Genomic DNA, 144,179 nt, shown 5'->3' with positions numbered 1-144,179 from the left:
GGAGGCCTTTGATGAAGGCTAATCTTGTCTTGTTACAATTCTGCTTTAAATGTAAATTTAAAGTGTTCACTGCCACCGATAGCTGTTAACTTTAATGACTTCAATCACCACAGTTGACTTGTTTTTAGAGACATCAGTCTGAGCTCTCTGTTTTCCGCTGGCCTTAAACGTGCCTCGGTTGCACAAGAGAACACCTGACACCATCCAAAGTGGTTTCATGTTTGGAAAGCAACTTCTTCTCTCAGTTAGGTCGTAAATTGGCACGGGAAATGAAAAACCTATTTTAAAAAATACAGTTTCTCAAGAGTGTAATCTTTGTAAATATTTCCCTATACTTTTGGTTACAATATCATCCATTTTAAAGTGGAGCATTCTGTGTACCTGCTTTTTTTTTTCTTTTTCCATGTGTAAAAGTGTAATGTCTTTGATGCTTGCTTAGGTACGGCAAGAACGTTTGAATACGAATTTGACACACAGATATCGGAATCATTTTAGTTCACAGCTTTCAAGATCAAAATGCATAATGTATCATCAAAATAGTCAGAAATATACTTTGCATTTCAGTGAAAATAATATATTTTCACTTCCTGTAGTGATAAAGAGGCCCGCCCGATTATCTTTTTAGGGTTTCCCCCTTCCTGTAGTGTGTTTATAGGTATGTGTGCATGTCGATGGTCTTTAAAGGCTAAAATAACTGTGTTCCCTCCAGAGAGAGTTTCTGTCCCACTCTCATACACTTATATTTCTCATTTGGATGATGGGTGGCGCTGTGTGTTAAAGCACGGCTAAATTTGTAGTTTAATTTGTATAGACTGATTTGATAGTCTGGGTTTATTTCCTGTTGTGATGTATATTAATATCAAGTGCTGACAGGGACACACATTTGAACCCAAACGGTTACCTAGCAAAAAATGCTAATAAACTGGAATATGATAAGCTTAAATTCTAACACCCTATCACGGCACATCTGCTTCATTGCAGTGGACAGCTCTGCAAACAGACAAACTCATTCTGGCAGGACATCTGAGGCAAATCATCTACCCTACAGGCTGCGTTATCTAACTGCTCTGATGCGTCTTTTTAAAAGCAATTACTCTGTGTTGTTGCCACTATTAAGGAAAGGTCCCTCCACCCTCGCCCTTACTTGCTATTCTACTCCATTTCTGTGCTGTCTTTGGTCGGTCAAGTTTTGAATTATTATTTATGACCAAATGACCCTGTTTGTATTCCAGGTGATACAGTGGCCTGGAGGCTGTTAAAATATTTAGGATGGCACAAGCACATTCTTCCTTCTTCACTTTAAAGCCTCATAATACTTGGCTTCATATGTTTCTTTTAACATTTACATGTACATTTTAGTCTCACGGTAAAGAAAAACTGTGATAAAAGATGAGCTTAAGGCTCAGGTCATAGATCAGTTGGTGGAACGGGGTGTCCTTAAGTTGTCCGGTGAATCAAAGCTGGCTGTGTCTGACGGTACCATGGCCCATATAGAGTTCACACAGGAGCTTGACGGGGAATCCCTGGCTGCTGGCGCGTCGGGAGGGCAGGATGAGGAAGGTACACAGCGGGAGATGCCGGGTACACTTCCTCGATTCGATGCACTATCCACGGCAAGTGATGGCTCTCAAGATGTGGTGAGGATTAAAGTCCGCATAGCACGTCTTGAGATGGAGGCTAAGGAGCGGGCCGGGCAGGCACAGCTACAGTTTCAGCTGGAAATAAGGAAGCTGGATGCGCAGACACACGCACCAGCCCCACCCGCAGGTATGACACCCAGTTCCACTAATTTGAATTCTGTTGGCTTTGATATTAGCAGAAATATTTCTTTGGTTCCGGTATTCTGTGAGACTGACAAACATATGTGGAGTTCGGCAGGGAAAAGGGAAGCATGTCCGATAAATGGGTCACAACATGTAAAGCGAATGATTTTGCTTCTCTGCGAGAATTGCTTCTGTTAGAAGAATTTAAGAAATGTTTGCCGGATCGTATTGTGGTGTAGAGTGTTTTACTGTCGCGAACCTGGGCATGTCATCGCCAACTGTTTGTCGCTGAAACGCAAAGAGCAGCCGCAGTCAGGCACATTTTGAGTCCTTATGAGTCCTTATGAGTCCTTAGAGTCCTTATGAGTTTGTTAGTCCTTAAGAGTCCTTCAGAGTCCGTTAGTCGTTCAGAGTCCTTATGAGTCCTTATGAGTTTGTTACGCCTTCAGAGTCCGTTAGTCCTTATGAGTTTGTTAGTCCTTAAGAGTCCTTCAGAGTCCGTTAGTCCTTAAGAGTGGGGGGGGGGGGGGGGGGGTGTCACGGCTGCTGCTGCTGTCTGCTCGTTAACCTGTCTGGGATTGTTTTCAGCTGTGTATGTTATATGTAGATGAGATGTGCCGTTAACCGGACGCCATTGGATGCCAGTTTCCTGTCCCTCCTCCGGTAGGCGTGACTGAAGATCTGGATTGGAGCAGGTCGGGCCCGACTCACCAATCCCTGCCCACACCTTCCGGGGACTCTTACAAGAGTGTGTGCATCTCAGTTAGCAACACACTCTCACTCCCTAAGCGTCCAATAGCGACGTTTGGTCAGTGTCCGTGGCGTCCAATTTTGACGCTCCTAGTCTCCTTCAGCGTCATAAAGGGACGCAAATAGCTTTCAACTGATTGCAATGTATTCCCATCTGCGTCGGGATTTGACGCTCATGGAAGCACGGCATTCGTTTATGCCGGCGGCCCTTAAAGGCAATGTGAGCATCCATTCCCATTGCATAACGGAGAATTTTACACCCGGAAGTAAGTACTCCTCTTACTGTCGATTGATTTTACAGTGATATCTGCACTACACATCGACTAAAAAACACCGGATTATCCTTGTTAATTACACAACATTGATTGGTTTAAATTGTGTGCAATGCTTTTGTATTTTTCCCCTTCGATTCGGAGAAACAAATATGTTTTCTGAGTAAAGGATGGCAGAAGACACTACACTACCCAGAATCCCCAGCTATCGTTTGGCCTACACCATGTGCTCTGTTGACAAACCCCGTTTTTTTCACCATTCATTCCGATGGCTGGCGTCTATGTCATGTGATCTTCAAATTTCTCCCTGCAGAAAAAGAAAACATGGCCGAAATTCGTTTTATTCTGGGTGTAAAATGCCTATTTTAAAGTTAGTTTGGCCATTAAAATGCGTTTTGATGTCATTTGATGCGAGAAATATGAGTTGTTATTTCAGATTATGTGTGCAGTGGATGTACATGATCTTTAGTTTGCTAGTTATTACGAAGATTACTTCAGGAAATCGCGACGTTTTCATTGTTACCAAGGTGGTTGCTAGGGACGCTGCTATCGATATTATTTCTGTTATGTTGTGTAACTGTTTAATGGTGTTATCTTTATTGCTACCCCCTTCCCCGTCAATGTATAGTGTTGGTCCACAGCGCAAACATATTAGTTTAACAAAATTCGCATCTAAAGATAGCCTACGTTATTTCCCCCTGTGCAATTCCAGTCTCACAGCTCAGAGCACATCGTCATTAACAAATACCGGAAACAGACCAAAATAATAATAATACCTTATTCCGAGTGTGCTTGCTTTTCTCTTTGAAAGTCATCACATAACGGCATTGTAATACACGGTTCGGCTGCATTACATATTACATATCTGCCGTAGTTCTGTATTTATAGAGCCCTGATGAGAAGACAAACATGAGGAACTGAAAACGTGACGTGGATCATAAATATATCAGCCATTAAACAACATCTTACCTTTCTTTTCACACAATACGTCTCCTTGCAGTATCAACACTAATTCGGCTCACTTTTATATTTGATCCAATTGGTAGATAGGCTGTATTTACACCATAAAGGTGCACAGCTGATATCAAGGGACACCTGGTGGTTAAAGCATGTTATTGAATTTCAATATTTTTATTATTAGATATTAATACGATCCCTATAAAGTATATTCATTACTCGTTATTCTCTACTAATTGTTAATTAAAGACTGTATGTAATGACTATTTTGCACATCCCGTTCAAGATTTCATGATGTTCTAAGGTTTATTGACATATCATATAGGCCTACACAACTGTGGTGTAGTTCTGCACTGAATGAAAAACTTGGGTTGCAGGTTCCTCAATAGTGCATTACAAGACATCTATCAATATTTGTGCATACCTCCAGCAATGTTAACTATGTTGAAGCACTTATTTTAACTGATATTATACATAATGTATTACTCTTATAAGATGTATGTAGATATTTCATCTCCGGCCTTGTCAGGTATTGAACAATCAATAAATAAAGAACACAGAATTGTTGAATATAAAACACAGAATTTATGTGATTATACTAAATGATTTTCCAATAAACACAACTGCATATTTAACTGTTACACATGCTGATGTAACGCAAATGTTCCAACTTGGGATCAATAAACTATATCTTATCTTAAGCTGATCGATGGCTACTGCCATATTTGCAAAATGTGCCTCTGAACCTTGACAAGTGCATGTTTCAGGCTTATCAATTAATGTAATGTAATGTTATCACAGGGGTCACACACATAAGACCAGCTGTTAAATAAAGCTCTTCTGACCTTAGCTGGCATGTGGGTATATATATTAATACTGCCCATTATGGGCACAAGCAATTTTCACCCATTTATTAATTATATGTTTTAAATGTGAGTGTTTCCTGTCCCCTAAACCTCCAGGGATGTACACAGTTTAATACTGGCAACTTCTTATTATGGGAAATACGAAAACGTCTTTTAAAACTACAACTCCCTGTAGAGACGTGCCATAGAGAACATGTTGCGAAACAGAATAGCCAGCATGTGTAGTTCTGGGGACGGGGTGGGGGAGGGGGGACGCGGTGGACCCGTTCAAATCCAGTTTTGGACAGTCTGCCGTGGTTCCATCCCATTTCAAGTGCTGTTCGAGAATCGGCTTAACCCTTGGAGCACACTCTCCAATCACAGAGCTTGAGGACTATCGCGGGGTTTGTCAAACAGAGCACATGGTGTAGTCCAAACGATAGCTGGGGATTCTGGGTAGTGTAGTGTCTTGTGCCATCCTTTACTCCTGGGAATGGACGCTCACATTACCTTTAAGGGCAGCTGACATGAACGAATGCGGTGCTTCCATGAGCGTCAAATCCCGACGCAGATGGGAATACATTGCAATCAGTTGAAAGCTATTTGCGTCCCTTTATGACGCTGAAGGAGCCTAGGAACGTCACAATTGGACCTCACGGACACTGACCAAACGTCGCTATTGGACGCTTAGGGAGTGAGAGTGTGTTGCAGTTAGACAGGAGAGGTCTGAATCTGTGTCAGACGTCTCTCGGTGCTCTCCTTATGTTCTGTGTAGCTCTGTGCTAGTTCTGCTACAGTGGTTAGTTAGGGTGTGTGCTTAAGTGTGTATTCTGTGATTTGTGACAGCGTCGAACTTGTGCGAGACGCCTCACTATGCCCATAGTGCGCTATGACTGTGATAATCTGTGGCCTTCGTTTTGTGTAGCTTTATTTTGAACAGATAGCTGGTTTTAAGGGCCTGTATTTTTGGTTATATCATCTTTATTTTGAGTTTATTATTAAAATCAACCTCTTACCAAGAACACCTGGTTTAGTGTTGCTTCCCTTTTACCCTAAGCGAGCTGGGGACGTAACATATTTATTCAGACCTCTCCTGTCCATACATTATGGGACTAAATAGACAACAAAGAGGTGAAACACATTCTAACTTATGAAAAGAAATACTATTTAAATATCGCCATCACTGTGCTGGGACTTCAAGGAGTTGTTTCATGACATGGTGTAAAGGTAGTAGTAGTAGTAGTAGTAGTAGTAGTAGAACCTTTATTTATCCAGGAAAATCAATTAAAAACAAATTCTTAAAGGTAGTAGGTTGATGCAAAATATATTAATATTATGTAATACAGAACCATGGTAAATGGAGTTCTGAAACTAATGACAAAAAATGGTTTGTGCATGATGTAGCTACAGTTAATTTTCTGAGCAGAGTTGGTGGTGCATCAATTGGAAGAAAAGCTATTTAATTGTTGTGTCAGCTAATTCCATGTAGACAGGAATATACGTCTGGTTATCTAAACTGAGAACCCAATTACATGGTGTTTGATGTAGACCCCATTTACACGCAAACCAAACGCAAACCAACCGAATACGATATCAAAAAAGTCTTCCGTTCACACGAGACCGCTCGGGAGCGCTGGAGAGTAGACGCTGTAGTACATCTACCGGGCCTGCAAGTGGCGCTGTACTTCCGCCAGAAAATACACCAAAAGCAGCGAAGAAGACCCCCGAGCATGGTTGCCATGGTTGCCCTTCTGTTTATGCGCCGCGGTGGATTTAGCAACATGTAGTTCATGTAATTCTCCATTTCCACTTGTTGCTGATGGTTGTGGTAGAGGAGCTGTAGATTTTGCACTAACATCTACAGCAGTGAGAAGCAGAGGTGGGGCTATGGCTTCATCGTTATCAGGAAATGATCGTATATGGCGTACACACGGAGCTGTTTGGGCCCCAGAGCATTCCTTTTGCAGATCTATCCACCTTGGGACCCGTTATCGTTTGCGGGGTCCGTTTCCGCGTTTCCGTTACGGCCTCGTGTGAACGAACGGGCTATACGAAAGAGAAAAGTAGCGGATACAACCGTTTGCGTTCTCGTGTAAACAGCACCGTAGTCTACCATACATGGATTGGTTGTCCAGTCTTAGGTCGCTTGTCATCTGGAAGATATTGGGTTTGGGCTACATTATTCTGTGAAAGAAAATCCCTGTTCAGTAGCTGCCTGAAACACACTGATCTGCTAAATGTTTGTTTGTGGATCCACATAGAAATGGTTCATTCTTTTACACAATGATAATAAAGTTTTAAAGTTAGTGGGTAGGCATGCAGTGGTCCATTGATCTGCAGCCAGAGGGAGCTCTTCATATAGATGGTAGTGCTGTAACTTTTGTAAAGCATTAGATTAATTTCCTGTCAGAACCCTGATATCTTCCTGCGTATCTGTCATGCTGTACTAGACTTGAGTTATAGTCATTCAATCCAGATTAATTGCCTCCGGATACTGTATTAAACATATGAGTTATATATAAAATACTTTGGGAGGTCTTTGGCATCGGCGCACTGCAGGGATCATTATCTCCGGATCCATACTGTGACCCAAGGCCTGTTGTTACCGTGGCTACTTCTCTGGCCTTTGTGCTGCTTCCTGTCTGGCTGAATTTCATTGATGTGACCTGGAGGAGAATTTCAACAGTGGATACCCATGTGTGTGTGTGTGTGTGTGTGTGTGTGTGTGTGTGTGTGTGGACACAATGCTGACAGATCTGCTGCAACTAGTGGATGCTAAATAAGTCCTTAAGGTCATGACCCACTGTGCAGTCACACCTCCTCACCACAGTACAGCTCCCTAATGAGCACACAGGCTACAAAAGGTGTGAATCTTAACAAGCGAAGTCTCTTCTGAACCGAACAGAAAAATCCTGATCAACACAGGAGACTTCACTTGATTGGATGTAGTTCAGATCCGTCTTATTATCCACATCACTTGCCTCAAGCCGTCTTTCACAAAATAATGACCTTGGAGGCAAAAATGTATTTTATGTTCACTGTTGCATAACTTTTATTCATTTAAATGCTTCCATACTTTCCATTATTGACATTACAAGAATACTTTGGGAAATCTGGCTGTTTAAGAGATGCATTTACTTCATAATTAAAATCGATTCTGGGATTTCAGTGTCTCGTCAAAATGGTATTTCAGAATCTCATTATCACCACAGAAAATATTGTCCACTTATCTTTCTATCTTACAACAATTATCATGTTTATTTTAGAATGATTAGAAAAAGACAAGGCCGAAGATAATGTCACGTGTCACGTGCACATTATAATTCTGTATTTTTACTTGAATCCAAAATGTGTATTATGTTTTCATGTCCAAAATAGTGTTTGGGGTTATAAGGTGAATCAGATTATCAACAGCAGGGTTTGAGACTTTAAATGAGTCATTTACTTTGTAGCAGCACATATAAATATATAGATTTAGATGTAGATGTTGTCATCCTGCATAATGATTGTTTTTAGTTACTATTGGTCGTGGTACTCATTTTTTGGATGAAAAATACATTTGACTTTGTCTAAACATTTTGAATACTCATTTGTTGTTTAAAGCATTTTTAACCTGTGTAATAGTTAATCTTACCCAAGTAAAACATCTGAGTCCTTCTTTGTTCATTGACAGAATGTAACCAGGAAAACAGAAAATGTGATAAAAGCTCTGACAAAGATTTACAGCGATGTAAAATGAATAAAGTAGTGTTGGAAATGATCAAAGATCCTCAGTCACTGTGTCCTTCTTAGAGGACAATGAAACAAATTTGTTGGCAGAATAGCATTGTTGCTCCCTGGTCTATAACTCCAAGTGTTGTCACATTAAATTATAGAGCAGTGCTACTCCATATTGTGTTTGCTTTTAGCTGCAAAAAAGCCTCCTGAAAAAAATACCATGCTTTTTCCCGACAAGATACGCAGAGCACTGGCTTAAAGGTGGGGTAGGTAAGTTTCAGAAACCGGCTCGAGATACATTTTTTGTTATATTCCATGGAATGCTCTTAACATCCCGATAGCAATGAATATCTTAAGTGCTTTGACAAAAAATTCCTAAAAAAATTTCATCTGTAGAAGCCGTAATACTGTAAAAAGTACAACCAATCCGTTTAGCCGGTCCGGCTAAACGGATTGGTTGTACTTTTTACAGGCCTACCTGCCTGTCAGCCTTCCATCGGGGCACACACTTATCTCGTGCCCTCATTGGTCATGTGCGCGTTCGTGTGTGTTGGAGGAGGGGCTCTGTAAGGAAGTGGCAGATTTTCTCCGGTTGTGCATTTTAAAATTCGAGCGATCTCGAGCTGGTTTCTCAAACTTACCTACCCCACCTTTAATGAAAACAATACTTTTTATTTTGGTTATGTATATATTTACACAATGAATGCTTATTAAAGTTATCTACTGCTGTTTGTATAAATAGACCATTTAATATAGTTTGAGAGGAGGAGAATGGGATGTTGTGCAGATACAAAAAACACAGATGTACAGTTACAGTAAAAATGCTTCTACAGCCAACATTCATGCACAAGAGCTGATATCCTCGGGCTCACAGAACAAACCGCACTGAATAAGGCATACAAACTTGCTGAAAGTTACAAAAAAGCCAATATATCATAAAGGCAACCAGTTTTTCTGTTTGCTGAAGTACTTTGACTTAGTACTTCAAGACATAGGCCTACATATGAACCGGATGACTGAGAATCTTCATAAGGCGCATTCACACCGCAGTACTTTTCCCACAAAGGTTCATCAGAATTTAGTTCATGAGAACTAAAGAGTTCTCATGAACTAAGTACAGATCACGTTCACACCGGAATAAGTCCCTGGGGGAGGATTCAGTGTTGCCAACTCCATAGTAAGGAAAGTAGCTATTGGCTGTCCGAAAAGTCGCCAGATGTCCCTAAATGACGTAATCGCCTAATTTGCATTTCATGTAATGGCGGTAAAATAACGTTCCACCCGGTTCCACCCCCTTCAAGGATCAAAACTTAAAGTAAGTCCAGGCGACAGTAGATCAGAAATGTCTCTATTAGAAAAAGTAGAAATAGTTTTTAGTAGAAATATCCCTTACAATAAAGGCAGTATAGTATGCCCGTGTGTCATCTCCAATAAATGTCTTCAACCATCCTTTAAACTCAGGGTTTGATACCCACTCCTTTCTGTACTTTTGTGAATACAGTTTAGACTGTTACATGATGACTTATGTGGATGTTTAGCTTGTCACAGAGAGGCACACACACAGTGGACAAGGTGATTAAGTGACTGAAGCTGTCTCCACACGGGAGAGTGTGGCTGTTTCCTCTCTGCTCTGACTGCAGCTGAGCTGCTGCGGGAGGTAACTGTGAGTCTGCACGCCTGCGAGTACTACGGGAGGGCTGAGGGGCTCGCGGCAGCTCGTTAACTGCAGAACAATACGTGAGTCTCCAAACACCAGAAAAGTCCCTAATAACACCATTACAAGTCGTTAGATCAGTCGTTTGTCGCTTTTGACAAAAATAAGTAGCCGGAGGGTTTGAAAAGTCGCCTAATTTAACGACAAAGTTGGCAACACTGGGAGGATTAGGCAAATGAAGCCGTTGACGTCACTTCTTCTTCTTCTGCTTTGGGTTTACGGCCCCTACACATGGCGGCGTGCGTTGCCACTTGGCGGTGGGCGTGTCTTGAGCTTGGGGAGTCAACGCGAGCAACCCGACCAACAACCAATCACATGAATGTCCCGCCCCGGACATACAAAGCAAAGCATTCATGCTACATCCATGCTGGCTAAATATACTGTCTATGCTTGCTAGCTGTCCATTCAAACGAAGTACACTGGATATAAACTCCCCAAACAAGCGAAAACCTACCAGTTTCCCCCACTGTCTCTGCCACCTCCCCCCATGCCTGGCTCCTCCGGTTTGTATCCCTGTATGTAAAGAGGGGCTGGTCATAGAGTACCGGGTGATTCCCTACCGCCACGATCATTTTCTCCTCCCTTTGTTGACATATGGGAAATAACTGCGGTCTGGCTCTCCCAACATACACCCGGTTTGATTGGCTAGTGCTTGTACTGTCAGATTTACATACGAGGGATTTGATTGGCTGACGCCTCCGTCGAGGCGGCAAAAGTAGAACATTGCTCTACTTTTGCAGCGAGCACCTCGAGAGAAGCTACGCTTTTCTCCCACAATGCAGTTCGGCGAATCGTGACGTCACCCCATTCAAAGTGAATGGGCAGAAGCGTTGAAGCGGCAACGCACGCCGCCGTGTGTAGGGGCCGTTACTGGCAGGCCGCAAACCACTTCACGGCGTATACTGCCGCCCAAAGTCCCCGGCCGGAAGTCCCCGGAGTTGGGGTCTGTCTGTCGACACCTCCTCATCTCCACCGCTCCGATGTTTTATTTTGTGTTGCCATAAATTAATCTCTCTGCGTTTCTGCGCTGGGCTAATGCTAATGCTAATGCGAGGATAATAAAATAGCGGCTTCACACAACTTTTTGGGAGTTTTACGGGACGTGGTTTGCATTCCGCCCAGCCAATCAGACATAGGAACATTTTTCTCACACGAAAGTCCCTGCTCTCTAGCGGGGACGGAAAAGGGGGTGAAAAGGTTCTCATGAACTAATTTGAGTTCCGGCTCTTTTTGGTGTGAACGCAACATTTCGGAACTATATCGGAACTAAAGTGGGAAAAGTACTGCGGTGTGAACGTGCCTTATAGACACACAAAAGCCATGTACAGAATCTATACAGGTGCATTATTCACTACATTTCTCATTGTCTTACAAGGTCAGGTCAAGTGCAAACACATTTGAAAGGAAAAGTCCCACATTAAATAGAAAGCCAAATGGAGGCAGTGAAAGACAGGAATAAATTAGCAGAAGATGATGATGAATAAATGGCACGGAAAGAATGGTAACAAAACGAACAATTAATGAACACAGTAAAAGTATGAATACATTAGTGGGCTGAATATAAGCAATACTGAATGAGAAAACCCATTATGAAAATGTAGATTTTGTTCTGGACAAAGCTTTCATTTTGTAGAGAAAAATAAAATTACAGAAATGTCATTAGTGTTAAAAGTTGGAATTAGTTCCATTATTGAATTGAAAAAGTTTGACTTGAATTATGTTTTCATAAATGCACTCATTTTAATGTATGTGGCCACTCATGATTGAAGAGAAAATGTCACGTTTTCACACGGAGAACATCTCAATTGATTAACTCTCCATATAAAAACAGGCAAATAGCAAGATAACGGTAAAACATTTAATCATATAAATAAATAAATAACATTTATAAGAACATTCAGGCGCCACCATACATTTTTTCCTTGTTTTCATAATCTCTTTTACATGTACAGTACGTAATTGTCCTCCGCTTAAGAGTCGTCCTCAGTTTTAATGATGTGGAAAAGCGTGACATTGAACAGGACCTGGTGGCCGTTGTTCCAGCCGTAGAGGGCGCGGTCCCTGGCGTTGTAGTCCAACATGGACATGTGGAAGTACTGGTTGTGAAAGGGAATGTCTGTGTACTCGTACGTGGAGGTTTTAGTGGAGTAGGCATAATAGACCTTAGCACCGGTGAGATGGGAGTTAGTGATGTAGAGCGTCCCGCAGATCATAAAAGACTCGCCAGCGTTCCTCTTCGAGTACTCCGTGTCCCACGTGTTGAGGATCTGCAGGGTGTCTGGGTTCAGCTTGCTGATCACGATGTTCCCCGCGTTCTGGTTGGTGGCGTACACCGCCCACAGGCCCAGCTCGTCCGCCATCAGGTCGATGTCGGAGAAGCCCCCCCAGGTGTAAGGGTACACATTATGAAACCCTGCGGACTCCAGAGCTCTCTGAGTGACCACGCGCCCCGTCTCGAAGCTGTACCTCACCACGATGTTGCTCTGCATCTTGTTGTAGTACAGCGAGCCGTTGTACACCACGTGGTCGGTTCCCGCCCATTTGAAAGGCAGGTTGTAGGTTCTCGACTCGACTCCCGCCACAAAATCAGCAATGGATTTATACTCTTTTACTATCTTGTTGTTGGTGTAGCTGTCCATGTACCAGACCTGAGGACAAATAAATACAGACAAACTTCCTGTGATGATTATTTATAAGAAACTGTGCTACCTGTAAACGTACAAAGAACACTAACATCTTAACTTATTCAGCTGTGGGTGACCTTATAATAACAGATAAAATAAATGTCACATGTGTAGGAAGAAGGGCTTTTACTGAAAGAAAAGGATGACAGCAGAGCTTCAAAAGAAAATAGAAAAGAAAAAGACCTCGCGGCCAGACAGTTGTTGGAGGCCAAACATCCGATGATAGACTTTTAATGTTTTTGAAATGGTATTGAAAAGATCAAACTAGGACAGAAGGTGGATCACTTAAACAACTCTAGGACTAGTATAAAAATGAAAGGTACTTTTGGAGTTATTATTTCAGAAGTCTGCAGTATTCAATACTGATTAGGCATGAATAATGTTTTTTATATGATTTTGTACATTTTATTCCATTAATTTAGTAGGTTTCTAATATGTACTAATAGGTGGAGTGGACGATGGAACTCGAAAAATGCTATATAATGTAAATGCAGTCCATTTATCATTTAGTCCGCTATGGAGCAATGATTCTAGGAGTAGTTCACTCCTCTGTTTTGTTAGCATTTATGCCTTTTTAACTCCTCTACAAGGAGGCAGGTGACTAAATGCAAATTACTGCCTCAGGTTGTTAGACTGTATGAGAGTTGACAGTGGTCACAGCCAAGAAACGAAAAGTTTTAGCAAAAGGCAGAAGAAGACTGCTATGAAGTAAGTGAATTGGCCCAGCAATCACTCACTGGACTCCAACAAAGCAGAGAGTGTAATTATGTTACAACAACTTTACATAGTCTGGCATAATGTATGCAATGTTATGCCAGACCAAATATAAGAAAATACACTTTTTCGACCTAAATTGGACCTATCATGCTATTTTTAGGCAATAGCATAGGTCTCAGATATATACAAATATATAAAAAACATGTCTATGAATTGTTTTGCTCAAAATACCAAACAGATCACCCATTCTAGCCATGCCTCATATCCCTCTATTTCACTTCCTGTTTCAAAAGTGCTGATTTGGGGTATAAAGCTTTAAAAAATAAAAAATTGATACAAAAGAAAAAAGGAGGGGGGTGAGCTCATGCGGGACCTGGCAGCTACTGTCTAAACTAAATACTGCCGTGATGAAACGCCATATCATGGATTATCAAGGATTATCTCTGGAACAGTATAGAGCTCAAAGGCTTTCTCTCTTGCCGGTTATACCACAAGGTGAGTTCCTTTTTATTTCCTGCTTCTTCACACACATGCTCTGTGCAGTACAGGTTAGCTCTGAGTGTTAGCGATGCTAATGTAAACATGCACCGACCATATTACGTCCAAAACAGTCGGGCATTGTTTCTGATAGCAACTTTTCTGATAAGGCCGTGGGTGTAAAGCCAGCCTACATTTCCGATATTATGTCATATCATACAGTTTTTAGAGATTTGGGTAGGGAGGAAAAGAGAGAGGGTTTTATTTTCTGACACTGCGTGAGTTCCCTGACACACCAGGGACACATGTTTATGTATAAAAGACATCAAAAATTGCATTTTGCATGATAGGTCCCCTTTAAAAAGCAATTTCCAGCATGGTTCACAGAGAGCTTTTGCACTTTTGAATGGAAAAAAGTGGCTTTGCAAATGCATATGAAGAGAAAAGTGCTTTGACATGTTAAGTTCAGCCTCAAGGATACACACATTGTAGTTTGGCAACTAACACCAAAACAGAAGTTGTTTATTTGTATGAAAGCTCCACAGTGTTCCTCCTCTTATTATTTCTCTGACTCTATTGTGTGACTGTTTGCGTGGTTGTTTTAAGTACTAGTTTATTGTATTTCTCTGAAGAAGGTGCAGCATTCTTTAAGAGCTAGCTGGCCATTAATGTGTCTACTGCTTTTTGGATAATTGACAAAACCTCAACCGTGTGGTGTATTTAAAAGCAGTTATTTTCCTCTTTAAACGCTGTGATATGAAGGCCCTGTGCCAAATCACAGTAGAAAACAAAAGTGGATTACACATTCATTTAAAATAATGTCACAATGTTCTGCAAGCCACATCAAGTTTTATGTTTGATCTCAGCGGCATAAAAAAGTTTCAGTGAGAATTATATTGTAAGTCTACTACATCTCTCCCACTAGAGTAGACAACAGGCCGCCCTGTTGCTTCAACAACACACAGCAGACCATTAGCTCGGCTCACCCTGTTGTTTTTGGGAGACGCCTGCGGGTCGGTCATCCAGGCTCCAAATCTGGTCCCTGAAGTTTTCACAGTCTGCGGCCCAGTGATCTTCATTAGCTTGCCACATGCTGCGAACACATCACACCGCTCTGGTTACACACTGCACCAGCTCCACATGATTAAAACTACAGCCAGTGTTATGATTACTATTGGAACAAATCCCAAGTCTTTGGATTGCTGCAATCTGTGGCTAATGGATACACAGATGAGTATGGGACGTGCCTTTCTTGTGCTTACATACTTTTCTCTGCTTTTATAGAAATGTGGATGACAACCTGAAACACTTTATACACTGTATAACAACTGCTCTTCCTATGTGTTAGAGCTGTTTTCCCACATGTTTTAATATTTAAATTAGCTTCACTAAATTCATCTTGCCAGACACTGTAATTGTGCTTTAACAGGCTATCACTTGCACGCAAGATTGCCACTTCCCTATTAAGTATTTAACTGCTTTTTTACCTACTCAATCAAAGCACAATGAATGATTAAGTGATCATCTTGAACGGGTCCCATCAGTGTTGATGACATGGCAGTTGGCAAATTGGGAGTTTAGTTATGCAGAAATGTATGAGAGGCAAAGCTGCTCTCGTTACATGAGTTAAAAATCAACTCTTGAAGGAAAAAGTATCATAGCTTTTCAGTGACAAACTGGGAATGGACAAGGAAGGAACCAGAAGGATTCAAAAGAATAAGTCTAAAATAAAAATGTTTTTAATTAGTAGCCAGAGTAAGCCTATAAAGCTTCTTCCTGCAACCTCCTTTTACTTTTAGCTTAAACATTTTTTTATATGATTTCTTCTCAACAGGATAAGCACTCCTTTGTGCATCAGTCAATCCTCACAGTAAACACAGAGCTAAATCCCAGATCAAATGCACGCTAAATGGTCTTTGAGCACGTTTTCTCTCAGTGATTGTGCTGTTATGTTACATGTTTGTTGTTTGTTTTTCATGCATTGTGTCTCGATATTTGTCTATGCGGATGTCACACATGGAGCTGCTGTGATGCAAGTCAAATTTCAGAGTATATCTGACCATTAAAGAATTATTGTATCGTTGTGTCGTAGACAGCTCTCCCATGCTCTGTATCAAACATGCCAAGTTGCAATAAATGCTCCTATGATCCCTTAACCTGTTAAGCCCCAAGCCTGTTTTTCAGGTCTCAGGCTCGAAAATGACATTCCCAGATAAAACTGTGAGTTGGATGCAGAAAAGTGAGAATCAATATAGATGTTTTTATTTTAAAGTAATTTCAGATTAAACATAGTAAAAAAATGTAAATTATAGTTTCCGTCCAGAAAAACCCCATTACTTATAGTGAAAACCAGCCTTGAATGATGGGATAGTAGAATAAAGCTTTAGGAATCCAACCTATAACATATAAGTACCCTGTATCAAGATTGATGCAGAAAAAGTGACATTTGACCTTTTTAGAGAGATTTAGCAACAATAAAACTCCACTTCTGGGGTCATTTGGGTGCATTTGCCATATCTCTGGAACCTATCGGTCGATTTTTATGATTGACACCTCATTTGAACCGTTAGAGCGTTGAGGGGAAGTTCCTAAATCCATCTAAACATTACCATTGGTGAATGAGTGATGCACAGCCAGCAAGCCCAACACCGGAAGCTCTCATACAATTGAATATTATGAATATGTCTTTATTATCAGGCTATGTTCCACAATCATTTAAAGTAGCAGTGATACAACCTCTTCTTAAAAAGCACAACCTCGATCCTGAGATTTTAGCCAACTATAGACCTATTTCTAATCTTCCGTTCCTCTCAAAAATTCTTGAGCAAGCAGTCGCCAAACAGTTGTGTGATTACTTAAAAAACAATGAGTTATTTGAAGATTTTCAGTCTGGCTTTAGAACACATCATAGCACAGAGACAGCTCTGGTTAAAGTCACAATGATATTCTAATAGCCTCAGACAAAGGACTTGTCTCTATTCTTGTCTTGCTCGATCTCAAGTGCTGCATTTGACATCTCGACCATGAAGTCCTATTGCAAGACTAGAGCACTTAGTAGGCATACAGGGAACCCGCTTTTAGACTGGTTTAGGTTGTATCTATCTGAACGGTCTCAGTTTGTACGTGTTAACGATGAATCTTCCATGCAAACCAAAGTGAGCCATGGAGTGCCACAGGGCTCAGTGCTTGGACCTATTTGGTTCACACTATATATGCTTCCGTTAGGCAATATTATAAGGAATCATTCTGTACATTTTCATTGTTATGTGGATGATACTCAACTACATTTATCCATCAAGCCTGATGAAACCAATCATCTAAATACAATTCAAGACTGCCTCAAGGACTTAAAAACATGGGTGACCTTACATTTTTTAATGTTAAACACGGCCAAAACTGAAGTTATTGTACTCGGCCCAAAGAATCTACGAAACAAATTATCTAAAGATATATTAACTATGGATGGCATTAATTTGGCCTCCAGTGAGACTGTAAGGAATCTTGGTGTTATATTTGATCAGGATTTATCCTTTAACGCCCACATAAAATGTATCTCAAGGACCGCCTTCTTTCATCTACAGTACGTAACATTGCAAAAATCAGGCATATCTTGCTTCAAAACGATGCAGAGAAACTAGTCCATGCATTTGTTACTTCAAGGCTGGATTATTGTAACTCTTTATTATCAGGGTGTACCAAAAAGTCAGTTAAGTCGCTTCAGCTGATTCAAAATGCTCCAGCGCATGTACTAACTAGAGTTCAGAAAAGGGACCACATTACTACTGTTCTGGCTGCCTTACACTGGCTCCCTATAGAACACAGGATATAATTTAAAATTCTTCTTCTCGCCTACAAAGCCCTTAATGGGCAGGCACCATCTTACCTTAAAGAACTAATTATACCCTACTGTCCTACTAGGGCATTGCGTTCCAAGAATGCAGGGATGTTGGTTGTTCCTATAGTCTCTAAAAGTACAATAGGAGCCAGAGCCTTTTCTTATCAAGCTCCACTTTTGAGGAATCAGCTTCCAGTTTGTGTTCGGGTGGCAGTCAGCCTATCCGTTTTTAAAAGTACGCTTAAGACCTTCCTTTTTGATAAAGCTTATAGTTGATAAAATAATCTAATAATAGTGCATTGACGTAGACACGTTGTGCCTCTTCACCTATATATCTTAGTTCTTACTCTTTTCCCTCACTGATGGTATAGATCAGTGGTTCTCAACTGGTCAGGCCTCAGGACCCACTTTTTCCTTAGTCAAAGGATCGCGACCCAACATTTTTAACCACTCAAATCTATTCAACAAAAAATTGTGCCGTTATATACGCTTTTCAGCATACATTATTAAATAAAGTGAAGTACAGTGCATATATCCCTTATATCCCTTCATAGAACAAAAGTATGCTTTTAAAAAAGGTTTAATGAGATGATGGAATCAAAGCTGAACAGTATAACATAAAAAGGCACACATGCTGAAAACCTCCCCCAGGAGATTTTTTTAAATACTAACATATAAACTACGCATTCTGGTACACTCTGAGAAGAAAATAAATAAATCTATTGCTACCCAACATTTTAATAATATTTTATGCCATTGTTTGTTTTTCACTTTGTCCTGACAGCTGAACTTGCTGCTCCTCACAGAGAGAAGAGTAAAGAGGAGAGAGTTTGTGTGAATTACTTTAAATTGTGGGTGGGGGGCATATTTCATATTTCATTATGTGTTCATTTTATCTGAAGTTGTACCCATGGATGTATAAAGAATAGTTCTACCGCACATTTATTCTCCGTGAACAATCTTGATTCTGATTGAAACATCAGCAAAGACGTTTTATTGAGAAACCGTTTATGGTCTCCGGTACTTCCAGTCCAACGCCTACTGCATGCAAAGCATTAGAAAATCGGGCCTTCAAAATAAAAGTTTGACATTTTTCCAAAAAAAAAAGAAAATACTTTTTTTTTTTTTCAATTTTTTTTTCTTCACTCACACAACTGCGACCCACTCGAAACGGGTCCACGACCCACTTTTGGGTCGCGACCCACCAGTTGAGAACCACTGGTATAGATGTAATCTGGTTGTGTGTGTAGATGGTGGAAGCAGGGAGAGGCATACACGTGCCTTGATACCTGCGGAGTCGACGCACAACTGTTGATTGGTGTCAGTGCCAGAAAACATTTTAGGAGCAATGCGCTCATGGTATAGATGGGGCGCATACATCTTACTTGCTACCATTTTCCCTCAACCTATCCTAAGGGAGTGCATGTACACAGACACGTTGTGCCTCGCCACCTCTGTTTCTTACTTCTTACTTGCTACTCCTTTCACTCAACCTATCCTAAGGGAGTCCATGTACGTAGACACGTTAGTTTTGCTGCTATAGGCTTAGACTGTCGGGGGACACCTTACTTCTTCCTTCTGTCTGTCTGTACCCGTGTACTCTCATGTTCCGAATAACCCAGCTTCCCCCACATTTATTTTTGGTGTCTATCTATGCCGGGATCCTGAGTTGTGGCTGATCCTGTTGCTGCGGTCCTGTGTCCTGGATCCTGAGTCATGTGTCCTGGATCCTGAATCATGTGTCCTGGATCCTGCATCCTGAGTCCTGGATCCTGAGTCCTGGATCCTGAGTCCTGGATCCTCTATCCTGAGTCCTGATCTGAGTCCTGGACTTCGCGTCGTGGCTGAACCTGTCTCTGCGGTCCTGCCTGACTTTCATCATACTACTTAGCCCTGATGGCTCCCACAGGATTGTTGACATCCTCGTGGATTCATCTTATTATTATAGACACATGCATTTCCAAACATTTGGTCTACCTATGCTGTAAATGTATTATCTCTTCGATTTACACATGGCATCTATTGCACGTCTGTCCGTCCTGGGAGAGGGATCCCTCCTCTGTTGCTCTCCCTGAGGTTTCTCCCATGTTCCCACTGTGGGGTTTTTCTCTGGAAGTTTTTCCTTGTACAATGTGAGGGTCTAAGGACAGAGGGTGTCGTATTGTCATACTGATATTCTGTACACACTGTGAAGACCACTGAGACAAATGTAACATTTGTGATATTGGGCTATATAAATATACATTGATTGATTTATACACTCTTGTAGATATCATAGCAGCTATATATGAAAACTACTCTTATTGACATAAATGTTATGATGGATTATCAGTAATCATTTCAAAGTGACACAGAAACATTGGATTAACCTCAGCAGCGTGAAGTATAAAATATTTTATATACCAATGAAGTATTACTACTTCATTGGTATACTGTGAGTTATGTGCTAAATGCGTTGGCACTCTTTCACTTAGTGCCAATTCAGACGCTTGGCGTTATAGTTGTGTTTTGTTTCGGTAAAAATAGTTCATATTGTCAGTTAGCTGAGTTTCTTCGCGTTAAGTGGGTATGACACATTAATAGGTTGTTAAATGTTAAGAAGCCCTGAGACACAGTTTCGTGAAAAAAAAAGCCATATGGGGCTTAACAGGTTAACCATTGGATAATCTGTGGTCACCATGCGTGAGTCTCCATTTTTCTGTGATGGACTTACTGAGTTTGCTCATGCAGTTGCGGAGCCGATTTTCCAGGTTTAGGACCCTCTTCTGCAGCTCGTCATAGTCGTAGGCTCCCATCTCCTCCTGGATGCCCATCAGCACGGCAGACAGGTTCCTGATCTCCTCTTTGAACTGGATGATGAGCCTGGCGTCGGTCTTGTACTGCTCCAGGACTGGGATCAGCGGCTGCAGGGACTCCATCTTCCCCTTCAGCTCCTAGAAAAAAACAAGAATACACCGCTGCAAAAAACAAATCTGTAAAGCCGGGAAAAAAACTGAAGCATATTGTCTCCTCTATCATATTCCCTTTTTTCAGTTGTTGAAGAAATTTGACTCAAAGACTCTACGGGCACATTTATTCCAAATATATTGTGATGCTATAACTGGATCTGGTTATATTAGTGAGAAAATACTTGATAAATATAATCAAAAGTCGCCCTCTTTTGTTATGCAAAATGTAGACAATTCCTATTGAATATTACAGCAAATAATATTAATAGTAAACTGTAAATTAGTTGTATGGCACATACAAAAGTAGAAGACTAATTGTAGGTTATATTTGCATAAAAATATGCGGGTTCATATAAATTGTCAGATTCAACATTTGATGTATTGCCTGTTAATGGGAAATTATGTCTTTTTTTTAAAAAGTATTGCCTAATTTGAGTAATTGCTTTCAAAAAACGTAATTTGATAATGCATAATTTGTGTTGTTTAACTTCCATAACTGCATAAATTGAATCTGAATAGCATAAGTTTATGTAATTAAAAAACACACTCGACTAATAAAAGACAAGTATTTTAATATTCATATTTTAAACAGTTTAAAGGTGGGGTAGGTACGTTTGAGAAACCGGCTCGAGATACACTTTTTGTTATATTCCATGGAATGCTCTTAACATCCCGAGAGCAATGAATATCTAAAATGCTTTGACAAAAAATCCATAAAAAAATGTCGTCTGTGGAAGCCGTAAAACAGCACGACCAATCATCTGAGCCGGCCCGGCTAAAATAACTGGATGGCCTACCTGCCTGTCAGCCTTCCATCTGTGCACAAACTTATCCCGTGCCCTCATTGGTCATGTGCGCGTTCGTGTGTGTTGGAGGAGGGGCTCTGTAAGGAAGTGGCACATTTTTTTTCCGGCTGTGTATTTTCAAATTCTAGCGCACTCGAGCTGGTTTCTCCAAAATTACCTACCCCACCTTTAATCACTGCTACGAAAAATAAAAACTATTTAACCGCTAAATGGAAAATGAAAATAATGAAATAATCCATGCTGAATGCTTCCTTCACGGTCTTATTAGATTTTAAGACATCAATCTAGTCAGGTAAAGGTTTACTCGGAAGCTTCTCAGGTTTCTTTAGAGGGGATCCTTCCACAGCCCGTCCTGTGATTCTCACAAAGTGTAACATCAAACAAGGAAAACCTGAAAGTTTTTGTTGACAAGCGTCTTCCTGTCAGATTCGATCTGTCGAAACTTTGACCGGAGCCCTTTGATCTGGCTCTCCATCCTCATGATGTACTGAAAGTCCCTCTGTGTGCGCAGGTTCAGCACCTCGATTGACTGCGACATGTTCTGCACCTTTTGAAAAGAATGAAACATCATTGATTTGTTCCCCCGTCCGGCACCAGATTAAAATGTCCTCCATGTTCAGTGCTCTGCCAGGCTCTAACTTCCCACGGAACAAATCAACATTTTGACCTCCAACAAGATTGTCTTTTAACCATCCATGTGTGAGCTGAATAGAGCACTGCATGGATTTTAAATGGACACAGAACTGTTACACAGCTCCATTCTTGCTGTTCTCTCGGTTTTTAACTATATGTCATTACAATGGTAAATGATTAAATCGACTAGGTATCATACTAGATGTTTTACACACAACATCACAGTTTCTTTCTCTAGTTTGACAAAAGCCTTCTAGGTTTATGGGGCATGTGAACAAGAAGAAATTTAGTCCTTTCTCTCTTCTCTCTTTGACTCTATTTCGAACCAGCCAACATCATTGGAGCATGTCACAAGCAAAGTGGCACAACACTCTCGCTTTGTGTCCTGCACACGGCTCTGGCTCTGGTAGATGGGTCCCGGAATGGCCCGACTGAAGCCCTTGGGCAGCTTAGTATATTAGTTTCCCAGTGAATGACAGAGAGCAACCTTTAGCGTACAGCGTTAACATGTAGGCTAGAGCCGTGTTGTATGGGATGCTGACGGACGAAAGTGACCCCTCTGCTGTCATGGGGAAACTATATATTCACATTTAAATTCATGATGGTAGATGTAAGAAGAAAAAACACTCTTTAAAAGCTGATTTTCTTATGAGGCCACTGAGAGAAACAATCAAAGGCTTAAATCCTGATAATACTAGAAACGTCAGAAGTAGCCTTGAATGACTTGTTACAACAAAATTAAGAAAAGCAGGGACCCTCCAATTCTGTTGAGGTGGGATGGAGAGCGTTCTTATGTTCTCAAGCATCCATTCAGCCAGCTGATTTCATCCATGTAATATATTCAGAAGTGGAAAACAGGGTTATGAACCTGGCTGGTGCAATCTCTCAAAGGGATTATAGCACCAATGAAGCATGAATAATGATGGAAGACAACGTGATATCTCTGAGAGAGTAGATGATCTGATGGTTGCTTACAGTAAAAGTGTGGTTTTCCAGAGTCTGTGTGTTGTAGCGTACGCAGAAATGTGTGTGTGTGTGTGTGTTCCTGAGTGTGTGTGCCTACCTTCTCCAGTAGCTGGCGGAGCTGTCTTCCTTTGGCATCTCTGGAGCACAGGTTCTGTTCAGGTGCCACCACTGTGCAGATACAACGGCCATCTGCATCTTGAGCGGAGCTGTACACCTGCCACCCCTCCTTCGGCCTGATGGTCTGCATACAGAAACACAGGCGTAAACACACACACACTTAATAGCACACACACTAGTGCAGATGATATCACTATCATTAAATTGCAGCACACAGATGTGTTCCTATTGTTCTCATGGGTCACCCATTTTTCTCCCTTCTGTTCCCAGACCTTTAAAAACAGCCGATTCCACTGACTTATAAAAAGGTGTGAAAGAATACATTGCTTTTGCTTCTAATGTATTCCTGCACACTATATGGTCTCCAGTGAATTACTCCTCAACAATAAATAGTGTTTCCTGGCCATGATGAATAACCCAAGTGCGGAAATTCTTCTGTTTCGTCTCTAGGCCTTGAAAGAAAGTCCTGCTGGGAATCGCAGATAAACCCGATTTGTGGGAGCTTTTCCCACTCGTTCTTACATTCAATATGCTCCATAGCACCAGAGTATAAAGTTTGAAGAACACAAGTTGGGTATTGTAGGTCATATGTTCATGCAGCATCACCAATGTGTACACAGTAAATATTTGACACTCAAACAGCATCAGTATTTTCAGCAAGGGAAATTATCACAAGCCTCCAGCCAAATACTGGCAACCTTTGACTTGGACTGTAAATTGTCGGCACTACCAGCTTCTTTGGCAGACGACCAACCATTATCTGGATTTTGTTTTGCACCCTAAAACCAAATCTGGCCGCAGAATAACATGACAAATGTGAACTTTGGCATCATCCAGGCTTTGAAACTTGTGGATAGAAAAAAAGAGTGCCCTGGTTTCAAAGTGCAGGCATCCCTTTCCCATTCATCTAAACTGTTTGCCAGAATAGTTTAAAGAGTGTTTGAAATCCGCCAGGAAAGATCCTAGCCCCTCAGAGCAGGCAAAGACATCTCACCAGGGAACAAGCTCAGTTAGATTTTTCATTTTTGCTTAACCCTCCTATTGTCTTTGTCCCCCCCCCTTACTTTGGTGTTCACGGGTCAAATTTGACCGGTCCTGTTTTAACTGCTATTACATTAACACGAAAAACATTAATCATCACCAAATGTCATTTAACACCCTTTCAAACTGTACATATTGTATCAGACTACTGGTATACTGCAGTAAATATACAAAGAATAGACACTGAACATGTGTTGCGTGTGCCAGGTGTGATCCATGTGGGGGGATGGGCACATAAGAGCGGGACATTTTTCAAATTGTTCTGTGTGTGTTTGTGTGTGCCAGGTGTGATTCAAATGGAGGGATTGGGCACATAAGGGGGGGGACACACATCTAGTGTGTGTGTGTGTGTGTGTGTGTGTGTGGCCTAGCATTACTATACTTGTGGGGACCTAAATCTGTTTACACAGTCACGTGTGGGGACTCGCCTCCCTTATGGGGACAAACTGGAGGTCCCCATGAGGGGAACCATTCATTTTAGGGTGAAGACTTGGTTAGGTTTAGGGTTAGGGTTAGGGTTAGTGTTAGGCATGTGTTGGTTATGGTTAAGGTTAGGATAAGTCTCCAGGAAATGCATGTAAGTCAATGTAATGTCCCCTGAAGTGATGTATATATGGTATGTGTGTGTGTGTGTGTTTTATCTGATCCAGATGGTTACTAATTCCTTTTCTTTATGGCGGTCATTTTTGACTGGGAACACCGTGGGTGTTACAAAGTTGACTAAATCATCTAAAATGCAATGAAAGTGGTGATCAGCAATTGAATATGTTCAAATGTCTACTGTGAAGGATATCATAAAGCTTTAATGCAATCGAATGTAAAACAAAAAAGTTATGATTGATGAAAGTAGTAAATCAAAAAGAGGTAACCACAAAGCGATATTTAACTGAAAATACTAGGGAAATGTTTACTCAGAATTTTTCTTCCACACTTGCCCCTGCTAACACCTCAGTAAATGAGCTAGTAGATCATTTTAATTCAAAAATTAAAAATGTTATAGATGCCATTGCTCCAATTAAGGTAAAGGAAGTGACTGGGAAGAAAATATCTCCATGGAGAAAGGCCATGACCGTTAAAACAGAAAAAAGAGAATGTCGAAAAGCTGAACGCAGGTGGCGAAAAACAAATCTCCAGGTTCACTTTGAAATGTATAAAGAGAGACTTGGCCTTTATAATTTGGAATTGAAAAACGCATGACAATCGTTCTTCTCTGACATCATTACCAAAAACAAAAAACAACGCACGTGCCTTGTTTGCTACCGTCGACAGACTAACTAACCCCCCAGTGTCAGTAGCCTCTGAATTTCTATCCACCAGGGCGTGCAATGATTTTGCCTTTTTCACTGACAAAATTCAGAAAATCAGACAAGCAGTCAGTGCCTCTGCATCAGGAACAGCAAATGTGTTGTCTTTGTGTCCACTTAACATCAATTCAGACATCATGACACAATTCCATCAGATTAATGATAAAAAGAGGACATTATACAACTTCTAAAGTCCTCCTCCTGCTGCCTTGATATTATTCCAACAGGATTTTTCAAAGATGTTTTGCCCTGCATGGCCTCAGAACTACTTCATATAGTAAACAAATCTCTTCACTCAGGTATTTTTCCACAGGCCCTGAAAACTGCAGTCATTAAACCGCTCTTAAAAAAGAATAATCTAGATGCTTCAGTAATGAACAATTACAGGCCCATATCAAACCTCCCATTTCTAGGTAAAATCATTGAAAAAGTTGTTTTTCAACAGTTGAGTAATTTCTTGCATTTAAATAGTTGTTTCGATGTGTTCCAGTCAGGCTTTCGTCCAAACCACAGCACTGAGACTGCTCTTGTAAAGGTCTTTAACGACATCCACTTAAACACAGACAGTGGCAGAACTTCAGTGTTAGTATTATTAGATCTCAGTGCTGCGTTTGACACTGTTGACCACAGCATATTACTAGACCGACTGGAAAACTGGGTGGGACTTTCGGAAACAGTTCTAAATTGGTTTAAATCCTACTTAAAGGATAGAAACAACTTTGTTTCTATAGGTAAATACACATCTGAGTTGACAAATATGACATGTGGGGTTCCTCAAGGCTCCATCTTGGGGCCTCTTCTCTTTAACGTCTACATGCTACCACTGGCTCAGATAATGAAGAACAACAAATTAAGTTACCATAGCTATGCAGATGACACACACATTTACGTAACAATTTCACCAGGAGACTATGCTCCAATTCAAACACTGAGTAAGTGCATTGAACAAATCAATGACTGGATGTGTCAGAACTTTCTCCAATTAAACAAAGATAAAACTGAGGTAATGGTTTTTGGAGCCAAGGCAGAACGTTTAAAAGTTAGCGCTGAGCTTCAGTGTGCAATGTTCAAACCAACAGATAAAGCCAGAAATCTACGTGTAGTCATGGACTCTGACCTGAGTTTCAACAGTCACATTAAAACAGTTACTAAATCAGCCTACTATCACCTAAAGAATATATCTAGGATTAAAAGACTAATGTCACAGCAGGATTTGGAAAAACTTGTCCATGCCTTTATCTTCAGTAGACTCGACTACTGCAATGGTGTCTTCACAGGTCTCACTAAAACATCTATTAGAAAGCTGCAGCTGATTCAGAACGCCGCTGCTCGAGTCCTCACTAACACTAAGAAAGTGGATCACATCACTCCTGTTCTGAAGTCTTTACACTGGCTTCCTGTGTGTCAAAGAATAGATTTCAAAATACTGCTGCTGGTTTATAAAGCACTGAATGGTTTAGGCCCAAAATACATTACTGACCTCCTGCTAAACTATGAACCATCCAGATCTCTCAGGTCTTCAGGGACTGGTCAGCTTTCTGTTCCCAGAGTCAGAACTAAACATGGTAAAGCAGCGTTCAGTTATTATGCTCCAAATATCTGGAACAAACTCCCAGAAAACTGCAGGTCCGCTGCAACTCTTATTACTTTTAAATCCAGGCTGAAGACTTTTCTTTTTGTCGCTGCTTTTAATTGAACTATTCATATCTTAAACTGCACTGTAACTTTTATCCATGTACTTTTTCTTGTAATGTTTAATTGAACTATTCATATTTTAGACTGCACTGTAACTTTTATCCATGTATTTTCCCTTAATGTTTATTTTATTAGCTTTTCTTTTTTAATGCTTAATGTCTTTCATTTTTTTTTTGTAAAGCACTTTGAATTGCCTTGCGTTGAAAAGTGCTATATAAATAAACTTGCCTTGCCTTGCCTAAATCGGTCAGATTTGACCCGAAGGAGGGTTCAATGAGACTATTTTTATAGTAGTATCACTGCCATAGGAAAGTCCTGTGTGTGAAGAAATAAATAGCAGGTACAATTTTATATTTTACAATGCAGAAAAGTGCAGTCTTTTTAACACCTGACTCATCTGCCACACCTTCTTTTCACTTTCTTATCTTAAAGTCAAAAATGTGTTTTAAAAAATATGTTCTGCACTATCAATCTGGAGCTTTCCATCCTTCTCCCAGCTCTCTTAGGTTGCCATTATCAGATTGTAAGAAAAATGTTTTAGGTATTCTCAGAGCACGGCAGGCCTGATCTTTGTTATCAATGCTATTGGTTGCTGGTAAAGTTTGTGATCTAGGAATTAAAACGTATTCTCCTGATGCCCCGATGCTCGCTTGGTCTTTATAAGATTTTGTGATTGAAGCCATGAGAGTAGAGTAACATAGTCTGACAAAAGGAAAATGAATGAAATGCCACCATCGAGTTATAATGCCCAATATCATGATGAGTCTACTCTCTGCAAATCGCATGGGAATATATAATGCATATACATTGTAAGTATAAGAGACACCAAATGGCTTGGCGCACCATGTCTGTAGTTGGAATCTGCATCTCTTTCACGGCATTATAGATAAACTGAATAAAGGAGAACCACATTTCTTTTAGCTCTTTATTGTCCTGACTGTGCTTTGAATGGCTCCTCAAAAGAATCCAGTGTCACTGTTCTGCTAAAGACGGTCTTTCTGCTGTGTCTCTTGAGTGACGCACATCCTTACACCCTTTTCTCACTCTCACATATTCCCCCATATTAAACTGAGTCTGTCACTCAGCCAAGCCAGATGCACTCTCTAACTCTACACAAAGAGTTGTTCTGTAATTAAGTAATTCAGACAGCTGGTTCCTCTTTTGTTTTTGCCGTTCATTTTGACTTTCTACCAGATCTCTATTCAGCTTTGAGTGCCCTGTAAACGTCCCCGTTGTTATGAAGGAACGAGAAACATTCATTCTGCACACGACTTTCCATCCTGGCAAGGTGATACAGTCTGTTAGGACACTGCTCTGCAATCAAGACACTTACACAGAGACTGAACTCGGCATGGGTGGGGTGAACCTAATCGACCAATTTTCTGGAGCTTGGTGATCTGCAAGCTGCTTCTCCTCATTTGTGATAATTCTCCAATTCCACAAAGCTTGAAATAGCGGGATACGTGTCCCCACAAGTATCACATTTTAAAAACAAATATCTGGTTGCATGATGAAGAAAATGGCAACAGATATTCATGAATCATTTTTAGCTGAATCAGTGCAGCCAAGATGTTTAGTGCAGCTTCTTTCTGGGAGGGGATTTGGATGTAATTCACAGCAGCAATATGGTTTGTTTATATATTTATTTACAATGATTGAACTCTCCCTTAGAAGTGACTTATATGCCTGGCAATGCTCCAGGATCAATATCAGCACGATGTGGTTGATGTAGGCAATACACATGAGTGCTGTGAGGATGCCTCTTCTTCTATATCCACTTTAAATTCAGTCTATTGTTTGCGTTCCCTATTGTCCCCCCATAACATTTCCTCTATTTGTTTTGAGTGCTACAGCTGGATTGGGTACAGTGACTATGAAGCAGCCAACATGCACAACAACCTGACATGACTCATTCTCTCTGTTGGTCACTCACGAACCATTGTGCAATGCTCCACCCTTATCGAAACATTCCAAATCAAGTTTAAAGCAAGGACAGGTTTGAGTTTTTTTTTTTAGATAAATGTTCGGGCAGTGAACTCACCGCTGACGGGCAGTATCCGAACAGCAGCAGGAACAGCAGCGGGTTCAGGACCACGGACAGAGACCTCATCCTGACGGTATGTGTCCCTCCGCCTCCTCCTCCTCCGCGACGCTCACAACAATTTTCGTGCAAGTTTCTTCCCGTGGGCTCGCGCCACCTCGTCCACTAGGCGCTTGTGAAAACCACGACTTCCTGCGGAGGAGGAGGGGGGCAAAGCCATACACTCGTCCCCGTTACGCATGCCATGTGTGCAGCGGGGTGCAACGTCGTCACTGCACGAGAGGAGAAAAGTTTGTGGGAATGCATGCAGAGAAAATCCTCGCTGCGTTTAGGGACTCTTCTTCACGGATGTGACATCATCCAGCTGCCGCGCTCTCGACTTTTAATGTGTCCAGCTTGTTGTGTGTGTGTGTGTGTGTGTGTGTGTGTGTGTGTTGTGTGTGTGTGTGTGTTGTGTGTGTGTGTGTGTGTGTGTGAGAGAGAGAGAGAGAGAGAGAGAGAGCGAGAGAGCGAGAGAGAGAGAGAGGGAGAGAGAGGAGGAACCACCGGCAGCTGTCTGCTGACAAAAGTTGCAGCTGTGTCGGTATTCACAAGAAAACACGAGAAAGAGGCACGAGAGCAGAGCTGCCGCTGCGTTTTTGTGCCTTGGTGTGAGTGAGCGCGCGCAAGCGGATTGGATACCGTTATAGCATCAGGCTATCATATTTACTTTTATGTCGAAAGCATTGTTTTTTGTTGATTATGGTGAACAACTTAGTGCAAAGTGAATCTAAAGGACACCAACATTACCATAACACATTTCCAAGCAGCCAATTTACAAAGAAATACGACCAAAGTAAATAATAAATATAAAATACCTAAATGTCTAAGTATCATAGTATAGTTTGTAACAAGAACAATCATGGTTTAGAATACCATAAAAAAAGAATAGTGTCATAGTATGGAATGTTTTAAAAGCCCTCATAGTTTAGTCATCAAAATTATATGGTATGTCGTAGATTATAATGTAATACAAAGCAGGGTTGCCAACTTTGGGTACCTGGCTGGAGTGAGATTTTGATATCATGGGTTTAATTACACATATGCGCACTAAATGACTGCTATCGTGTCAGCAGCGGGACCTTAGCATATATATAGGATATATAGGATATATATACAATATATACAAATACACAAAATTGGACACAGACTATAAAGGGCACAAAGTTTCATTCACTAATGAAAGTCAAACACATCCACACATCCACATCCATGTTTCCACTGTTTTATTGTGTGCCTGTCGCGATAAGCAATTCATTGACTTATCGTACGATAAATAAAAATTAACTCGATACATTTCCATTTACATGAGGATGTGACTAGCATTTCGAAAGGATGTACTTCAATTAGTATTATATATTATCATTATGTCAGGGGTCTAAAATGGTCATACAACGGTGCCGACAATATTATTGTTTATCGCAATATTTTCCTGGAAAATGTATCCAACACAAGTACTTATCGTGAGAGGCCTATACATGAAACACACACACAAACAAATCTACAGACTTACTCCAAACTGCCAAACATATTAATTAACACACTCTATTTTGGCCTAGTAGAACAATAAGCAGCAGACTTTTACTTTTTTATAATTTCTACTGGATCTTAGATCTGCAGTAGGGTCGGCAGTTGCCAGAGAGTATTTTTGTTGGGTAAGCTATGGTAGGGCTAACCCATACAGTGGTGGGGTGAAGTCAGTATTTGCAATGTAATTACATACACGCTCCCCTTGACAGTGAAACGCCACCTGCGAGGTTTAGATTATTTCCCTGTCTCAATCCAAATTGAACTGTATGAAATAAAAAGGCACATTTGTCTTGTAGTAAATAAAAAGGGCGACCTGGAGCCAATCCTGCAACTTTCCCACAAGTGAAAGAGTTTACATGCTGAAAACTCAACCCCTGCAGGGGGGTCTGGGGGGATTCTCCCCCAGGAGATTTTTTTAAATACTAACATAAAATACACATTCTGGTACTCTCTTGAGAAGAAAAATAAATACATCTATTACTACACGACATATTTAAACAAATGAATGACATTTTAGTTTTTTGTTACTTTGTTCTGAAAGCTGAACCTGCTGCTCCTCACAGAGAGAAGAGGGAAGAAGCTGTGTTAATTACTTTACATTGTGGATAAGGGTTGATAGCCCCCATTGTTCTGTGTGTCAACATGAAAGACAGCCCACACACCTATCAATCATCAAACCGTGGGGTCTTATTTCATTACGTGTTGATTTCTATCAACACGTAATGTTGTATCGATGTATAGATGTACTACAGCAAAAGTACTCTCCGTCGGGACTTCCTGCAACAACACCACGCCGTTATCTTGATTCTGATTGGCCAGAAGACATTATCAAAGATGTCCTATTGAGAAGACGACCACTACCTGACAAAAGTTTTCAAAACCGTTTCTAGTCTTCGGTATTCTTGTTTTTGGCGTGAGAATAGTTTGGGCAGAGTGAGAGCGTGAGATTGAGGGTGAAAGCATGTGTCACACGCCAGATGCGTGAGAGTTGGCAACCCAAAGTCATAGGCCTGCTATGGCATGTCTTAAAATGTGTCATAGTAAAGTCTGACATTCATAACACTAATCTTGTTTGGAGCATCACAGTTTATTATGTCCTGAAAAATGACACATTATAATGTCATAGACATTTTCTTAAAAGTCATATAGTTTATCATGCCACATAAGAACTAGGCTATAGTATAGTATGTTGTTAAAATGTTCTGGTTTATAGCAATCAAAAAGATGCCTGTACATAATACAATAATAGAAAACGTAGCTTTCTGCGGTTTGTTGCTGTTTTTCTCCGGCTAAAGCGATGAAGCGTTCATTCTGCATACTGATGGGGTTCACAGTTTGTGGAGGAGTAAGATGCACAGCTTTATATCCAGCCTTTTGTTTTCAAGCTGTTTACTTCAGTTAGGATTTATATGACACCACTGGCACATTTTTGACTGCAAATAAACCTTCAGACACATTTTTTTGAAGTAAGCCTGAAAATACTAATGAAGTAAAAAGTGCTTCAGGCTATGTGGTTCGACATTCATCCTGTACCAGTTCACAGTTGTTCAAGAAGATTGTCTGCAGCATTTGAAGAAGTGGCTTTGACATATTGGGACAGAAAATACTAGCAGTCAAACATCAGTGCCTACGTTTATCTTTTCTAAGGATGACATGCCACACTACAAACCAATGCCTGGACTCCTAAAGTCTTAAACACATGCATCATTAGTTTAGAAATGGCCTTTTTCAAATGATGGGTATTTCATTTACTGACGACCTTCTTGATTGGCATATTTTATCTTTTCTATAACGCATCCTGGAACATTCTTCACCTAAAGAGCTCTTGCCTGGAGTCATGTCTTCAATACTTTGATTTCCATCCAGACCCTTTCCCTAGAGGATGTGCTCCTGCAGAAAGAGAATGTCCTTGACAGCAGGAGTCACCTCTGCCCTGGTGGGAAGCCTTTTAACTTGTGGATGCCAATCAATGTGTCTCCTTCTCTACGGAAAGAAGACAGATCTGTTCTTATTTTAGTCTTTGTTTAGACGGTTCAAAGGCAGCAAATGAGACAGGAGGAGGTCAGGTTAGGAGCACATATTTAGACACAGGGCGGGGGTGAGGTGTTCAGATTCTCATTACATTAACAACGATACATTTCATTTAGCTGATGCTTTTATTCAAGGCGAATTACAAAAGTGCTATAAACCAAGAAGATACAAGTTCAAAACAGCAAAGATAGACCCTGAACATTTGTAAGCCAAACTATTTGAACATTCTGGTGCATATTAAAATGTGCCAAAACCCTCTAGTAATGCAGTTTTCTTGGTGTGTTTTCAGTATGCAACAGGATATTTAGATTCTCCGCTGTACTGATATCAATGGGGAGCTTGTTCCACCATTGTTGGAGCCAGGATAGCCTTCTTTGTGCACATCAGGTGTGTATGAGCACAGGTGGTGTTCACTGCAGAGCGGAGGTGTAGCGGTGTCTCCAGGCAGAGCAGCAGTAGGTTGGGGAGAGGTGATGGTCTGAGCATTGAAGCACAGTCCTGTTGGAGAGTCTCCCAGTGAAACTGTTTGAACAGGGAACACTCCAGAAGTGTCTTTGACAGGAGGAGAAGACAGGCGTTGCTTGGCGCTCTTGAACAAAGTGTTTTTGTGAGCCATGACCTGCATCCCTGATGAGATTCTCTCCGGCACTAACAATGGCTGCTGCTTTCTTTGTGGCTCAATACACTTCAAATTGGTGATGACGGATGATGAGCCTGGTCTTTTTCAATTCGAATACACTTTCAACATAGCTACAGTGTTTTTATTGAAGAAGTGTGAAATCAATAGAGTATGGAAAAAAGATTTATGCTGTAAACACGTTAGATGTATTGTGTCTGTTGGTATTCAAGAAAATATCCACAGCGAGAACAAGCAATTATGTCGCAACAAAGGAGACACCGGTCAATAGTGTTTATGGTGTTCCTCTCTAATGGCTGAAAATGTCATGATGCTGGCAATTCTAAACACAATTTTCTTTTTGCAGGAAAGTGTTTACTTGTGCTTCTCACTCTTTTTCTCCAGTTACTTAACAAATCGTTCCAGTTCAACATGTTTCTATTTTTTTATTCAAACAGTTGGGGGGGGGGGGGGCTGAACCCTTGCCCAGAAGTAGTTTGATGATTGTTAGCTTTCAAGATGTAGGCCCCATAGGTCTATAGGTAAACCAACAGTCCCCACTTTCATGTTTGCGTTGTTACTGTAGTAACAATTACAAACCCATGAAGGTGTTTTTGTTATTTTGGGATACTCAAATAAAATGAACTAGACGTGAACATAGAAAACAGTAATAGTTACATGCACAACATTTCCATAACAAGGAAACATGTTCTTGTTCTTAGTGGAAATATATCAATGATCACTAATGTTGCCATACAATATATTATTTTCTATATTCTCTGTTTACAGTAACATTTTAAATCACATTTGTGTTTATTTAATTTAATTGTAGTTTTAATACCATTAATTAAATTAAATGGACTAAAACTACAGTACCTATCAAATCTTTGTCTATGTAAAAATAGTTGTATCAATTGGCCATCTTATAACATTTGCACTCAAACCTTGCACCGTACGTTTTGCCATACTGATGTATGAGTCCACTCATATACTCTGCATGTAACACAGCGAGGTGATTAAGTGTGGAATTTCCACCACAATCGCCACTGTGGAAATATAACATGACTTATCACAACAACCAAAAATAGCTATTGATTAGCTAATTATTTTTATTTTGAAACCATCCCAGAGTGAATTCATGGAAATAATTGTGTTGAAATGCCAAAAATAAAATGGCTTAATCGGTGATTAAGAGGCACTTGCAGCGCAGTTAATTCACCTAAAGATATCGGAAGGTTTTTATCAAAAAATAACAAATCGGGGAAATTAAAACACTTTAAGCTATACAATAATATGAGAACAGAGAGGTTTTATTGTGTGGGCTTCTTATGTTTGCCTTTTCGATTAAGTTAGATGCACCAGAGAGTGTGAAATGTTGCTTTGAATGTGTTCGACTGTCTCTCTGTTAGCCCACCGACAGTGGAAACTTTCAGGCTGCTTTCCTCTCCTCTGACTTAATTCATGCTGTGATCGGATCCAGCTCATCATGACCCTGCAGTCATTGGTGGAGAAATGTCTAAAAATAGTGAAAGATTTAACAGTTCCACTTCTCCTTCTCCATTTGACTGCCGCCCACAGCAGCAGTGGAGTTTTGACAGAATAATGTATCCATGTTGACCAAAGTGGGCGTTCAAACAGACGGCAATGAGCAGCGGGTTAATGTTAAAGCATGATGCTAGATTGGATGGAGGGAGGAAGCAGACATTTACCCAAGCAAACATCCTCTCATTTCACTTCAGCTTTAATATCCTCTCCCGGTCTTGATTCAACATTGTGAGCACTGTCGCTTTTGTAAGGCTGTATTTTGAGTGAGATTTAACCAAAGTCTATTGACTCAAAGATAGAGCCATGTGAAGTATTCTTGTTGAGTAAATACCAGCAGATCTTCTAAATTAAATCGTTTCTTTGAAGATAATTCGATGGTTTGAGTTTGACGCTGCAAACAAATTCAACTTCTACAAGTTACTCTGACTCTGCTTCCAACTCACTCTCTTGGAAAATGACTGCCAGTCTGCTGTGAAGATCTTTCCTGACGTTAGCCAAGGGGGCATGAATATTTAATGGCCAGAAAGAGAATGTCCTAAACATGGAAATGTTTGAGCTCGAGAACAAACCTTTTTGTTTATGTTGTCATAGCTGTCGTCAAGTCAGCATTGAAAGGTGTTATTCTCTCATTTTGAACAGTTTCTTACTCAGGCAAAAACCTGAAGTAGATCAATTCCATTCATACTTTTCTATAGTCTGATTTGTGTTACTGTTTTTGGAGTCACGTATATATTGTAAAATCTATCCCATATCTGTTACTTTAATAAAATATACATTTAACCTTTAATTGGCATTTGCTGTAGGCTCTTGAGCAGCACGGTCAAATGTATCTGCGGTTGAACATGTTATGAAGTCATGTTGTTTGAAAGCTGTAAGCAAGTGAAGAATAGCAATGGAGATATCACAACACCTCTGCTGTATGTGTTTTGGACTGCCGTCCCTCCAAGCACCTAACAAAATATAAACAATTATGGATCATTAGGGTGAATAAGGATACTTTTTTAGGCAAGGGTGATGCAATTCAATTTCTTTTTAATTTACTGTAATGACCAGTTTTGGTCTAACTGTATTTTCTACAAAGCCAGTGGTGCAGTAAGGGAGTGTTATCCAGTGATAGTATTTACAATCCCAGCATGCATTGTGTGACCATGCATTTTGTGCCAATACACTGGTACTAGAGACTCAGGGTTGGCTAGGATACGCTATACAGTAAGTGAATGCAAACAATTGCAGTGTGCATTTGGCAAAGCACCAAACATTTATTTCATTTGTACATAGGTTGTAAACATACTGTAGTTACACAGGTTTGAAAGCGACTCTGGAGTCTATGCTAGGATAGCTCTAAGCTAAAGAGGCGGAGATGCAAACAGATCTTGATCAAAGGCAAATCGGAGTCAGAGAAAGAGAGTGGAAGAGATCACAGCGCCTGGCTCAGCAGAACCAGTCACAGGGAGCCACTAATCCTCGTGATCTTAAACGATCGAGGCGTAGGAAGGTAATATGTCGAAGGCAGCGCAGAATCACAGAGAGGACACTTATCATATCTGCACTCAAATAGCCAACAATACAGACATTCAACCCAACCATTTTCAGAATCCAGTTTTAATATTTTAGAAAGAACAATTCAAGGCACATGAAAACATTGTGTTCGTTGTCACAAATAACAAAATAAAGGGGGATTTGTTTCCTCAATGTTGGTAAAGACCCCACAACAATTGGACTACTTTTCTTTGGAAGTCATTTTACAAAGATGGTGATTGTGTTATCAAGATACACACATGGTTGATGAGGAGCCCAATATGTCCACATTTTGTGAAAGAAACTGAGGTACAATATAACATCTGAGGGAATAAAGTGTGGAAGAACAAGCCCTTTCTTACAATATTTATATTAATATCTCATTTTATTATGGCTTAATATCCTAATGGGCATACCAACTGGCATGAAAAAGACAAAATGCTTTTAGAGTTAGGTGATGTTCCAGTTAGCTCTTATTAATAACAAATACTGAAAGTCATATTATTTACAAAAGGATTATTTTGTACTTACAAATTGGAATGTTTTCAAAAGACATATTTCTTAGCAATTTTGTTTTTAACACACATCAAATATACTCATTGGATTTATTCCTATAGCTTACCAAATACTTATTTAAACTAAGAGCTGGGGCACATGCAAGTTGAGTGGATTCAGGAAGGAACAATATTATACACAATAATAATAATAATTACAGTTTGATCAAAAAGCACTTTTTTGTAGCACCTTGAGGGTTTTGTGATTCTGCACAAAAGCACCCCTGTGGTTGTATTCAGAGCAGCACCTGGAGCTCCAGAGAGGGAGGCGTGGGGCGGGGGGGGACGAGGGGGTGAGTGGATCCTCTCTCTGTTGCTCTGTCCGCCACGGCATCAAATGTCCTTTTCCTGATGTCACTCCCATTCCTACATGTAAGTTAAAGTCATGTGATTCTGGCCCTACAAGGGCGAGGAGTAGCTTCCCCGGGTCAGCGCTTCATGACAGGGCCTGGGGGGGGGGGGGGGGGGCAACTCTTCTTCTCCGGGGCTTCAGTGGATCTTCTCGGCAACGAAAGAAAACACAGGTTTTTGACTTCGCAGGGAGAGAAGGTTTAAGGCGGTGGGATCTCAGCATGTGGGTGTTAGTATGGACCCTCTGACCCTGTCCTTCAGCGGGGAGTAGGGGGTGTGTCTAGCCGAGGAAACAGACGGGGCCGACCTCGAAGCCAAACCTCTGGTTGGATTCCCCAAAGTCATTCAGCATGACGTCAATGATGGGCAACTGGTCGATGCGGGGAGTGTTGATCTCCAGCACCGACTTGGAGTAGCCCTGCTTCAGCTGAAAGCACACAGAACAGCGTGAGTCCCTTCAACATGTAACCTTGTGAAACTGGTACAGTAAAGAGATGCATTTGACGGATAAAGGCTTATCTTGAAAGAGCAGACAAAGATGTATTGTTGGTAGAAAACTTCAGGAATGCAGAGATTTGCTTCTTTTCTCTTTTTTACATCATTGTAATTAAAATATCTTGATGTTTTCAGCTAGTCAAACTAATGAAACAATGGAGATGTCATCTTGGCTTTGGACATTTTGTGATGGGCATTTTTTGAAATCATTTAAGAAGGTGCCTCTTTCCTTTGTAAGAAAAAAGTCCTAACTGCTGCTCTATGCAAAATATATAGCATAGACTTATGATTATTTCATGTGATTGTTTTCATTATTTACTTGATCATTTGATTCATAAAATGTAAACAAAATAACAAGTAAAATCTCTATTACTCCTAAAGCCCAAAGTAATGTCTTCACATTGCTTGTCAAAGAGCCAAACATTGAAAGATATTACATTTAATATAATTAAAAAAATATATTTACGAAGCTGAAAAAGCAACACAACCACCTATCGATTATCCTAACGTGTTTTTGTTGAATTAAAAGCTTAATTTCAGCTCTTTCCAACATTCATTACAAACCGTTGAAGCTATTTCAGAGTCTAAACTTGCCCAACCCCTCGATTATTCTGGTCTGTATCTGACAGTTTAAACATGGGCGTGTGCCATTCTTCTCCTGCATATTTGTGAGGATTACTTGGATGCCATGGGATTTGGAACAAAGTTGAATTGCAAAGGGAAAGTTATGAAGCAGTGTTTACCGAGCAGCCGTCCGTCAGGGGCTTGATGAAGGGATTATTGTCGTAGGACAGCTCCTCGTCGTTGGAGCCCAGGAAGCGCAGCGCCTTGTCGTAGCTGTCCGCCTTGGCGTCGAACCAGGCCACCGACTGATGGCAGATGTAGGTGAAGTTCTGCCGAGCCGAGGAGCTCAGAAGCTTCAGGAAGGTCATCTGAACTGTGGCGATGGTGCTTTCTGTCATGTCAACGTAGTTCAACTAGGGAGAGAGAGATGGAGAAAAGGAAACAGGGTTAATACAAGGATGGAGTAGAGAGGGACAGTTTGAAAAAGAAATGGTAAGAGACGGTAAGGCAGGGTAGCAGAGAGTGATTATAGGGAATGAGTTTCCGTGAATAAGACTTGTATATAGACACTATTTCTATTCTATTTGTATTTAATTGCACTATTTGTTTTCTTGTGTTGCACTGATGGAGGAGGCTGTGGCTGAAGATTGTCATCGACATAACTACACTGTAGCTATGTACGCATGACAATAAAAGCCTTGAATCTTGAATAAGACGAACTAATTAAACGGCAACATTAAAAATAAATAATATAAAATAAAAAGTCACATGGTTTTACTCACAATCTTTCCACGTTTAAATTCACTGAACCATGCCCCTGGAGTCTCCTTGGGCCAGTTGGATATTCTAACCTATAATCAAAAAAGGAAACAAATTAATTCAATGACAATTATATGTGTTACTTTTCCAATTGCAAAGTGTACATACAGCATATCAGCAAATAGCTCCTCATATTGTACTGAACAGATGTAGCCTTTTCCTCGTTACTCACCCCTGCGGATTTCTTATCTGGGAAGATGCAGGTTTCTCCGCCCGCCGTGAAGTTACAGAACACTTGGATGGCGTCTCCGGTGCAGCCCTGGTTGGGATCGATCCAGTATTCACCTGAGAGACAAACACAGCCAAGAGACGGAGCCGAGGCAACGGTTTTCAAAATTGTTTTCAAATCAAATCAAGTTTTATTTATATAGCACATTTATAAACGATTTTTGGTGGAGCCAAAGTGCAGTACATATAATACAATTAGCCTACAGTAGAGACACTTTACAGCAAATACAACAGCACAGTTTGTTCAGAATATCAGTATGAGAAAAACGATACCCTCTGTCCTTAGACCCTCTGTCCTTAGACCCTCTGTCCTTAGACCCTCTGTCCTTAGACCCTCACATCGTACAAGGAAACACTTCCAGAGAAAACCCACAGTTTAAGGGGAAATAATGTGTTTTATTCTTTTAGTTTTTGACATACTGTACTATGACTTTACTCTACTATGCTCTGGCTTCTTTAGTTCAAACACTGACTTTTTTATGGCATCATTTACTTAAAAACTTTGTTAAAAAATACTTTTATAGTTAACTTTAAAAATGTATTCATACTTTGAGTTTTAGGGCATACTGAACTATGACTATTTTAGGACACTATACCTTACTACTATACCATACCATTTGAATGACCATCAACCACTTTCCAATACATGGATTTATGTGTAAATAGCATTCAATACTATGACATTTAAGTGACAAACTATACCAGTGACACTCAAATGAGAGCGAGGTAACCTTTCAAACCTGAATATTTGATGTTGTGTATTCTATAGTCAAAGTCAACTTTAATGTCAATCTTTCAGTTTGTGTGTACAGACTGAGAGATCGTATATAGATGTATATCATTCGACTCTACATTTATATAACATGGTTTACTCGTGTGCTATGAAGCTGTAACACAATCATTTTCAAATTTGTGTTCAATAAAGTATATCTAATTAAGTCTAAGCTATTAATCTACCTCACAATTACATTAAACAGATTCACAATGGAAATGTCTTAGTACTTGAAATGGTACTGAGCTTCCAGAGTGCATAAAGTAAGTGCCTGGGGAAGCCATTTAAACTGCCTCTGTTCTCTGCCTTTTTGCAAAAGTGTCCCAGTGTGGGCAAAGCAAGTCAAGTGTCCCTAAAGTAGAGGCTAGAATAAATACAGCTCTTCTATACTGAATATTTAACGTTTTTAACTACTGCAACCGTAGACCGAATTCTACTACCAATACTGTCTCATCGCTAACACTAATATAAACTCTTTCTCACCGTCGGGGTAGTCGGGCTGGCTGAGTTGCAGGTCGTTGCAGGTCCTGGCAGGATTGTCCTGGGTGCCCATGGGGAACTTCATGCGCTCGATGTCCTGTTTGAGGTTGTTGAGGGATCCGAAGACATCCTCCATTCCCTCCATACCGGCATCCATGCCGTAGTCTGCCATCGCATCGTCTCCCTGAACGTCAGCCTGCCGCCTCGTCTTCCTGCTGCCTGCCCCCTGGATGGGCAGCGGCTGGATGAAGTCACCGGGAGGACCCTGCACCAGGAATGTGTAGGTTAAGCATGCACAATTTTTAACAAGGGATGTATCCAAAAGCATGTACTTGGTCTATAGAGATGGGTAAACATATATATTATTTAAAGGTCCCCTATTATACTGTTTTTCATCAATATATTATAGGTCTCAGATATATACAAAGTGTTTGGATCACTGCAGCATTACCCATAATCCCCTCTGTTTCAAAAGTGCTGATTCTCTGTCTGTTACTTTAGATGAAAATAAGGAGCCACTCCCAGACTAGAGCTGTAATAGAGTTGTTTCAGCTCTAGTATTTAATCATAATGCTACAGTTCACGTCCATGTACAGCATCACAGCAGTATACTGTTTAATTTCTAACAATAATAAAGCTTGGGGTAGAACTGCCAAACAACAACAAACAGGGGACTTACAGGGGGTCCGGGTTGTCCGATCACTCCAGTGTCTCCCTTCTGACCGGATGTACCCTGAAAACAAAATATGGACATCATTAAAATGAGACCGGTTCTGATTATAAATCACACAGTGGGCAATAAAAGGCAACAATGGACTCACGAATGATCCCTTGGAACCTTTCTGTCCTTGAGGGCCCTGTTGAAGAGGAATGAACAAGAGATGAACAACATGATATTACGAAGAGGGATTTTTTTTAAATAAAGTATTAAGAAAAGTGACTTACAGAAATACCAGGAGGACCAGGAGGGCCGAGGGGACCAGAGGTACCAACAATACCCTGTAATACATGACATCAAGCAGGACACAGTTAGAATACATCTCATTTTCAATATAATGTTGGATGTGTTAGTCCCACATGTGTTGCAGTTAGGGCTGAGAGTTTAGGAAGTCATATCAGGTATTTTTGAAAATGGCAAAACATTTGGCAAATGCATGCAACATAACAACAAATAGCTAACCAACATTCATGCAAAATGGGTTCTTCTGTTATGCATCACATTAGAAAAAAGCCTGAATACATCAAAATAACATATATTAAAGGATCTCGAACTAGTACATTTGGACTCAATCAAAAAAATCTTTTTCAAAATATGTTTATGCACACAATGCAGAGTATACACTTACAAAATCTCCCTTTCCTCCGCCTGTACCCTGAGATCCAGGCAGTCCTCTGTCTCCCTTCTCTCCGGACTCACCAGGAGGTCCGATCAGACCGATAAGACCGGGATGACCCTGAAGCAGGCGGAGAAAGACGAGCAAAAAACATGAGACAAAAGCATTGAAATAGGAGAAAAACATTATATGTACTAGATGTTCTTCTAAGGTTTCATTTCTGTTTATCATCTGCTGAAAATGAAAGCAGTTTTTCAAAGGGAAACCAGAATAAAAGTGTATGTGCAATATCTGTCCAGGCTTAGTACCGGCTTATTTCTGTCTATAAATGATTAGTGTGCTTATACTGGCGTCATGTTAAAGAATGGGGGTCTGCCTGTGCACCTGCTGCTGGCAGAGTTATGGTTATCTGCGTCTGACTACCGCATGCTGGCATTTAACAAACGACCACTACAGCGAGGATATTATAGGGCTTGTATTCTGCATATCAAATCAGGGTGTGAAAGCACAGAGCAGAAGCTTTCTCCATCTTTACCCGGAGACACTGAACATAGGGACAAGAGGCCCAGATGTTTGCTTACTTTGAGAGCTTCTCATTGGCAGATATGAGAAAGACACAATAAAGTAATTTGAGATTAGCATTGTAATAATATCCTACCTTCCCTCCCTTCCCTCCAGAGTCACCTTTCATACCAGAGAGTCCAGGGGGTCCCTGTGGAGGGAAAGAATCAGTTTGTGAAGCATAGCTGTCAGGGAAATGAATACACATTATTTGACTGTGACAGCCATCACAGATCTCTGCTTTCGTCCTGACTGTGTTCCATTGTTCCTGCAGAGGTACTGCACCCACTACTGTAAGCAATAGGGGAGCAACTACAGATTAGCTTCACGATTAATCATGTTGTCGATAAATCACTGAGAAAATATGCACTGTATAATTTCCCAAAGCCCAGGGTGTCACCTTCAATGGCTGTCATGCTTTGTCTTAACAGTCCAAAAATACAATGCCATTCATGAAAGACAAAAGAAAAGCATCAGATTCTCATATTTAAGAAAACAAAACCAGTACATATTTTTGCAATTTTTTGACAGACAATTATTCAAATATCAAAATAGTTTCTAATTTGTGTTTCTGGCAGTCAACTAATTGATTATCGACAAATAGTTCCAGCTCTACTAAACTGTAAAGTTATCACACTGAAACGTTTTCTAGTGTACTAACATATTACAAAGGGAGAACATGTCTTACGATAGGTCCAGGGGGGCCGTCTTGACCAGAAGCTCCAGGTAACCCTTGCTCGCCCTGAAAATAAAGAAGACATATTTACAATATCTGGTCAATAACATGAGAATAATCAAAATACTGAATATATGAAGACAGTAAACTGTATTTTAAGAAGCGATACATGATCAAAAAGTCTGTGATACTACAATAGTAGTAGTTCAAATAACATTCATTCACAAACATTGTTTTCTCAATTAACATGATTTAATTCGACATGTCAAACCATTGAAAAAAAATGACGGATAATGAACTAAATGTACTCACAACAGGGCCAGGAATTCCACGCAGTCCCTCAGGACCGGACTTCCCAGCGGGCCCTTGAGGTCCCACAGGTCCAGTTTTCCCATCAGGCCCCTCGGCTCCAGCTTCTCCCTGCAGAACATCAGCACACAGTTACAATGCCTCCAAGGCTCACTCACATGTACACTTATATCTATAGAGTTTCTTTGTAAACAAACACAGTTGTTTCTCAGCAAACCCCATCATCCCTCAAGTCCTGACAAACATATTGAATGAATTTCCTCTCGAAGAACAACGTGCAGCAGATTCACACAATAGCAGATCTTACATTTTTTTACTTTGCAATATGTATGGTCAAGAACGTCTTTTAACTCTGAGAACCTGTATCCAACTTTCTAATGAAAGCAATCCTCCTTCCTGAAGTCAAATTGATGGAAAGAAAACATCGTCAAACATATTGGATTGGAAGGATTCGAGGATTTGCAGCATCCAAACAGATCAAATGTCACCAGATCTCGTCTGTTGTCTCCGAGAAGAAGCAGACAGTGTATGCATTGAAGTTCCAGAGATGTCATATAGACCGGGGTAATACAAGGGGGGGGGTTACATTGCTCTGACAACCAATTAGGCCTGGATTTGACATCTTAAGATGACAAAGCAGGCTTTGTCTCGTCTCCATCAAATCAACTCTAATCCTTTACCTCGGTGTGGACACAATGTGCACTTTGTGTGTGTGTGTGTGTGTGTGTGTGTGTGTGTGTGTGTGTGTGTGTGGTCTAGCATTACTATACTTGTGGGGACCTACATCTGTTTACATAGTCACGTGTGGGGACTGGCTTCCCTTATGGGGACAAATTGGAGGTCCCATGAGGGGAACCATTAATTTTAGGGTGAAGACCTGGTTAGGTTTAGGATTAGGATTAGGGTTAGGGTTAGGGTTAGGCATGTGTTGGTTATGGTTAAGGTTAGGATAAGTCTCCAGGAAATGCATGTAAGTCAAAAGTCAATGCAATGTCCCCTGAAGTGATGTATACATGGTATGTGTGTGTGTGTGTGCGTGTGTGTGTGTGCGTGTGTGTGTGTGTGTGTGTGTGTGTGTGTGTGTGTGTGTGAGTGAGTGAAGGAGGGAGGACTTTTCAAAGCAAACAATTCATGTAAGGCATAGAGAGTTGTCTTCCTATTTGATGCTCTTCAACGGTGCAAACACCACGCGTGTTATGGATTTAAACAAAGCAATCAAATCCACCGATAGCCTGAAGGAACCCCACTGCTTCTTCAGTTAGACACATTCATACGGAGGTTAACACAGAAGTGCACCTGAGCAGGGTTTTACAAGAAAACAACAACAACAACAACACATGTTACTAACAGGTTATCAGTAGAGGTTTAGACATCTAGTAACACTATAAGATATTGTTTTTTGAAATAGATCACATGAACGAGGGTGGTTTTAATTATTTGAACAATTGGATTGGAGCAACTTGAAATACCGTTTAGTTTTGTCAATCTTTGATCACTAATATTTGAAAATCCTAAAAAATAACAGACTCACTGAACAGTAAAGCATGGAGACATGTCACAGTAACACAATACAAATATGAACCTGGGTATGAGCATAAAAGCACCCCTTAAAATACCGTTTGCATGCCTCCACATAATTATCCAAGCCTGGTCCCATCAGGATTAAGATCGACCACTTCAGAAGTTAATAGTATGTTGTTAAGGTCGAGCGGTTTGCAACTTACCTTGGATCCTTTTTCTCCTTGTTTGCCCTCCTGACCTGCTTGTCCAATAGGTCCCTGAGAAGAACAACAATAACATACAATTAGGATTTTGAACAACAATACTATAAATATATCATTGTATTTAAAAATCTAACTTAATATGTTATCATGTTAAACCCTTTTACATAAATCAAGGTAACTACTCTTTAAAAAGGGAAATTCATCAACTTTGCTGACAAGCTGTGATTTTATGTAAGTACTTATTTGTTAAGCTAATTCTCTCAGACCTTGAATATGTTTTAAAGAGAGGGTGATGCGGGGCCAGGCGGCGGCAGGGTGAGCACATGGCCTACATTCCAGACATACCGAGTTAAAAGCACATCAGCATTTTCACCAAACAGCCTCTGGTCAAAACCTTTTAAGTGGGCTGTCATTGTGTGCATTAGTGAGTGTACGTTTGTGTGTGTGCGTGTGTGTGTGTGTCCTTGTGCGTGCATGTGTGCTAATGTGGTCAAGCAGACACCACATGCATCAATGAGCAACAATCCTGAGTCAATTTCGAAGAGATATTGGGAACTATACTAACCCCGAATTACGCCAGTGACAGATACAAAAAATCATATCGCAAAGTCCATTAATATGTTCTGTCGCCGCTGTCACTTGGAAAGTGTCCCTTGGAATACTAATTAGATGTATGAAAAGTGATCACGACACTAACGTTTTTAAACTGAGTGATCAACCAGCCGCCTGCATTTTCATTTAAGCCTCAGAAATGTGGGAAAAACAAACAAAAAATGGAATCTGTTGATAAAGAAAATAGGCCGTTAAGAACAACTGGTGACATGTTATCATGGACAGTCAACTGAATCTACTCAAGGACCCTCTGCTGCGCAGGACTGTACAGCATATTACCACAAGCTGTGTGAATATGACAAGCTTGAGAAATGAATGTGTTTCAGCCACAAGAATATTTCATAGTTATTTGGAAAAAATAAGTCAAGAAGAAGAAGTACTCTACTGAAAGGGTGCCATGTGTATATTTAAACCTGGACCATATTCTCTTTGTTTCTGATTGTTCATGCTGCTGTTTCATTGCATATATGTTGTTATATATGTTGTTGTTGTTTACCTCAGGGCTAGTTTATCCGTTTTATGTACAATTAGGTTATTTATTGCATTGGTGGACCCCCTCCTGTGGGTCACAACATACATTTGGGGAGTTGTGAGATGATGAATGTGGTATTAATGGATACGTTATTAGAGTTGAGTGTGTGACATTAATATTGAAAGGGCTGTACAGATACATTTACGTTTTCAAATACGCTTTGCTCTTGGAAAGTCGCAGAGAGGAGTCCTAATGGGAGTGGAGTTTGATACGTCGGACTACAGAAAGCATAGCTCAGTGTTATCTCAAAGATGTTCATGTTGTGGCTGAACATTTAGCCGATTTCGTCATTTTGGACGCAATTTCAGAAGGACAGGTTCCGAGCGAGACTTAAATATTGAGCTTAAGGTAAAGAGAAGTGTGTTGTAACTCTGAATGGTTCTTTTCCATATTGTTGTCAGACTTATACACCACTCTGAGCCAGTGGCAGAAGCAACACTTTGAGTGGACGTGTATTGACGCTGCAGAATTGCCACGAGCGATTACAACGCAGCTCTTGTGCAGCGATTTCAAAAAGTGTTGTCTCCATTAGTCACTTGCGAACAAAAACATTGGTAAACACAGTCCAAGTTTAAAGACACTAAAGTTACCCTTTAAGTAAAAGCATCAATATAGAAATGTAAAAAAATGTCCATGGGAATAATGTACTAAGTATAAGCACTTTTTCTCAAGCAAAGGCCCCATGTGACTAATGTGTTGTTATATCATGTGCTTAGATTGTTAATACTAATGCAATTCTAACTGTTGTAGTTGTTCAACGCTAAACTAGTTCATCTATTTTATGTACAGTTAGGCCTTTCAGTCCAGTGGGTTATGAGACTATTAACTAGGTAGGACAGCCAAGAAAAACACAAGGTCTCGGACTCTCGGATTCACTAAACATGTGAATGATTTGACCAGTTTTGACCTCAAACTGTAATTCCTGTAAAACCATCTTGATGTCTATCCATGCGTTAAATCTTCCGAACTGTTGGCAATAATTGACATTGCTTTGTGTCAGAGGTCACAATCCAACATGGTTAGGAACCACTGCTTCGCTATTTAGCAATCAATGTTTTTACATAATGACAATAACTAGTACATATAGCTGTCAATGTTTTTTTTTTTTTTTTTTTTAATTTTTTTTTTTTTTAATTTATCCTTTATTTATCCAGGAATGTCCCATTGAGATACAATATCTCTTCTTCCAGGGAGTCCTGACCAACACGGCACACAACAAGTTTCAACATAAAACAAGGGCATTTATTTACCAATACATTTATGGGTGAAAAATATAACATTTTCCCATGAAAAGTAGTTCAAATAAACAGACTTTAAATATCTACAGCACTTAAGATAATATACTTATTTTCTATCACTGCTAATGCATGATCTCAACAGTGTTTATGGTACCTATGTATATGTTGCAAAGGCTGCATTATACTGTAATAAAGAAATGGCAGCTGGTTGATACTAATGCAGACTCTACTAAACATCACCTCTGCTTAGATACACAAAACAAAATGAATTTACTTTATAAATGAATGTTTCAGTTTTAGTTGTCCTTATTGTGCCAGACTTTTATACAGTGCATTAATAGCCTGCTTTATTGCTCACAGTAAAACATTATAACAGTAAATTAAATGCATCGTAAAATTGCCACGCCAGAGAAATGAAATAATGTCAGACCCAGGCGGATGTGTCAGAGAGGGCGGATGTGTCAGAGAGGGCGGATGTGTCAGAGAGGGCTTCGAGTGCCAGACATTAAAGTGACACGTTAATTTCCAGACATTAGCAGCAGCAGCAGCAGCAGCAGCTTTCAAACCCATAATATGTCAGTATATTCCTGCAGGGTGCTCTCTGCCTGTAACTAGTGGCTATTCAAGACTCTCAGTTTCACTAATGGGCAACATTACATTGTATCCAAACAGAAGATGCTATCATAAATGTGTGTCTTAGTGTGACAGTGTGTCATATTTGTTAAGCCTTTGGGAGCACTGTGAATCTAAAAATAGGGAACATCTCGAGAGCTTAGCAGAGGTATGATCTTGTTCATCATTTTGTAAATGTACTCACCCTTTTACCCGGAGGTCCTGGTACTCCAGCCTCACCAGATGGACCTGCAGGGCCCTACAATGAAAAGATAAAACATTAGCCTCACAACAACGGAAGGGTTTAGTTACATAATGAGACATTACTTGTTGGTCCTTTTCACACCCCTTTCTTTATATCGGTGCGACAGTTGACTGTGTGTTTAACAGAACTTAAATGTACAGAAACGGCAATATCTTTTATGATTTCTAATGTCATAATGCAAGACAGTCATTGACATAATTTACGTTATTGTACAGGTATTTAAAATGTTAAAGATAGTCTATGATTACATTGATTTTAAATGATCACATTCACCACGCTGCTACTTCAAAGCTACTTTGCCTTCTTGGGTTACTGCTGTGTTTTAACACATTATTCTGTTCATGGAATCGCATGCGAGTGGCTGCATGTGTATTTTCAAGTTGTTCACTTTGCATGTTTTAACAAATTACGCTCACGCAATACTTACTGGTTGTCCAGCCTCTCCGTCGTCTCCTTTGTCACCAGCTAAACCGTCAAGACCCTAAAACAAAAATGACAGCATTAGTCAGCTCTTGTACTGCACTGTAAAGACTAATCACAGAAGGGTCTATAGTATTGGCACATTAAAGAAATGCACATTCAATAACCAAGTCCTATTACACAAAATTGAAAAATCAAGAATGAAAGAGGGAGGAATGGGTAATATAAGGATCCTATTAGGAGTCAAAACATTGTATGCCATCCTAAAAATGAGTGATTGAGTGATAAATGTAGCACTTACAGCAGCACCGGCCTCTCCAGGGGGACCGGAGTCTCCTGGGAATCCGACAGGACCCTGCAGACAGACGGAGACACTGAGAAGGCTGCGTCGACAACATCTCTGACAGCAGACAGCTCCACTGAGTCATATGACACAGTGATTCTGCAGCTGACAGCTTTAATAACTCTTCAGTAATGGCGCTGTGTGTGTGTGTGTGTGTGTGTGTGTGTGTGTGTGTGTGTGTGTGTGTGTGTGTGTGTGTGTGTGTGTGACGGTGGAGGTGACATACGGGGTTGCCCTTGGGGCCGTCGTCTCCAGGGGGCCCGCGGGCACCGGCTGGTCCAGCAGCTCCGGGGGGGCCGGATTCTCCCTTCTCTCCATTCTCTCCACGGATACCCTGAGGGGAAAACAAAACAGAGGCCATGAAGACCACAAACATAAGGGCCATCAACGCTTCCTTGACAATAGCATGCTACATAAGGCACAAAGTGTGTGTGTTTACACATCTGTCACTCCAACTGGCAACAAAACAAGCACCGAAACGGCTCGAAGAACGGTGAAAGAAAAACAAAATGAGGCTTTAAGGCTTTTCTAGATTATATTCTTCAGATTTTGTATTAAAACATTTCTTCTGATCCTAAATGATTACTTTTTGCTCTAGTAATAGCATCAACAGTGTCTTAAAGTGTTGGCTCTGACTAAGAGCAGGAGTTGGAGCAATATAACGAGCTCGGAATCGTTCGTTGGCCCATTAGAGCAGAGTGCCTCTCCAGTCGATGTCACCATGGCACCTTTGAATTCGACCTCGATGTGACGTGCAACACTGGCTCTATCGGTCACTGCAAACAGATCCATAGCCACAGATACGCAAGTACAACCTGATGGACTCAAGGAGGGGGACTGGCCCACGCCTATGACCAAGGTGAGTCCACCAGGGTCTATAAAAAGACTTCTTCATTATTGGCAATGCTCTGAATTGTCAATAATCAATCACGATTTCACTAAAAGGTCGAGGCACTCTTGCAGGCAATGTTTAATAAGTCATCTAAAAGCAATTTGTCAAAATCATTTGGTTTCTCTTTAGAAAAAGTATTTAATAACAAATGCAACATTCATTTTAGAGACATGAAACAAAACACATTTTTGCGAACAAAAATAACTTTTTTATATTCTGCATATTCTGACATTGCATCGTATAACCGTCAGGAGGTTAGAATAAAAGACAAACCTCCAATGGTCTCCAAATCTATGGCTAAAGTCATTTTATGATGAGGTTACTATCATTGCTACACAGCAGACTGCAGTTATATGGAGGTAAAATACTCCTACATCGATTACTGTATAGCACAATTGTAAATGAATAAACATAAATGAATTGACCATTGACCCTGAATGTTGCATACAGTGTCACACTACTAGATTGGGTGTTGTGTTTCTTGTCATGCATACGTGCTTTGTAAACACAACATTATCAGTTATCTAAAAAATCGAAAGTGCTATCTGAAATGAGATTATGAGTATTTGAAAAATGAGATTGTACTTACTCCGAGACCAGGCTCTCCAGCTGATCCTGGGTTGCCAGATTCACCGTTTTCTCCCTGTTGAAAGTGAAAATGTAGATTATCACATTTGCAGTAAACAAACCAGATAGTGTTATCAGCACACTGGCTTCTGGTTTGCATCTTCTTCTCTCATGTCAAACACTTTTTTTCATGCAATGCAGTGCTAAACATGCAGCAGAAAAACAGAAACATTCTGGAGAAGGTATTTATTTGGATTTAAACTCAAAGGAAATAAAATAATGTATTTTTAGGAGCTGAAAAGAACTTCAGAATTGCTCTCTCTATGATATGATGCTTACCTTCTCACCAACACCTCCCATTGAACCGATACCACCGGAAGGACCTTGAGCACCCTGTAGAGATACATCACAATAGGGACAGTTAGCGAAAGTCAAAGACATATTGAATGTAAAGTGTGTGCTTTTATTAAATTATTAGAATGATCTAAGACAAAACAACAATCAAACTCACATCGGCTCCGCTGGAGCCCTGAGGACCTCTGGGGCCAGGAGGACCATGTGGACCCTGGCAGGAAAGAAAGTGAGGTTCAGCATAGAAAGACCACCATGATGTTGCAAAAGGCAAAGTTAATGTATGCTCTACCTTACATGGTCAAACTACATTTCATAGAATCACTTCATGCTGTAATGTTTTGTGTTTTTTTTAAATGTGAACCGGAAGCTGAGGGACTTCGTTGACCAAGTACATTAGTTGAGTTTATATGCTTCTATACAAACATAAAAAAACAATAAGTACAGACAAGTTGATAGACGGAAGTACTTCCTGTAAGGCTCCCCGTGATAGTAAGCATAGCAAAGCACAAATATAAATCATTGAACATTTGGGAAACATGCATCCCCTCCCAAATCTGAACATAATGCTTGTTGAATTGAACTACCCTGAGAGTACTTATTGTAGTCGAAAAATGACTTCCAGTCTGATACTGGATGGGAACAGTGCATCACTAGCAAACATGTGAGAGTCAATACATCGTCCACAGACTTTTTAAAATCTGCCTTAGTCAAAAAACTTCGGTACGTCAAACACTAAAAAGCTATAGAGCAGTGTTTCTCAAACCTTTTCATACCAAGGACCACTTAACCAATAAAAAAACACTTGCGGACCACCTAACTCCACAAATATCCAAAAACATATCGTTTTTTACAAATCGCCTGAAAATGGTAAAAACAAGTGGCAACATGTGTGATGAAGCTGTTTATCTGGGCTATATCATGCAATCGAAAGTGAAACTTAACCTCACTCCATTGCGGAGATATTCCCGCGAGAGTGCGGACAACTTAAATTAATTAATTAATTTAAAATGTGAAATGTTACCAATATACTCACGGACCACTAGGGGGCGCTCACGGACCACCAGTGGTCCGCGGACCACACTTTGAGAAGCACTGCTATAAAGGAAAGTCGCTAAGTGATCTGTACTCACCATTGCTCCAACGTCTCCGTTCTCTCCCTTCTCACCAGGAGGGCCGGGCAAACCCTGAAAGAACACAAATAATCTTTAGAACAAGAGGAATAGCCATAGCACCTGAGACAACACTGCACATTAGGACATCCTGAGCAGAGATACATTGTTGCTGCTCATTGCCAGGCACCAGTGATGTGTATTAAACAGTGAACTTTGGGATGCTGCGTGATGGAGAATGCATTATTACAAGCAGAACCCCTGAGTGTACACACACAACTAGTCAAAAAGGACACCTTTTGTAATTAAAGCGTATGGGAGGCTTGGGTATAATCAGCCAGTGTAAATTACAGAGGGGCTCCATCCATCTCTGTCCACAGGAAAGTGGAAACAAAGAGGACGGTGCAGGCGGTGCGTATTATATAGTTTTGGGATTCAATCATGTTTGACTAAAAACTGTTTGAATACAACTTGGGAAGGTGCAACACAATTAATCTTGCTATTGTAGCTTATTGTCTGTGTGCGTAATTGCAGTTATTATTTGTTGTGTTAGTTGGGGTCCGATGATGGAGCACGCATAATCAATAGGTGGGTGGAAGGCGGCAGTAATGATAAGTTACTGTGAAACCAAAGTGACGGAGATATCCATCATCGAGATCACATGTGTAGTTTCACCTCATTCTGTTGATTTAATGTACCTCTGAATGGCAGAGAAGCTCATTTATAACAGAGTCTGAGTGGGACTTTAGACACGGTAATAAAGCATGAGTAAGAATGGAGAAGTAAATTAAGTATCAAATGATTTCATGCATAATAATGCTTAGATGTGACGGGCTCTTGATCAATGTCCGACTTGTTAGGCTTATTTGTGAATAACATGTACTAATGGATTAGCAGGCGGGAAATAAGACGTGCATTGTGGGTAAAATTAACATGCAGACACACTTAAATACACAAACAACTATTCATATCAGAGCAATCAGTGTTTACTTATGATTTGGCATTTGTTATTCTTGAATAACACAAAGACAATTTGGTGTAATTAAATCGTAAACATCTACTTTTCTATCTGAAGAATTCATGTGCTCAGCGAGGACGGCAAACACAATCCTAAATGATAGAAGCTTTTCAAACTGAAGCCAATCATTCCCCATAGTCGAAAATCATTAATGCTTCAGATAATTGAATTGGAGAGCTGAGCTTGCAATGGCTGCTGCCATCTATCGAAGGGCAGCTCGGCTAAACATAATTAGAAGAGAGGAGACGGAGTGCATTATGCCCAATTAAAAGCCAATTGCAGTTAATAACAGCCTTATCTGGCCCGATTGACCAGCAGGGCTTCGCTCTAATTTCATCATCAGTGAGTTCTTGGATAATTGACTTTAAGATTTTCTAAAATGCGCTGTTGCTTTATTCATTGCCACCAAGGCAATATTTAAACTTCAGCTCATTGGCTTGAAATGAGCCGAGACATTTCGCTCGTTTCACTCCTTTACAGTTTGGAGGAAAACACTTAGATGAATACCGCAGAGTCACATCAAGCTTAGTCCTAATCTCAGTATTACATTCTTATGGGAATATAAAGCAAACACAGACTATACTGTTCAGTTTGTTTCGAGTATCTGACTTTTAAATGACAAAAAGTGACATTTTCCACTCAGTTCTGGCATTTATTACCGTCTTTTAAGAGTCGCACAAGAAGAATAGATTGAACAATGCATGGAAGTTCCTAAGGTGTTATCTTCCCTGAGTGTGTTGCATTGTGGAAATATGCAATTCATAGGTATTGACTTCTGTTTAATGCAGTTTTCAAGAGCGAGAATGTATTATTTATTTTCTCTAAAGTAATTCCAGTAGTATAATTTTAAAACCAAAATGGATGCTAAAAACGTTCTGCAAATCAATGAACAACCATTACAAAGAAGATACAGCCACAGATCAATGTGTGTTGAAGTGGAAAATAAAACTGTACGGCACATAATATGCATAATCCATGTTTGTTTGAAGCTTTACTGCTTGTTATTGACAAGTTAGAAATACCGGACAAAGCAAATCTCCACCCTTGTATAAAGAGTGTCCAGTCTGCTTCAGATTTAATAGTAATAATAATAGATTTATTTTGTTGGCGCTTTTACAGGTGCTCAAAGACGCTTTACAGATATAGTGAAAAGAAAAGAACAAAGAAATATATATAGTTAAAGTTAAAGTCAAATAATACCAAAAACAATCACACATTAAAAGCCAGATTGAAGAGGTGAGGTTTTTGAAGGTGGTGAGGTCGGTGCATTTCTGGCCCTTTCTCTGAATCCTCTATGAAATAAACAATGTATTGTAATTTGTCCATTATGAAGAAATGTGATTATTTCTACCATACATTGATTCAAACATTTGATTGAATACAAGCTACTGCCGGGCTCTATATGGGAGTGGGAGTTTAATGTATGATAATGATGTAGTGAAACACCAACAGCAGCCTCCCTTCCAACATTAAGGGGCGCGGCAAAATGCCAAATGTCAGCAGTGGTGATGGATTCTGATCACTGTCTATACTAGGGAAGGTCCTTCAGGAAGAAACATATTATTTGCCCAGGAGCTATACAAAGTGTTATTAAGAGCCTCGGGTGCATTAATACATTATGCTCTGTTGACGTATGTAAATGATGTGAAGGAAGGTTGGTTCAAAGGGTGTGAAGGGGCTGCTCTATCTGAGAGGGACAGAGTTGTGCAAACCTTCAGGGCTGAGTGGCCAGGTGGTCATGTGTCCAGAGAATGAGAGAAAGGGAATCAACATGTATTTGTATTGATATCAAAGTCTTACCTGCAGTCCGACGGGTCCTGGAAGACCGGGGAATCCTCTGGATCCTTCGTCTCCTTTCTGGCCGAACATACCCTGCTGTCCCCTGGGTCCAGACTCACCATCGCTGCCCTGTGTGGGGGGGGGGTCAAAGATCATTAACATCTTCATGCTGAGCCCTGTTAGCTGAAGATTCAGCAACTGCAAGTCCACAAACACTGTGTGGAATTTCTCTTATGGGATTTATTTGCCCTCTTAATCCCAAGTGGAATATACCCGAGCACACATGGCAGAGGGTGGGTCGATGCCAGTATACACACACATATTAGGACAGACAGTTTACCTTAATGCCTTTTCTCAAGGTCATTGTATGGCAATTCCATCCCTCCATAAATTCTCTACACCCACATATTCTTGCTCTAGGTCACAAAGGGGCTGGTGTTTTTCCCAGCATGCACCCTGGAGAGGTCAGCAGTCTGTCTCAGGGTTAATGCATTTACCACACATTTGCACTCACAGGCCATTTAGAGTTTGAGGCAACCTCCAAATGTGTTAAATCAGGCAGGGGCAGGGACAGGGGGGCAGCTCCAGCCGTAGATCAGCTGTGCTGCTGGGCTACCTTTGGTTAACAGCAGCCAGAGAACAAGGCTCCTCATCAGGGAACAGTGCATTATTGCCAAGGGGTAATGGTAAATCTTGTATCTGAAAGTTGCTGACTTCATCTGTGAAGCCAGAGATGCACGGGACTACAGAGGATGGAAAAAGGGAGAATACAGGGAGAGAGCAAAGTGCTGACAAACTGGGAGTTTTCAGTTCAAATGCATGTCAGCACTTGAAAGAGCTCTCGCTGAGCCCTGGGACATGTCGGCAGCCTCAGGCTCTGGTTCTGAATGCAGAGAAGTTTAGGGGGAAATGTTAGGTGATTACAGGTAGTGGCAGTGCAACTCTAAACTGAAAAGTTTCAAACAAGCTGGGCTGAAGTTTAGAGAGGCTATTACCCCGAATAAAGTCACACATCTTACCCCGACAGCTCACCTGGGAGATCAGACTCAGATATAAGCAGAGTGTTTGGACCTAAATGCTGCATTATTTGCAATTTATTGTAAGGATGCATTAAAAACTCTTGCCACTATTTGTGTTGGAGCTCTTTGGTTGATGCACTTTCATCCAAAGCATGGAAGAAAGCCTGCAAACGTTATTATCACGACTAAAACACAAAGCATAATTATTATACAACAGTGCAGTTAATCTGCGGGGCTGATAATTATATTCTGAAAACCTGTCTCTTCTTGACTCTAGCTGAAAGAGTGTAGGAAGTGCACACATCTGTGCATTCAACCCACAATGAAGTTCTAATTATATAAAATGCTTTCTTACGGGCTTTAATCATCATAAGTGATTTTATAACAACTTGTTCTAAATCTGTAAATGATACATCTTTCAGGACTATCTGAAGCTGGATGTGCCGTGGGTGTATATGAATGAGATACCTGTGGGTATAGAAGTGCTTCTGTCTGCAGGCATCACACATGCTGAGGCAGGTGTGATGCATGACTCATCTAATTTATATGGTTAGTCCCTGAAACTAATCCAGGGTTCATACACTTTTCCATGGCTAAAAAGATGACTCTTTCTCAGCGGCACGACTGATAATGGTTTATTTTAACATGGAACAGGAAAATAAGGTCTGCATAAGAAACATGTTGTGCCTATCTAAAACAAATCAAATAGTAGGCTTACTAGCTTCTACACGCTAAAGCCACTAAAACGTCTCTCCAGCAAAATACCTCAACAGTTAAATGCCATTTTACATTTCATTACTATACGATACAGTATTTATTATCATTACAGTATTACTATTTCGTCGATTAGATACAAATAAATTATATTTGATGTAACTTTGGTTACATTTCCATGACTTTTCCAGGGCCTGGAATTAGCATTTTGAATTCCCATGACTTTTCCAGGTTTTTAATGACCGTAAGAACCCTGCTAATCTAAGTGGCTATTTTAGGGCTTGCATCCGGTTATGTCAGCAAAAAACGTGACATTTCAGAAATTGTTCTTATTAAAGATTTTTGCTTTTTATATTGGACACTGCAAATCACACAATTGGTTTGTAGAAAAGGATGTTTACTAGATCCAGCTCAAGATCGATAGTGTTTCATTCCAACTGCTTGACCTTAGTTGTATCTTCGAGACAATACCAGTTAAGGAGCTGTTGTAAAACTCACATTTTCCCTTCAAGCACCAACGTTTCCCGGGATTGAGAGGTGGGTGTGATCGTTTAGTCGAGATTAATAACAGCATATGACTTGCAAAGAGGGCAGATCTGGTGAACCTACACAGCACGAGTCAGGATTCAGTTATGAAAGCATGAATACGCATGAGCAGGCTGACTCACCAGGATAAAGAACTGTTAAATAATGAGTTATTCAGCTTGGGTGCACTTCCTGCCCACGGTGATCCGTCTCTCCAGGTCTGTTGTAGCCCCACAGAGCCCAACAGATGCTACATTGTTGCTAGAGTGGTTGTTAAAGCCTGATGATCTACAGTAGCTATCAGTTGCCCTCCGGCCATCAGCTATTGTAGAAACTGAACTTGTACTGTTGTGTTACCGAGAAAGATCAGTGGAAGATGTTCTGCAAGGCGGTATTGTTCGCCCAAACAGGGGCCATATGAGGTAGAAAATGAAAATGATAGTTGGGTTGGTGCTCCATTGTGAATGGTGAGACGGTATCACATTGCAATTCACATGTTTTTATTTAAAAGATGTCTAAAAAAGGAAAACGTTGTTACTGTGATGACAAAGCTCCTTAAGGGGTACAAGTCATAATGAAAACGCAATTTGTGTGACATCACAATAATACAATAAGGGCAATTCTTTAATAAAGGAAACTGCAGCCAAAGGTTTTTGGACTGCAGAGGCGACAGTAAAAAGCGATAGTGATTTCGTAATGTGGCCCTGACCTGTCTGGGGCAGTACATCCTTCCTGCCCCTCTGAGCACACTGGGCTTTACTTCTTTTTCAGAAGCTTGTTGTAACAGGGGTCTCCAACTATGTGTCGTTACGTTTTCCAAAGTATCTAAACACCTCTCATTTCAGTGATTATCACACCATTAGCCATCAATGGAACGGGGTTTGAATAAAAACGACAACATAACATTTAGTCATACTGTAGTCGGAGAGTGTTTCATAATATGTAAGGGGGAAAGAGTGACATTAGATGGGCCGACTAAAGCAATACTTACAGCTGGACCAGGAGCTCCGAGCACACCCTGAAGACCGGCTGAGCCTGGTGGACCCTACAATCACAAACACAACATAAGATATCGCTTATTGGGATCCCCGTCTGGTTTGCAATTACACTTTATACAATGAGCAGTAAAGACACAACATTGATATTGTGCCAAACAAAAAAATCCCATTAGAACTAAACATTTCCAACAATGAAATTCTGCTTGTATTGCATTCTGAATATAACACAACATACATCTGCTGTGCTAACGGCACCAGATAACAATGGAAGTTAATGAAGACAATTGCATACTATATATATGTATGTTCTTAGAGATGGTCAACCTGGAGGAACATGCATATTCATATTTAATAGATCTGAAGGGATGCTTGTGATGACTTAAACCAAAGGCAGTTCACAAACACAAATGTTAGAGGACAGAACACACTGGAATTGTGTATTGGAAATCTCAGTAGCCTTTAGGAAACATAGCAGCACTTCAGTTCATATTTGAAATGCTGCAGACTGTTTAGGGCAAGATAACCTGAGATGAGTCATTGCACAGAAAGTAACCGGTGTTCTTTTAATGTTTCAGAATCATACCAAATAAGTAAAAAATAAGACTCACCAGTTCACCGTGGTCTCCTTTGCTTCCCTTCTGTCCGGGTCCGCCAACTTCTCCCTGTGGTGAAACACAAACAGCAGAGCTCACATCTCGCTCATCCATCTCGAAAGGCCTCGTCTCTAATGTTTAGTCCAATATCTTAAAGTGTCAGCTCGACCACGAGTGGGTAGTACATATTCCTCAAGAGATTCTAATTTGATATGCCCACAAAGACCTTGAGCGAGTGTGTGCAATTAATTGATTGGCTTGCTGTCTAACCCCACTGGCACTATGAACGCTCCAGATATGTGGTTCAATTATAAGTGGAATTAGCTGGGTAAACAGTTCATGTTTAATTGTGTTCAGAAATGTTTTAATGCATACAAAGTGTGCTTATTTTGTTTACTGGATGCAACAACCTGATACTATTTAGCTATGTTATGTCCCCCTCTTATTTACACAGGTTATATCCTGTCATTGTAGTCTTGACTCAAACCGAGTGAATAAAAACATTGTTTCTTTATGTGCGCATTCCTGTATATGCATGAATGATATACAATGAATGCACATGTGCCACAGCAGTGCAGCAGCAGCCCATGTGAAATGCCCAGGAGAAGATGAAAGGAAGATCTGCCACACATTTCTTATAAAACAATCCCTCATTTCTAGACACATCTTGAAGCGACTGACAGTTGCATTCTTTGATGTATTTCTTCATGTTAGAGAAAGCTGTTTCATCATCATTAGGGAGGAGCTGCTGGTTACAGACGTTGCACTAAAACTTGAATCTGTTTCAAATATAACTCATCCTCCTGGGTTTGATATTAAACGCAAGGATTATTAGCATTCCAGTGTGTGTCAGCTTTACTGCACCTTGTCACCGTCCTCTCCGGGGGGCCCCTGAGGGCCGGCGGGACCAGGAAGACCAACAGGACCCTGAATGCCATCACGGCCAGCGGGACCCAAGGGGCCTTTCTCTCCCTAAACACATCACATGAAACAGTTCCAGCCATCAAGTCAGTGTATCGGGGGTTAACAGTGAAAGGTTTGATGGAGTGAGGGTGAGACAGAAGTACTCACAGGTCCTCCTTTTTCTCCAGCAGGGCCCGGTGGTCCTTGGGGGCCGTTGCGTCCTGTCAGGCCGATGGGACCTCCGGGGCCGGCAGCACCTCGCTCTCCAGGAGAACCCTGACACAGAAGAACAAAACACCCATCAGTCATTGCTGCATGACGCTGTGGCTAACTAGGATACTTCCTGCAGAGAAGACATGAAAGGGCTGAAGGTAACAGAAACCTTTGAGTGCATAAAACTAACTTTTCAGTAAGAAGGCTGCACTAATTGAAGGGCTTTTTAAAAAAAAAAACAGGCGATTATAATGTGACACTATATTTGAATGAATACGCCTGATTATATTCGTCTTTTTTCCAACTTTCACAGAACTACGTCTCCAGATCACACAAACAGGAAGGTCAAGGACACTATTCTCCAAAGAGTACATATGGTGCTTTTGCCCACATTAGAATATCAAAAAGATGACCTTTTCATTGATTACTTTTTTATTGGACTGCTTTAAACGCAATAAAAACATAACCCATGACTGCACAAAGAATACATCCAGAACAATAACACAAGTACAGTGGCCCTTCTGTCAACCCTGCAACCTTCACAGGGACGAGAGCTGTGCTTACACACTTTGTATCATCCGTTCCTCTCATCCGCGTGTCCCATTACCCTCTCTCCACCGAGCTCAGGTGGATGCTCATCACTGTCTGGGTCGCCCAAATCAAATAAACTGTGACTTCATCTGCCATCAGTAGGTCATTACAGCTCCTCAATACACACACACACACACACACACACACACACACACACACACACACACACACACACACACACACACACACACACACACACACACACACACACACACACACACACACACACACACACACACACACACACACACACACACACACACACACACACACACACACACACACACACACACACACACACACACACACACACACACACACACACACACACACACACACACACACACACACACACACACACACACTCTGCCACCTGGCACTCATATACCTGGCCCGTTTAATGACAGACAGTGCCTGTTCCACACACACAGATCCAAACTGTCATCCCCAGCCTGCCAACCTGTCACGAGGCCACACACACAGACTCACACACACATACACATATTTCATTGACTCACACAACTTCACATTTATTTTCTTCTGCTTCACTCCCTCTCATTTCATAATTTCACACATGTGATTCTCTGGCCATAAACTGCGATAGAAAAAACGTTATGTTTGTGACTCAACTCGTCATATTTTTTCTTTTTTCTCTTGTGAATGTATGGAGGTTTTCTTGGTCCATCTCTTTCAAACAACCTTCTCAAAAGACTGTGAAACACAACACATACTCTCACTCTCAGACTTTCCCACAGCACAGCAGCAGCTCAATCTCTGGCAGGAAATCGATGCAGGGGAAATATCAGATCTCTTGTGTGCGAGGGCACACAGCGGCCTCTTTTTCAACATTGCTTTTCTTACTTTCAATTTAGGAAAACTATCTCGCAGTGGAAATGGTTTCACTCATTCAGAGACCGCCCCTCTTCCTCGCTTTCATCATCTTTTCAGCCCTGCTCTGCATATCCGCTGTCATCTAATCCAGTGTTGCTCTGTCGCTGGTGAGCAGGGGCAATTATCGAGTGCCCGCGTTTAACACTTGAACAAAATGTCAGACGGTTCAAAGCTCGCTGTCAGTCAGCTTCCTGTACGGATTCACCACCGGAGCTCCAGAGGCTTTTCATCGCATGTACCGCTAACCGAGGGGCTCAGAGACACAGGCGGGGGGGGGGAACGTGGCCCACTTATTTATGGGTTGTCCTGAAACTCTTATCCCCTTCCTGTTCACGGTGCTAAAATAGGCAGAGTATGTGAATGCAGATGCCGTATCGGAGAGGATGTCCTTTTCTGTCATTAATCAAAATGAATGCAGCAGAGGATGCAACACAAGTCCCTGAAATCACAGAGAACAACATCCTGACTCTGCAGTATGCGGTCTGATGATCAATTGAGTGCAACATTGAAGTAGCGGTCATTCAAAAATAGAAACGAGACACTTGCCTAATCTGTGTTGCTACAGTAACCACTGAATGTGATAGAACACATCTCCTGCTAGACCAATGAAGCGACTGTGATGAAACGACTGACTAATTGGGCAATTAAGATCATTACGCCATGTTTCAAATTGGTGTTGTTGGACACTTTGGTTCATTTCACACTTAAAAAGAAACACTTTAAATCAAGAAGCATCTTCTTCTATCAAAACATAGTACACAAACACCGAATCACCTATTTTAAAACAGTTAAAAGTGTAATATGTATCTCCCATTGGGGAATAATGTACTTCCACACAACATAAACAGGCATGAGAGGTGAGTCACAGTTATGCAAATATGTACCACCATCTTATGACAAGAAAAGACAAAAAATAAAGTTAATATTATCGTATGTTATCATGTTGACAGCAGTTTACATTCCTGCTGCTTCTGTGTGACAGGAGAGCACAGTGTGTGCAACTCCATTCACACAAGTAATTGTTTTACTGTAATATTTGCAGCAGGAGAGATGAGGTAACCATAGTAACAGGGTACTTACGAGGGGGCCGGGGGGACCCTGAGGCCCTTCTCCTCCCTTCAAGCCACCTGGACCCTGAAAGCAGAGGACAGGAGGGTTAGATCATTCACTCAATGCCATTCAGAGAGCCGTAATCACAGCTGTCCAATGGGCCAATACATGTTACCGTGTGTGTGTGTGTGTGTGTGTGTGTGTGTGTGTGTGTGTGTGTGTGTGTGTGTGTGTGTGTGTGTGTGTGTGTGTAGAGGGCTTAACTCCTGAAAGGCATACATACAGTAACTGGCCATGTGTGATCTATATACAAAGGGAAGAGATCTTTGTAGGTACAGTAATGTTCTTCCATTACTGCCTTAAACAAATGGGAAAGACGTCGTGTTGTTGTGAGGTTCTCGTTTGTTGTTGTTTTTGTGTGATTGGGTACGGACTGGAAAAGTTAATTTCTTCTATAATGGAAAATAAAGAATACATCTGAAACTAATCTCTTTTGGTAAATTAGTAATAATTGAAGATGTTCTCCAAAATATATAATGACAGTCGATTAAGGTTTCGTTCCAGTAAAAGTTTTCTTAAAGCTACTTAAAGTATTCCTTGTAGATGTCTGAACATGAAAGCAAAGTAGAGGATGTGCTCTCTGTGAGCGTGCCCTCTCAGCACCCGTGCTATTAGCTTCCAATTAACTGAGGCAGCAGCAGGTCATCAAAGGGTCACTTCTTAAAATACAAATACTTCATTTAAGAGGCACATAGCCTTACAGAGAAACTTGGTTTTATTTAACGTTTGTAATATAAGTCTATATTAGATTCCTGCAGTCACCCCACTAAAATTGAGGTTAATGAAAGTTTGTTTACGGTGCTCTTAGTGAGGAAAAAATACACTTAAAATACCCAAGGGCACAGAATTATTGAGGATTCATTTTAGAAGTTAAGTGACAATTAATTCCTTGCTTATCTAATACCAAATGTTTACCTAGGCTGCAGTTCAATTTCTATCAGAGAAAACGTAGCTTTCGCTTAGAATTTTGAAATGGCCATATCTGTTTCCATATTTAAACTTTTACTCCAAAGTGTGTAATATAAAAAGCTTGAAAAGGGAAGGAATGACTTGTTTTTGAAGCCCACAGTGGGACAACAGTTGAAGTAGAATCCGTCTATCTCCGGACCTCTGTCATCTCCTCGGGGTCCCGACCCTTGAATGGCATTGCTTATGCTGCTGAATACTAGCATCAGGAGGCTGGGATTGCTTATGGAAAGCAGAGTTCACCAGAGGCGGTAAAGACTTTCATTATAATAACTAATGTACGGGCTCCGACAGAGCCAGGGGGTTCAGACGCTGCCAAGCAGCCTCTCCACCTCCCTGGGTTCCACATTTCAGGACGGTGCATTAGAAGGCAGGATCTTTCTTTGCCAGACACACACAACAAGTTATTTATTGGCTCGTATATTGCCACCGTGCCCTTTTCTCAAGAGTAAGAGAGGGGATGGAGATTATGTGGGTGTGTATGTGTGCATCAATCTATTTTTCTCTTTCAGATTGGTATAAACGTGTGTGTGTGTGTGTGTGTGTGTGTGTGTGTGTGTGCCTGTTTGTACCTGTGCTCTCTGCGAAAACACAATTGGATTAACTTTTTACATTCTCCCTCATACAACAAGTGAGCGCATTTATGTATGTGTGTGTGTGGGAGAGAGTGGGAGGCTTTGTGTGTGTGTGTGTGTGTGTGTGTGTGTGTGTGTGTGTGTGTGTGTGTGTGTGTGCTGCCCTTATGAAAAGAAAGCCATCCTTCTGTCATGGGACGAACATAACGGAGGTAATAAGTCTGAGCTATGCTGCCGTGTGCCCTCTTATTAATGGTCAGCCTTGAAACGAGCCTCAGCCTCACGCTGATCCTCAGTCAGCCTCGAGCAGCTATTTGCTCTTACCTTGAACTGTTCCTCACCCACTCCCTCTTCCTTTGAGAATTAATTTGGGGTTACTCAGCAGGCTATGGGGTTCATTTGATGCGCTCACAAAGTTGTGTGTTTGACTCATTCTTCGATCGAAAACAAACCAGGAATGCCTTTAGAAAAAAGGATCTGCAGCTCGTGCAGCTCGAAAGTAGAAGTTAAATTCCTCTGACATGTAGCCGATACAGACATTTGACTCGTTAAGATGCTGTGCCAAAGCAATATTTACCTTTAGGTGGCAATATTGGCTCAATCCTCTTCTTTATTCTTCTATGTGAGTCATTTCTGCACATTTTAGTCAGGTCCATGGCTAGTGCTGCGTACCTGGACTCACATTCAGGTTCAGGTCCGGACTCAAGTCCAGAGGTTCAGGTTCAGGTCCGGACTTATAAGTCCGGACCTGAACCCATGGCTTGTGTCAAGTTGTGTGACTAAAGTGAACTTATTGTGAGCTAAATATCAATTGAAAATTAACTCATAATCAACTCAAATTCAAACTCGTCAGGTTTATTTTGCTCCCTTCCAACTTGTGTCTACATTTCTCTACAAAGTACAAATGTAAAAAAAAAACGTTTTGCCACTTTTCTACAACTCTGCATGTGTACATTATACAGTACATACTACATACATAGTGATGTACATACATATTGTTAGAAATTAAAATCAATGTTGATATGGCGTAATTTTGAATTAAATACACTATTTAATTTAAATCAGTTTTATTCTGAAAAAACCGGAAGTTCACAATATTAACTTAATGCTTTTATTCTGAAAATTCTTCTTTTCCGGTTAGCATTAGCATGTGGCGAAATGCTACCTTTTCAAACCGTGAATCGAAGGTGAAATGACATGTGATGTTGTACACTGAGCACACTGGGATTAGCACTCATTTATTGACGCTGAATAACGTTTATCAGGGAATGTTTAAATAACCACAGACACCAGAATATACGTAAGTGCTAGTTTTTTTGCGAGTCCAAGTACCGGTTCCCGACGTTCCGGTTTTAACCGGACTTGAACCGAAACTTTTTACAAGTCCAGTACCGGTACGCAGCACTATCCATGGCCAAGCCTAACATTTGGTTTAACAGCAGGTAGTTAGCCTGGTAATGGGGATCTGGAACTAGATTCAACTGAGTGTGTGCGATGACACACTTCACATGTGTATTGTTTGCATGAGTGTGTAAATGTGTACTGTCTTTTTTTTATTTACCATGGCTCCTGGAAGACCTCTGGCCCCCTGGAAGCCCCTGAGGCCGGACGGTCCTGCCTTGCCACCACCACCCTGAGGACCTGGATCACCCTACGGAGGGAGAACATACAATCAAAGCATTAACTAAACTGACATCTGCAATCCCGTCAGGAAATCATTAAGCAGAATCACTTTCGGTGAAAACAATTAGCAGAGCGGAATCTGCAGGAACGGCAGGGGGGAGGAAAACAATTAAATGGAATTGATCTGTGTGAGAGAAGCTGGAATGATATCCTATTATGCGGGGAACAAAACAGGAGATTAACAAGTTTAAAGAAATAGAAGAAATGTGCAGATTCTTTACAAACAACTATCAAAATAAATCAAAATAAATGTTGAACCCATTCACACTCATTTTTACCAATAGTTTTTTAAACAGTATACATTTTGAAGAGTTTAAGAAGTGCCTTAAAAGCAAGTTCCTATTCTCACATCTAAATAAACACAAAAACACTGTTATGAATAAAAAAAAAATATTTATTGTAAGTTCTCATAATGCAAGATCATTTCTGCAAATGCGGCTAAAATGTAGTTGTAGTTTGAACGTCTCCGTATTACCCATTGTTTTCCCCATAACTATTATAGGAACAAAACTGTCAAATAAAATGCAATGGGTCGGTAGAAGCGTAGGTATAAAAAGTAAATAAATACATAACAGATACCCTGCAGGAAAGATCCACTGCAGATATAAGCCCAACTTTATTTTTAATGTTATTGCCATTATTTGTTTGCGTTTCTAACTTTGCGCTGCTATGATATCTGAATTTCCCTCTGAGGATTAATACAAGTGTCTTATCTTCACATAATACATATAACTACTAATGACTGGTGCACTTTGCTTTTGTAGCATACACAGTACATGCTCCTTTACCTTTCCGCCCTCCTTTCCAGCAGATCCAGGCAGACCTTGCTCACCAGGTGGACCTGGAGAGCCTGGGTGTCCTCGCTCTCCGCTAGGTCCTGTCTCTCCAGTCGGGCCCTGTCAGCGACAACACAGATATGTTAGCGTCAATGTGCTAATCGATGTCTCCTTGTCCTCCTTGGTATTATATGAATGCAATAACACTACTTAAGATGTGCAGGATATCTCACACATACATACTTTAGCTTTCTTCAAAGTAATCAGAAGTTTTAATGGAGATGGAATCATTTACTTTCAGCCCACGCTTCATTACTTTTCAAAGACAAGAGATCTCACTGAAGGCATCCAAATGTATTTTCAATGCAGTCAGATTATTTCTTTGCATTGGGTATGGTTTTCACGATTCAGCCGTTGTTACAGCCGAATACTTTCATACATTTCAGCATCTCATAATTGTCCTACAACAAAAGAAAAAGTGTGGAGGAGGAATCTAACTGTAGCGCTGTACTGTGCTGTATATCTACCTGAGGTCCAACCACCCCTCCAGGTCCCGGAGGTCCCGTCTTTCCATTGAAGCCCTGAAGGAGAAAACAGATATGATGTGGACTGTACACACGAAGGGTTATATAGTACAGTATGGACTCTTTACTTTGTTTTGTCAGGATCAGAGCCATACAGAAAGTCAGTATGTGTCACGTATCACTGCCTCGTACTGACAGCAAGCGTTTGTGTACATCTTTTGTTTGTCAAATAAACCCATTGTGATTTTCCCTTTTGCTAGGCATACCAGTTATATCACCTTCACAGAGCTATCTGCATTTTTGTGATTACCCTGAATCTGTACCACTAATTTGGTTTTATTATCAACTTTTTAAAGCACTAAATATGATTAGATCAAGATCTTCCAGTGGTGCAAGAAGTACATTCTTATGTCCTTTAAGTGAAAGTGAACATGCAGATATACTCCTAACAATTCCTAGTATCACAAACTACAACTATCATCAATACGCAGCAGAATGGCCTCTTCCAGATTATTATATACAGTGACTTATTGTTTGGGAGTACATGCTTGTAGTAAACACGTTCTTATTAAAGCCTTAAGGACACTTAACATGTAGTTCATAATTTATCTTATTCCCAAACATTCAAATGTCACCCTCATTGAGACTGTCATGTATAACATTACATCACTAATTACATGTGTAAAGTACGTAGCGATTGGATATCATCAAAGGCCCTTAATCGTGGTGGTGTCACGATCAGTGATCAACAGTCAATCTTGGTTGATCATCAACTGGTGTTACTATTTACTTCTTCATTTGCTTTGACTGGTGCTTTACTTTCACACTAAGAACACACTCTGTAGGTGTCTCAGTCATCCTCTCCCTTCTGTGCCTAAGTGGGGGAGTTGATGATGATGATGATGATGCATTCATGGGACAAAGTGCCCACTCACCGTCTCTCCTCTCTGTCCGGGGTGACCGGGCAGCCCATCTTTTCCTGCCGGTCCCTGGGGGGGACAGGTAGACAGTTCATAACTATCAAGACATCAGGTCATATGTGGGTAAACAGTACATATTTGAGGAGCTAATATAAAAAGTGTCAACATGGAGTTGCTAACTCGGTGACAGTTAGAGAGCGGCTGCTTACGTTGGGTCCTTTAGGTCCGGGGAAGCCCACGGGTCCCTGTGGTCCTTGAGGTCCCTTTAATGAAGACACAACGGATAAAGTGAGTTAAAAGAATAATGAAAAAGAAACACAAGACAAGTTTAAATTGGAATTGGCCTTTGGAATTTATTTAGATTTTAGTCAAATTTCCTTTCCCACGATAACTGGGGGAATTTTTTTATCTTTTTTTATATAACAACAGTTAAGCGGATTTAGTTTGATGTAAATTAAAGTACAAATAATGTATTCTCTTCATGTAAATTAAACATACTTTTAACAGTGAATGTTGCTAATCAGCAGTCCTGTAGAGTTCGGACTTTTTTTAAATTGACAAATCTCTGTAAAGTTAAAGTTAAGATTCAAGTAGAATGCACCTGGCGTACTTTTTATTTCAGTAACTCGAGGCACAACACTTTAACATTTAAACAGGCACTGATCAAAAGCTAAATCTGTGACTTACCCTCTCTCCTGGTGGACCCCCTGCTCCATCATTGCCTGAAGTGCCCTGCGGAGAAAAACACAGAGAGACGTCATCAAAATATAATGGTCACTGACACGTGCGCATTTATAATCCTTTATAAGTTGGTACTACATTTGTTTTATGTTTTGATTAATCATGTTATATGTTGTACGCTCTTGTACGGGTTCATTGCGTATTGTTCTTCTTAATAGCAGGTACATTATTCTTCTTTCATGTACTTACTCGATACAATCTTAAGCATGCAGAGACATGTATTATTGCAGCAATATTATGTATTGTTTGTATATACAAGTGGACCTGGCTCTCACCTTTGCACCTGGCTTTCCGGTTGGTCCTCTCGCACCACGCCCACCACGTGGACCCTACATACATAGCATGCCGGTATACACAATAAGTAATCACCAGGAAAATACATAGCATGGTCAGAAGACATAACAAAACAATAAAAACAAAACAAAAGTAATCCAATAAAAGGCAGGTCATTAATGCCTTGCCTGCCCATCTCGACAATTCACCACCCAGCCCATATCCCCTTCAAAAGCCAAGACAATAAAGCCCATACACAACTACATTTCTCATTTCAACACAATCAATTATTCATAGGAAGGTCTCTGGTCGACTTGGCAGACAGATTACTGCATACCGTTGGGCCGCGCTGCCCTCTCGGTCCTGCTTTGCCGGCGAGTCCCTGAGAAAGAAAGACTTTGATTTAGGACAATATCATTCTCATCATCAGCAAATATAAATACAATTTCACCTCCTTTTAGAAGTAAAAGCTAAAGTTACTACAAATAGTAAACATCAGATAATGCTGGTGCTGAGGGGGTTTGAGTGAGGGATGAAAACATATCCATCTGAGCAAATTTGGACAAAAATAAATAATCAAATTGCTGCGGTAAGCGGTTACCCACAGGCACTTGACAGCTTAAACTGCCTGTCAGCTGTAGCACACGGGGGCCATGGGTGTCTGCCTCTCAATGTCTGTCAAAGACTTGGCAGTAAAATAACTGATGGATAAATCTCTTGATGCAAGCTTGGGATTTGTGTCATGGAGCTATATACATTTATAGTGATTTGAAGTTTTAGGTCCATTTCTATTTGATGTGTCCTGCACTGCTAGCCTTAGTGTCTCTGTAGTCTCATACACTAACCATCCAGTTTCAGTATTCTGCACTCTCTAATATTAATGTGCTACCCAGGAAACCCCACAGAGACCAAGAGTGTAGTATGTGTGTCTAATAGGTGAGAGAATTATTAATTTTGAGGCTCACCCTTCCTCCCTTCTCTCCATTCGCCCCTGGGAATCCAGGGAATCCGTTGGAGCCCTTCAAAGGAAAGAAGTGACAGAGGAGAAATACATTAGAGAAGTTCAGGGTATAAATGTAAGATGTCTACCTTAGTCTTAGTCAAGCAGCAACGGGACAGACTCTGGGTGTTTCTCAATCTCGAGGACGCTTGCTTGGTAGCACATGTCTTCCGAGCATCTTGCTTCAGCAGCGAGGCAAGGATACTTCCTAGCATTCGGAAAACAAAGAGTGGAACAGGCTAGCTAGTGTGCAGGTGTGCGTCATATGAGAGGCCCCGCCTTACATTTTCCGCCTCCGTTTTGAGGAAATTGGTCCGTGCGCAAAGCATTGTGGGGATTTTAACACCGCGGAGTCTACACATGTGCAGCCTCGAAATGTCTCGCTACGAAGTACGCCGGGCTCGGTAGAATTCCAAGTATGCTGGACATTGGAACAGTACTTCGGCGGCACTCGATGACGTAGTATGCTTGAAATAGTGGCTCTGCAGCAGCTTTACTCGACATTGAGAAACACCCTCTGAAGAGAAAACGATTCATTGTTCTTTTCTGACCAAGTCTCATTAAAAAAGAAACTGTGAAAACTAAAACTACTACTTTCATTTTCATGGTCAGCAGATTCCTATCATAGAACAAAGGTTTATGGGTTAGGACTTCCCATAGAAACAAATGATCTTCTTTTACTGCTTAAGATGAGCCCAAAGGGAAAGTCTCCTCCTCCCTCTGTCTGTCACACGGACAGACAGAGGGGCTGGGGGGTTGTTAGCACAGTTAGGAAGCAACATAGGAAGATAGGAAAAGGCGTGGGAGCAAATAAAGTCAAAGGAAGGGAAAACAGCAGATCCCCCTCGATACCCATCAGCAATTTAGTTATTGGACTTTCACAGGCTGCGCCCTCTGATAGCAGCGATGGTGCCAGTCAAACAAATACCAGGAGGGCATTCACCGTGGAGTGATAAGAGGAGCAGCGGGCCCTTTATGCAGCATTAGGTAGCATAAATATGTATTCAACCAATTTAGGTTAAACATTTCTTTCAAGTCAAGGCAATATTTATATAGCCCCTTTCAGCACCAGGCAATTCAAGGTGCTTTACAAAAATGAAAGACATTCAGATAAAGGCATTTAAAAACAGTAAAAGATAATAAAAGAAACATTAAAAGAAAAACAAAAAATGAAAGACATTTAGAAAATGGCATTTAAAATCAGTCATTAAAAAGAAAGCTAATAAAATAAACACTAAAAGTTACAGTGCAGTCTAAGATATGAATAGTTCAATTATTTCGGTTCTTGATTTTTAATTTATTCACAGAACCTCCCTTTGGAAATCCGAACATTTCCGTCCCGATTGTTCATTTAGACTGATTGTTTTCACCACGTTATGCTCGCATGACATCCACAATCGGACCCTCAGGAGGGTGTACTAGCCCCCTACTCTGCTTTGCGTTCCATAACAAAGTCTTTAAGTGTTACCTGAACACCCCGTGTTACCAAAACACTATTTTTCACTCAGCTTCACTGCAAGGTCATGAGTACATTTAAAAAACACTTTGATGCAATGCACATCTAAAGTGCTCATTACTGTACACATGCATATTAATATAAGGGGCGTAATACTGTTCAGTATAAGCATGGCAGCGTGGGTAGCATTGCAAGAGGTAAACAGCCCAACATTTGGGAGATAGCGAGAAGGGACATCTATACTGCTTAATTTGTTTTTCACAGAAGTGGGGTTATGTAAATACCATCAAACTATGTGCAATGTGTGCTATATGTGCAATATATACATTATTATATATATATATGCCATTAATAACTGTGTAATATATACCTGGCTGCTAAATCCTAAGAACTGTTACAGGATTTGTATTTTGAAAAGTTTTTTTTTTTTTTAATACTTTTTTTTTTTTAACATATGTAACATTAAGCTGTCTGTGGCTCTTTCCTGCTGTAACGATGCACATGTCCTCTCTGTGGGACTAATAAAGGTATTCTGATTCTGATGATCAACTGAAAGGGAGGGCTGGTTCTGGACAGGGCTGGTTCTGGACAAGCCTGACTTGCGCCAGAGAGATAAGACAGGCAGGAAACTATTGCAAATGGCGCCCAGAATTAACAGTGTGGGAAAGCTGTCAACAGAGAGTGATGGGGCGCAGCGGCCAGACACACAGCCAGCGGAGGGATTCATGCCCCGGCTGATGGAGGGGGATAAAGGCTGCGGGTGGGCCAGGACTTTGACCCTGAACATACCCTTGAGGACGATGTGACATTTTATAAAGTTCTACGCTATGAATCCATTAAAGAAAAGCTCCTAAAAGTGTCCAGACAGTTTTGAGTCACACATAAAGTGAAGTATCTTTTTAATGTTAGGGGATTTGGTTTGTAAAAGAATCCTCATTATAAGTTTGGAACGACAGCTTTTTCAGAGTTTGGAACGGGCGTCACAAGTGTCTTTTTCTTACAGTAAAGGAAACATATTGAAAGCGGGCTGAAAAGAGGAAATGATTGCAGATACTCAGATTGATAAAGTAGCATTGCAAAGTAGATCATCAATGTGGCGAATTTAAATTCTGGTAAAACGACTGGAATGACTTGAGCTTTTTTTCATGCTTTCTCTACGTGTGGTTACAAACATCACAATCATGCCTTTCTGACATCATCACTGTGTTTTCTGTGAAGTTTGATGAACTCCAAATTGATTTATCATGCCTATGTATTATATAAACATCAATCAGCACATAATTACTTAAATCTTATGCATACATTCAGTAAAACGTCCAACAATGTGACAACGAGTTCTTTGAAGAAAGTTGTTATGATGATGATAGAGTTTATAAAAGATTCATCATTATACGTTTTTGGAGACAGTTTTAGTTTATAGTGGGCGTCACAAATCTATTGTTCTTTCAGAAGATTCTTCAGGCACGGGCTATAGAGAAAGAAAAGATGGCAGTGTTTAGACAATGCCAAGGACAGGAGGCCTTATTGTCTCAAAAAGAGTCAAAAAGAAGATCCTATCCCGCGCTCCACTGGGAACATCTGTGGTAGGGCTGAACGATTAATCGATTTTAAATCGAAATCGCGATTTTAAATTATGCGATTATCAAATTGCAAAGCCGATTTTTTAAAACTTTTTTTTCTTCTTGTGTGTCAGTCATCCACACCAATCAGAAGTGCTGTGCTCCACATGTACCAGCCATTGTTAACCAATCAGAAGTGGCCCATGATAGAAGGCGATAGACAGATTGATCCAATCACCTGCAAAGTATTTTTGAAAGTGCCTGCCCTTTCCAAATGGCTTCCAATGGAGCTTTAGATGGTTTCTGAGTCAGGTCAGTGATGCTCCATCACATGTTCTACATCTATTACAGGGTGAATCTTTAACTGAAGCTTGACTTTAAAGCAACCCAACGGAAGTTTCATGTAAGTTTAGTTCTTTCACTCGTAGCTCGAGCTGCGGGGGTGCTAGAGACGGGAGTACGTTGATACGACCTTCCTAGCCGGAGTTATGGCCGCATTTTACAATAAACTTCTGTTGGGTCGCTTAAAAATAAATATCGCAAATCGCAATCGAAATATTTGTCAGAAAAATCGCAATTAGATTTTTTCCCAAAATCGTGCAGCCCTAATCTGTGGGTAGCCTTTGTTTAAAAGTATTGATGGACACAAACAATGAAATACCCTTTGTGTTTTTACCATTAAGGGACAAATATCCACTAATTAAAATAAGTCATTGCAAATTACCGGAGCTTAATTAACTTTTATATTTATTTATTTTCCTCTTTGTCTCTCCCCCTTGGCGTAATTTGTCCAGCTCTGTTATTTGTGTGCCAGCTCAGATCCCGCTGACATTTACAGACGCGGCCAGAGACCTGGCTGTGTGGATGTTGTGAGCGGAGGTGTATCTGACCCGTCATATCAATGCCAAGCTGTCAGAGCTGACAGCCGCAGCAGAGGAAGCAGCTGCAGCAGCACATCTGCAGCAGCACATCTGCAGCAGCACATCTCCATAGTGGATCCGTGGCACAGCGGTCAGCGCTACAGCGCACGAGAGCCAGACTGTTGGATAATGCCTGGGAGAGTGTAAGGAGGGAGGACAGCTGATGACTCCAGCAGGCGACCATGCCACTTAGGCTTCCTGAATTAGAGTTGCGGTGAGAGCAAAGTAGTTGTCTCCTTGGTTTGTGTTTGTGTGAGTAAGGGTTAGTCTGAAGATTGCTGAGAGGCAAGTTTGGATAGGAGTGGATCATGATCTGACAGACAGTATACACACGCACATCTACTGTATATAGAGATATGCATTATGTACACATATGGGCATAATACCTTCACACTGAAAAGCCAGTGAAGTAAGGGAAAACAGAAACAGAGTGGTGCAGGAATGAGTCAGACAACCTGGGTAAGCATTTTACAACTTTGGACTCCCACGTCTCGAAGATGCTTTTCGACGTTCTTTTGTTTAGATGACTGAAATATTAGATATGTAGATTCAAGTATTGTTGTACGACATACATTACATCAGTATTGGCTGAACAAAACGTGTAAGTAACATAAACGCTTGCTCGCCACAGAGAAAAATCTCATTGTTTTTGTCAAGTGACCCTTTAGTGATATAAGCTTCCGGCTGTGCCTAAAAAAAGGACGTCCTTTCTGCACCACTCGATTGTCCTTCAACTGTTCACACTACTAGGGTGGGAAATGTCGTCTTTGTTGATCTGTCCTTGATGAAGACACAGCACACACACATATCCCTGATCTCTGAAGAGGAGGCATGCACAGTAAGAATGCCTGTGCATTGATCAGAAGATTATAACTCTCGTCACACACCTTGGAGCCTTGTCGACCAGGGTATCCAGGTAATCCAGGGACTCCAAGTTTTCCCTAAAAAGGAGCATAAAGCAAAGACGATGAATATTCAGTGTGTCACCAGAGATGTCGTTTGGGAGACTGCAGTAAAGTTCACGGAAGCATTACGAAAAGCAATAAACTTCAAACCATAACGTTTTATTTCTTTTGTGGGAACATTTTTAATACCACGTTTATGGACATGACATCATCCATGGAGAGGCTTTCCTGCTTCACGCCCACAAGTGGATTTACTTTGGTCCATTTGGGTCATTATGGTTTATGGTCATAAAGCGGTACATGGAATATGATGTAACTATGTTTGCTTTTGAGCTAAGGTCAAGTATTTATAGTTTGTATTATGAATCCAATACTTTTGACTGTTAGTTCATAATTAACTGCAATGTTGCACTAATTTAAATCAAACTAGGATGAGGATGTCAGCAAAGCGTTAAATGAATTATTCATATATCCAAAGCAGCATTGGAAAGTAGATCATCTGTGAGGCGAATGGTGATTTTAATTTGAGTAAATTGAAAGCTTGTTAATGAAACTTCCTTTTTGTATTCATTTCTAATTATTTTGAGAATTTTCTATCCGGCTAATTAAATCACAATTAATCTGTTCTGGGTTCGTAACTGTGTTTTTCTATTAAGTCATTTAAACCAGGGGTTCCCAACTTTATTGTGCCAAGGACCGGCAGATACATTAAAAAAGATTTGCGGACCGGTTGTCAATTTTAAGTGATTTGAATATTTACTCACCAGCAGGTGGCAACAGAGGCTAATTGTATTTAACAGCCTGAAGAAATACCAATATGCATCCTAAACATATTAACAACGTTTAAAACCAGGATACAATTAAAACAACTTAGGACCACTGTACACATATTGATATCACTGAAATGTCAGTGAGACCCCTGGGCTTGTTTGCCAGCCATAATAACGTCATACCGGGGCGTTCGTTCCGGTGCACTCCGACAGCATTTAGCACTACATCGAGATTAAGATTAAACTAACTTCTTTTAATTTGGGAACACCCACATACCTATGGAGTTAGCCAGATGTGTGTAAATTACTGTTCATGGTAATTTGAAAACAAATGCCGTTGTTGGACACACACAAACACACCGAACATACACACACACAAACACACCGAACATACACACACACAAACACACACACACACACACACACACACACACACACACACACACACACACACACACACACACACACACACACACACACACACACACACACACACACACACACACACACACACACACACACACACACACACACACACACACACACACACACACACACACACACACACACACACACACACACTTTTATTCCTACTATTCACACATGACATTCACATATGAATGTGATTGCATCTTGGTGTAATTAATTTATGCGAACAAACTGGAACTTCAATATTTCAATAATACATATTTATCAAAATAAAAAACTACAGTTTTACGATTCAGTCTTCGCAGTAGCAGATTATTTACCTTCTCTCCACCTGTTCCCAAAGGACCGGACTCTCCGTTTGGTCCTGATGTTCCCTTGGGGCCCTCGGGGCCATCCTCTCCTCTGACTCCGAATACACCATTCTCACCCTTGATGCATAGAAAACAAATGTTAACAGTACATTATATTAGCTACCCTATCACACACACTTATGAACCTGCAAACATCAGTATTCAGTTTTGATATGAGGACTCACCTTGTCACCCTTGAGACCCATGTCGCCTTTGAAGCCGGGGAACCCATCTTCTCCCTGAAGATGAGAGAGATAAAAAGCTGTTTCATCAAGAGCTGAGCGTGTTATCAATAAAGCAAAACACAGATAGTGCAAAATAGCAAACAAGACTGAAGATAACTGATGGACCACTTAAAAAGTCATAGTGAAACTTATGTATGGCAGTTTATTAGCACTATATGCAAAAGTAAAAGGGTGCCTTCAGATAGCTTAACACTGACACCTAGTGGCCACTTTAATGAAGCATTCCCAGAAGCCGTTTTTTAAGTCTCTCATCTGTCTGTGGTTCTCCTGACATCTGGTGGCTAAACATCAGAATGCAGTTGTAAACGTATCCAAGGCACTGCTGTCATTGTTTTATGATGGCTGAGACGTTACATATACTAATGCCAATATTCTGACATATTTTCATACATTATACGACCAAGACAATAAATCTTGACACAATAAAATATGATGAGTATATAACCTCATGTAGGACTTGGGACTAGTAACATACTTCCCAGTTGTTTTCTTTGTGTGACTAAAGTATCTAAGCAGAGGTTTACTGCTTTTTGGTAATCTCTGAATAGTTTCAATTTCCTGACAATTGACTGAAATAAATCTATCCATTGGCACAGCGGTAGAAACTAAATTCTACAACAGCAATTCAAGAAAACAATGGCGACAGATCATATCCAGAGAAACTGCCCTACAAACAGCCTCGTTCTAATTTAAATGTACACACTATTTCAGCTGAGTGGCAGGAAGACTTCCCTGCCAGCATGATGGGCCCTTAGGAGCTTTTCCCACTAACTAGAATGCAGGGAAACCTCATTTAACAGGGAATTGTAGCTGTTATGGGTCCATTGTCCCGGAAAGACATCTGTCAATCATTGTGAGGGAGGAAGCTGGAGAGATGTTTACCTTTTCTCCTTTGCCGCCTTTAAGGCCTCTAATTCCCTCAGCACCCTGGGGAGAGAGAACAAGAGTCAGGATAAGAATTCAGGGGAAAAGGAAACGTATAATGGAAAGGTGGTAGTATGACTAAGATCTTACTTTTACACCGCGAGGCCCAGGGTAGCCGATGGATCCCATAGGACCATTGAAACCCTAAAGGATTGTAAAGAGTGTGATGTGATTGGTGAAGAGCATTGCAAACGCATGTTACTGTATTTTTGCTGAATTAGAGAATTTAGAGATACTTTCTCATTACATTACAATTTATTTGGTGTAACAATAACCCTCAAGAAGCAATGGACAAAGTAATGCACATTAAAACAAGAAAATGTAAAACCAAGTTAATTGGACAGCAACACCTACTGTTATATCCACTCGTCTACACCTACATGTTTGTAAAAACCAAATAACCACTTAAATCTAGCCATCATTATTTTATAAAGCACAAAAGTATCAATGTATTTTTATTATAATTATCTTTAATCCTACTCTATATAAAGCATTTTACGACATGTTATAACCTGGCAATCCCAGAAAGTCCCCAGATTAGCGGTTCACTGGAAATAATGAACACAATAGGCCAATTTAGTGTATTCTATTTCTGAGGCAATTGACCAGATATCATCTTAAGTGTGTGGTTATATTAAACCTCGCCCTAATGGCACACTTGCAGGCTAAACAAATGCTACATTTAATTATTTCCAAAGTCAGCCTCACCCAATCTTTCCCCCTTGTGCTTTAATGAATCCTTAAAACAACATACATTATATACTTCTTAATACAAATCTAAATAAACATCTTAACATTATACTTACAGCTGCTCCTTTCTCGCCTGTCGGACCTTCTTTACCGGGGTGACCCTGTAAAATAATTACGTTTAGCAGCATTGTGTCAATTGGTTTTGAATGACTTCAAAAGTCAGGCGTGTTACTTACAGGAGGGCCATCAGCACCAGAAAGGCCGCCCAAACCTAGTTTCCCTTGAGGTCCCTATAAATAAAAAGCAATAAATAAGACGTTTAACAGATAGAAGATGGATGAGTGTATACCTTAACAGTTTTATGAAGACTGCCAATCTTATTAAATAGCTGCAAAACCACAAATAAATTACTTTCAGTTCGGCAGAATAAGTGCTTATGCAGAAGACCTATTGGTAATATGTATATAGTGTGTGCGTGTGTCTATCCTTGTGTGTGTTTCCTGCTTTAGAGAAGCCAGCAAGTTAAGTGTATCTGTAGAATCACTTATGTCTGAAACAATCACTTATCGGTGCAGCAGAGTTGTGGTGGGAGGACATGAGGGGCGACTGGGTTCACTTTATACTCACTTTTTCACCAGGAGGCCCAATCGGACCTTGAGGACCACCAAGACCCTGAAAAACAATCGATAAAAGTCTGTTATCAGAACATTCAGCCACATTTTTGTTTGGAAGTGGAAAAAGAACACCTGTTTCGTCAATTTGGGAAAGTCAATTCCAATTTGAACGGTGTGCTGCATTTGTAATTTTCTTATTTCGTAATCTATGTATCTACTTCCTTCTTTAATTCAAACCATTTGTTTTTGTCAGTCAGGTTCTTCATGCTGCTTATTCAGATGAGCAGCTGTGGAAAGGGAGGTTCACTTTTCCACAGTCACTTTAAAGTCACACACTGTTCTTGAAAATTCACAATTTCATACCATGAAGAATAAAAAAAAGTCAAAATGAGCAAACTGTTATTTTTCTACAGGCCAATGCCTTCTCTGAAAGGCATCGAGCTGTCTCCGGCCAGCTTTAAGTAAAACAAAGTTATTTATTCAACCCGTATACCATCAGAGTACTGTAGGTCCCGACTAATGATTTCCAGAGGAATAACACCATCCTGTCCAGGCTATGTGCGTCAGCGGGACTGAAAGTCTTACCTGGCAATGATCGTTAAGCCCTGGCTACATTATTGGGAGGACTGTTTTGTATTAAAGATGACTCCAAAGTGGAATACTGTGCCCCCAATTGGAAGGTAATAGGGTTACGTGCTGTCAAATGAATACAATATGTCTCCTCTCAACTGGAGGGAGAGGAGGGTAACCGCAGAGAAACCATATTAGTGAACACTTGTAAAGTATTTTCTTTATTTTGGTGTCAGTTTTGTGAAATTCCCGATGAATTGGCAAGAACTTAAGGAATGAAGGATGGAGAGAAAGAAGAAAAAGGGAAGTAGAGCAAAATAAAAATATGACTTGACGAAACAGGAGTGAGAGTGATCACCTGAGTTCACACAATGGATATGGCAACAAGTGTGTAGCATGGAAAGGACAGACTGAGGCAGAGAGCAGAGGGGAGATGACAAGAGAGGAACTGAGACATGGAGCAGATGGGGACAGAAGAGGAAAGAGAGTGATCAGACAGGGTTTAAATAAATAGAGAAAATACACTTACATGTGGACCAGGATTACCCTGCTGCCCAGGAGGCCCCGGCTCTCCTTGTGGACCCTGTGAAGAACAAAGAAAAATAAGAGGATTCATTTAATACTTCCAAGAACTTCCATTTGATCAATTCGATTGCATGTTTTTATCTGCACAATTATTAAGACAGAAAGAATATTGTCAAAAAACTCAGATAATCTTGTTGAATACAGTCAAACACTAAATGAACGTTTCTATAAGGGCAATAAAAGGGAGACCTTAAACAGTCGTCGTGTGTCTTTTGTTGTTTTTCAAAACGGTGATACCATGTTTACGAAGACTTTGGATAGCTTAGATAGATTGGTTGAATTGGCTTTATCCAATCTGTGTCAAGAATTTCAAACAAAAGGAACAACTGGTGGGCAGTTACATGCTGCACTCGCCCCTGGGGAAAGCTGTCGGTTTCCTTACATTAACCAAAGTTGTTTTTAGTTCAAAGCCAGCACTACGATCTGCTGCCTGCTCAGAATCTATGTTTGGCTCTGAAATACAACTTTCTGTAAATACATGGCCTACAGAGCCAACTGGGTATGGATTCAAGTGTTACGATAGAAACTGGAATGGTAGGTTGTTTGGTATCTCTGTTGAGAATTAGTGACTCACAAACCAAACACACACAACAACAGACAAGACCTTTGTGTGCAGCAGTGTTCTCCAGCTGTTACAACAAACACCAAATACAAAAGCTTGATTCAGAGGCGTTTAGGTTCCCTGGGCCTTGGATGCCAAATGCAAAGTCAGCAATAGTCTGATAGTGAGTTAAAACATTTTGGTTCTTGTATTTAAAACATTCATATGTGAGCATTTATAAACCCATTTGGGAAGCTTTACTACTGTGGATACTTTTGAGTGTACTGCTTTGATGTTTTTATTAGAAATTGTAGAAATCAATACTCTAATGAGAAGCACAAGTTATTCCCATTGTTTTGTGTGTCTGAAACAGCTGCTTAATTCCTCAGCGCAATGACTCAATGACCACAGACAACGTAGGGGCTTGTGCAGCTGTCTTGACCAATGACATGTTACCCTCATTCATACCTCCCACTGAGACCTTCCAGGAAGCTGAACGCATGACGGAGCCATGCACAGACACACTTCCTGTTTCACCCCTTACTAAAGCTTGAGGTATCTCCATCATAGTGTTAGTCAGCAGGCTTTGTTGTGTAAGGAAAAGGTCGGACAACTCTGATGAGACACCTCCGTCTCCATCTACCATCTCTAATCAGCAAATGACCTATGGTCTCCTATACAGGGGTGAAAGGTCACTGACCTGCAATCGGCCTCCAGCAGGCCAAATTACACACGGATTGCTCAGGTGGTCCTCACAAATACGTGCAGGAAGACTTCCTTTCTAACAATCAGAGCTCATCCTCTCCCTGATAAATATACAAACATGTAAAAATGTTTCTCACCATGTTTCCTTTGGGACCAGATTGACCATCGGGACCAGAAAGACCCTAAAGAGATTAGAAATGTAACATTAGAACTCACCATCATTGAGATAGAAAACAAATGATGAGTAGTTTGAGAATTAGGTGATAAAGAGGTGTTACTTACACGCTGCCCACCAGTACCCGCAGACCCTCTGGGGCCGAGCAAACCTCGAGGACCCTGTATAGAAAAGACAAGCACAGATTTAATAAATATAATTAAAATAAGACTTTGACATATATTCAATCATGTTCTTTTCTATGACTGTGATTTGTATTTTAAAATATGCTGACAATAAAACACTGGTTTAAATGTGTGAAGCACTGACCCCTTGTGGCCATATATAGCAACTACATGTGTATTTAATGAGTAAGCATGAAAGCTGTTTCTTATCCAAACATCTTAAGTGTGTGTGTGGGTGTGGGTGTGTGTGTGTGTGTGTGTGTGTGTGTGTGTGTGTGTGTGTGTGTGTGTGTGTGTGATGAAATGCCATGCATCTATTTCTTAAAGTGTACCATGTTGTTTGGGGTATGACAGGAAGCAGCCATTTGTCATGCAGCTCTATGGTCCATTTGAACTGAACCAGGCAGTATGTGGCAGTCTCTCACTGGCAATGACTGATAAACACATTTCCCGGTTCTATTTTCTGATCTATTATTTAAAGCATTTCTGTCCGCTGAGATCAAAATTCCAAACCAAATGGTCCTTGCAGACAGGAATGTTGTCACGGTTGCAAGAGGAGAGGATGGTGAGGCTGTGTGTTTAAATAATTGCCAAACATGAATGTAGGGGATGGAATTAAGGGATGCGGCCTGTAGTAGCAAAGTAGGGGGAGTAACATGGTGGTCAAAGGGTCATCATATTCTCATTTTGTCTGGATTTAACAAGGTACAGTTTAGCAACTCTGTGCGATTCTGTGTTCCGATAATATTAAAATCACTTACACTCTCTCCAGCCACACCTCTCTGTCCAACCTGGCCATCTTCACCCTTTGGATAGCAAGAGAAAGAGTGTGTTATCAAGGAATGCGTTTACATGTTGAGTGTCGGCTATATGGTGACTGATGTACTACTTACTCTCTGGCCATCGTCTCCTGGAGAGCCTGGAGGACCTGAAGAGCCGAGCTCTCCCTGTAAAGAAAAGATCACAGAAGACGCACATCAACAAAGGGTCGGATGTAACAAGAGAGTCCACACGCTTGAACTCTTCAGCCGAGCAAGAGGAAAAGGTTTTATTTTAAAACATGTAATATGGGGGTCAAACGATGGAGAAACAATGTTTAAAAGTAAAAGAGAGAGCAACACGCGTGCCTTTAATCTACACTTCACCACAATTGGCATGGACCTATATGGTTTCAACTATTCATAGTGCTCTATAGGGCTCGCCTACCTTTTAGTAGCCCTGTAATTACTTAGTATAGATTAAGGCATGAAAGCCTGTCTAGAAATACCCATCTGTGATCTCCATCCTCTCTCCGAAAGCCCAAATCCCCAACACATCAAACTCAGCGCCTCCAGGCTGGTTAAATGCAGCCCGAGTGGATCTGGAGCCGGTCCCACCTTCATAAGTGGGTCAGACGCACGCCCTAATGAGTCATTCGGGTTCAGAATTCATATCTGTCGCCACTGGAGTGTACATGAGACGGATGGGAGGAGGCCCTGATGCTGATGTTAAGCACAGGCTACGGATTGGAAATGACTGAGTTCAATGCAGTTTTGTTTTAGATTATACAGTCTCTTATTTGTTGGAGACAGTTAAAGTCTGTTTGACCTCTGACTGTTCATTCAACACACTCACAATCTGTCTCCTCATACTTACTCTATGCCCCTTCTCTCCAGGAAGACCAGGGAGGCCGTCGAAACCTCTGTCGCCCTGAAACAGCAAAGTGAACAACCGTTAGCTCAATCTATCAGGACCTCTTCAGATGCATCCAACAGACACCCACTGGTTTATTGAAAAGCAGGATGTGTGCTTTACCTTGCCACCTCCCTCTCCTGGCATTCCTCGGGTACCATCGGCTCCGTTGCGGCCCTGGAGGACACACAGATATCATGACATGTAATATGGGAATCACGTTGAAAACATATTTAATTATCGTTTTGGAGAAAAGCTCCCTCTTCAAACTTGTTTATAGTTAGATAAACAGGACTTTATGAATTTACACAATACTGTAGAGGCGGTTATTGAATGCAGCTGACTTATTTCAAATCCAGCCATGTTTGAAACTAGGCTCCTCTCTTCGGGCACTGATTCGTGCACACTTATTGGCATGGAATATTAGAAATGTGAACATTTAAGCAAAACCTTCTGTGCTGGAGAATAAAATAAGCAATAAAGTGTAAAGACGGCCAGGTTAGAAAGAACCCTTACCCTCTTTCCTGCTTTCCCTGTAGGACCAGTTGAACCCTGAAGACCTCTGGGTCCCTATAGGGAAAACAAAGAAATATTTGTTATACAACTTTAACATTGAAATCTTTTGTTACAGATATGTAAAATAAAAAAAATTAAAAATCTGCCTATTGTACAAAGCAAGGAGTTAAGCCAATGTTTGAATATTTCCCTTGTATCATAAAATAAAACTCAACTCACCTGAGGTCCGGAGTCACCACCGTCACCTTTGAATCCGTTAGAACCAGGACCTCCCTATTAAAAATGATAAACAAACACAGACAGAATTAATTAATTATTTCGGCTGAAAAACACAGAATAATCTAGGTTTAACTAGCCGCTGATTTGCTTGTGTACTAAATCCTTTAGAACCCACCAAAGAAATGGCAAAAGTAAAACAAATCCAGTCATACAAGCAGGAAGAGGATGGCATCTGTAATAGTATGTGTATGTATGTGTGTGTTTAACGACATTTACAAACGATGGGTTGACTATTTCACAGGAAGAAGCCTTGATTGCCAAAATGTGTACATTCATCAACGGCGCAACAAATGGGTGCAACAGGAAGTACATCAAGATGTGTATGTGATTATGTGTGGACAGGTTTTCCAAATGTACTCACCACAGGTCCGTTCCTTCCTGTCATGCCCGCTGGCCCCGAAGGCCCTCTCATGGCAAGCTGGGGATCACACAGAAACAGCCCATAAACATCAGGTCAGCTAACAGTGTTGACACTCTGCCAAATGACGACCTGTCTACACCAATTTAATGATTTAGAAAACGATATTTGCGAAATTGGGAAAATATATGTTTTTGAATTAGTCGTGCAGCCTTGACTGCATCGTATAACTTTCTTATTTGCACTTAGTTTATTGGCATCCATTGAAGTTAATTACTGAGCGTCTTTAATCTGATGGAGATACTTTTTATATATTGAAAGCACTCAAAATAAATTGGCTTTATTTCTCAAAATGAAGACAAAGTACAAATTATTTATTGGATTATTCTTAAACCGCAAAAGGAATCTGCTATGGAGGTTACAATGCTATGTAGTTCCTGTACTACAGTTGTAATTGAAACTGACACATCATTTACTCGACTAAACTGGGCTTGAAACCAAAAGGAGAAAAGAATAAAGAAAATCAAACACTAATAAAAAGACAATTTATCCTCAGTATATTATATGCAAGCTTTACTTTGTTCTTGTTCAGGGTTTACCACTCTGAGTTTTTTTCCTGCTCATGGGCGACCACAGTCCTGGCCTGCCAAAACACATGTCTGGGATTACTAAAGGGGCATTTGCTAATTCAAGGGAAAGCACTGCATGCCCCGATTACACTTAACTTCCATTCACTTAGTTATTTGCATTGTGGCAGGTGTGAGGGGACATTTCCGGAGTGCAAATAGGTAAAAGTGAATTCAACATGTCAACAATGTGTTCCTTCAATTCCCTTTTAATATGACGTCTCCTGCCATGTTGTTCTTCCTGCTTCGGGGTCAAACCACTGGCATACAAGACAAATATAGAAAGGGTAACAAGTGCATTCAAGGCATGACCAAACGCTGTTTCACCATGTTGGCAGCCCTCCAGCTCCATAGAGTGTTGTGAACGTGTGAATATTCAGAGGTTGTGTAACATTTAATGATCTCCATGTGTTCTACTACAGTATAGATCACACCTTCCTTACAGCCGCATAATTCAGTCTGTTTTTCAAGAGTGCTACATGTATGGCTATCAGGACCTCTGGGGGAGCGTGAACATCTGGTGTGACTTTATATACTACCTAACCTGACACAGGTCCATATTTTGGAATGTAGAATATTTATAGGATGAGTGGGACTTGCGAATGTTGATTCGTCCTTTCATTTTTTACGACACTTTCTGGGCCATTTTGAATGTTTCTTTTATACACTTTTCTCTTTTTAATATACCACAGTATTTTCCTAGTCATTAAAAGCATTGTTTTTAAACCAAGGCACCGAGACTCATAGTAAAGTGTTCTTTAAACTGAGAAGGATGCACTTGGGGCGTACTTACCCTGGCCTGAGACAGGATAGCCTGAGCCTGAGCTTCCTGGGCTGAAACCACAGGTCCCTTGTGCGACTCACCACCCGCACGGAACTGAGAAGCACAAAACAAAACAAAAAACACAATTAAAAGCAAATTGACTTGTCTCCCTTTACAGAGCGAGACTTCTTATGGTCTCCCCTGGTGAGTGTGTGTTCAAATCATTTTCCTTTTTTTTTGTAAACCTGTAAAGCTGTCACCATGCCACACACACACATACATATGATGACATATGAGCACGGGCAGCTCACACACACACACACACACACACACACACACACACACACACACACACACACACACACACACACACACACACACACACACACACACACACACACACACACACACACACACACACACACACACACACACACACACACACACACACACACACACACACACACACACACACACACACACACACACACACACACACACACACACACACACACACAGAAATATGTGTCACCAAGCTTTCCAAAGCCTCAGTCACTGGTTCCACTCCATCGCACTGGCTGACATTTACAAGGTAAGTGATTTGTAACCCAAAGGAAATAAGGTTGTGGTCCTTTGGCCTGCTGGTGATGCTATGAGGGAAACTCACTAAATGAAGTGAGTCCACGGGCTAGTGCCTCAGATGAAGGGTGTATAGCATGTGAGAGGGAATAAGACAGACAGCCTTGTGGGCATGTGAAGGTGGCATGACTTACTGGAAGCATCAGAATGGTACCTGGAGGCCCCGGGACACCGTCTGAACCGGGCAGACCAGAGCGCCCTGGAGGACCCTAAAGAACCAGAGGAGGGACAGAGAGATGGTTTTTATTATAGGTACAAAGTCAGGTGTCCTGTGTTATTAGAATTCTGTTAGTCTCAAGTATTCTTATTAATCAGAAAGTAATGTGTAGCTCTGTTAATGAACCGGTAGGGGGGTGATTGTTGATTTTATTTGGTTTGTAAAGCACCTTTTGTGTGTGAAATGTGCTAAATAAATAAAGTTTGATTGATTGTTAAGTAACCAAACCAAAGTATTCAAAATTCCCATTAACTGAGAAAACGCTATTCAAAGTATTGTTTCGAACAATCTCATTCTTAAAAATAAATAACATTTATAAAAAAACATGTCAGGCCACCTTTATTAAAGTGACACTGTTGAAAGGAGGAGACAGAGGGATTGACACCTGGCTAATGGTACCAGGCCTAATTACAACCCTGTTTCTCCACACAGGGACCAAGCCACTGTGTATGGGTCACAAGCTCTACCAAGTGTTCTGCTGGAAGTCTTGAATTTGAATAATCAGCTATTGTTTTGTTGACGTGTATACCAGTGTGTAACATTGAAAGAAAGATGTAGCTACTGATGAGCAAGCCGTATTATTAGATGATTATGCTATTTTTCTATAATCCCTTGGAGGGTTTCCAGCTCGGCAAATTGAAAATAAGAAATCAGTATAGCAACAACAGTAACGGTGAAGGGACTGAGCAAATAATCCCTTCACAGCACATCCCTTCTTTATCTTCAACAATCATTTCAATGGGAAGGTTTTGTGCTACGGTTCAAATTGTTGTTGCTTAGTACAAATGCTAATACACTAATCCTACTAAAAAGACAAGGGATTCAATCACGAGTAAAGACAAACAATGTCATTTCATTAAGCTGGCCTCGGGATGTTGCCGCTATAATCCTCAGCCCATATTGGCAGTGCTAACTCTAGGAATAACACGTGTTAGCTTTCGGGTCAGAGCTTTGGCCAAAGACAATCGTATCATAAACAAACAATGTTGAGGTGTAAAAGCACATTTGGCTTCAGATCAAAAGTGATGGAGTCAGCAAAGACTTCAGGTTTCATCCTTTTGGGACTTTTAAAACTCTATACAACTTAGCAATCTATCCAAAAGCAAAATGGATGCATTAAAGAAGCTTATCCTGGAAAATAACAGTATACATTAACATTGAAACTTTACTGAAGAGGAGATTTAGATTTATTAGGACCAAAACGTATCTTAAGGATTAGGTCTAAGCCGTACCCGGTGTTTCCAGAGAAACCAGAATCTATTTAGCAGTCTTGTCATGTGCAGAAATCTCAGACTGCTCAAATTGATGCCATGTGTTCCCACTGCCTTTCCCAAGAGGTGGTAAATACTCTCCATGCATTGCTGTTACAGTAAGCATAGCGGCATCGAGTGTTCATGACAGTCCCACATGGCGGGGAATGTGGCCTTTTGGTGGAAAGGAGGGAGACGGTGATCATGAGAGAAATTAGCTGATCAAACGCAGGCGGATACTTCGCAACGGAAAACCACAAGACTACAGCAACGAGTCACTTCTAATGCCCCTGTCAATCCTCAGCAAGACTGTTTCTCATGGGAGGAAATGAAGGGGAGGGGGGGGACCAACACAATATTTTTTGATCACTTTAACCCTGTGGAACAATACGCCTTTTGTACAGGCAATGTCTGGCTGTCACACCAGAGGGAGGTGTGCAAGGGTATTTCTTATGGGTTGGCAATGAAAGCGTTAACCTCCAGAGACAGAATAGACAAGCTAAAAGGGTGATGAAAGAGGGGGGTGCGGGGCAATCATCACATCGGTGAATAACAATCTGAGATCCAGCCCTTTGGAGGCACTTATTCGGTGTCATCCAATCAATCAAAGGAACGAGTGGAATCCCACGCTGCTGGGAAACAAAGCATTTGAGAAAAGGTTGTCTCATTTTCTAGCAAAGTCCTTGACGGTCTCACAAGTCCTGCAGTACACCGACACAGCTGTTTCTCCGTTTCTTTCGTTGGTGTATTGACAGTTTATGGGCATCTCATATCGCTGCACCACTTGTGGCTTATCCCCCCTACTGCGACAGTGCTGAGCTGTATCCAATTATCTTGGCATTGAGACTTCACTTCACATCTTTCCAATAAAAGAAAAGAAAAAGAGGAATTGCTTTAAAGTTTACATTTCAGTAAGTTATGTGTCAATTATATAAAATGTTTTCTGGATGCCATACATCTGAATTCTAAGTTATGTGTGCACATACATTGTATTCTTCTTCTATCAAAAATATAATTAGTTGTCATATCTAAGTGTTCATGAGAAGCAGAAAGTTGGTGACTTCTCAGAAAGAAAGAAACTGTAATCAGCTGTGAAATGGATCTGTCTTTACTCACCCTCTCACCATGATCTCCTAGGGGACCTGGAGGACCCTGCGATCCTGAGGTACCAGGAACACCCTAAGACCACACACATAGACACATACACGTTAGCATATTATATCCCAAACTGCAGCTCACCAGCATTCCCACCACCAGCAGTGTATCAAGGACTCCACATGCACGGGCCAACAGAGACAGAGGGTTGAGAATGAAATATAAAATACACCCAACCCCCCCCCCCCCTTCTTTCACTCTCTTTTGCTCACTCTCACAGAGACACACATGTACACACAAGCACGCACAAATACACGTTTCGACTGTCTCTCCCAACTCAAGCTTCACTGGCGATCAGGGCTGATGCTCTTTCCATAAAGACATTTTTTTCCCTCTTTAGCTGTTCACCATCTGTGGAAGGCAGACAGGAGTGTGCGAGAACGTGATACTCACTGCTTGGCCGGGGGCTCCTTGGGGTCCTTCGACAAGCATCCCCTGAAAAAGGGAAAAGTGGATACAGTAGCATTATAGGGCAGCCTGTAAATCCAGAGGCAATGGAGAATTTGGGGGAAATTAGAGTCAGAGAGTGCTTTGGGTTTGAGGTTAAGGAGTTTACATATAGCTACAAGCGCAAGACGTCAACAGTGCCTCGGCAATCTGATGTTCTTTTCTATAATAGACGCGTGTTGTCAAATAATTGGACGAGAGCCTAAGGTGGTACAGATGGTCGGGAAGGAGAGACGATAACTGCAGCTCCTATTTCCGTCAATGTTTAGCCTATAGTGGTAAATTGTATAGGGTGGCTCTATAAAGAACATGTGTACTGCATTTAGTGTAGACAGAGGTAGTTCGACTATGACCAAGACATTGTGTTGCATCTCATCAGAATGAAAGTCTTAGTTGTGTAAGAAGTGCTTAAGGGGAATAAAGCTTGACAGTGCACTAAGTAAAAACATACCATGGATGTAAATCAGATTTGAAAAAAAGGGATTCTTCTATAGGTTTAAGAAAACAGAAGAGAACACACATTCCCCAGAAAATATGCATGAGAATCTGACTTTGGACTTGTATGGACGTATAAATCATTGTGAGCGAATGTTGGAAAGTATCAGTGGAATATAAAATCCAGTCAACAGTCATTTTGAAATATGGCTCTTACTGTATCTGAACTTTTTGTTGGCTAGATCAGCAGCCAAAATAAGCAGCACACAGAACAATAGATATATTTCTGCTAGCCTGATAGCATGTAGCAAGACAGACAGATAGATATATAGATAGATAGATAGATAGATAGATAGATAGATAGATAGATAGATAGATAGATAGATAGATAGATAGATCCTAGAGTTATGGAAGGTCAAATGTAGGTCATTATCTTAAAGCGTGAACTCATTCACCTCTGACAGAAAGTGTCTTTCAAAATGTGATTTAGCGTTAGCTGCTTGGCTTGGCATTTCTCAGAATGAAATTATAGTTTTTGACTTACGGGCTCAATGACGGCAGGTTCACCCTTCTCTCCTTTTTCTCCCAGGTAACTTCCTCCACCAAGCTGCAGACAAAAGACAGATCAGGTGAGCATTTTACACGGTAAGAGTCCGGACATTCATATCTAAATGTAGAGCAATGAAGGTCTAAAAGCCACACATGGAAATACTGAGAGAGCAGCAGATGCCCTGTCTTGTTGGGTGTCTCGTCTTTTTGTAGAAGTTATTTAAAATACAAATAACTGAGAAACCTCCATAAAGTGTGCTGCATGCTTTAAAGGATTGAGGCAGCCTTTTTTTATTTCTCCTGTTCAAAAGATACATCAAGAATCATTTGTGCAAGAAGCTATAATGTAGGCTTTGGGTTGACTCCTATTCATTAAGCTTCCTTAAAGCCAGGAACTACAAAAAGACCCCAACTGAGCACAACTGCCGAAGTGGTTACTTGACACTATCCATACAATGACTTCACATGAGAAGAATTCCCAAACCACCTAAAGCAGTGTGTCCGAAAACCACATGAATTTAAGTTTAGCCAGAAGAAGAGACTGAGAAAGTCATACACCAGGGCTGCGGTGTCCTGAGACTGAAGAGCACAGAGAAGAGAACACTAATAGAGTGGTTCATATTAACCAACGGCAGACCGATCTAAAGCCAACATCCAGACAGATGTCACTTCCTGCCTCTGAGAATCTGGATCCTGAGGCACGGAAGGGGGCTGGACACGAGCCATGATAGACACTGGCTCAGCAAAGATTTCTGTCTGGTGTTTAGAAGTTGATCTTGATGGATTTGATGAAAAAACATGTGCGAAGACTGTTTGCCACGAGATATTTCAAACAGATCATTGGTGTGATAATCAGGGTGGAGCGAGTCCTTGATAAACAGCACAGGTCATTGAGGTCAAAGGAGGGCGTGTCTGTGCTGACAGCTGGGTGAACATCTGTGTATCTGCTGGAGCCTTGGATAGACAAGGTGTGTGTGTGTGTGTGTGTGTGTGTGTGTGTGTGTGTGTGTGTGTGTGTGTGTGTGTGTGTGTGTGCGCTTGCCTTTGTATTTCTGTTTGGAGAATGTGCATGCACACTGCTCTAAGATATAACCAGATACCATTAGAAACAACAAACAATAACGGGCACCACAAACAACCTCTCAAAACAAAGGCCACCAGAAACTTCTCAATTGTTCCAGATTCCTGACTGACCACCACCTCCCCCTCCCAGGAACACTCCTCACCACCCAAGCACTTACATTGCTCTCTCGGATGTCTGTCTCAGCTGGAACACCAGGACCGAACTCCTCGTCGTACAATGCGGGTGTAGGATTGGCTTTAGCGGTGCCATAATCGCCATAATCACTATAGTCGTATGGCTTCTCCACAACCTCCTCTTTGTGGTCGTATTCCTTGAACTCATAAACATCAGGTTCTGCTTTCACATTGGGGTCAGATGGAGCAGGGGTTTCTGCCACAGCGGTGGGGTCCACTCCGACCTGCTCCACACCGGTGATGTAATCATCCACTATCTCCTCTTCATAGGTCTGGGATCCATCCAGGCATCGCAGAGAAGGAGTAAGTAAGATGGGAGGGAACATGAAAAGTCTGGTTAGTGAAACGAATGTACAGCTTCAATGTAAAGCTTCACATGTTTTCATAGCAAGATTTACAGTCTAATCATTAGTATTTAGCATTTAAGTACACTGAAATGATTGGACACCAAATAAGTAATTCCTCAAGACCTTAAAAGCCCACATATGTGAAACTAGAGTCCACATATGTTTTGTGAATCAGACAGGCACTGTTATTAACATTAACAACTCTAATCATATGTTATATTTATTTCTGCAAGGCAATAGGAATGGGAGATATCACAAACTAACGACACTTTGATGTTTTTAAAAAGGACAATAAAATATGGTACACCTACATATGGAAAAGAACAACTGTAAAAAAATATGCATGCCTTGAAATAGCAATATGAAAGCCTCGTGAGGTAATTCTCACATTAAAATCTTAAAACTTTAGCCAGAAGTTTGTATTTCTAAGAATCTATTTTTGCATAGTATCTGAGGTACTGAGAAAGCAAGATTGGACAGGAGCAATTTTTCTTTTATTTACAAGCATTGATTTCTCCGTCAACTGTAAACATCTTAGTGGGGAAGCGTTGGAAAATATGCTCAATCAAATGTGCTTTTGCAGTTAAAAGTTGTCTCAACAAAGTGTCCAGCTTTTTGTCCTTCTTTATATAATTACTTGACACAGTCTCAGGGCTAATTGTAGGTGAGACTCGAGGAGAAATAAAACAGACTGGTGGTAATGCTGCTAGGTTCAGGACATCTGCTATATATTTATATAAAACACGACTGCATCAAACCTATACTGAAAGCATTGTGTACATCGTGTCACTGTAGGTCTGTACTCAAAAGGCCCCGATGATATAGTCTTCAAGTTGTCCAGTCCTCAGTAATCAGACAAGTGTTCCAACATGGGACAGCATATGGTTAGTTTCCGTGGTTAGCCGTCTGGCTTGTCATTGTCAATGAATGCAAGGTCTCAAGCTGACTGAAGCAGCATTATCCACCTCAAGGTGCATCACAATGCACTCGGCAGGGAGCACACAGCCGTATTGTTGCAGTTTAAACTCCAAATGTTCCTCATTATGTTGTGTTTTATGTGATGGTTAAGCACACATTAAGATCTGCCAAATACAGGATATGGGGGAACCATAGGGGATGCGTCTGGGTACTGATTTTCCATTGGTTACGGTTCATTAGATGAAAACGTGTTCCTGCCTCGGTCTTTATCCGGACCCTGTTTGATGGAGGCTGTTTCTCATGGAAAGCAAGGAGTAGAGCGAGCAGTCTGAACCCGCGTTGGGTTCAAACCTCCAGAGGTGATCATAACAATCTGTTTGTAATACCCAAGCAGTTTTATTGACAATTCCCTTAGAAATCTAATTATATAAACAGGATTCTGGATGTGAAATGATAGAAATCAGGGATGCATGGCTATATTTCCAACATGGTTCCAAAGCTTTCTGATAAGACAAATGTCCAACATACAAATAATTCTGGATTCAAATACCAATTCAGGTTGTGAAAAGCGGTGGTTTTAAAAAGTTACCGGGCCAGTGGTCTCAGTGGGGGTTTCAGGCTGATTTCCATCCACTGTGGAGTAGTCATACTCATCCGTGTAGTATTCTCCACCAACGTTTGTCTGAATTCAAGCGAGCACACAGGGAAAGCATTACATACATGAGATGGATAACATGAAAATCACGTCATGAAAGCGCTTTTGTGTACACAGCCTATTTTGTGTACACGACTTCTATACATGTGGGGTGCAAAGTGTTATGACAGTCATGGTAAGGGAGAGAATGAAAGATGATGAGAGATAAGAGGTTGGCAAGAAGGTTCGACAACAAGTGAGTGTGTTCGTTATGCATGACGACAGCCATGATAACTGTATCAGTGTGTTAGTGTTACCTCAGCCTTGACTTCTGCAGTTGGGGCAGGGTCAGTGGTAACCGCTCCTTCATTGTAGTCATAGAGCTCACCATAATCATAGTTAGTGTACTGTAAGGAGAAAGGAATAAGTGGCAATCAATTGATTAGTGCAATCACGTAAATAAGAAGGCGCAATTTCTTAGAGACATGTTGCACATTATTGACATGGCATGTAATTAAATGATTGAAATGCGTTTTGTCAGCATGCTATTTAAGAAATAACATGTTCAAATGTAATGAAGAAATGTCACATCCATATTAGAAAACGGTTGTATATGGATGCCAGAGGCAATTCTTGCTTATTTTTTCACCCAAACCCCAGAGCTTTGTTTGACTCTGTTGGAACATTCATGACCATAACCAAGCAAACAGCAATTAAGATTTGTGTTTGCTTCGACAGGATGTTCGACGGTTAATGTGATGCCAGTGAAAACGTATATCCCTCTAACCCCTTATATCTGAATGCCAAGAATGCCTCTGGGTTTCATTAATGGGCCTTTAAAACAGAAACCCGTAACTGTCCTGACTCATCGCATGCGGCTTAATTATGGGTATCTTGGATAGTACAGTAGCAGGGGGTAAAACCACTTTTAATCCAGTCTCTGTGTTAAAAAATATTTCTTTTAAGATTTCCAAAGAAGAAACCTCACTTTCTGGGAAGACGAGGACTGTTGCGTGGGAACAGAGATCATGTTAACTTTCCACTATGCTGTGCTGGAAAGCATCTTGATTTGCCATGAAGGTAAGGCACACTTACAGTCCAGTTAGGAATGGGAAACATGGGAAAAGAAACCAAAGAAAGAAAGAAGAAAGAAAACCATTTCCATCAAATATGAGAATAAGAATCAGATGTGCGCACTGAATTAACCTAATTCTGAATGATCTCAATACAAACTGATGCCTTCAGGCGGAATTTACCAAACCTTATAAATGTAAAAGGAAAAATGCGAAAAGCTTTCTTTCCTCCCAAAGTGTCCGTAACACTTTTTTTTTTTAAAAGAAAATGGCGTATCCTTGCTTATATAGCTTATAGGCAATTTGCATTTAGTTTGATGTTTTATGTTGTTTTTTTCAGATTTTCTCCATATTTTTATGTTTGTATTTTCTCCGTCATGAGGCATGTGCAATATTCATATATCGCTTCTATTACTGTTTTTATTGAACCACTGTTCTGTCGTATATTGAGTTGGATTGGAGCTATTTTCAGCACTTTTGCCAAATCTACATTTCACCTAGAGAGCATTATAATGTTTATCCTACCTTATTATTACATATTTACATTTGATAATCAATTCAAACTCAAGTAGCTAACTTATGTAAGGGATAATACACTTATTTACTTACTTACTTTTCCAGCTGATTCTAGTCTTTTTGCTAAGCTAGGCTAATCAATTCCTAGCCAAAGCTTTATATTAGCCATACAGATATAAGCGGCATGAAACTTTTAATCACACACTCCAAAATGTCAAACTATTACTTTAAGCGTACGTACTTGATAGTACTTGATAGTACTTGATAGTTATTTATTGGCACACTGCCTACAACCGAAAGGGGGAAGTAGATGAAGTTAACAGACCAGCCCCTGAAATGCATCGCTCGATCAGCACAGGAATAAATATTAGTCCCTGGACGGCTGCTGAGCTCATAAAAATAATACAAGATGCACGGCCTGCTGCAATGTTGGCTTGGCCTCCGTTCAGTGGCCCGGAGAGAGAGGGAGGTCACACAAGAACAACTTGGCCAGAACGACTGAGAGCAGAGAAGGAGAGGGTCAGGGGAAAAGATAGAAAAGGATGGAGGACGGAAGAATGATTTATAGTGTTGAAGTGCTTGGCTGAGTTGAAGACCTTCACCACAGCTTAGATGAAAGGCGTAAATACTGAAGCTGGCTCATAACAAAAAAGCTCCCCCTCCCTCCTCTTGCATCGATCCCTCTTCCTCTTTTAACCCAGCTGCGGACATGCGGCTGACGACAGCAAAGGCGACGTGCCTCAGGTCAAGGAGCATCTTCAGAGGCTAAGGTCAAAGCTATGCTCTGAGCTTTTGTAGAATTGTCGAGGTTCAGTGTTTCAGTTGTGGATGAAAACAATTCTTTAACATACTGAGTTGGAATGTAGGAAAAACATTCCTGTTATAACTGATTTACAATGTCCCTGAAACCAGATGGCTCCCTACTGTCTATTTATAATTGACAAGCTCCTTGTCTTGGAGCTGAAGAGTAGCTTGAAGATGAAGCAATATTTTCCAGGACGCGGTACCTGCTGTCCAGCCAACATTTTCAAATAGAGAAGCAGCTCCTGATTTTTTTTTTCTCAAACCAAAGATCTAACATCTACTTTTCCAGGTACTGGGAGTCTAGCTGGGAAGGAAAAGCTGACATTTCCCTGGAAGTCTGGGCAGAGCCTGCAGAACTCGTTAGTGATATAAATCACGGGGCCACTCCAAAGTGGGCTCAGACTTCGTGGCAGGGAAAAGGGAAAAGTTTCCAGTGTGAGCTCATCAGTTATTTGGTGGAATACTGAAGGAAAATGTCAGCCGACAAAAAAGTTTGAACTGTCAAAATAACAGAAGTGTAAATGTAGAAAGACAAATGAGGCCCGACACAAAGAACTGTCTGTATTTAAATAAGGAGAGTTGGCTGAAGAGGCGACAAGTGATGTTTTCCGAACCAGAGGTTATACATTTTAATTTTAGAAGATGAGTAAAACTCAACAATGTATTTTGATTTGTCAGCATTTTCCACAGGTAGACTAAAGCAGAAGACATATTAGAGTTGAAATAGAAACGTATAGCCTACAAGTCTGTCTCTGTCAAAGTACTTCTGCCTGGAGGAAGGTTTGTAAAATATTTTAAGATCATATCATTAGCTGGAGAATGTTTGTGCTTGTTGTGTAATTCTGGCAGACTGAACATTCACTGGATTTAACCGCGGAAAATGTTATCTACTATCAGTCACAGATTATTGTTTAGGTAGCAGGAGTGTTCAAGCAAAAATGTCTGAATGTGGGGGAGGGGAAACTTGATGAGTATCTCAAATGACCCGTACAGTCCGACCATAACTCTTCTCTCTGTTCCTCAAAGCATCACATGTCTAACTTTTCTCAACCCTCAAACAATCCCCAATGGCTTTTTAAAATCAAACTGAATTTAAAAAAAATGATCTAATATTCCAAAAAGAAGAGATTTGGTTTCCCCCATTTTTCTGCCATGACTTCAGAGCTAAGTTGGAAGGCCTCTTTTCAAATTCCTGCTATCATTCTTAGTAAATCTCAAACTCCGGCTCCTTTATTTCCCCCCTCTGTGTTTCCCTCCCTCCCTTCCCCTCCTTTCTCCCAACTCTCTTGTCCTTCTTCCCTCCCTCCGGACAGCTTTGCCTCCCATCCAATCTCCACTCCTAAATCCATCTCGCCCTCCTGCAGACACTGACCTCTTCGTCGGGTTGCTGGGCCTGGGGGGTGTCGTGGTGGTTGGGGGTTTCACAGTCAGGGCTGTAGTGTTCACAGTAGTCATGGGCTGCTCTGGGGTCTGCCACTATCAGCAGCTGCTGGATGTCACCCTGGAGGAGGAGAAGAAGAAGAAGAAGAAGAAAGCAACATGTCAGCCAGAACTCCTGTCAACAGATTTCACAGACTATAGAGTCCTACATTGGGTGGTATTTCCTGTGTTAATTCCCATGTCAGCGTTCTTTGATCTTTAGTGTTTTTAACATAAAACTACGATGGGGCTATGTTATGGCCATCCATTTTTGTTAGTATAATCTAAGGTTTCTACAAATGGTAATTTGTACAGTCCTCTGTGATGCAATTGACCACTCTACTTACATTATAATATACACAAAAGAATCTGCTATGTTCTTCTTACACAGTATTATTTGTTTGTACAATTCAACTTGCATGTCCTGCCCATCCAAGCCATGGAAGCTGCCGCCAATGATCAAAATTAACATTGTTTCCTTCCATAATGACAAATAAAAACCAAATGGTACTATGCACCAATTCCTCGTCGCTTGACTGCCAAAGCTTTGCACCATGTGGTGATAATAAAACGTGATAATGAAAACAATAAGGCAGATTGTGTACAAGAGGCAGTAGTCTCTTGACTAATAATTACATGTAACATTATGGAATAAATGAAGGCTTCAGGGGAGACTTTCAAAAAGGACCATTGTTCAGACCCCCACTCAGCCGTCAGTGTCAGCCAGTCCCCTTACACAGCAGATACAGAACCAAGGTCTGTACTTATCTGAGGCCGTCTGTTTTTCATGATCTTTTGGAAAAGGAAATTAGATCCTTGCTCACAACCCTTCCATCAGCCACATGCTTTTTTTCCATGATCGTCTACTATGGAATTTCTAAACCTGGACTTTCTATGGATCTGATGTGAGAAATGTTATCTATACCCATCAACCATATGGGCAACTCAGGTGAAGAAAAAACTCCACCTGGTGTAAGTGACAAAATGGACAAATAAATAGGCAAGAGAACCTAAGTTTAGTTTTAAAGAGAAATAAGGCACTGTTAGGGTGGCCCCTAAAGAGGAAGCACATACATGCAGATTGCATTAAATGACCGGAGGCGACATCTGTAAAAGCATGGATCCCTGGAACATATTAATCCCGGCCCGGTGTTCCCATCATACATTTCAACAGGTTATTGAACAACCCAAACAACAACCAGAAAGTTCAATTTGACCCATTGATTAATGCATGTGTACTCAGTTCACCTTCTTTTATATTACCTGTTGTATAATTTGGCAACACTTGGTTTTCCCCCACTTGTTTTTCAACCATCCCATGAGAAAAAACATACATATTTTGTCTATGCATGTCCCAATATAACCTGTATATCCATTACCATCCCCCAGTCCGTGTGAGGTATTAGGCGTGGAGATGTCTACAGGGCCTTGGGAGTAATTTATAGCTCACATTTCATTAAAAAAGAGAAGGAAAACAAATTAAAATGTCAGGTTTATACTTCGGTAGTTCTCCAGATTAATTGCAACGTTTTAAATTGTAAAAATGTAGAATAATTAAAACAAGTCAATATATTCTCTTCATCTCCTGATCACCCACAACCACCTTCAATAAAATAACAATGAGCAGCAGTCCTAAATCCAACATGTGGAACCAATGGTTTGTCAGTTTGATTCCCAGACTGCAGGATTAATGCCCAACTGTGGCAATGCATTACACTGAGGTTGCTCTGGGCAGATTCCAGGTGTGAATGTGGAGCAGGGCGTTTCTGCAAAGGAGAGATTTAGTGCTTATTGAAGTTTAGTGCGTATTGAACTAACGCTCAGTGAAAAAACAGGGGGGAAATACCCTGCCCACAAGAGTTCACCCTGTACATTGTTTAACCTCCTGCTACAACTATAACTACAATGACAAATAACAAGGTCTCCAATTCATCTCCAACACTCATTCAGCCACTGCATGTTCCTCAAATGTAACATAAATGGATCAAGAGTCAAAGCCAGAAACGTTTTAAAATCTCTGTCTGTCTTCTCCAGTCTTCCTATGTGAGGCACTTGCAACTTTATATATCTAGTGGGAAAGTAAAAGGGACACAGACTAAACTGCATTTACTACGGCAAGAAAGCAAATATGTGGATCTGGCAAAAAACAACAGGACTTGTCAAGAGACCACACACACTTTGGCCCATTCATAAGATCAGTGAGTGATTCAGTGAGTGATTCATTCCCCCCCCTCTACTTTTACCCTCTGTGTCTCCTTCGTCTTCATCTTGGTACTTTTGTTGATGTTACTGTCTGGATTGCCTTGCACATCTCTCTGGCGTCTGCTGAGATTCCCCCTCAGAATGTCAGGAATGATCTTATCTAAAGCAAGGCATTGGCTCTGCTCAGAGCTGGCACACTCACAATGGGATTAATCCCCCGCCTAGGCTACACTACAATCCACCTATTAATGGGTCTGCCTATAATGTGCACGTGGGTGTAAATACAACGCCCCTAAACACATAAGTAAGTACATAAAATAGAAAATGATGAGACTGACTGATCAACGAGACAAGACTTGAATCATCACTAAACCCCTCCATGTGTGTGCAACCATTCGACTATGTTTGGGTTTATTTGTGTTGAAAACAAACGCACCGCCGTTTCTTCCTCAAGCTTTTCACATCGGATTTTGAGCTACGAAATGAAAAACAGCAATCAGACACCGCTCTGGGCTTGGTGACCTTGGCTGTGAAGAGTATCCGTCCCAACACACAGCTCACACCCGCTAGAGAAGTCACTTGAGGAAAACAACTGGCAGATGGATATCTTCTTAATTTGGCCTTGGTATTGTATTCTTAAAAGAACGACAACTATGAGACTCCGAATGCCACTCAGAGGTGTGTGTGGATTGTGATCAAGGAAGTTGTAGACATCTGGTTGTGAGCACACATTACCTCATCCCGGAGCATACAGCACATGGCTGACCTCAAACAGAGAAACACCACTTTGATTAGATGCAGATAGCTCAGACTGATGACAGGAGGCACAGGGTTTTCCCATCTCGCTTTTGTTGGACTAATATGAAGGCACAAACAAAGAAGTAGTTTGTCTTTGTCTCCACAATATTGATACCAGACCTGATTGAGAAATGTTTTTTAACTTTAGGGTGTCGATTTCTAGACCTAAATGCATAGATCAGCCCCCTCCCCCAGCCACCACCAAAATCTAAAGATATGTTGCCCTGGATTGAGCCTTACAGGCAGATCGTTTTCTCAAATTCCAATACAATGTGGCTACTTTGGCTGCGGTAGGCAAGACCAAAAAACCATCCATGCGCCTACTTTAACCATCGTTTTTACACATGTTCTTTCAGCCATGTATGACTCAACTCTGTGACGAAGTGCTCCCTGAAAGGCTTATAAAATGCAGCAACCGTAAATCTGGGGGGACAAATCTGCAGTTCTCTGAAGAAGTTCCCATACGGTATCTGTGCTTGTACCAAAAAAACCCACATCCAAATCAGAAAAAAATATGTGAATAGAATTGATTACAATAAGTAGATACATTCACACATCTTAAAAATAAATAAAAGTAATAGGCAACTGTATAATTGTCTCTTCTTTTGTATATAGCTGTACATTATATTATATCTTCGACTTTTGAATTGTTCCAATAATAAACCTTACAGGCATTGAAAGACATCATCTTGAGCTCTGGGAAATTAAATTAGGACCGTCATCTGAGATTTTGGATAAAAACCATAATTCAGAAAGTGCTTATTAATCGCTAAACAAAAGGTAATCCCACTTTCCATGTTACTACATAATGATAGGTATAGTTTCCACTAAATCCTTCAGAACAACATGTAAGTACGTAATTAGCTGGTTGAACGGTGGCGGTCTGTGGCCAGGTGCAGCAGGTCACTGCCTACAGGGAGCAGCTGGGGGTTATTAATGCACCTGGAACACACATTTGGAAATATACCCAAAGCATCTGCAGAATGACCTAATAAAACACAAATGCATAGAGGCAGAATCTGTGAAAAAAGGGTGCAATGATCCCAAAGTTTACACGTGATTATTTATTACTTTACAGACTATTTAAAAAGACAGCATCCTTACATGGCACCAGAATTTGATCTGGCTTTAAAGATGTGTCGACATGAATGAAGGAAGAAAATGACTGTCCATACTACTGCAACTTGGATTGAGCTGATAAGATGACTTGTATATTTACATCCTTTTTTATAAAAGTAATGTCCCACCTCAGGACAGACTTTGCTGTAAAAACCTTAAACTCTATCAAATCACTGTAACCCGCTGTCACACTGAACCATCATCAGCCAGATGTGGCTGGATTCGAGGCCAAGTGAAATGCAGCTGTCCAAATCAACAGGCTATTGCTTAAATGTCTTTTTCTTGCAGTATCTTTGGTAGCCATCTTTTTTTTCTGTATTTTCTTACTTTTATCATCAAAATACCTGCTTTTCAAACTGATGGGAAGGGAGCACACATTTTTGTAAGAGAAAATAAACAGATGGAATTTTAAAACTGTACAAGGGGAACAATTAGGCTGGAAGCAGAACGAGGAAAACTATCCCGATTCCTCAGTGTTTTATGAAATGCAGCCTTTGTGGTCAGCACAAGGATAACGTTTCTTTGACAGCACTGGAGGCATACACATGTCTTGCACCCTTTGAATATTCAAATATTTCTTCTGCCAGTAGCTCACAAAACGGTTTAACTATTTGATCCATCTGCTTGCTTGTCTGTCTGCCCTTTCTTTACTTCTTTCTCTCTCAGTCTCCTTTATCTGGCTGTTCTCTTTTCCATCAGCCAAAGTATTTAAGAAGCACCTTGAGTGCATTACCTCGTGGCTGTGCTGGGACCACTGAGATGGGGTTAAGGGACAAGGAGGTCAGATACAGGTTCACTTTGACAAATATACTTTTAATCTTCCGTTTCTTCGTATAAATGCTTGTTGAAAATATCAAAATCTGAGTCTGAACTTATTCTTGGGAGATACATATCGGTTCAAATGGGATTCTTCCTTAACATCTAGGATCTTAACTCTGGCCGTTTCTCAATGTCGAGTAAACCTGCTGCAGAGCCACTATTTCAAGTATACTACGTCATCGAGTGGCGCAGAAGGACTGTTTAAATGCATGTTAAATGCCCAGCATTCGGCGCCACTCGATGACGTAGTATACTTGAAATAGTGGCTCTGCAGCATGATAAAAGTGTCAAAACTAATTAACAGCAACACTCACACAACTTCATACAACTATGAAGTAATTACTATATTCCTATAACGCAACTCTACGAAAAACATTTTGTTACTGGAGGGAGAAAAAGTGACTGAGGCAGACTGTTTCTCTTTCTGCCAACTCATAAACAATGATTCACTTTCAGGCTGAGCCCATCAGAGCCTTGTTAGATTCCTCTGCCAAAGACTGTCCTGCTTGAGGGACAGTATTTTTGGAACAATCTACTACGGAGTAATGACAGACACATAAACAAACTATCTTCGCCTCCTCACAGACACAGACTCCTTTATATGCACATCTGAAATAACACACAGAAAGCACACACTCTGTCATACGGGCACAAACTACAATCCCACCCTATCCCTTAAATTCTGAGGAATGGATTTGCATAAAAATGAGGAATGATTGAAATATCGTGTGGCTTTTATTTAAAAGAAAAAAAGCACAAGAAAGGGGAAAAGGGCATTTGGAGTTCTGGAGCGTATCTTTTAAACAGCTGTGCATTCGGAGCCAATTCTAAGCACACTCGCACACTGATCATATTTTCCCCCAGCCTTTGCTCTCCCCTGTGCTTCGAACTTTGACACCTGCTTATGCAATCTACTGCAGTAAGGTAGCCATGTCACAGCTCACAGCAGTTTAAGTGAGAAAGCTCACAGCAAACCTCAGTAATTAAAGTGCAGAATGGCTCCAAAGATGGGAAGCTTGGTATACTGAACAATACATTCTCTAAATCATGAATTATAAAAAGGATTGGACAAAGAAAAACTGTAGAAAATGTTTGCCTTTTGTTGGATCCATTTTCTAAGGTAAATGTAGGTATAGGTCATGAAATACTAATGCTTATAAATATTAATTTATATATTACATGAATGGGTTTGGGATGGTCAGGGTTAGGGAAGGGTATTATGTAAGATATCGACTTCCATCTTTGCCTTACGCTAGCAGTGATTCCCACAGCATGTTAATACTTTGGGGGGCCCCCAAAGTATAATGGCTCCCCCCAAAGTATAATGGCTCCCCCCAAAGTATAATTTGTGTGTTTTTTTTTACTCAGTGAGCACTCATTTGCATTTGCATTGGTGGCAATGAGTGCTCAGTGAGTAAAAAAAACTTAAAAAACCATAAATTATACTTTGGGGGAGCCATTATACTGGTAAACAGCCTCTATGGGCGCGAGTCCAGACCCACTTTTGGAATCAAATGATGACGTCAGTGGGATTATCTCCTTTATCAACTCCTAAGCATCCCCGGGACAACATCACTAGCCCCGCCCATAAAAAGGTGTGAACTTGAGCCAATCAAGGACTACTACTACTAGGTCGTCCTTAGACGAGTTTGCCAACGGGTTCGCCAATCCTCACTAGAATGCAGGAATTGAGAAAAAAAAAAAAAAATTTGAAATTTTTTTCCCCCCCCCGAGTCGTTCCCCCAAAGTATATTTCATTTCTGCGGGAATCACTGAAAGGGGTATGCATGATAACACATCAGAGGATCATCATATAGGATCTATCCTCTGGGCATCACTATAACCACAGAAAATATAATGGTTAGTTTAAAATATGTCATAGGAAGGTCGGGGATTAACTACATAATTGGGACCTATCCTGGGACTATATTAGTGATACCATTTTTTATTTTTTAAATGTCTTTGAAATTACGGGCAATAGGTTCATTGTTCCTTTTACTGACAGATATATAAGAAGATCAATAGCACATGTTAAACATAAATACATTACATACAAGACCTTGGAAGAACTGGACTCAGTCACCTGATTGCGGGGATGTTTAAAATGTTTCCATTGTATTTATCTACAGTAGATATTGCAGCCACCATGATCCAAGTTTCCATAGCCTCCAAGGTTTACTGATTGTAGAATATAACAGCTGAAGAATGAATGCCAAAGTATAATCCGATACTAGGTCGGACCCAAACACATGGCTTACATACTGCACCTTTTTGTATCTAATTAAATGAATAGAAAATACCTTTATGGCCAGTATGATTTATTTGCAATCAGCAATCCAGTGTGTCTTTAAGAAGCCAGTTTAAAACAAATTAAAGGTTATTAAACCTGAAGTGGAAATAATTACAGTCTGTGATTGCTGAATTCATTTCGTTTCAACAATGCCTTTGTATAAATACCACTAATATAAACCACCTTGGATCATGCAAAAAAACCTTGGAACAAAGGAAAACTATTTTTTATTCCCCCAGGTTTTAAAAAAGGTGAACAAAACAAATTACTCTGCAATTCAAGAACCATTAGTGTAATATATGTTCTAACTAAGACCACTCACAAGAGCCAAATGGCTGACCCTAAATCAGCATTTAAAATAGAAAAAGCTATTTAGCTACTTTAATCCTCTCAATTACTTTAATTACTTTCCAACCACAATCACTGTGGCTTTCACAATTATGTTATTTACTGTTGGTAATGTTATAAAATGAATTCACAGTTGTGCCTTTTGTACTTTGTAAATTGTGTCTATATGTTTAACTTCTATTTCTTGCAATGTGATCTTCTTGCCAAAAACCTATCACTGAAGAAGGGTGGGTTGACATTTTCATGAGGCTCCCGGTGGAACTTCATCTCTAACCCCAAACATTGTGCAGGCTGTTCTACTTAGCAAGCATTCCACATGCACACATCAAAGAGAGGCTATTGTTTTCGGAAATAGCATTGAGCTAACAGTATCCACTCAGCTCATAGCTGTGCTAAACCTGGCAGCTAGGACCTCCATTTCATAGTTGCCACCTCGGTTATTGTACATTGATTCACAGTTATTGAGGTTATAATATAAAATCATCTCTAAAAATGGTGGCAAAATTCCCGAATCTCCAATAACACAATGTCCAATATTTAACACAAGTCTATTAGACCTCAGTTTTCCTTTCAATATATCTATATTCAAACAAATCCAAACCAATGTTGAGAGCAAGAAAAAGCACTTCGAACAACATTTCCCACATATTCTGCCCATACTTGCAGAGTATAAATGCCAATATTGTTGTTCTGGCCAATGAAATTTACCATTCACTTTATGCACAAGTACATGAAAGACACATACAATGTCTGGTTTTAAAGTGCTTGGACTGAAGAGGACAATAAAATAGTCTATTTTCTCAATGGTAAATGAGATTCATTGAGTGTCGGATTCAGAATATGCTTCCTATTACATCCATTCATTCATGCTTGGCCAGAATGGAGACATCACTGGCATAGTAGGTAGGATTTCCCTGAAAAGATAATCACTTCAGTTTACTGTTCAAATCTGCATTACATTAGGGAAAAACTCTTCTGTGGAGATGATGGAGACATCTTGATATCAGATATCAGGATCAGAGGTGAATTTAGTTGTATCTTTCCCAGAAAACAAGTCTTATTGTAGTCAAATTAACTATTGAAGATTATAATAACTATAATGTGACCATGGCATTGAAGTCATGTGCCTTAACAGACTCGAGTAGTTTGAGAAGCCAGCGAGCACTCTCATATCTGGGCATTAGTTATGTAGCTGGAGCTAAAAGTTGCCTAGCTTGGGTTAGCATGAAGACTGCACTGGTTTAGCGCTTTGTAATAATTAAAAAAATATCCCTACCAACACATTTGAAATATGACGTGACATCGACAATCTGAACAGAAACGTACATTTTAAAGTGATACGTTGTGTAAATGTCTTGCTCTGTAACTTCTAGTCTTTGGCTCCAACTTAATAATTACAGCACAAAAATGAAAGTGTCATGCTTCTTCTTAAGTAACTCTTGACCAAAAGCTAATAAAAACACATCAAATAATGTTAAACCACTCATTTGAACCCATTAACACCCCAATCACAACACAGCTAGCTTAATCAAGGTGGATAGGGATTCAAAATGGCTGCCTTACTTCAAAGACTTCCTCATCCAGGATTCTGGTTCCAAAGACAGTAATGCCTTCTGTGTTGATGACGGCCTGGTCGCTTCTGCCGAGGGGCCTGGTCACCTTCTTCTTACAGTCCACAATGATGGTGACACTCTTCTTCTCCACGCTGATGGCTACACGATGCCATCTGTGCAGCGGGGGAGCAAAGTGGGGGGTTAGAAATATAAACACAACGCTCTGGCACTTCCTGTCCTTTCAAGAAAACTGCCACAGTCTGTGTTTGGAAGAAAAGTGACATTTTGATAAATTGTTCTTAATGAGAGTTCACAAAGATAAGATCATTGCCACTGTTATATCTGTACAGAATATACACAACTACATCCTGCAGCTGATTAGCTTAGCTTAGCCTAATGTTGCGACTGGAAGCAGCTAAAAATATTGCGCCTCTAAAGTTAAAGAATTCAGATTTGTTTGTCTTGTTAATCAAAAAAGCAGATACAGAAAATAACCTTTAGTAACCTCCAGTACTATTTTAATGACTATATAAGGAAACATATATCTACCAACTGCTTCAATAGTGAACTCATGGTTGCTGGTAGCCTGTTGTTTTTTGCAGAGATAAGCAAGTAATAATAATAGTAATAATTCATTTATTTTATATAGGCGCCTTTCAAGGCTCTCAAGGTCGCCGTACAAACACATACAAAACAAGATACACAATACATAACACCAGCATAAGAGACATAAACAAGACAATGCAGTATATAAATCAATCAAATAACCAAATAAATAAAAAACAGAGGATGTGTGATGGATAATGATCAGGGTGGATTTGCGAGTGTGAAGAGATGTGTTTTGAGGCGTGATTTGAAAATGGGGAGAGAGTCAGTGTTGCGGATGTCAGGTGGGAGGGAGTTCCAGAGGCGGGGTGCAGAGCGGCTGAAGGCTCGAGACCACATGGTGGTTAAACGGAAGGGGGGTGCAGTAAGTAAGTGTAATTTGCTAAATGTAGGAATCATCTTTTAAATGTCCTTTGGTTCCACACTCTTAAGTATGTAGGAAAATAAATACATTTGATGTATGTCTCATGTCAAAGAGGATAAGGAAAAGTGTGAGCAAACCCAAAGAATTTAAAAGTCATACCAATATCTCAGATGTCATTGTTTTTTAATGTGTTGGTTCACAAGACACCTTTGGAAATGTACACTACTGAAGGCTACATACTGTATATAGCAGTTATTATTCTGATGTTTTATTATTTATAAAATCTATAGCAGACAAACATGGGATCATGTCTGAGCATTTGTGAAAATGATTGATCGCAACTTCTAAAAATGATTTGTTTTAGAGTCATTGGGCAGCCCATTACTGCATATCAGTATACAACCGCTGCAAATCATCAGGAAAACAAAAGACTGTGAGCAATTTATTTGCCATTACTGTCTGACTTGTTCCATATGGCTTTAATGACTGAACAAACATGGGATGATAATAAATCTTCAGAGCTGTTAAGCAAGCTACTGTAGGAAAGTTAATGATGCTCTGAGTGATTGAGAAAATCTGTGGAGCATATTGGTTTTGTTTAGCATTAAATTATTTCTTTAAATGTGTATAAAGTGCTCAAGTTGGGCATCTAAAGGTGCTGTTTAGCTCTTGAGCCAATCAAACAATCTTCACAGAGGTATTGAGATTTACATTTACCCTGAAAATGCAAGCAAAGATCCAGGGGACGTACAAATATACAACCCACATCTGACCCAACATGTTCAAGCCCTCTTAAAAGAGCAACCAGTCACTTACTTCCCGTCAGCCAGGTTGATGGAGCGGAACAGGGGGTACTCCTCGGGGGCAGGCTTGCCATTCTGGTCCTCGTACAGGAAGACGGGCGCACGGCCCACCTCCACGCCCAGCTGCTGGATGCCTTGCTCGTTGTACACCGACAGCAAGAAGGACTGGAGGCCAGCCTTGGGCTTGATGGTAAACAGGATGGAGAAATCTTCTGGGAAAACTCCTCCTGAAGGTTAAACAATCAGCAGGCATTTAGTTTGGTATGTAAGTAAAATATATTTCGTTATAAAATCTGGGTAAATGCACATTTTTGTCAGAGGGTTTTACAGCATTGCTCTGCTTCAGATGCATACAACTATACATATGGAAACATCCCAGTATAACCACAGCATTCTTAATACAATCTAAATAAATAGCTCTTGGAAGTTATCTCAGGACTGTTTACTTAATTTCAGAGGATGTTGCAGAGAAGGTTTACTGACTCCCTACCTCCTTACTAGCTCTAAGAAATAGTTTGACATTAAGGAACATTCTTGTTGAGATACAATAAGAAGACAATTACACTCTATTACAGTGTACCGTGAAGATTAAGCTTTAAGGAACATAATACAGTCTCCTTTTCACTTTATTTCCAGTCATGTAATCTATCCTTCTCTGAAGTCGGTATAAGAGCAATTGTATTGTAATGACTGAATTGAATAATGGCAAGTTTATTAGTGTTCACATTAAACCCAAATGTCTAGACAACTGGACTTGGAGCAGTGTTTATTAAGGAAGCTAAACGAGTGCCTGGCATCCCCTGAAAGGACTTGAGGTTGGTGATGTAGCCACAATAATTGTACAAGGGCAGTAAACACTCAAACAAATGTCATATTTTTGAATCCATAATAGCTGGGTTCAATGACAAAATAACTAATCCCGATCCAATGAAAGTCCAATTATTCTGACTGACGACATTTTCACACCTCCAACCTCTCAAGCTTAATTATAGTTTTCGAAATTCTGTTACTGAAAGTGTTGGTGTGCGGGCAGTTTTTGCCAAAAATCACAGAAATAAAGTTATAATACCTCACACTGTTTGGTTTTTAATCTATGACACTAAGCCACACTGAAAAAAAACACTGCATACACTGGAAACTATTTTTTCTCAACAGCAATACACTAATAAAATAATATTCTATATACTTTTTTTGCTATGAGTAAGTGAGCAGTTTGGGACTCCTCCTATACCTTGACCAAGTAATAAAAAAACAGGCCTCTGGTGACCTTTACCTTTTATATTATAAAACATTGTATTGTATGTTTAAAAGCAGCATGTTTCATATTTCAGCTTAAAAAAGGCATCTGGCAAGTTTGGAAATCGACAAATGTATCTGTCACCGGCTCATTCGTTTTGTAAAGTCATTAGTAATGACAGAGGTGTTGTCCCCTGCAGTTCATTATAACATGTTCAGATTAGCTAATGAGAAGCAATGAGTGTAAGAAAGTAGCACACCAAATGGTTACACAGTTGAATAGCTTTTGTGTTTCTCCGATTGGACTCCTTCCAAATACAATTTTAAATATGGCTTTATTTCACACAAAACAGCCGGGCAGCAGACTTTGAGTCCCTTGGCATGAAATCAATGCTAGGTTGCACTACATTATCCAAACAAAGCATACTGCAGTCTGCCAGCAATCAAACTTGAGGACAGGATCAGTCCCCAAGACATCAAAAGAAATATTCCTCTCATTGATTTGATGAAATCAATTGTGGGTTTTCCCAAAATATCAAACAACAAAGATCTGGTGTCTACTTGAATCATATCTTTACATGGCATACACCATATACTGAGTGATTATCAGCCCTATGGGTATTCAACATCTTCTAGATAACAATTTCTGAAAATCTGTAGTGCAGTTTGGAAAACAGGTGTTAGTCGTTATGGGTTTCATTACAGTCAGTCACTCCCTGTTTTTTTGCAATTTAATGTGAAATTGTAATATCTTTAAGATGTTTCTATTTTGTCATTACAGTAAGTGGTTCATGACAGTAAACATAATCATTTGTTTAATTTTAATCCATTTGTTTGTGTGGGCATAACATTTCTAGCTTCAGGGATGTCAAAATCTGTCATTATCCGTTATTCTGTCCAGCACTTCCACTTCGAGACAGGAACATTTCAACAATTCGACATTTCTATAATTCATAATATTCCCATCAGTTGTACTGTATTTAGTTTTGTTCAGTGCTAATAGGCAAAGGATAGCATGCTAAAATAAGATGGTGAACATGGTAAACATTATACCTGCTTAACATTAGCATCTTCATCTTGAGCATATTAACATGCAGGACATTAGCATTTAGCTTAGAGCACTGCTGTGCAAAAGTAAAGCATTGGAAAGGAACTGTCATGGCTGCAGACTTAGTAAAGTTGCATTGTTCTTTTTACAATGATATTGTGCAAGTGTTGCAGTGCAAACGTTGCTTTTGTAAGGTTTTATGCAAAAGTATACCCAACTATCAAAGAAATTGGTTGAAATGCTCTGTTTCAGATGAACAGATTGGGCAAAGCTGCCTAGTTCAGCTTCAGAGTAGAGGCCTGTGATCCGTAGGTTACCTGGGAAGAGCTGTTTGGTTGGAGCACTGATCTGAGCCTCTTTTCCCACTCTGTAAGCAACGTCTGGTTTGGATCCTCTCCGGGACGTGCAGAAGCCTGGTGTTTTCCGTACTCCTTCAGGAGAGCTCTGGAAGTCTAGAGCCTTCAGGACATCTACTGGTTCAGCTGAGGAGAGAAATAATAAAATATGTTAACATTACCCACAGATACTTGGACAGCAAGCATTTCATAACATTTGAAGAGAAATAAGCTGTTTTGGGAATGCATCTGTTCAAAGGGCTAGCTTAGGTTTCCCTATTTGAGTGGGTCACTCGTAACTTTGGTCCTACCTGAAAAGGTTTGTATGTAATAATAGATAGGTTTTTGTGAAAAAGACAAAGAGAAGATTGTTAATGCTGCATTAATGTGCATCTGCATAAATTGGAAAGTGATTTTCCTAATCATAAATAGGCTTGAACATTTTATAAGTAAATTCTCAGTCTGCTGGAAACAGACACATTGCATCATATGTGCAAAAGAAAGAACAATAATATGAATACTAAAGGAACCTTAGCTGCGTTTTGCAACAACAATATAACTTGAACTCATTAATTGAATACACATATACTATAAGGCATATGAGTGTACATGGCGTAAAAGCTGCATGCCATTTTACAGTGCACTGTAAGCATATTTCAGCAGTTAACAGAAAACCTAATGGGTCCTGGCATTTTGATGATAAGTCAACATTTACACCAATTACCCCTTCTTGGCCAAATCTGCCAGTAAGACCAATTGTTCATTTATGAGCTACCTTGTCAGAGGACCAGTAAAAATGTTGGTAACCATTCAGCAAACATAAGCGGCCCCCTCCTCAGCTCCAATATTACCCCCACAGCTAAAAGTTACAGCATCTATGGGATGATAAAACTCATGGCTGCTGATCACTGGCTCTTTCTGAATAAGGAGAACGCAGAGGGGGGGCAGCTTTACAAGCTTCTTAAAACTACTAAACTCTTTTCTATCAAGGTGCTCAGTGTCTGACTGCTGTTCTTTGCAGTAATAAACACCATTTCTTATTCACTCTATCTTCAGTAATTGTCTAACACTTAACACTCTCACTCTGTAATGTGTTGTTGATCTCTTAAACTCCTATCTCTCCCATTCCCCATGGCACAGTTACAATGTGATAATTGGGAATGAACAAAACCTTATAAGTTAGGTTGTAAGACTAGTGTAGACAGGGGTGTTGGCGTACAGCTAAACTATATTTATGATTTAACACATCTGCCTAGGGCGGCATTTGCCTACAGAAATGCAGTAAGACGAGTTTGTTAATTAATGGTATAAAAAAATATATTCTTGTTTTTATATTCCTCAATTTGATAGTGATGATCCTGCATTAAGTTACTACCTGTCTGTATTTGGCATAGTTAATTAAAGTTAAGCATTCATTATAAAATACACATAAACAAACAATATTGCAACATTGCCATGGGTCTCCATGCAAATACTGGAAGTAATATGTTTATTAACAACCAACAAAAAGTAGTTTTTTATTTAGGAGTTGTTTTCCATATTCTGAAAGTGGTGTTAAAAGACATCACTTATATGTTTTTGTTGATGATCTGACCAATATTAATACTCAGGGAGACATTTAAGAGCTAAAAAAACTAGACTGTGACAGACATCTCTTTAATGTTTGCTCAAATTAGCTTACAGTAGCCATTAGCAGGCCTTGTTCAGAAGAGACCAAGTAAGGCTGTCGCAGCAAAAGTGAAATGAGCAAGGGTGTGTTTAATAGCTTATATATTCAACTTTTAAATGTGTTATGCTTTCCTAGAAAGGTAACAGTCTCGCTTTAATTTAGCAGTCGTGAATGAATGTGATGATTTACAACTTCATATCAATGTTGGTGAGGGGTCGCTTGATTAAAGTTGGTGTTATAATAATAATAATAATATGCTGGCATTGTCTAAAAAAAACAAGATCAAACCCTTTACCCCATAGCTCTTGGAACATTTGCTGCCTTGTAATTTAATGAGACTAACCACATGCAATACCATCTCTGTGCTGTTGTATGGTTAATATATACTGACATTTAAACAAAGACTAGATTACACATCAATACTGAACAATGTATTGTTCCGATTACAATTTTGATTAAACTGGCAGCAAACTAATGTACAGGTCCAAAGTAGAGAATAGAATAACCAACATTACAGTTGAATTACTGTACAGGAAAGTTACATTTCCACTCCAAACCAAACCCAGTGTAACCCAAGTATTAAATGATATGTGTGGAACTGCAGAAACCACAGCAGTAAAAACCAGCATGTTACTAATATGTCTTTTCAGTGAGTCAAGAGGCAGGATGTGTCCTCTTCAAAATCCCCAGCAATTAGAAACAACGTCTGAATGGTCTGCTTACATTCTCAGTGGGAAGATAAGGCCTTTAAAGAACGGCAGATAACAGGCTCAATGTTAAGTCTCCCTTCCTTGAAAACATCTGAGATGCATGTGTTTGATACTGGCTTAAAAGCATTGTGGGAAAATCATTGAAAGGGATCAGAAAGAAAACGTTCTTGAAATTCCCAATGCAGGAAATCTCATCAATACTGCATAATAAAGTTTGGTCAAGACTCAAGAGACCAAAAAGGCATACACTGGTGGAGAGAAAGGATCATAATGTCAAGGAATAGTGTTATAGCCCTTTTCTCCCCATCAATTGAAGAACCATTTTTTCACGTAAAATGTACACCCTAAGCTGTTAGTGCTTTTTCCATCCGTCTTCCAACATCAATCTAAATTGAAAGTCAAAGGCAAGGTAATTATAATAATATACGCCTGTTTACGTTTTCTATTTTTGTAAGTCACGTGAAGCCAGGAAGTGCTGATTATGCAGTTCCTTTTCACTTTCAGTGACCAGGAGGGGGTCTGATGGGTAGAGCTTTAAGTCCACATGCTGAACCCATTATGTTACTGGCACCACTCCCTATACCCCCCCCCCCAAATAAAAACATACATGAGACTAAACGGAGAAGGCCCCATCCCTGTAGCTACTTCTCCTGTGACCAGAAAAATAACAGCTTGAGTGATGAATCAAACTCGCCTGATTCCAGCATATGCTCAGAGATGTTTCTCGAGTTTTATCATATTTGAAGTTATGCAGATCTGCTCTTAAAAGTAATGGGGACTGGAGTAATTGATGCTGATATGGGTCCAGATGACACAATTCATTAATTTAAAATGTGAAGAGTATAAGCATCAAGCAAGCAGCACTGTTGGGTCTTTTCTCTTCTCTTTTAACCAACTTGATGAACTGGGAGAGAGGTGGATTTACAAAGGCTTTAGGATTGACATTGTCATAATAAGCAATTTAACAGACACAGGGTTTGTTTTGTTCTTAAGACTATACCAGACTGACTTTGGATTTCAACACAGACAGAGTAAAGTACAAATGTGGGGTACCAAACACCAAGTATAAAACCTAACACCGAATGCCTCATAAAAATGAAAATAGTCTGTGGCTCTTCTGAATATTGTCCCAAGTACAGAGCTACTGGTTCTTGAAGAAAAAGAGAAAGAAAGCTTGGACTAAAGGTCTCTTTGTGAGTTCCAGAATGCCTCTCTGCATTACTGCATACCTCAAGGCCTCATATATTCCAGATGTGCTGAATTGGCCAGGAACCCCCCCACACCCGCACCCCCAACTCTTCAGCCCCACTCTTCCACAACCATCTCTTCACAGAAGCCCTGAAAAACCGGCAATATCCCAAAACCATTAAAGAACCCAAATGAATAAGCATGGGTCTTAAACTCTTTTGTGTCTCGTAGGAGCCAGCATTCTATACCCTCAACGCATCCTTAAAAAGAAAGATTCCCCTTCTTCTTCCACACTTAAAAAGGAATAGCCGATATTCTAATGATAAGGATGAAAAACCACAAGAGAGAGAAGACAGTTGTCTCGTGCTCAAGGTACCAAAGCAGCTTCAGACGAGCCACAGTCTGAAATGTAATCTTCAGTCTCTGATTTTTAATGACACATCTTCCTGCCTGCTGTCGGGGACTTGTGATATACTATCTGCCATGTTAACAAGCTACTAACATGACAAAGAAGTGTGATTTCCCCTGCGGTAGTAAAGCATGTAGTGGCAGGAGGGAACTGTTAAAATCATTAAAGCAATTGCACCAGCAGACTTTAACACATTTAAATACCATTTTCAGCGATATAGTCAAAATGTCAAGGCCCCTGAATCTCATAACTCAACAGAGCCATACAGTTTGATGTTAAAGTTCAGACTTGTGATTAACTTTTCAATATGTGTCATTCTGACTTAATGTCTCTGCGGTCGTGCGCAGACATCATGGGATGTCTTTTCGGGCTTTTTTGTGACACTGGCTACTACTGAAAGTTGGCAGAAAAAGGCAGCAATTAAAGTACATTGGAAAGACTGTAAATGTTTGCTCGCAAGTCATGCAATTATGGTTAGTCTAAGTATCAGTCAGAGTGAAGGAAGATGGGCAATGGGCAATGCATGCCAATGTGGTATTTGATTTTTTTTAAATATTTTCATTTTTGGGGAGCTCTATCCAATTTGCCCTATGCCGAATGATTTCTTTATGTATCATAGGTATTTTAAAGATGTCCTTTTTATATGACTTAATTCATGTCAGTGTCATTGCTATGATAAAGGAAGGTATTATTTTTGAAAGGTTGCGTCATCTGATGTCAAAACCACAAATATTAAAAAGTCAGACAACAGTGTATTTCAGTTAAAGCCACAGTACAGTATGGATGTCTCTCAGACATCACAAACAAGGACAACACTTAAAAGAAGAAGTTAATGTGACCAACATTTGTGTTTTTAAAGCAAAGAAAATACTCCAGTTTTTTTTCTTTTTTCCACCAACGCCCCTTTTTGGACTTAGTGGGAGCCCAGATAATGTGGAAAGATGGTGATCCTTCAGGAGAGAATATGAATTTCACTCCCAGAATTCCATAGTCTCGAGCCCAGTGTCTTGGAAACGTTTTGAATATTTATCACAAAACCTACATCTATAAAGTTACACTGTGCCACAGCAAACTCTATTGACAGCAAAATAACATATGTATGTCAATTTTAAGCCTTTTGTGAATTTGATTTAATTGTTAAGCTCTTACTTTGCTGATATGTTGTAGATAGCTTAATGCACTAAATGTGGACCTATGTGTAAAATGCATGTGTCAATCCTCAAGGGGTTCCAATAATACTGCTTTTTTTTCTGTGATCACATTATCTTCAATAATTAGTCAGCATAATCGAAAAATAAGTGGTCATAAGACCCATCTTGCACACTTTTTACACAGACCACAAGACTATGTGTGCCAAGATGAAAAAAACGATGAGCCTCTCCCCACTGACCACACCTGGATGGCAGACTACTTCAACACTCAGAGGGAAGGAGCAGCATCGCTTCTGTTTGTGCCAAGAATAAACCTTAAGTTGCAAACAATCACAATATTGCAACTACTGTATGTAGCACATATAGTAAAGGTTTAAGGTACGTTTTTGAGGTGGTAACTTCAAAGTCATCAACAAGCTTACAGACACAACTGTGGTGACCCCTTTAAAAGTTACTGGATAACGTGATGCAGGTGCAGTCATATAATATAGGCTCAGTTTGGTGTCACTCAGAAATATACTTTAAAAAAACAAGTAAATGCAGGCATCATGAGGTAAATTGCTTTGAATAAAAAAAAAACACAAATAAGAAAGTGTGATCAGTGTTGTATGATACAGTGGGCAGGCAGGTCTACTGAGCATCTGAAAGGTGTATAAACAGAGTAATGGTGACTTTACAGGCCATCGATTGGCAGCTACTTAAATAAAGTTGATGGTTGGTCGCTGCTTAACCCACTGTCACCTATATGGGCCAGCCTATAGGAGGCTCTTAAAGTCCGGGATGCCCTGGTGTTGGCACAGTGACCGTGACGTGGGGTAACATGCAGCTTCTTACCTGCTCTGACACCGGCAGCTTGCAGAAGGAACGTTAACGTGACCGCAGCGATTAGCGTTGAATCCCATAGACATTTTTTCGTTTTCCACCTGGTGGTACACATATGCATCTCCATGATTAGTGCCCGCGGCCGTACAGAAAAAGGGCGACTTTTGACAAAACTCGGTCCCTTCCACAATCCACAAGTGTAGTGTGCTTATACTAGAGCGCCATGTGTGAAAGTAAAAAAATCACAGCCAGACCGGGCCCTTCAGATCCACTCCCTCTTAAGTCCAGATCTCAGACTGATGGTGAATGGCTTTCATGCAAAAAGCGCAAGGCACTCGGTTCCCTGAGCTGCGCACGGTCAGGAGGCTGGACAAAAGCCGCAACGCTGAACCTGAACCGACAGCGAGATACTGACACTGGAAAATCCTCCGTTCATCAAATCACCAGTCAGGAAAGTTGTCTAGGGATCCGCCCCCTGAGCAACAGCATCATGCGGAGTATCTGCACATCCCACTGCAAACTAATTACAGGACGCAGTGAGGTCTCCCAAATCCTACAAGATCTCTTTTTACAAACTTTTACTAAGATGTCAAGCTAAATATGACAACAAAGCAATTTACCAGCTTCAACTTTCTGTTAAAAACAATAAGGTTATAATAAGAATAAAAGGCATAGAGCAGATACAGCAGGAGAGGTATTCAACTAAATGCCACACACTAAAAGCAAATTAAGTGGTGGGGTGGAGCTATTATTCTAAAGGTTTCCCGAAAGAATCTGAAGAATAGCATCTCCACGTGTCCATGGCTAAAATAAAAGCCCAAATAGCCAGAATTAAATGTGTTCCAGATACTAGGAGTTCCCTCGAGGAGCTCTTGGACTTTTTTTTGGACAGCAGGGCTCCTGAGGTCTGACAATAATTAATGGTTAAAGATGGCTGGAACAAAGAATGGAAGCACAGGTGGTAGCTATATACAGTCCTCCCCTTGATTTGTTTTTTCTTGTGAACAGATGAGAGACAGGTTTAAAAGTGCGATGGCAGCCAGTGACACAAACACGTACCACATTTCGGGAAATGTGTTTACATGTTTTATCATGAGGCAGACATTAGAACAACATTAGTAGATATTTAGGAAAACATTAAGTAGAGCACTGAGCAGGTGTTGAATATATATGAATATGAATAGATTGGACAATGAAAAATAGGGATTAAGTAATTAAAAAAGGCTGATTAATGGCTAGATGTCTGGACTTCCTTTGAATATAAAGCTCAGGCGCTGATGTGCGTGTACATTTGACTTTGATTAGTTGTTTTTTTAAAACATTTATTTAGACACGGACATTTGCAGAGCATTAGTATATTCAAACACATCTGGTTGCAACTTTGTAAAACCACAGTTTTCTACTGATGGCCACTGTGTTGCTCAACTGGACAAAAAAAAGGACAAATAACTTCAACTTCGCGTGGATAAAACGTATGATAAATACAAACAAAGCCTACAGAACCAATCGCCTAAATGGTTTCTAGGAGATATACGCAGAACTGTGTCATTGTTCAAAAAGTTAGGTTGGATAAAATTGGGCAGATTTTCAAATGTTGGACTGTCTGAACCATTTTAATTATTTAGGACCTGATCATTGACCTTGTTCTTGATCAGCAGAAGGCTTTTTTTACATTTGGTTTTCTTTGGCAGAGAAGGTCGTGTTCATGTCGCTCGCTGGGACTCTGGCCCAACATGTTTGGTACATGTAATTTGACAAGCCCTTCTCTGTTGGCAGAGTACATCTGAACAACCAAACTAAAGTCTTCAGATGTCCTTTCGAACAGGACTTGGACAGCCGTCAAAATGTAGTGACAAGCGTCCAGCGGCTCCTTATAGATTATTGTCTCCTGCGATAGTCTACAATTTTCAGGAAGACTTGACTTTGCAGCTGCCCTCTTTGTAGTTGGGAACCTTGTGATTATAACTGATGCATTCACTCCCAATGTGTGCCAACATGACATTGTATAATTATTCTATAATAAGTCTCTACTCCCTATGGTTCAGCCCAGAGCAGCTATAAAAACAGAAATATCTTGAAAATGCTGCCCACTGGCTGTGTTATCCCGTTGGAGGTAGCTTTTAATCTGAGTGCTTTCAAGTTTCAGAATAAAATTCTTCTGTCTGCGTTCCAAAAATGTGTAGACTGACACACCTCGCTGCAGATTTACAGTCGCTTCAGGAGTTTTAAAATAAAAGTTCCCTCCAATGCACCACAGACACATTTTCTGTCTTACTGTCTGTATATTTATTTAGATTTGTGATGCTTAAAACCACGATACTCTCCAGGAAACATGTAACTAAATGCACAAAAGCATCTCCTCATAATACTTAGAACAACTAATTGATGACAATTTTCCTTCCATTTCACCACATGGTAGTTAACAGCCCTAGGATGTGCACATGGAAATGCATGCCCTTGAAGTTACCTAACCTTAATGACCAGCATGCGTTTAAACCCCTGTCACTAGCTATATGATGGTTCCCTTCATCAATATGCCAGACCAGCTGCAGAGAGAACAAAGTTTTAACGCAGCCTACTGATGTTAAATGTTCTCTACCAGATCTAAAGTAGATGCAACCTCAAGAGCTGCTCGTTACTATGAATTATAAAGCTAAAAGGCCGTGTGTGGCTTGGGGGTGGAGAGGGATGCATACTAGACAGTGCAGACCGCATAACCACAGAGTGGAATGTATGTTTGTCTGGGCATGCTTATTATAAGTGCATGTGGTACCCAGACAGGCTCACCTAGTTGGGGTTTGCTAAAATGTGGGACGGTGTGCTTTCAATTTCAAATGCACCACCTTATTTTATATTGAGTCATATCTTGCTGTTTCACACATTCACTTGGTGCACAGAAGAGATATGAACACCAATAAATCATAATGCAGATTTACATTAGGCATACTTTCATGATCACACAATTAGAAATGCATTTTACAATACAGGTCTCATTCAGTAGTGTATACTGTTTTTGACGTCCTAATCTTGTAAACGCTTACAGTGTAAGTATTTGCAAATCAACCAAAGTAGATTTAAAGCTATATCTGATGATGCATGAAGAAAAGTCAAAAAACGTTATTGCAATTCAACCTTAGCCATGAATATGAGTATTTAATTTCATGGCAATAAATAGTTAAGATATTTCACAGAAACTAAAATGTTAACCTTGCGGTGGCAAATAGGAAGCGTCCGAAAGTCCCCAAGTGTTATTCATCATCTGAGGATACTGATTACCCATTTCAAATGTTATGCCTATCTTCGTAAAGTGTGCAACAGTTGTTAAGATAATTGAGCCAGGACAAAAGAGATACTCTGCATGACCGACCAAAGCTGTCATCACTCAAGCTTTGCCCCTAGTATAGCAAAAAAAACAAACAGATATGCACAATGATTGAGAGAAACTGCACTGGGTTTCGGTGTTATGAACACCTAAAGAGAAAACAAACGCTGCACACAGAAGCTTAAACCATAAACCGAGTGTTGCGAATAAATAAACGTAAACTAAATTTAAAGGTGGGGTAGGTAAGTTTGAGAAACCGGCTCGAGATTGCTAGAATTTGAAAATACTCAACCGGAGAAAATCTGCCACTTCCTTACAGAGCCCCTCCTCCAACACACACGAACCGCACATGACCAATGAGGGCACGAGATAAATGTGTGCCCCGATGGAAGGCTGACAGGCAGGTAGGCCATCGGTTGTACTTTTTACAGTATTATGGCTTCTACAGATGACATTTTTTTATGGATTTTTTGTCAAAGCACTTAAGATATTCATTGCTATCGGGATGTTAAGAGCATTCCATGGAATATAACAAAAAGTGTATCTCGAGCCGGTTTCTGAAACTTACCTACCCCACCTTTAAGTCATAGAATAATATATATGACAATTGACAAGAACAAAATTGCATGGTAAAAAGGCAATTTCTTGGAAGTAGTACAGAGTTACATTTACAGAAGTAGAGATCAGATATCACAGCAATCATCCTCCTAGTGTACCAGAGGATTGACAAAGATGAAGAGAGGCCGTCCTATTTTTATGCTTCTTGTCAAGTGTGTGTGATGAATGCCTTTCCTTTCAGCAGTTAACTGAGTGTTATGGAGAGTTAAGTGGAGGGGTCTGTGATAATCTAAACATGCTCCATGCATCTCGTATTTCACGGTCCAAAGTCTCCTTGAGCCCTGTCTCCAGCCGTCAGCAGTAAAAAACTGATAGTTAGGAGGGACCGGCTGACACTGGATGTGCAGGCTCACTAACACAGCTACGCAAAATCCATCGCTTAGCCATGTTGCCATTGGTTGGGGGAATTTAGGATGTCAAATAACCCAATTTAGACCGACTTTGGGTCTCAAATCAAGAAAAACAAATAGGGTCTTAAAGAGACAGGAAATATATTGCAATAGATGAGAGACAAATCAGAACACTTGGCAGGTGACATCATTCACTGAAGATGCTTGAACTCGTGAACCATTGGGATTTGCTGTTTTTATAGGCCATGAATGTTCCTCATTAGTTATTTTTGTTGCGGTCAAGCATACATCTCTGTGTCATCAGCATAAACAACTTTAATGCAGAGGATTTTGTACAATAGCAATTGTTTTGAATGTGACTATTCTCACAAACATTGTGAACATTTTTGTGTGCAATTGAAGTTAAATCTTTAAAGAGTGACAGGGTCTGGGAATTAGGCGAAATTGGAAGTAAATCTAAATATCTGGTAAATCATCAAATGCACCACATTTAGCATTCCTTAAAGCTGCATTCATCTGGATGTCTTGATTTAAATATGATTAGTTTAAATAACAAACAACTATAAGGTTTTCTTTGGTCTCTTAGTTTTCTTTTGGTTATCGTGATGACCTACAAATTGATTCGATTGATGAAGCTCACAGGTCTTTAGCCATTTTTATAAACACTCTATATTCTAATGACTGACAATTAATGTGACATAGTGGTGAAGTCAAACACTTAAAAAGATAGATGGTATTTTTTCTGAAATTGGTGTAAAACAGAAGCAAGCGGGAAATTGAACCTTGGATTTACTATACATCGATTAGTGTGCATATGTGTAACCAATCCTTCTCTCCATATTGGCACATACGTGATCCCCTCCTAACTGGACTCGAAAGAGATGGGGACAAAACCCGAAGTTGTCATAATGCTTTGTTAAAAGGGGACCTATCATGCAAAATGCACTTTGTGATGTCTTGTATACATAAATATGTGTCCCCGGTGTGTCAGGGAACTCACGCAGCGTCAGAAAATAAAAACCCTCTCTCTTTTGCTCCGTATCCAAATCTTTTAAAAACGGATGTACATCGAGCGGATACAGATTTGCTGCCGATCTGACGTGTCCATCCAATCTGACGTCAAATCGGCAGCGGACCCACAGAAAGTTGCTATCAGAAACAATGCCTGACGTGTTTTGGACGTAATCCTGTCTTTGTTTACATTAGCAAGCCTCGCTAACACTCAGAGCGAACCTGTACTGTAGAGCACATGTGTTTTAAAAAGCAGAAAATAAAAAAAAGGAACTCACCTTGTGATAAACCCGCAAGAGGAAAAGCATTTGAGCTCCATACTGTTTCAGAAATAATCTTTGATGGCGGGATGGCGTTTTATCACAGCAGAATTTAACTTTATCTCCGGTAGAATTCTGATCAGGCATTAGCTCCGCCTTTTTTTCAAGCTAAGGACCCAAAATCTGCATTTCTCTAACAGGGCTGCAAAAGAGGGGTATGAGCAGTATGAGGCATGGCTACAATGGGTGAACTGTTTGGTATTTTAAGCAAAAAACTTCACAGACATGTTTTGTATAGGTATGGCCCTACAATATATGTTTCCAATATAGCATGATAGGTCCACTTTAAGTTTAGCAGAAGCAAGCCTATGATAGCTAAATACATGTTTACCTTTTATTTCAAGTTAAGCAGGGAAACAATTCATAGAAGGGGCTTTCATTTAGTCTTTAAATGTATAAAATATATTGGTTGCACCCATAAGATACCAGCAAAACTGGGATAATAACAAAAGCATTGCTCCATAGCACTACTAGTGGTCAGAAACTCTATATGGTACCTGAAAGATAAATGCTTTGATACAATGGGAAACGGTCCTGTTATGTCGTTCAAGGCTGCTGGGAATGTTTTGACATTTAGGCAGAGAGTTATTCTTTCCATTGTTTTTTTTTTTTTTTCTCAGACACTCATGCCGGATGTGAGAGTTTAGGCTGGAGTTGAAACCCATTGCTCACAGTTTAGTGACTAAGCAAATGTCTGCTGCCTAACTTTTTATAGCAACAGGTATATTCCCTGTGACATCTTAATGAGTGGGTGAGCAAGAAAGGTTTCCAGTCATAAAAACAGTGTCTGAGGACACTCCTTTTCCAACCAGCCATCACTCTTTTAAGATAAAAGTTTTACACAAATTCATGTAGGCATATTTACTGAACCCAGCTGTGGATTGAGCTGCATTTTGTTATTTGGCACATTTTAGCTTGTTTTAAGCAGTCCTTGAAGCTCTTACAAGTTAGCAACAATGTGAGTTCCAGATGGCTTCCAAAATCAGCCTGAAAACCGGCCTTGGCTTGTAATTCTCATAAATGGAAAGTCATTATTTTATTATTTGTATCAATTTGAGGAAAGTATGGTGGAAATGAGTACAAACACAGCTTCTAATAACTAATAAATCAACATCAAGTATCAGCCAAACAGGCTCAATGTGGACTATTAATTAAGTAATAGGAGGATTCAATAATGTAAAGTAGAAAAGAGGAATAAAAGAACTACGACTGAAACTAAGTGCTGTTGTCATCGGGTCAGCCTTGGTTTATTCTCGGAATACCTACCTGTCTAAAAGAAGTTCAATGAAATTGAGAGAAAAAAATGTGTGTCATAGATTGGAGCTGGCATCCAAAGAAGTCTTGTAAGCTTTAGGAATTTAAATCATGACGCTGCTTCCAAATTGCACACCAAGGAATGCATAGTTTCCTATTTCGTCACATTATGAAGGGTTGTCCAACTGCAGTTTTAATTAATCATAAGTTAACATGGCTTATAAAAAGCTATTAAATTAGTGAAAACAATCAAATGCTGTTCAGTCGGCTAAAGCAATTCTGATGTGTTGCATTGAAAGAGATTTGTGGCCAACAGACAATGTAACCAAAGTCCAAAGCAAAACGTAGCTCAAATTCAAACCACATGGCTTAAGTCCTTGATTACACTTCACTTATGTGTGCTCCCATGGAAGACCAAAGTCAAAACTGTGGCTGAAGATATGGAAACACACATGAAGTAGATTACAGAGTACTGCACTCATATCACCCTTAACTCTGAGAATATGAATGGGCCATTTTGTTCCACTTGCAAAGAAGCCCTGACTATATCTCTGATTAATGGCACTGTAACAATGCTTGAGTAAAGTAGCATAAAATGTGTCTGAAGAGTAGACAGCCTCCATTGAACTGAGTCATCTCGTGGCCAGGACGTTTTATATATATACTCCCTCAATCTTGATTTTTTTTAAATAGTATTTAAAGTGACAGTTACAGTGGAAAAGGTGGAAGCAGCAGCTGCCGTAGCTCCCCATTTTCCATGTTCATCACCTCCCACAGTGTATAGATTGGGTGTTTTCCAACATTGTGGTTTGGGATTAAAGTAAGCCAAACCGTTGTTTCCACGTTGCATGTAAGCTTCGGTGCCTATGGTCCCTCCACAAGCTGCTGCAACAAGCCAATCAAAATCCATCATTACTAAACACAGCATTGCGTGAGAGAGTGGGGAGTGAAAGAACCAAATTAGTTTTCCAACACTATATTCAAATAGTTTTTTCCTCTGCACAATGATTGGCAATCGTTTTGCATTCTGCAGAGGCGCTGACATTTTCGAAGGGTAGCATACTACGTGCTTCAATAACTTTTATTATCTGTCCTCTCATATTAAAAAAAGCTGACAGAGGCTAAACAGTGATATAGCCAAATTAAAGTAAGTCAATGATTGAAATCCTTACAAAGCAGTTGACAGCTTGCCAACCATTTTGGTCACTGATCCATCTGTAAATTCAAGCCGACACATATCCATATTTATAACCGACTGTACTCTGAATATTATTTGATTGTGTGCAGTACACTGGAGCATGTTTGGATGATCACCTCAGTATAATCATTACATATTAACGCAGTAAAACATGTTTATGATGGAATCAGAAATTCGACAACAATGATACATAATCTAATAAATAAATTAAAACACAAAACAGTGAATGAAACCCTGACATATTATCATTTTTAAAAGGAGCCCCTCTGTAAGTTAACAAACAATTGCCTGGGTTATATTAGCAATAACTTTGAAAATATGTTTTACATTGAAATATTTGGTCTCCTTTTAGCTGTTTAAATCTAAAAAAGAAAAACCGATAATAGGTCCTGACATTATACTTCTTAATTGTTGATTTGGGTGATAATCATTCTCCAAGTTTAAGAACTACATTTCCTATTTATTTGGGGTCTTAGGGGGAATGTAAACAGGAAGTCATGTTGCAACGAGTCAGTCATTTGTAAACATTTCCTAACCCATGTGTTGGCCTATATCCATAGGCGGCGCGTGAGGCTCAGGTTTGGGAAGGCTAAATCACTTTTTTTTTACCTGACGCTGCCCGCCTCCGGCGTCTATAGAAAAGAGATCAACTCAGTGAAAGCACCGCCTGCTGAAAAATCAGAGCTCAGTATGCGGAGTTTAAATCTATCAAGTCATATTACAGGATAAAGGAAATACAGTTTAAACTGCTGTATGCAGAGAAGACGCCGACGTGTCGCACTTATCATTCATATCACATTCAATCAGATCATCGATCATATAATATCATAGCCTATATTATCTCCTTATCTGAGTCAGCTGAGCCGTATCTGGCCGTGCAACACTCACAAATTAGACAAATATGAACTTTAAAGTTCATATTTAATTAATTAGACAAATATGAACTTTAAAGTTCATATTTAATTAATTAGACAAATATGAACTTTAAAGTTCATATTTGTCTAATATTAGTTTACTTTTCATTAATGAAGTATGACGCTGCGCTGTCAGTACACTTGTCCCTGTTTGTGATTGGTCAAATGTTGCTAACCCCACCCCTTTCACGTGAACGCGCTCTCAGCTGGTGAGAGAAGCCCTGGCTTGATTTACCGAGTTGATATTAACCAGCGTCGAGATCTCGTTTGTTAGGGTTAGTTTAGATAACTCAAACATATCCAGGGTTTGAACTGGCTTCGTAGTACAGGGCACAGGTGGCTGCATAGCAGTGCTAATGTCAAAGACACAAACATTATATTTTTATTTTACCAGGATGCAGTGACACAAATATTTGGGAAGGCTTAGCCTTCCCTACAGCACCCGCCGCCCCTGCCTATATCCGTTTATATTTAAACCAATTCTAACAAAAGTATGCTGAATTAGCTATTATCGGTTCCTGTAGGCAATGTACTAAACTACGTGAAGACAACTATCACTGGATTACCTCGATATTGAAGAAAACTTAAAAACATGAGGATTCTTAGGCAAGTTCTGAAGTCAGAAGGAGCGTCTTTTCCCACTTAGCCGAGCGAGGCGTCCTCGTAAAGTGCAAGTCCAGATGAATCCAAACATTTGTGTCATGTCTTTGTGTTGCTTTTTGACTGGGTTATGAGAAGGTGTGTGATTTTAACGTAAATTGTGGCAAACTCAAGTGCGTAGCCCAGGGGCGTCGCCTCGACCTGGAAACATTCGGGGCTTAGCCCACAGTGGCGGCGCTACAGACACATTTTCTACTGCAAGACTCCCCACACGCACATACACGATTGCGCCATCTGGTGTCACAAACGTGTGTCTCCATTAGCTTTGTTACGGCAATGGATTGTGGGAGATTCTCATAGCACGTGAGGATCTCTTGAGGGTATTATCTCGGTGGACAAAATGTATGTTTTTATTTTATAAGGACAATAATGTACTGTTGTGTTTGTTTAGTTTAATGTTAATTGTTTAATGCTCACAGTCACAGCAACATGTTTTTGTGTGATTGGTTTTATATGATTTATCAACGTGATCATCAATAGCTAATCTGAGCACCAGAACCCAGCTCACGTGTCCTTTTATGCTGTCCATTGAAATGCAGGAAAGTAATCACCAGCTCCGAGTGATCTGTTGCCGAGGGGACACTACACCGGAATTACATAAGCAGAGAAAAAGTGCTATTTTGAGGGAACTCACCTCCTCTGGGGTCCCCCAGGAAGATTTTTTTAAATGATGAAGTTAAAAGCATCAATCTTGTGCACTTTGAGAGCAACATCAAGAGATATGATACATCTCTCAACACCCAGATGTTAACAAAAATCAAAGAATCCGAATCAGAAACGGGTTTATTATTTAAAAACACTTTATTTTCCAATTAAATCATAAACTATGTCAAATTATTAGAAGTTGTTAGTAATCAGATTAAACAGAAAAAAGGGATGGAAGGAGGAAATAATAATCCCTCATCACTTGATGTTTGCCGTTGAAATGATCTCTTTTGCTGGATGGAAAGCAGTGATGTCTCACTTGCCTTGGCCCTGTATCTGCAGTCCCTAAATCAGTCATGTTACTCATTGACTCTTGTCTGTTCTGGTGTTCCTGTTCATTGTTGTCTCCATTGCCGTTCTTGTCTGTTGTATCTCCTTCTTGTGTGTCCCTTTCTCCTGTTCTCCTTTCTTCATCCTCTACTCTGTTTGGCTCATCTGTGATGACTGTGTAGGTAAACACAAACAAGTATGTAAGTCAATCAGTTTCCAGCTCTGTCAAATAAATGAATTTCAAGATACACACATGTGTCTTCATTAAAATGAGTTTCACCACACAGTCACAAAATGTAATACTAACCAATTGAAAATAGTTAAATGTACATCTCTTGTAGATATCACTGTTAGAGTAGGTATCTGCCAAGTAAGGGATAATGTGCTGCGACGCGGTCATTATGGGGAAAAGAACACCGACAGGCTGATCAGGAGCCCGACGCGAAGCGGAGGGATCTAGATCGGCATGAAGGTGTTCTTTTCCCCATAATGACCAAGTCGCTGCACATTATCCCGCTTATTACATGGCCACATTCTCAACAAAGTAACGTTATGACTCCCAATATTAATTGAAATGCTTTTATGGATTTAGAAAATGATTTTATTGATTTAAAAAATAGTTGTATGTATTGATTTAAATTGACATGCATCCGCGAAGAAAAATAGTCCGATGTTACTGTTTGAACTAACGTAGCAACGGCAGGAACTGCTTCGATAGCGTTTTTGAGGAGCTTTCTGATTACAGATTTGAAAACATCGCTGCTTGCTTTAAAAGTAGCACAATTCATTATGTCAAACCTTGGAAAGTATCTCGATATCCCTGCCCTGATGCCAAAGTAACTGCACACTGTATGTTTTGCCATTTGATGTATATGTCTGGACCGCTGCGTAAAAAGGAGGGTTTCTGCCCGTTACTTCTCCGCTGTTTTCTTGTCCCTCTTGTCTTTTTCTTTTCTTCACTGGGGACTCATCAGCCACTAACTATTACTCCAAATTACTGTGCTCTCCAAATATATTAAAATGAATGTTAAAATCCTCCATGTTGCTATCACACGACAGCGGAAAACTAAAGACAATCAGACAGTTTGCTTGCTTTTCAAACTGTTACATTTGAAAAACAGTGAGAGCGTCTCTTGTCAGTTTGAAAAGCCAACGGTAGGACCTGCTTGCGTTTTTGAGGAGCTTTTTGATTACAGATTTGAAAACATCGCTCCTTGCTTTAAAAGTAGCACAATTCATGATGTCAAACCTTGGAAAGTATCTAGATATCCCTGCCCTAATGACAAAGTAACTGGCAAGTGAATATGTGTCGCCGTTTGATGTCTATGTCTGGACCGCTGCGTAACAAGGAGGGTTTCTGCCCCGTTACTTCTCCGCTGTTTTTCTTGTCCCAGTTCGAAAAGCAAACTGCATGCAGTTTGCTTTTCGGCCCAACTGTATACAGTTAAATCGACCGGACTTCTTTCTGAAGATGTGAGCGTCCTTAACAACGGTCAATAAGTCCTTGACAGCGGTCTGTCTGTTCGGTATTAACAACGTGTCACGTGTTCTGAATTGACCAATCAGAATCGAGTATTCAACTAAGCCATGTAATAATAGGACAGAATCATTCCTACAAATGCAGTTTGATTAATTCACTTAATATATTCACATCACACTTTAATATAGTAATTTTCACTTAATACTCTAATATAGTCATCTTTCTGCATTCAAAACTAAGGAAAGCTGTATAATTTGACATGATGAGGAAAAAAGGCCTCCGACAATGCAGATCATTTTTTGATCATATCAATTTTAAGATGGGGGTCAAGGCTTAATATTTGGGAGCATAGTGTCCCTTGCTCCCTTTCAGGAGCCCCACTGGATTAGCTTTGATTGAAGTATTTGTATAAAAAGCTTGTTAGCTGGTTGTCCATCTCATAATGTTCACATAGAAACTAGCTGTCAATAGGAAATATCAATCAGAAGAATTATAATTGAATGCAAAAATCTGTCACAAAAAGAGGTTGCACATTTAAATGCAGGTGTTGTTATGGCAACGTCAGTGGCCAGACAGCCACATTTACTGCTGCAAATACGTTCAAACATGCTGTCGACACGCAAAGCAGTGGCAACTATGCCACCATTTCAGCTGACTCTTTCTCAGAAATACTGTCACATAACATCCAGGAATCATATATTTCAGTGCTAGTTTGATGCTAAGCTAAGCTAACTATGAAACACTTTAACTGACAGGACTCCGGATCAACTGTGTACTGTAAGGTAGCTTCTAGCTTCATGTCGAACAGTAAGTCAACCTTTCCCAGAGAGCTTTCTTTGAAATCACCAGGTAACGCTAAAAAATACAACATTTAGATTGTATGACAAAGTTTGTATAATATATCTGGCTAGCTAAAGCTACTTGCTAACGGTTTAGCTTACCCCCGCGATTCAAAGTAACGTCAACGTAGCTATAATTTATGCTTTGCTTACATGTTCGCATAACTTGTAAGTTTACTGACATTTACATACCTTGTTCACCTGGCTCAGGTAGTGGCTCTGGAGTTGTTGTTTGAGCCACCACTTGAGAGTTGCCATCTTTTTTATTAAAAAAATGTCTAATTTCCATCTTCAGAAACTCCGCGTCCGCGGCTGAAAGTGTAAACACACAGAGGAGAGGTACGTACCTGTCAGCCAATAAAACACGTTTATTTCCATGCAACTCTCTGATTGGTCTGGTGGTTGCCTCTGTTGCATTCACTGAACACGGGAAATTACAATTCTACCATCTTCTAGGTAAAGTACGGTTAATGTATTATATTATTGAGGGAGAATTTGTCCGGGGCTAAAGAAAAAACATCCGGGGCTAAAGCCCCGGATGCCTACCCCAGGCGACGCCCATGGCCGTAGCCTACCTGAATTGTCTCTTTGAACTGTGTGTCCACGGCTGTTTCTCCACCTAATGCTGCGGGTTGACAAGCGGGACACATCAACGGTCAAACTACTATAATAAATTAGTTGCCTATTTCCAGATTGTTTCGGAAGGCATTTACCTTTTTCTTTTCACCTGACGCAGTATCTTTTTGTTTCTCTTCTTTGTGTCCACCTGACCTTTCAACTCTCCTGCGCCCCCTGGGGAAGCGCCCCTTATAGTTTTAGGCTACAGCTATTTTATACAGTGTATGTTTTACACAATTTCTTCTAAGAAATTAAATATCTGACTCTTCATTTGGTTAATAATCTACGTCACCAGCTGCTTTTAACATTTAGGTAAAATGTTGAGGAATAGAGATGTGTTGCCACTTCAAAGACATGTAGGCTATTCATAACTTTAGTCCAACCCATCTCAGCTAGTGTAACTGTATATGTTCTGCTCCAGGAGGGGTTAACACCACCCATAAGTCTTTTTTCTAAGTCCAACATCTGGCTGTCAAAGAATGCCAAATCCTGGCTGCAAGTAAAGGAAGCTGCTGGGTGGACCTGCAATAACATAAAAGACCATTATGTACATTTTTGAGTGACGTTGATCTATTGCCTTTTCCAGTAGAGGACCTTACACTTGGTAAGACTCAAAGACAGAGGTGGCAGAGCAGCTGGGTTTACATTCGCTGTTATGGCCCTTGTTCGGTGACAGATGCATGATGCCATAACAAGTCAGTGACAAGTGATGCTGCAGCAAAACCTCATGGTTGCTTCAGATCAGAGGAAACTCAACCACTGAGATATTCAAAAGCTAAGTGTGTGGTTGTGTATGTATAGCGAACGTGTGCGTTTTTCGGCGTACTCGTGTATGATTGCTGCACGTGCACTCGCCTAAAGCTGATAGGGAGAGCAGCATGTCTGGAATCATTTAAACAGAGTGAGAACATTCCCGCATGTGGAATCATTCCTCCCCATAGGAGTGTCATTGTTTCCAAAGAAAGTTTTGCTTTGACTCTGGTAGAAATGTTTCCTATTTCATTTTTTCCTGTCAGCTATAAAGTCTACACAAAAATGCTAGGAATGAACCCATTCAGGAGGAAACCATGATGTGCTGATTAAATAAAATTGATGGCCCAGTTTAGTGAGACTGAGGAAAATGTATGCAATAATGTCATGTCTCTGTACGTTACGGATACATATTTTGATTACATTTCCCGTATAGTATTCAGAGTGAGTAACATTTACTGTAGGAAACAACAGAAGCATTGTACTTCTGAGACAAAGTGGATACAAATTCCGAACTTTTGTGGTTGTATAAAGAATGAGACTGGTGTTATTTTACAATTGTTTTATTGTCAAAAATCCTTTCAAAACCCCCAAACCAAAATGTGTTCAATTCAATTTCTCTCTGACTTCACTCGTCTGTCACACTCAGCCCCAAGCACTGGTCCCTATTAAGTTACTCACACAGTAATTTCCTTAGAGAGCTGTTTAAAAGCTAAGGACATTGTACATTTGTTGAGGACTATTTTCAGAGGAGGATCAATACACATGAGGGTGCTCCAATGAGTAATACTCAGCAGGATAGTGTATATGGGCATGGACTCAACGTAAACTCCAGTGCCCAGCATCCTAAAAATTAATGAACATGTCACCCAGTGCAATATTGTGGCAAATAAATCAAATTGCCTTGCTCATTGATGTCTATTTAATAGTTTCTGGAAAACAATGGAGCTCTGTGGCACAGAGGAAAAAGCCTAAGATCTGGTTTTTACTCTTCGTGTGATGTGTTGGCATTACCAAAATATATCACCAGCATTACCCTTTTAAAATGTAAATGTTTGAGAAACAGTTCAACATGTGTTAACCCGTTTTTTGCTGACCACTGAGCGTGCTTTATTTTTTGCTGATATCCAGAATAACAGAATACTATCATCTCATTATTACGATATACAGTATTTCTTCAAGTCAACTGCCAAATAAAGTCAAATAATATGTTTGATTTAATATTTAGTTCCTTTTTTGGAATAATGTACAGTCCACACTTTAATGCAAATGCTTCAGTAGCCAACACTTTGACATGTTCAAGTTAACCATTGATTATGATTTTCTCCATTTATTGTCCAGTTAAGGATAGCCAAAAGACACCACAGTGTACACTAGCTTTGCCTTTCTGAATTCTGCAATAGTCCTTTATGTTATATTTCAGCATCATTATACTACCTTCTAAAAGTTTTAGTTTAACAATCTGAATTTCATTTAATCCCCAAATAATTTTCTTGAGACTCATAGCTAGTCTAAAGCCATATATGCACCACTTCGAGCAAAATGGGCAGTGGCCCTGACTCACACCCCTCTCACATGTACGGCTCTCCCTGCGGTGGCACGGGCGGCCAGCCACATAGTTGCCTGCGGTGAAGGCCCTGCACAGGCAGCACTGGAATAGAAGTTTATTACTGGCCACCAAGTCAAGCTCTGCTCACCAAATTGATACCTTGGAACAAATATAACGTAGAAAATCACATGTACGCATAAACTGTGTAGCAAACACGCACCCTTGCACGACTAAACTCATAGATGGAGACGTACGCTCGCAACGCAGACATACATACAAGTTAAAGGCTATACTTTGAAAGTTCCTGTTGAGGTGCAAGTGGGTGAGAAATGTGGGCACATTGTTCAGTCTCTAAGATTCACCAGTTCAGTTGGGAGAGAAACCTAAAAATAAGATGCGAGATTGAAGGTTTTCTTAAAGATTAAGAGGAATAATGAAAAGGATAAGAATAACAGTCACAAGTGATATATGTGTGAATCTTAGACTTACACAAATCCTAAAGAATCCTTTTATCCTATCTGTTGTATAGAGGGAAAACCTTTTCAAGGGTTTCGAAGAAAGCTCTTACTCTGATGAATAAATCAGATGTAAATGTGGCAAGTGGCCCTATCAGCAGGCGATCATGTCAGTGTAATTTCAGACATGTCACATCAATGCCTTATAGCTGCAGCTATGTTAGTGAAACCACTGTTACCAACATTTCCCAATACTAGGTGGTTTTGTCAGACAAGCTTCAGATATGTGCTACACACACACTTAATCACGGTCTTGAATACGGTTTGGCTCCAAACGTTTGGCTGAAGCTTGATCACACTCAATAAAGAAGCGAAAACAACTGACTTTTGACTGAGTGACTTTTATTGCACCATTCAGAACTTCAGACAACGTGGAGGTTCTAATAATTACAAATCTGATTTGTGTTAGAGACTGTGAACATTGAAAAAAAGCTTGACTTTAAACTGGACTCACAACAAAGCTATTTTTATGTCTTAGCCTGGAGGAGGAGGCTTTAACAAACCGAGCATGGTCTATTTTTCGCTGTAAGGAGTACTTTTTGTTCACTTAAAGGAATAGTTTGGATGTTTTAATGGGGTTGTAAGAGGTTCTTATCCATGGTTAGTGCATGGGGTCAGCATGCCCCCGTTTGGTAAAACCGACGGGAGTACCGGCGCAGAAGCAAAGTGTGTTGATCCTCCAGAGCAATCCAGGGATATTAGCCACCTTAAGAAAACTAAATGTTAGTTTGAGTTTATGCTTCAAACATTTAGAAATATTCCTCTTTGCCTTACCGTTAGATCTTTCTAAATATTATATTTCTCTCTAATCATATTATACTATTTATTGCCGTGAAACCCTCATAAACAATATTGGATATGTTGCCTTTAAAACATGTATTCCCCCCTTTAGATGGAAATGTGGTACCTTTGTGATCCCCTGACTTTCCATCTAGCGCCATCATCAGGTCAACATTTTCAACATGTCCAATCCTTTGATTTATGACCAAGCTTATTAAGTTTCTATTAGCCTCAGCTGCACTTGCTGCTAGTCAGCAAACTTATTCCAAAGCCCCGCTGTGCTTTGCATCAGAGAGCTGTTAGGCTGTTGATTTTTTTTAAATGTAAAAAAGGGGAAGTATTTCTTCCCACATAGTTATATCTCAGCAGGATAGCAAAGGCTTCAAACAGCATTTAAAAGGACAGAATATACTTGTTGAGCTTGGAAATTAATGATGTATAACAATCCTTTAAGTTATTTGTAATCATATTTACAAGCCTAATATTTGATCTGGTCTGTTTACTATATCAAAAATAATCTGTAAAGTAACCATAGAATATTTATCTCTGAGATGTAGTAGCATAAAGCACAAAGAAATTATTTTAGTTATCTTCCACCACTGTAGGACTGTGTAAAAAATACAAAAAGAAAGAAGTATTAATCAAAGTATTATGACTTACTGTACAGAAAGTGCACGCATTGAGTTAGAGAAATGTACAGAAATCCCTTTTATTTTTTGCTTCTTTTGTCTTTACACACTGCCTTTCTTTACTATATGCTTTGGCAACATATTCCAGATGTAATGCCAGCAAAGTAAACTGATATTAAAAGGGTGACTGAAAAACAGAAATCTTTGGCAAAGCTCTCTCCTCTGGGAGCTTTTGGAGTCAATACACGTTCTGCCCACTTCCAGGCTGCACTGGTGGAGTCACTGGGCACGTGACCAATGACTTCTCCTCCCTCTGCTTGACGAAGTGAGCCTAATTTGGAACCAAGGGGGTTTTCTAATTGTCGGTTTTGTTTGCTAAGCAGTTTGGCTTTCATTCAGCAAGTCCATAGAGAGACCCCTAGTGGTGGAAACCTAGAACTACATCCATCGGTCAAAGCTTGGTGTTTATGGTGTGTGAAGGTCCTCTGTGACTGTTGTGTGTTTTGAGATGAGCAGATAATGGACAGTAAATAGAAACCATGGGACACGTTGGACGAATGAATCTCATTTAGCTGCAAACTCTCACAACTCTGCAGGTTTTAATTTGATTTGGCTGGAAGTTGATTTTTCCAGAATGCCTCATGGAAGTCCTCCAAAATTAACTTCCTGGATATTCTACAGGGCCTCTATGTCTACATCCATTCTCATATACCAAATGGTGCTCTGGCCAACTTTACGGTGGTGTGTTTCTGTCAGGGCATGATAGCAATCCAAATAGAACAAGAGGGAGAGAAAGGGTGCCGAAAGACGAAAGAGACAGCAGGGAGAAGTGCTGAAGAAGCAAGAGGAACCATGAGAGTCACAATTATCTGAAATTAAGATTATTACATGGCATTGTTATAAAGGATAAATCGTCCAGTAATTTGCTAAAAGCAGAGGTCCCAACATGGGGGCCGGGACCCCCACAAGGGGTCAGAAGATCATTTCAAAGATTGTGTGATGATTAACAGCTGAGGAAAGAAAACATACATATGATATGAGCTGGACAAAGTTATTCCGATTTTCCCTCTTTTCCTTTCTTTGAACGTATCACCAGTTTGTACTAGAGAGCCTTACTCACGAAACACTGGGTTAAAAGTATTACAATATGGAAAAGGGATGTGCTTTCACTCAATGTCCTTCTCTCTTCTCTGCTTCCCTCTTTCTCTCTGAGAAAGCGGCCATTGTTTCCTAATTAATACACCATGTGTTTGAAGCGCAGACTGAAGGAGGTACAATCTATGAAAGACGAATAGCTGACGATATCCCGCCACATAGGACATCAATTAGTAATACAAGTATCTACACTTTGAACACTTCCTGTGGTGTTCTTGTGAAGTCAAATAAGAGCTGGTTATGATCATGTTTTAAGCAGTGCGCTCCATTTTTGTTACTAAGACAAGGGCTGCAAGGGATATAAAAGTGTCTGCAGCTAATGCATCATTCGATTAGCTTGGCTTGAAATTAAACAATGTTCAAGTAAATAAATGCTATCATTTTAATTGAATATGGGTGTTTTGTTTTTTTGTTTTTTACACTTTACTGTCCAATAAAGTATGTATCATGCCAGTTGATGATTGCCTGGACATTTGTGTGATTGTGCCATTGGTCGCACAGAGGTACTGCTTTGCTACTGTTGTGGCAGTGAGCACAGAGAAGCAACCGGCTGAAGACAGGAAGTTGGACAGATCCTCCTTCACAGTTTACGACTGAGAACAAATAAAGTCAGCCGAGAAGAGAAACGACGGGTACAGCACCCGTTTATACAAAAGCTCATTAGTGTGAGATCAGGTCCAGGTTTACAGCCAACCTCTCCCCTCTCCGTGCCAACTATACAACCTGTGATTATTCCTCTTTAAGTATAAGCCTGAGACCTACAGCACTGCGTCTTCCCCTTTAAAGACTTGTTGCTATTTTTTCTTCAGGGAGTGGATAGCAGTGTTTAAAGAGATGATTTCAGTGCTGTAATGCTACCTCCTGTGCCACGGACAGACATCTGCCCCGCACATTTCAAGATGTTCATCTGGGGAGCGTTGTTGTCAGTAAAATCCCTTATATTTCCATTCACCAACATATTTGATACTCAACCAGCAGTGGCCCCAGCAGTGGCCCCTCACACTCACTTTACACTAAGTGAACAGGGTGTCTGTTGAAGTTACTAATCTAAGATCAACTAGAGATTACCAGAGTGAAAGTGACGTGATACTAGAGGACATGTTTGACCTGTGAGTTGAGGCAGCACGTGTTTGATAAAAGGGAGGGGGATATTGTGTTACTTGAAGGATGCCTGGCTGCTCTACCCCCTCACCTCCTCTCTTCTTCCTCTCTTCTCGCTCAGGAGGAGCACAGCACTGCAAAGGAAAGGAAACTCTCTGTATCTCAAAGCCAGCCGTGATATCATGGAAAGGCTGACAGTCAGTCAGGTGTGGGAGAGAGTCAAAGGAATTGTTGCTCGTCTCTCAAGATCCTCAGATGTTTAACAAATGTGATTTATCCAAAGCTTGCAATCATATGGAATTCATTCTGAGTTGTTTAAATATTTTATCGAACCAATAATGTAGTTTCATCATTACTTCTCGCCAAGTGATTGCATCTCTTGAGAGCATCATGAAATAGTTGACGGCAATCACAGAAAATTAGGCAAAGGTTGATTCAAGTGTTTCTAAAAGCTTAAACTCTGCGCACTTCAATCCTATTAGTTGAAAAGGTAACAAATGTCTACAGGGAACAAACAATTCAGACGCAGTCTGCCCAGGAGAGCTCAGGATTTTTCCTCACAGAAAAACTGTTGCTCAGCTTTTGACCATGAAAGCAAAGCTCTCATTTCCCGCTGACTACCGTGAAAGACGATCATAAAATTGACTCCATGTGTAATGTTATGGTGAACCTTCCAGTTGCCAGCGGCTCGACGGCATTCCTTCTATTAAGATCTATTAAAATCTACTTGAAGACATTTATAGCATAGCTTTAGTCTTTGAGATGAATAAGGATTTGTGGATAGCTGTTTCATATAAGTGTCTCTTTTATAGTCTTGCATGTGTGTGGCAAATATTTGAAAGTGAAGAGAGATTATTTGCAAAGTCATGGCAAGAGTTGGATTTGAACATGTATTATCAGGGGTATTCCACTTTTGTTGATGAACATTTGACAACGCTTTAATAAAAGATGTCCCGTCTCTAAGCCTGGAGCGCTAACCAATAGAAGCGCAAGTCTAACATACTGTAGTGATGACATTATTTTAAGTAAGTAAACAAAGGAGTACAATCGAGGCGTTTCAGGCAGGGGTGTGGGAGAGAAACTCCCTCTGGATAGAAGTTAGGAGGAAGGTTTTAGCCTTTGCAAACTATGCACAAAAACATTTATAACACACTATAAGAAAGGGAAAACCCCAACAAAAGCATAAAAGGCCCCCAGGACATAGGGGTTCACCAGGGAAGGAGGAGAAAAGGTAATCATATGTAAGACACATTATTTTTAGAAATCCATTCAGTCTTGAAATGTAAAGGTTTGATGAACTGACAAAGAGTTTTAGTGTCTAAATAACTTTGGTTTACCTGCAACGTTACTGTTGTGTCTCACTCCCACTGCTCTCTTCAGCCTCCTCAGCTGCAGAAAGAAGCTGCTGTGAGAATCTCTAGAAGTCCACTCTCCACCGCTTGTTTTTACTGCCCCCAATTGGTTAAAGAATAATCAGTTATCGCAGGTGTTAGTAATCAGATGAACATTCCAAAAGTGTGGAGACTCCGGCCTCTTCAGTGAGATCGTTTGCAACTATTCTTACAGTTGAGAAGAAATGAAACAACACCTTAAGCTCTGAAAACTTTAATTTCTAGTTTACAATAAATAATAAGTGAATGAAAAACCTATACGATGATGTATTGATAATGGAACTCCAGACTATTGTTTTTCCGCTGAAAGTGGGGGGACTCACCGACAGGAATTCTTTAGGAAACACTGACTGTAATTTATATGGTCAAGTTTAGCGTCTATATTTTCATTTTTTCATTTAATCTTTTATTTGAATAGGGACAATGCACATTAATGAACACTTTAGACAAATAATGCTGCAAGTGTAAATATGCCGGATTTTAGCTTTGAGCTAATTTCCATCCGTAGTCCCTGACATACAACATATCAATTAAGAACATGACATTTTTAAACATAGCAAAAAATAAATACATGATATGCAAAAGTGCAAAAGAGCAAGAGCAGCACACACAAGTATTTACCACATGGCAGTACAGTATAGCAGCAAAGACACAACGTGCAAGAGATGATACAAGAGCTACCTAAAGTGCAAGAGGACATACCCCTGTGTTAAAGTGCATTTAGCGGTGATTGCATGTCTGTTTGTTTCTCAACCATTCTTTGAGTTGACTTTCAAAACTATAGAGAGTGGGACAATCCCATATCTCAGTTGGGAGGCTATTCCAGAGCGAGCTGCTTTCAATGGAGAGGACATTTTGTCCAAAAGTGGTTACGGGGGACCTCACAGACTCCTCTGGTTTCTGACCTAGTGCAGCGTCCAGTGTCTCTTTTGTGGATGAATTCCCCTAAGGGGGGGGGGGGGGGCAGTCCATGTATAAAAAAAGCACATACTTTTAAAATACTTAAAATTGTCAAAGCTCAAGAAATTGTGTTTTTCAAGGATGGTACAGTGGTGGTATGAATGTGGCTTTCTGTCAGACACCTTGATAGCTCTCTTGTACAGCTGTTCTATGGGTTTCAGGTTTGTGGCACAAGCAAACGACCAGTTTGTCAAACAGTATTCAATGTGTGATAGAATCAAACAGTGGAGGTATGACTTTGCAGCATTGACAGTTAAGAAGGGTCTGATTTGTTTAACATGTTGCAAGTTGAATTTAATGGTATTGGATACTTTCTTAAAAGTCAAGTTCGAGTCAAGTACATGTGTCTCTTTAAAGTCTCAAGTTGGAAGCATGTGTCTCTACAATAATCCCTGTGTGTCTTCTCAGGCTGGAAGGAGAGTAAAGTGTGAGAGGAAGAGATGGTGAGAGAGTGTCTGAATCCATGACGTGTCAAAAAATGTAAAGGTATGTGAGTTTGTGTCTGCAAACGTGTGTGTGTGTGTGTGTGTGTGTGTGTGTGTGTGTGTGTGTGTGTATTCGTTTCAGCGAGTGAACCTCTCCTGGGGGACTTCCGCTGCTGCTGTTATTCTTTGCAGTGAGATGGAAAGCTTTTCCCAACATCTGCACAACATATCATCATGGCAAAAAAAAAAAGAAAAGAAGAAAGAAGGAGGACACCGGGCTAAAACTTTCCTTTGGAAGAGCCTGTGGATTTTTACTTTATAGGACTTTCTTCCTCCCTGGTATGCTTGCTTTAGCTGAGGAAACTTGAGAAGCTCCCAAAATGCGATTCATTTATTAGAATATTTTAAATTCGTAGAGGGAAAACTGTAGTGACACACTTCCAGTTGGAGCGGGTTGTTAGTATACTTGATGGCATTACTGGGATCATTAAAAGCCATGACAATTTAAGATGGGACATTTCTGCTTCAGATCAGACTCTTAATCAGAACATAAATGTGGCTAAAATGTGGCTAAAGTTTCTTCATCCAATATTGTAGATATTGACACCACTTATGCAGCTGTTGTGTTAAATCTTACTCTGGTGCCTTGTGTCTTAAATATCATTCACACTGGTGGAACTGTTTCCACAGTCATGTTGCTTAACCATTATTCCATGTGCTATCTGTTCGCCAACAGCTCTTAAGCTTGGGCTGTCTGTCTGAAAGATCGACCGGAGGTGTAGGAAGACGAGCTACATGCAGCTTCTTATCCTTCCCTCAACTTCTTATTTTTCTTTACGGTTTTAACTCCCCCTTCTCTTTTTCCACTCACTCCCTCTGTGTTTTTCCTCATTTGCCCTGAAGTACAGCAGCACCCCTTTGCCATCTCACGCACTCTCTCATCTTTTATTTTTCCTGGTTTGTCTTCAACTCACACCCCCCACATGCCTCTTATTCTTTTCTCTGTTCTTCCTTTACCCTCTCAACCTGCTGACCCCCTTCATTTTTCTTTTCATCTCCCTCATCCCTCCTCACTTTCTCTCCCCCCTTCAGTCAACCCTCCGGCCTCCCCTACTTTGCTATGACTCTTCCACTTTCCCATGACAGAACCAGGGGCGGGAATCAAATGACCGGCATCTCTGCCTTCACCTGGTCTCAGAGCTCGGGCTGTGAAAGAAAGCTTTGTCCCCAAAAACCCTTCATCGCCTCCGGAGGTATGTCCTGTGTTGTCCATACAGGAAAGGACTTTGGTCTGACTGGAATTTTTGGGGCCCATGGGAAAATGTGAGCGAGTTCAGGCCTTAACTCTCTCTGACATCTCCTCCCACAGAGCGTGATGCGTCATTAGGGGGGAACCCTCATGCCAGTAATTCATAAGAAAAGCTTGTGGCTAAAATGGTACTTTCTAATAGTAATGTGTCAAAGGAAAATAAGAAAATAATGTGAAAGGACGGTTTGCTAGTGATCAACCTACGGACAATGGTCACCTGATTCTGCTGCTCCCCTCGTATTCAGAGACTTTGAAGTGCATCAGCTTATTGTTTTTCTGCCCTGCAACTTTCTCATAGTGTAATTTTTAGGCGGAGCAAGCAGTCTTTTACGTAGTGAACATTAGCAGCAAAAGAGCCTGATATTTAAGCAAATATACGATAATATAGTTCTGTAACATCTGCATACATGGAACTGTTTGCTATCATATTCAGAATATGACAATTTAATTGGGACATAAGATGATAATTTTGTAAGTTTATATTTGACTTCTTATTGAAGATGCCTAGGAAAAAACACAATATTTAACCCGTACTCTCTGTCTAATATACCTCCATTACCTCCTGTTCAAAACAATCGGTTTTAGTGCCTGTCTCTTTAAGTCCCCCTCCCAAAACAGCCCAGTCTGCTCTGATAAACTTGAAAGAGAAATAAGCCGCACATATGCAAAGGTAGTTTTTAAACTATGGGTGGAGATACTCAGATTGGGGATGGTATTTTTGAATGAGCGTGCATGCGACACAGGGGACGAGCCAATCCTGAATGAGTTGTTGAATCACATGATTTCAGGGGTAGTAGTCACTCCAGATATAATTTATGAGCACAAAAACTGAATACGTGAGTTTTTCATGATATTTCCCCTTTAAAAAAGTGACGACATGTCAATGTGTTTACGACTTGTTTCTACCGCCCCCTAGTGGCCAACAAATCAGTTATTGCAGGTTAGAAAATAATGTCTACTTTGATCCTAAAATAGCAAAAAGAATACTATGAACAAAAGTGTAATGGGGATTACAAGAATAATCACATATGAAATGTAGTTTTGACCTGAAATAGAAGGCATACCTCACCGCACACTCAGACATTAGATACTTTCATATTTAGGAGCTTTGTGGATTTAGCTTTTGATGTTCAGATAAAGATTCACAAATATAAAATGTTTTCTGCTATTGAATGGACTATTACAGCTTCAAATTACACTGAACAACAATACTGCTACTATAGACCGGGCGTCAGGTCACAGTATAAGCAAAACCTGCACTGTAAAATGAGATCTTTACCCCTCTAGTCGTCCTCATGTGTCAACACAGAGTCAGCACTCAGATGAGTTACTAGGAAGTGTTTTCTGTTTTTCTGATGTGTCGGGGCCCCTTCATTTTGACATGCCTGTGACCCACAGACTCACTGGGAGGAGTAACCCGGAACGAAACCCAGTAAGGTACTGTAGGTCAGATGTCCGTTTGACACACTCTTGTTGTGGCAATTTCTTATGTTACCTTATCTGGTCAAACCAAATGCAACGCTATGATGAAACTGTACTCAGTACATGTCCCTTGCTCGACCTCTTGTTATGTTTAGGTGACACCATCGCACCAAGATGTTTCCTGTCACTACACTTGTACAGCTCCTGTTCCTCAAAAGAGCATTGCAAGATAACAGTCAGCAAAAAGTATTAACAGTTACAGAAATTGCAGAACCACCAAGGTCCCTATAAAACACACACACACAGTTCCCTCTGTGTGCACTCCAGCAGACTACTCTGTATGACATGTACCTTTGAAGCTTCAAATAAAGAACCAACAAGACAACTCTGCCGGGATCCTCGGATTGTCCTCTACCTCGACAGAAAGTGTAACGGGACGAGACGACCAGCGCCTAGGTGAAACCGATTAACTTCACGCATATCCAACAAACTAAATTCCTCTAAAATATTATGAGATGCACATATTCCAAATTGATAAAGAATAAAAGTGAAGAAATACTCCATGACATTTACAGTGGGTCATTAACCATTTGTGTAAAGAGGATTCTTGCAAAATCCGACCTAAGAGGTATGGCAACGTTTTGGTATTTGTACTAAGGAAACAAATATAAGAGCACCGACGGGTGAACAGTGTTTTATAACACGTAAGGGATTTTGGAGCCAATCTAGATTTATCTAGAGATGTGAACAAAACAAAGTAAGGGGCCTGAGTCCCCGGCGGGGCCCATAGTGGATGTCATGAGACAAATATGGTCAAGACAGCATATCAGAGTTGGTAATACGGACAGAAATGTTTTCCAAACGGAGGTTCTCTCAGTAAGACAACTCTGTTTGCATCGGACTAGTTTTATTATTATTATTATTACTACTACTAGTACATCTCCGGATCATTGACGAGTGAAAGTTTCCACAACACTCTCCACAGGGGGGATGGGGGGTGGGGGACGGGGGGCAGGAGCCGGCCGGATTAGTAAACAGGTGGGAGGAGGCACACCAGTATTTCTTTACAGCTGAAGTTTGTATAGCCGCAGTAAAACAGACGCTTATATTTTAGGGTGGCTAGTTTTGGGTGATTAAACCTCTTAAAAAGGTAGGGTATGGTAAAAATGGAGAAACCTCCCTTTGATCGTTACGGCCCGCCCCCTACTCCGTGGTAGTGGCTCGTGGGGAGACCCGCCCGCAGCATAAAAGAAAACACACAAAACATCCAGTACTTAACAGCGATCATGTATTTACTACAGCCGTTACTCACACAGGCCAACCGGCAAAAACGAACGAGGTCTGGAGGACTGACCAAAAGAAACAAAAAGAAGGAGGGGGCCCGAGCCAGCCACACCACGGGTTGTAGGACCCAGGCTGAAGTTGAATAGTCCATTTAGCTTAGGAACCTTCCTAAAGGAGTGAAATGACCCGGAAGTCCCTCAGTGGCAGCCATGATAAGTGCC

At 40.4% G+C, this 144,179-nt stretch overlaps 3 protein-coding genes across 4 annotated transcripts in view; 1 reads left to right on the top strand and 2 right to left on the bottom strand.

Moving 5' to 3' along the window:
* Nucleotides 1-10,051: 10,051 nt before the first annotated feature.
* On the bottom strand, nucleotides 10,052-29,610 carry LOC117462516 (noelin-3-like). Its single transcript, XM_034104775.2, has 6 exons — nucleotides 29,283-29,610; nucleotides 23,182-23,325; nucleotides 21,877-22,032; nucleotides 20,445-20,664; nucleotides 14,883-14,989; nucleotides 10,052-12,666 (listed from the first exon to the last, which is right to left on the bottom strand). The coding sequence occupies exons 1-6, from the start codon at nucleotides 29,349-29,351 to the stop codon at nucleotides 11,989-11,991; spliced, it is 1,374 nt and encodes a 457-aa protein (XP_033960666.1). The 5' UTR covers nucleotides 29,352-29,610; the 3' UTR covers nucleotides 10,052-11,988.
* Nucleotides 29,611-37,571: 7,961 nt separating this feature from the next.
* Nucleotides 37,572-117,513, bottom strand: LOC117462539 (collagen alpha-1(XI) chain-like). Its single transcript, XM_034104809.2, has 67 exons — nucleotides 117,142-117,513; nucleotides 111,163-111,327; nucleotides 108,575-108,788; nucleotides 106,799-106,961; nucleotides 97,613-97,741; nucleotides 94,165-94,254; nucleotides 93,803-93,895; nucleotides 91,933-92,220; nucleotides 90,687-90,749; nucleotides 89,654-89,695; nucleotides 89,222-89,284; nucleotides 86,773-86,847; nucleotides 86,030-86,113; nucleotides 84,614-84,670; nucleotides 84,193-84,246; nucleotides 83,974-84,027; nucleotides 83,581-83,634; nucleotides 83,422-83,475; nucleotides 82,680-82,733; nucleotides 82,548-82,592; nucleotides 81,730-81,783; nucleotides 81,585-81,629; nucleotides 80,146-80,199; nucleotides 79,060-79,104; nucleotides 78,669-78,722; nucleotides 78,549-78,593; nucleotides 77,833-77,886; nucleotides 77,701-77,745; nucleotides 76,759-76,812; nucleotides 76,544-76,651; nucleotides 75,007-75,060; nucleotides 70,150-70,203; nucleotides 69,522-69,566; nucleotides 69,187-69,240; nucleotides 68,858-68,902; nucleotides 68,380-68,433; nucleotides 68,186-68,239; nucleotides 67,254-67,307; nucleotides 66,739-66,846; nucleotides 65,829-65,918; nucleotides 62,697-62,750; nucleotides 60,090-60,197; nucleotides 59,883-59,990; nucleotides 59,034-59,087; nucleotides 58,419-58,472; nucleotides 55,191-55,298; nucleotides 52,394-52,447; nucleotides 51,421-51,474; nucleotides 51,249-51,302; nucleotides 50,932-50,985; nucleotides 49,677-49,784; nucleotides 49,409-49,462; nucleotides 49,115-49,168; nucleotides 48,628-48,681; nucleotides 45,429-45,482; nucleotides 43,708-43,815; nucleotides 43,408-43,461; nucleotides 42,817-42,870; nucleotides 42,171-42,278; nucleotides 41,770-41,823; nucleotides 41,646-41,681; nucleotides 41,504-41,557; nucleotides 40,828-41,089; nucleotides 39,517-39,629; nucleotides 39,308-39,376; nucleotides 38,705-38,938; nucleotides 37,572-37,893 (listed from the first exon to the last, which is right to left on the bottom strand). The coding sequence occupies exons 1-67, from the start codon at nucleotides 117,254-117,256 to the stop codon at nucleotides 37,747-37,749; spliced, it is 5,445 nt and encodes a 1,814-aa protein (XP_033960700.1). The 5' UTR covers nucleotides 117,257-117,513; the 3' UTR covers nucleotides 37,572-37,746.
* Nucleotides 117,514-143,004: 25,491 nt separating this feature from the next.
* The window catches only part of amy2a (amylase alpha 2A), a 16,185-nt gene continuing 15,010 nt past the window's right edge, over nucleotides 143,005-144,179 (top strand). For both annotated transcript variants that reach the window (XM_034105361.1, XM_034105360.1), the window contains exon 1: nucleotides 143,005-143,130. The gene's annotated coding sequence lies outside the window, so the exon portion shown is untranslated. The remainder of the gene's footprint in view (nucleotides 143,131-144,179) is intronic.

This window comes from Pseudochaenichthys georgianus, chromosome 17 (genome assembly GCF_902827115.2).
Source record: "Pseudochaenichthys georgianus chromosome 17, fPseGeo1.2, whole genome shotgun sequence".
Lineage (NCBI taxonomy): Eukaryota > Metazoa > Chordata > Actinopteri > Perciformes > Channichthyidae > Pseudochaenichthys > Pseudochaenichthys georgianus.
Note: the sequence above shows the minus strand (reverse complement) of the source record. Positions and strands in the feature narration are given on the sequence as shown.

Excerpts from the sequence above, each read along its gene's own strand:
- LOC117462516 (XM_034104775.2), bottom strand. The coding sequence starts at position 29,351 with ATGAGGTCTCTGTCCGTGGTCCTGAACCCGCTGCTGTTCCTGCTGCTG. Across the intron at positions 23,326-29,282 it reads TCGGATACTGCCCGTCAGCG|ACCATCAGGCCGAAGGAGGG; the intron begins GTGAGTTCACTG and ends TTCTGTATGCAG. Across the intron at positions 14,990-20,444 it reads CAACTGCATGAGCAAACTCA|CATGTGGCAAGCTAATGAAG; the intron begins GTAAGTCCATCA and ends ATGTGTTCGCAG.
- LOC117462539 (XM_034104809.2), bottom strand. The coding sequence starts at position 117,256 with ATGGAGATGCATATGTGTACCACCAGGTGGAAAACGAAAAAATGTCTA. Across the intron at positions 59,088-59,882 it reads CCGGAGAGGACGGTGACAAG|GGAGAAGTTGGCGGACCCGG; the intron begins GTGCAGTAAAGC and ends GTTTCACCACAG. Across the intron at positions 41,682-41,769 it reads CTGGTCCTCCTGGTATTTCT|GGCCCTCAAGGACAGAAAGG; the intron begins GTAAGTCACTTT and ends CCTCTTCAACAG.